This window comes from Oreochromis aureus, linkage group 4, assembly GCF_013358895.1.
Source record: "Oreochromis aureus strain Israel breed Guangdong linkage group 4, ZZ_aureus, whole genome shotgun sequence".
Taxonomy (NCBI): domain Eukaryota; kingdom Metazoa; phylum Chordata; class Actinopteri; order Cichliformes; family Cichlidae; genus Oreochromis; species Oreochromis aureus.
This window is the reverse complement of record NC_052945.1, coordinates 17,783,443-17,913,231: the sequence shown is the minus strand read 5'-3', so window position 1 is coordinate 17,913,231 and position 129,789 is coordinate 17,783,443. Positions and strand designations below refer to the sequence as shown.

The following is a 129,789-nucleotide window of genomic DNA, read 5'->3' as shown; positions in this document are numbered from 1 at the left end:
GTCAATGTGCTCTGCAAGCCAGCTGCTGGCATCAAAAACTTGTTCAAACTTGTTTTTTTTTTAAAAAAAACCCAAAAAACATAAACTAACTTTTTAGGAAAGTACGATCAAAACAGCAGCTACAAATGTGCAGATATGATGTGATTTTGTCGCCTGTTTTTTGCTGTCAGTGCTTTGTCTAAAGTACTGCTCAGTTTTTCCACAGACTTTAAATCATCAGGCAGACTACACCGGGCCCAATCCCTCAAACTGTCAGCTCTAACCCTAATGTTGGCTCCAGTGTTTACCTCAAACTCTCATTAATTAACTAATACCTTCCATGTGACTGATTAGATGTTGCTCATTCTCTGTAATGTCAACATACGAGTGCACAGACTAAACTGTCCTCTGGGATGAGACAAAAATACAGAGATAAACCAGATGTGACAACGAGAGATGGAGAGGAAAAGGAAATTGCTCCAACCCCCCCTCCAACAACAAAAAAAACCCAGGAGTACAATTAGCATTTGCTATCTGTGAGAACAACCTTTCTGGCTGGCATCTGTGCACAGCTGTATGGCCAAAAGGAAGCAAACAGGAAGGAGGAAGTGGCAATTCTCCGATAGAATCACAAGACAGACTTTATTTCCACTGACCTCTGTGTCTCATCCTGCTCGTAAACAAATGGGATCCTTAATTACATTAAACCACCACTACTCCAAAGTCTTCCTCAGTTCCAAAGGCCAAGCCTCGAGGTTGGACTAACCATATGTGTGTGTGTGCGCCAGTGACTCATTCACAGGACATCTTGCTTTAATTGTACCCTATATGAGGCTGTTGCTTAGATGTGGATGTTTACAGGCACTACACCTGCTTCTGTTTTGAGCCAAGCCAGACAAAAAAAGAAAAAAAAAAAAAGAGCTTATTTTGCTTCCACACGCCATGGCATTAGATTCAAGTTCATCAAGGTAGCAAAGCTCGGTAAAACATCTGTCACCAAGTGGCTGCGCGTCTGCACACACTGCAAGCTGTGATCATTTTGCTGGAGGAATAAAGTGCCTGAATGCGTGACTGCAACTTAAATAAAGAGATATCCTTTCATCAGGGGGTAATATTTGCAGTATGTGAGCTAACCCGCTATATGTCTCCATCCATACATACATTGAGGGCCTGCCCTCCACATGTTTTAGGCCAAAACTCCATCTCCCTTTGCATAACGAATGAAAGAATAAACAAAGCTTTTATACGAGACGCTGGAGGATGATTTCCGCTCTGGATCAAAGAAAGATTCTGGAAACTCGAGGCGGTCCAGGTTGGGCATGGTTATCAGGTCAGCATGTGTTCGAAGGAGACAGGGCTTAAACCAAAATGAGAATCCTCTTTGCAAGGTAAACCGCACCTCAATGATGTGTGGTTTACTGGAACTCATCTTATGTGCTGTGTGCAGAGCTTACCGCATGAGGGCTCTCAATGAAAATAAAATAAACAACATGCAAAATCTCAGTGGCTTCTGCCACTTTATTGTCATCTCTATCACATTCCTGTCTGTGAAAGCCGCCAACTTCAAAAACACGGAGAGGGTTTTTGAACATATACATGTTTGCAAACATCACTCAGCTGCTATCTGATCTGCTTAGAGAGATAGCACCCTGAGAGAGCAGCGCAGGTTGGTCCTAAAAGCTTCAAAGGAATACTTGAGGTGTGTGGCACAGGTATTGTTTGCACAGATCAGGCTAGGGTGGGGGTGGGTGGGGGTCGTTATTTTCGGGGATGCTGGACTGACTGAGGGATAAAAGCGGAGGTTTAAGAGGAGAACAAGACAGGCTGATTGTGTGCCCACATGACAACTTTTATCCGGCCTTGATCAGAGACTATAGGGGGTTTGAAAGGCCTCAAAGGTGGGCACTGTAATCCAGGAAGGAACTTTGGAAAGGCTGTGCCCTCATGTCATACAAATCTTTTTCCTTTTCCTGTCATTTTTCTATATGAGTTCAGCCTCACAGATCACCAAAATGGTCAAATGGAGTCAGGGAAACCTTTATCAAAGCGCTATCTTCAGGCTATGGAAATATGAGGAAGGTTTAGGATTTCAATTGAAAAGCTTGCAGATATTCAGAACAGTGACAGGCTGGGAAAAATACAGTGTTTTTGTCAGCGCATGCCCAGAAATGTCACAAGTCTTTGACGTTGAAGTAAATGACTGCACACTACAAACATCTTTTTTAGACATTTAAATTGTGCTGCAGAGAAGAAAGCAATTACTTCAGCCTTTCTCTGGGTATCGTGCCACAGACTGATTTTTTTTATTCACATCCCACCCTTTTACCCAGACTACACCCACCCAGTCAGTTAACCCGAACTCCCTGCAATTTGTAGCTGCTCATCCTCTATCATCTTGGTTAACAATCTAAGCGTGCTTCATGTGCCATCCAGATCATACTGTGCGACTTAGAGAACACTGCGAGCATGTCGATGCACACCCCTTCCTTGTTTGAGCCTGCATTTTTCTCTTACCGTCTGTCTGTATTTGCATTGTATATACACTGTGTACTGTACATATGGGGTTGTATAGAAATTGTAAACCCTTTACTCCCCACAGACCCCAGATGGGTGGTCGTAATAGTCAAAATTGCTCCTTTGGTCATGCTAATTGCTAACTTCTGTGCAGAAAATGTTCAGAGGTGCCTAAGCTTTTCATTCCACTCGACTCAATCAGAAACCTATAATCTACAGCATACATCATTCTCGCCTCAGTCAGTTGTATAGTATATGACATTTTTCAGATGACTTTTTCACCAAAGATCAGCAAGTAGAGACAGTGAGAGGCAAAAGAGGTGTTTCTGTGAGTGTGTGCAGTGATGGCTGCATCAACAGTTTGACAATTTTTTAAAATTGTGCTTTTTTCCCTGCTTTTAAGCAGTTTGTTAGGTGGGTACAGTGATGATACACAGATCAGGCATAACATTATGACCACTGACGGGTGAAGTGAATAATGCTGATTATCTCTTCATCGTGCCACCTGTTAGTGAGTGGGATATATCAGGGAGCGAGCGAACATTTTGTCTTCAAAGTTGACGTGTAAATTTGCCAGATCTCAATCCAATTGAACATCTGTGGGATGCATGGTGGCCACACCTCACAACTTAAAAGACTTAAAGGATCTGTTGCTAACATCTTGGTCCCAGATACCACAGCACACCTTCAGGGGTCTGGTGGAGTCCATGCCTCAATGGGTCAGGGCTGTTTTAGCAGCAAAACGGGGACCAACACAATATTAGGCAGGTGGTCATAATGTCATGCCTGATTGGTGTATATCATTAAGGGCCAGTTTAAGGCCAGCCGGTATAACGTAAAGCCATAAAGCAAAGATGAGGACGTTTCTGATTAGCACAGAGAAAATCCAGCTATCACCATGTCTTACATGTTTTTCAAATCTATACAAAAACCAGAATGCAAAAGTACAGTTTTTCTAAGGGGTCACGCACCAGATAGGTACTTGTTGCCAGGGAGGAGCAACGTCTGACAAAGAAGTAACTCAGCACATAAACCGCAGGAAAATAGCAAATTATTGTTTTTACATTTCACTGTTTCAATAGGGCACAAGCGGGATATAATGCGTGAGCTTTGGAGCTTAACTTTGGAGAACAAGAGCTGTCTTCCAAGTTAGCTTCATATTAAGTGTAATAACATGAGAATTATATGGATCTTCTTATTTAACTCACCATCAGGAAACAAAGGACATTTCTCAAAATACTGTTTCTTTAAAGCACATGTGAACTCTGTAACACTCTACCCAAAAGAAGAATAATGATTGTATTTTGTATTATATCTGTGTGTATTGTATTTATATGTGTGTGTGTGTTTATTTGTATGATCATATCTGTCCCCATGTCTGCATGGGGGGAATTCCATACCTCCATCATAAACCCTTCAGCACATATTGTGAAACACACACACACACACACACACACACACACACACACACACACACACACACACACACACACACACACACACACACACACACCTGGTTCCTTAATTACCCTTTACGTGATTAATATGTCTTCACCTTCAGCACCCACACCCACAAACTTTAATTTCATTTACTTCCATTTACTTCTGTGCCAGAAGAGCACACATCCCCATCAACTCCTGTGAGCTATTCTGCAATAATTGCTCCTCTTAGCCCTTCAGCCTCTCCCTATTGGCTTGTCAATGCCCTGGATTTTTGCAGAGAACACCATGTTATGCCAATATTAACGACATTGACGACAGAGAGCTTCTGCGTTTTTTTCCCTCATGTATCTTTAACAATGATTGGAGGAAGCGAATGATTGCTCGGTCAAGAAAACAGAATCCAAATTCTTTTAAAAATTTATTTGGGGGGAGTTCACAGAAAAAAAAAAGTCTTTTGGACCAGCAAGCTCTGTTGTGTCCCCAAAAATCACAGCCCTCAAAACCTAAAGTGAGTCCAGATGAGAGCTGAAGGCAGAAGAAGAAGAAGGAGAAGAAGGTCTGCGTGTGCGTGACTTTATGTGTGTTGGTGTAGAGGGGGTTTAAAAAGCAGAGGTCAGAGTCTCAGAATACATTCCCACAGGAATGAGGCTAACAGACAACCCGATGTGATTATCAGCTTTAGAACAAAGTGAGGGTGTGGCGGGGTCGGTTTGACTAAAGAGAGCAGATATGCAGATTTTTTCATGACTCCAATGCAAAATGATAAATGTGTTGATGTGCAAAAGTTGAATTTACAACTTTTTTAATATAACCTTTAAAAAACCACTCAGATAGCCAAAGTATAAAACTGAAAATTCACTTCGTTTGTCCAAGAAAGTCGAATTTTGGGGCTGCAATATAGATTTTGGTGACTTTGGACACACCCAAGCTGTATCCCTTTCATTTTTTTTTATCCTTTTGCTTTAAAATAAGCAAGTTGAATGCATGCATTAGCACAAGATGACCGAAAATATAATGCAGACGTGTGTATGTTAAAGCAATAATAACACTGTCAAATGCTGGATTCAGATGAGCCAAACAAGTCAATCTTTAAAGTGAAAAATCCAATTTTTCACACCTCATCTATCTCCCACAAGGTCTGGTAGGTCACATCTTTGGTACACTCTTGTCGCCCTTGGCCAAAACAACCGTCAGCACCTTAGCTGATGGTTTGCTTGTTTGAGTCACACACGATTTCACATTCCAGTGAAATGCAGACAGGGCCCACGGGGGTGGAAGCCTATCTCCTGTTTCTGCAGCATAAAAACAGTTTGGCACACGTGCTCGCTCTCCCTCTGGCCTGCAGGATCGCACAGGACAGGTGAGACCTGACTCAACTGTGAGGCAATGGACAGAAGACTTCTTTTTTCTCCCCCCTCCCTTTTCATTTTGAGGCTGACAGTTCTCTTTTTCTCACAGCCGCGGTGACAGATTGGAATTTGGAAAACATGGGAAACTCCAGAAAAAGGGGGAAGACAAACTGCTTTGGTTTTTACAGCAGTAATTACAGTCAGTTAACACCCGCCTGATGACTGTTTGTGTTTTTATTTACAGACACATATTTACAGACTTGTTACACATGGGGGCATTCGCTTCAGTTGCTCATTCGCATCTTTTTTTCCCAACCTTTTAATTGTTTTGGACCAGCCGAGCGATTGTGAAAATGGACGAACGCCTCCATTTGGGTGGCGGTTCTGGCCCGGTAACAGTAGCACAGTGTTCAACCCAAGTGTCCGTGTCAGTGAACTGCACTGATGGAAAGAAAGTTGTTTTTCACGCAGCGGGCGGAAATAGATGGTGACAGTGACACATAAAAGGCAGGGCTGAGGTTTGGAGCTGACGTCATGGCAATCAACATTTAGGAGGACTGGGCCTTTCAGTGAAAGGAAGCCACACAGAGCAGCCCACAAGCATTTCACTAACAGTCTGAGACCGGGTACCGCAAGCTGTACATGAGCGTGCAGACAGGGAACAATAGGGCTCCACAGGCGCGTGGTTATATGTAGTATAAAAGCGTGAAGTTATAAAAGTCTTCGTGCATGCCAGTGCACTGCTTCACCTTTGCAGCTCTGTCAGATTTGGAGCCACATGACTTACTGAATCCCCCAAACTGAGCTCGAAGGCATGAAACTCTATACTCTGTCTCTTTTTTAACATCTCTTTTTAAACTTTCTCTCTCTCACACTCACACAGGCAAAAGCACATATAGGCACCCTTCACATCCCCGTCTCCCTGCTCCTCCGCCCTTCCTCACACACCCAATATCACTTAAGAGCCAACCACCAGATCCCATTTTTCACCGCAGAGCTGCGGATTAGAAAAGAAGGCATTTCCCAAACGGTCTGCGGCTTATGTGATGACATGATTGTCATTCAGTTTAATTCCCTCCGTTCTCTTTAGATTCCTGCTCCCCTGATTCTGGTGCTACAATAAAGCACAGAAAGTAAATAAGAGTTAAAAAAAAAACAAAAAACGAGGCTCCTGTACGGACATGCTTCCTCGAAAGGCATTTTAGATTAAATTGTCAAGATGAAAGACGTATAGAAAATTGTTATGTGCAGCTGGTTTCCAGTCGGAGAAGGCTTTTGTGCATTTTTGTTTATGCAAAACATATCCATAGGCTTATACGTGCATAACTGCAACGTAATTGAAGCTCCTGGTTTTGGGGTATTGCCCAGATTTAACTCCAGTGAAGTCAGAATGAACGCCAGCGAACTCTCCCTCAGCTATAAATTATTCCCATGTTGAACTCGAGGCATGATGTGAGCCTAGCGCTGTCTAATGCTTCCAAGGCCGTTCAAAGTCTTGCATAATCTCCGAACATCTCTCCTCTCAGATCTTTACTACATTGATCCATTCAGTGATGTCTCTATAAAGTTGTAGAACAAGTCTGGGACTCCGAAGACAAAAAAAAGAGAAAAGTTTGATACACCTGCGTGAAGGTGGCGGGACACGAGGGATGGTGGGTAGGAGGAGAAGAGGAAGCTGAGGGGGCAGAAAAATGTGTGCGGCTGGAGAGATCAGAGCGATTTTGTTCAGTCCTCCATCTCCTCCTTCACGCTGTCCATCAGTCATTCTCACTGAGGTTGCTTCCATTTGCAGATAAAAGTTAGGAAGGTGGGGGCTCGCAGCTGCTTTGTTGTGGGCCTTTGAATTCATCCTCACTGCCTGAGGGATCCACCACTGAGCATATTGCATGTAGGAAATAGTGTGCATGGCATCTGTTGTTGCTTCAAAGAGAGATTCAGGCGCAACGTTCACATTATGAGCATAAAACTTGCTTTTTGACAAGAAATCGAGACGAAAAGTGAAAATTCATCAGAATCAGAGGGGGACGCTCTTTTGTCCGTATATACTACTTTGCAGTTAACTACTACGAAATATCTGGCTGATATTCATTCCAGACACACACACACACACACACACACACACACACACACACACACACACACACACACACACACACACACACACGGTTCAGGCTCCATCTATAGGAAAATGCAGCCTTGCCTCTGCACTGCTTGATGAGTATCTCCTGGTTTCAAACATCTGCCATGATGGTTTTAAGGCGGGGACTCCAAACTCATTTTACATTGTGGGCCAAGCCCACTTTGATCTTAAGTGACCAGTCAAACTTTTCTTTTTGATACTGTAAAGTTTAATTACACATTTAATCCCTGGAATATTTTTACATAAAAAAGCGCAATTTTAACAAAACACCTCAATTTTCTTCGTGATAAAGAAATGCTGCTTTGGGCCTACAATGTAAAAATAAACATGGGAAATTACAGAAACATTTTACTTAGCTTATTGCACAGACTGTCCTGTAAAAGAGAAATTTTTGTCATTTGTTTTGGAAGGGGGCAGTTTACGGTGAACCCACAGTAAAAATCATACATTTCTATAGTACATAGTGAAAAAACTGGAACTTTGTTTCATTTAGCGGTTTATCTTTTACTTATTTACTTTGGTGTAGTATGAACGGACATGGTGGAGGTCTTTATCAATGCGAAAAGTGGACAAACTTATAAAAATAAAGTTAAAGATCTAAAATTTATGCCCTTCTTCACATTTCCAAAGCTGTCCACTGGGCAAGATTGGAGTCTTTGGCAGGCAACTCTGGCCCCGGGGCCTAATGTTTGACACCCCTGCTTTAAGAGTTCTGCTGGGTGTTGCAAATGGGCGACAGCTTCTTCCTCACACTGGAAATTACACAACGAGAGTGGAACATTCAGCTTTTTGCTGTGGAGGATTTGTAATTTGCTGTAATGGCTGACACATGTACACGCCATCGGCAGGCTTCCGGCTATGGAAATCTCTATCTGTGGTGCACACAGGGATGCGGCGCCAGCACGCACCTGCAGGCACAGCGGTAGGAAATATAGTCTGGACTGCACACACGCATACATAAAAACGTGAGCACACAGAGATAGAGAGAAGCATGCAGGCAAACACACCCACGGATTGATATACTGTATTATCCGACCTCAATCCTATATACACAGATGCAGCTCACGACTTGTATATCACATTTGTTTCTTCAACACTGCTGCTGCCTGTTTGTTTCTTTAATCTCACTGTTTATATTTCTGCGTCCAAACCTGCCAGTATAACTCCAGCTAGGGCAATTAGCATGAGGGAAAAGCAAATAAAACGTCTGATGAAAGCAAAGCCCGGATCCTGACCTCACTCTGACTGAATGTGGCACTACAGCCAGCAGACGGTCATTTCCAAAAGCTGTGAATTCCTCGATGCCAAGCTGGCCTCTTTTGCAGTGGATTTACAATGGCTGTTTGTGTGTCAAAACATATCATTATTCTATATTTGCCTGGGTCGTGTACGAATCCACAGAGACCTTTGTTTCAGCAGACGGTGGAAACTGCAATCACGGGCTCTGCAATTCTTAACTTTGAAAGCTTTTCCTTAAAGGAAAAGTTAGACACTGCGGGACGTAGAGCTATTAAGAGACTGTCAAGAGTTAGATGAAAAGATTGATACCACTCTCCTATCAGAGTGCTAAGAATACTAATAGCAATCAGCTAACTTGGCGCAAAGACTGAAAATGGGGGGAAAAAGTCTGAAAAGTCACAAAATTCACCCAGCACGATCTACGAAGATCACGTTATGTGTCACTTCTGTAGTTTGCACAGAAACCGTAGAAGTAAAAAGTGTAAAAACACAATTTTTTTGCACTTTGGAGTGAAACATAGAGCGTCTGCTGTTTTTAGCCTCGCACTTCACACCCTACAACCGCTGACACTCTCTTGCCATTTTTGTTTTTCTATACACACCAGATACAATATGTTAATAAGCCAGCACCTTCTGTTACCTTTAAACACAACTGGCAAGATGTTTCACGCTTACAGAAATCAAAAGAGCGTATTTTCAAAAAAGCCTAACTCTGTTTTCTCTGAGGATGTTAAAGAACGAAGGTAAATGATAATAAAAAGCATAAAATTCTCAATTAGTCAGTGCAGTGCCAAGTGGATTTACTATCTCTGTCTGAAACACACTGTGCTCCAGGGCTGAGTGTGTCACAGACAGATTATCTACCCTTTACCTCCCCCCCTCTATCCTCTCATCCATTCAAACAGCCGGTGTGTTAATCAGGTTCAAAGTCTGAATTCATCTCGTTGCCTGAAGAAACTCTATACCTGCTCCAGCTCGGAGTCAGGGGAACGTCCCAGAGTCGATCCTTCCTGCTCACCCCCAAAGATGACACACTCAGTCTCAGATACTGTATTTATGGGAAGAGGGTGCAAGAGAGATATGGGTTGCAGGTACCCCCTCCTCACGTTAGGCCTATTATTTTTTGGGGGGATGTTTGTGCCAAGAGACCATGTGTTGAGCTTCAGAGTGCAAGAAGAGTACAAGAGGTTTTAGATAGACGTCCTCGGGGCTCGTGTTATTCACAAAGCTGACTGGGATGTCTATCATGAGTTCAAAGGGGCGAGGAAGATTTTCTTTGGTGGGGAGTCATCTTACATTTGTAAAACACTGACGAGGGCTCTTCAGAATAAAGTGCTCATCATTTTTTTCCCACATTGCCGAGCTAAAGAAGTTAAATCATGTGCCTTACACTTGACTTGACATAAAATGACTAAATTCTTTATTAACTTATTAAAAAAATCATTTTCCTAATGGTGATTTAATACGCTAGAGTTGTTTTCTTATGATGATACATACTGTAATGATTTATTAAGAATGTTATGCCTCATAAATTTTTAATTATACAGGATAAAAAACCCTTCATCCTATCTGTGCTGGAACGATCTATCTATAAGATGTCACAGCAGGAAAAGGGTGGGGACATGTAAAAGGAAAAAGGAGGGGTGTAGGGGGTGTAGAAGAAGCACAGAAACCTTGAATGAGAGCTTCCAGGACCCTAGAGCGCACAGACACAACAAGCTGGAAAGTCTCAGCTAACTGATTTTTAAAGGACAAACGATTCAAAATGATCAGAGGACATCTTTAGTAGATCTTTTCTGAATTATGAATGTAACTTCTGACAAGTCCACTGTGCCACTCCACTGCTGAGAGAAGCTCCCCGTGTGATGGATCAGCTTTGCGCAACAGGTTCTCCAAAGAACATTTAAGCTCGAACTCCGATCCATGTAGGGAACAAAAAGAAGCATGCTGTCACCGCTTTGGCCCTTTGGCATCGAGCAGGAGATCAACTCATGGGATGTAGTGGATGCAGATTCAGGGTCAACTTTGGGAAGGCGCTGTCCAAAGTCTCGGTCTTTTTCACCATGGTCCTAATCTTCACCTACTTCTTCTACTGCCTCACCGGATTTTGTGATTCGGCTCCAAGAGCTGCATACAGACAACAAACTTCAGACTTGGACTATGACATTTTGGACGATCTGCGGTCACCCCGGCGTCTCTTCCCCGATGCGCCGTTTCAGCGCAACCGTACAGGCTCCGCGGACGCTCCGGCTGAGCCGTCACAGAATACGTTGGACAGCGAAAAGGAGACTGCCAAGAGCAACGGCATCCCCGTGTCCAACACTTTCGGGACCAAAAGGTTTCCGCAGGCGATTATAATCGGCGTGAAGAAAGGAGGGACTCGCGCCCTGCTGGAGTTTCTCCGCATCCACCCGGACGTAAGAGCGTTCGGCGCGGAGCCGCACTTCTTCGACAGGTTTTACGACAAAGGGCTGGAGTGGTACAGGTAAGGATGAACGCACGAATCCATTCATGCAGAATGTGGCTGGCTTTAAACTCAGGTTTGACTGCAAATCATAAAACGTAAAAACTGTAAACCGTGGCCCATCATAGGCAGTCCAAAACTTTAAAACGACACAGGGTGACTGCTGTAAACACTGATGTGCTCTTTGTAAGTGAATCTGACAGGTTTATTTGGAAAAAGCTTGAACATGATTGCATATTTGGATGTCATGCCAGCCAATGCAGGATTGTATATGCTGTAGGGGTAAAGGGTCAGCTGAGCAGCACTGATGTTTTTGCTGACATCTTATCACCTGTGCAGATGTGCTGATTTCCTGTGTCAATAGAAGAGACAGCAATACATTGGCTGGTTGATAGATTTAAATCAGCTTTAGACAATGCTCCCCCTCTTGTGCTGCTCTAGATCAAAAGGGCTATTGAGGTCCCAGAGGAGCGTTTCATCATCTTGACAGTCATCTAAACACCATTTATTCACTTCAGCATGACATCCTGTATAGTGTTCCCCCTTTTTGCACTGCAACAGAGCCACAAAGAATCCATGCAAACATCACAGTGATTACTCTAACACGTAAAATCTACAGCAAATCCCCCATCATTATACCATATAAAGCACCTTGTTGTAAATTGGAGCTATATAAATAAAATGAAATTGAAGTGAATTATAGAATTTAAAAAAAAAAGTAAAAACACAAAAAATCTGATTGACATGGAGAGCGAACACTGAGTGATGATCTCAGTTAATCTGATTGTACAGTTCCTTTACAAAAGGCACATAAAATGTTCATCAGCTACTGTCATACTGACAGCACATGATTTGGGGTGACCAGGCTGACCAGAGCCATCATCTGGGTGTAGTTAAGGCCCTAAAGTAGGATTTAGTTGTGCGTGGAGCTGGTCCTGATCATCTCCATATGTTCTACAAGCTTCTGGACATGATCCCAGCTGAGCAGCGTGTGAGAACACAATGCCATTTGGGGACCTTTAAGCAAGAAAGGTGTCATAACTACACAGAGGTTTGACAGGGTAAGGATCATGAATAACAGGCACTTTGATAGCAAGATGGTGTAATTTAATCTTCCTTTGCCTTATTTTCTAAACCCCCCTTTGCTGCCTTTTAATAGGGAACATAAGGACACGTGGAAACGGTTTCACCACTGATAATTTTAGCATGCCGTTAAATTTCCTCTCTCTCACTTTTTCTCTGTGCACACACAAACACTCATATATACCGTATGTATGTTAGCAGTCTTAAGCACTACGTTACCTATCCTCTGTCTCTTAATGCCACATTTACAACTCATCCTTCTCCCCAGATTCTTCCCCATCACTTTCTCCTTCTCTCCTTGCTTCTCTTCTCCTCACTCTCCCTTCAGAATAGCAGAAGAAGCCCTTATGTGAAAATACCTGTGGCCAAACTGGTGTTTCCGGGGCATTTTTTTATGTGTGTTTTAATTAGGCTGACTGGTGCTGTAAAGCTGTTAGGCTTTAATGGTGTAACACAGCACGGCCACTAACACGGCCTGTAAAAGTTAGATCAGTCGTGCAGTAATATCGCCTAAACCCAACGACAAATCTAAGTCACCACATGCAACATGAACATTTTTCAAAGTGTAGCCAAGTTAAGAGGTATAATTAAAGTAAAGTGATCACCTGTAAGTCTTTAAGAGATTAAATGGGAGTTCGGCATGGATATAACTGATAATACCTGCATTTGCTCACATTCGCAGTATCACAAGAATATGAATGTGAATTATGGTTTTGTTTTTTGCTGTGATTTTTTTTTTTAAGAAGTGAACTTCACTGAAAGTTGAGGCAGAGAAAAGTTGGAAGGATTAATGCAACAATGGAGAGCGACAGCAGCAACATGATACCGGATGAAATCACTGAAAGATGATTCCGCTGTTGTCACCGAATCGCAAAAATTGAGCAAATCTGTTTGCTGTCATCTGCAGTGACCCACAAAGAAGCCGCTGGAAGTTGTAGACAGCAGCATTTTGTGTATGTGTGTGTGTGTGTGTGTGTGTGTGTATGTGTGTGTGTGTCAGTGACAGAAAGAACTTATCCATGTGGAACAAGCAAGTCCTCCTCATCTGACTGTCAGTCACAGGGTCAACTCTCTGTCACATCTGGAAGCAGACCCCCCACCCCCCCCCCAAACACACACACACACACACACACACACACACACACACACACACACACACACACACACACACACACTCAATGCAGTGTAAAGCTGTAGTTTAAGACAGGCTCTGAAAACGCCCCTGCTCTGACATTTAATCTTTCTGAAGTTCTCTGTCTCATCTGGTCTCATAAGATAGAGAACCGATTGTTGTAGATATTCCTCCTGATCATTCATTTAATCATTTCATTTATTACCACAGCACTTATTTCTCCATATTATAAGTGATAAAGTGATGATAAAAGTCTTGAATCCTGAATCTTTCCCTTCAGACAAATATGACCTTTGCGTGCTTATATATCTGCCATAATCACCATGAAAAAAAAATGGTGCGTTGGAACTGCTGTTGATTATTTTTACAGACGAGTCACGATTTTATAAGTAACAAACAGCCGCTTGCCAAGATACATGGTCACACACTGGCATATCTGAAAGCAATTTGTGCACTGTCATAGTCTGCTCTCTTTCTTGGATGGAGAAATAAGCACAAACAGAAGGCGACTGTAGCAGATGGATGAGGGTTGTAATCTGTCATATTTGAGTCGTTGCTGTCAGATGTTGGATGAAACCAGGGGCGATCTGCATGCTGGAGACACTTCATAGATTCAGCAGACAGAAGTACCCTCCCGTGCGTGTTGTTCCAACAGCACTGTCTTCTCGAAGACGAGCTCAGACCTCATGCATGTGTGTTTTCCATTGCTTTTATCTGAGCGATCAAGTCAGTCTCCGCTCTCTTTCCCTCTCCGCCCTGTCTGTCTCTTCATGCCGTTCTCTCGTTTGCATGTGTGCATATGAGCCCATTACGGGAATGGAAAAGCCACAAATAGTGCATTGAAAATAAGGCAAAGATTTAACGGTTTTCTGTGTTGTTTTACGGCTTTAAAGAGACTTCACAGAGTGATGGGTTTCATATGGGACTTAAGAGCCACCGCAGAAAGCTGAAAAACCTCAGCTTTCCATGGCACAATAGTTGTAATTGTCACGGCTTTGTCACAGTGACGAGGCCTGGAATGAGTAATGATTAAATTCTGTCTGATGACGTTAAAGTGAGCGCATTTATTTCTCATCTTGTAGAAGAACAAACTCTTTTTAAAAAGATTACTTCTTCATTTCTGTTTGAGGAAAAACTCAAGTTCTCAAGGCTCATCAATATTTTACAAGGTTATCAATGAGCTGACCTGCAGTCTTGACACCACAGGCCATGCCTGATTGGAGTGCAATTAAAACATGGTATAAATCAGTTAAGGGTAACAGCACAAGGGCAAACAAAAATGCCAGCTCTGCTAAAAATTATATCAGAAATGGATTTATGCAAACAAGACTGGAAATAGATGACAACAGATCAAAATAAGAGGAGGACATGCCGATCTTTATGGGGCCAGACTGATATACTGCACATTTGATTTTATTGTTTTAAAACGTATAATCAGCATTTACACCAGCACCAAAATTTTATTTTATCCCTTGATTTTTCTAGCATAACCATTAAAATATAGATAACCGCACATTTTAAAGGTCTCTCTCTATTTTTTTTAGATTACTGTTATATTTCAGCTTTAGTTACTCTGGAAATCATGACGATGAGAGTCCTAGCCAAAAAAGACAGCGGTGCAATCAACTGAGTTGCATAAACTAGACCACATGCACAAATATAAACAGAATAATACACAAATTAACTATACAAAAATACAGCTGGTGAAAATAAAATACGAGGACAACCAAAATTTATAAACGTCAGCAGCAATGAAGCCTAAAACATCAATATTGTCTCACGCCAGAAACAAGGGTAATAATATTCGGGCAAAACATTTGCAGGATGAAGGAACTGCATCCAAGTCATTTAAAATCGCCTTAGATTCATTTTAGTGTGACCACTTCCTTAAATTTTAGCTGATTGTATATAAAAGATGGACGCAACCACGGTGCGGTCACCCACTGGTTAGTGAAATGCTGGCTTGAAGCCTTAAGCTGGGCGCTCTGACTGCCACCATCAGACATCACTTGTGCATGGTGAGGATTTGCCGTCTGGTAGGGTAGCAACATGACAGTCCCAAGGCTGGCAGCTCCAAAGCATACCCTGCTTTATCCTCCTTTTGGACTCTCATGGAGACTTTAAATTACAAAGTGAATGTCATGTTCTATTAGGTAAGACTTGAAATTTGCATCTGAGCCCATAAACTCATCAGGAAAGTGTTTAGTGAGGTCATAGATCAAAGGAGCCAAAGGCCTGTTTTCCCATAGGCTTATGCTGAGGTTTTGGAGAGACATGGCTGCTAACCATGTGACATCAACATGTGTTGCTGTAGGGTCAAGTGAATAAGGCCCCGTTCACACCGGCCTTTTAAGAGGGGGAAAATGTGTATTCTCCAACCAGTTGCTGGAGGCTGATGGCAGGCACGATGGAATCTAGTGCTAAAGTCTTCATAGGCCTAGAGCTCTGGTTGGTGACCCATAGCAACCACCAGCAACCCCAACCAGTTGGCACAGACCTCCTTGCAATTTCTTTGGTTGCCAGCAGAACACCACAGCTGCTGGTAATTTGCATGGAAAATGCCAACTGGTCTGCAAACACTCATCAACAATTCTCAGAGCTGTAGTGAAGCTGTGAAAACAGCAACACAAACTAGAAGTTGCACCTTTTGAAATGTGTTGGCTGCAGCACCGAGGCACAATCCTTTCTTCGAATGTGAACATTCTCTGTTTACGGTTTGCATCGCAGTTCTTTCAGTTTTTATTACCGCTAACTGAGTGATCAACGAGTGTTTGCAGACATGTTAGCATCTTCTATGCACAATAATGTAACTGCTGTCACTGAAGGTTTGCAAACCTACTGTCACGTATGCGGTTTGCCCGTGTTTATTATCCATTCAGCCGAAAGAAAAATAGATATTTTTAGGCAATTTAATCAGCTGTGACAGATTTGTGTGCACATCATTTAACAATTTATATCTTTAATAGTATTTGAAGTAGAAATGAGACAATATATATCCACACTTAAGTCCATAAGTATCTGGACAATGACACACTATAATTTTGTGGTTTAACAAAATCAACCATTTCTATGCGTAGTCCCCCTTTTGCATATGCTCGCCCTGAGTCCAAATACGAAAGTTATGTTGCTGTCTAAATACTTAAGGAACTAATGGTACACTTTGGATTGTTCAGTGTTTTAACCGAAAGTGATCCTGTGCTTTGTGCATGCTTTATCTCAGTATTATCTGCGAGGACAGATTCAGGCACTTACCCTGTCAGTTTGGATTTTTGACAGCTGAAATGGTGAAAGTGGAGCCTAATGCACATCCACGGGGGAACGTTTTCCAGAGTGAGGGTGATTTTCTCAACACCTCATTCTGTGTACAGCCCTCAGGCCATTAGCCTTAGACGCTGAACATGGCTGATTGGTGTAACAGGCCAGGAAGTGGTCTCTGTAGTGTTGGGTTGTAGTGTGTTTTAATGGTGCCAGGTTTTGGCTGGACTTAAGTCTAGGTGGTATTATAAGGTTTGAAAATAGCCACATTCACACTTCATATGGTGGGAATTATAATAATTTGGGGTGCTTTGTAATCCATTATGGGGTGCCTGTAAAATCTTGGGGAGGTTTCTGTCTTGTCTTTTTTTTTTTTCTCAGCTCTGTGCTGCAGTTAGCTGGTGAGAAAAGTACTTTTTGAAGAAATAAGAGTTTGGGCCAAAATGAAATGTTTCAAATGCTTGGTAGTCATGTTCAGTCAGGCAACCATTTCCAGAAAAGAATAGCGTGAGCCTGAAAATACACGAGAGTATCCAATGGAAACACAATCATATGGCTCCTGGGAAATTTGAAAAGACTATGTTTTACCACATAGCTTCGACATTTAAAGGGTTTGAATGAATCCAGATCTATAAAAGAAAAGTATGTGTCTGATTCTCATAAGAGATGAACAACAACAGAGACACACTCAGGATTTTCTCTTTTAGCTCTCGGGTTCATCAAACTTCATCAAAATCTGTCTTGATTATTAAAAATCCCTGCTGACAATGCTAACATGCTGATAATTGGTTTAATAATTACAGAGTTTTCACCACCTTAGCACAGGGTGTTAGCATGCTAACATTTGCTAATTTGTGCTCAACCTAGAGCAGAGCAGGCTTATAAGATCACAGCAACTCTCTGCATGTCCTCCGTCACTGCATTTATGAATCTTCCCTGCGGTCTTCCTCCTGTCTGGCAGCTCCATATTAAGCATCCTTTGTCCAGTATATCCACTATACCACCTCTGCTCGTGTCCAATCAATCTTAGCCTTGCCTCTACTCAACTTTGTCTCCAAAGTCCACAACCTGGGCTGTCCTTCTGATATACTCATTTCTAATACTGTAATAACGCCCAAAGAAAATCAGAGCATCTTCAGCTCTGCCAACTTGAGCTCAGCCCTTCTATCTTTTTGGCAGCCCCATTATGTCCAAATAAAACATCATATCAGGTCTCACTACTGTGAACCTTCTGTAACAAATCACTCCTGACGCTCATCACCACCCACTCCACCCTCCTGCCTGCACTCTGTTCTTCAGCTCTCATGTGCAATGACCTTTACTTTGGATAGTTGACCTCAAGTGTTTAAACTCATTCACCTTAATTGCTGATTAAAATATATGTGGAAATACTGCAATTTGTACTTGGTGATTGTGCTTGGAAATTGTCAGGGAGTCCACTAAGATACTGGAATGAAACTTGATGGACAAACATATACAGAAAGACTGAATCTTAGATCCATCCATTTTTCTCAGCTATCATAGGGAAAGAAGCAGGGCACAGCAAACAGACAAACAAACAACCAGTCATACCTACAGCCAGTTTTGACATACGAATTAACCTAACCAGTGCATGTCTTTGTACTGTGGGAGGAAGCTGGATACCCCCATGCAGGCTCGTTGAGAACATGCAAACTCTACACAGAAAGACCTTCGCTTGCTGGTAGATTCAAACCCAGGACCTTCTTGCTGTGAGGCAACAGTACTAATCTCTGCATCACCCACAATTCATACCTGTAAAATAAAACATATAATCTTTGTTATAATTAGTATTACTAGTAGATTTTGTATCCTATTTGGCATGGAAAACTTTTAACATTACCTTCCCCCAGTGAGCATTCTGCCCTTGTGGGCGCCAACTTCCCAGCAAAGCATCACAGACTTCACATCCTGTCAGGACTCCTAATTATAACTGGACATTCAGTCTTTAATTGGGCATCGACCTGCATAAAGTAATTCCTTTATAGATGGACTCCCCCCTTCCCATGTATGTGTGTGATTTTAACTCCTTTCCACCCACACACTCACACTCTGGTCTCTGTGGAAGTGTAGCGCTTCAGCTAACCTCATGCAGAGAAAACCATTTACTAACTCCATTACTTTGCAGAGGAAAACATCATCTAATGCAATTAAAACTAGTGGGTGGCAACAGTTTTTTCTCGCAGCTGGGTTCCAATTGTGATCAAACCATCCAGTGGTCCTGTGACTGACACTTGCAGAGGTGTTTAGTGTGTTTGTGTCCTGGTTGAAAGTCACTTTGGTGGTAACACACGCACATACGCAATAATATTTGTAAAGTTTCTGCTCCACACTTTCTCATTCAATCTTTTACTTCCTACACATCAGTTTCTGTTCCTTTCCAACTTTGATGTGTGACACTTTGAGGTCTCGAACATGGCGATAGCAGGGGAAAAACTGCACTTTGTATCCTAGAGACAATAATGCCTCCTGCTGTATGTGTTCACTTCCTTGTAGCTAGATGAGATTTGCACCACTCTCTTGTTTGTACTGGTTTAGCCCACCTTAGCTTGGTCAGAGGGGAATAGCAACATATGTTTCATCCAGACATGATGCTGTAAATCAAGGTTCCCACACTTATCCTGTCAGACTGACAGACTTTCCGTTGCCTCCAGGCTGCTTCTGTCACCCTTCGAGCATAGCGACACAGTTGGGAAATGTTTCCCTCAGTTTGACATTTATGCTCTCTCTCGTTTTTATAGCCTTGATTTTTCACCACCTGTTTAATTGGATCTCAGCTGAAAAAGCCTTTTGGTGTAGATGCCTGCCAAAGCAGAAGCCTCCTCCAGGAAGACCGTGTGTAGCGTATCTGGCCCGGTAAATTGCTGTGATAACTGATGGAATTTCAGATTGACAAACCGACGTGATAATTGGATTTTCCGGCTCCACTTCTGTGCAGAATACCTTTTGTTTCTGCGCCGCAGGAGTATGTGGCTCCCGCTTCAGCGGGAGAGCCCGTAATCTTGGGGGGCAGGAAGTCTCTTGGCCACATCCTTGTTGCCAGGGTTGTTATTTAATCTTATGATCCAGGCTCCCTCGAACATATCAGTAGAGTAATCAGCTCTGGAGCACTTCAGGGAGGAAAAGCACTACATCCTTTTAACAGCAGGGAGTTCCAGACTAGAGTGGCGAGTCAGCAAGGCTTTCCGATACAACGCTAAATAGAAAACATGTTTGTGCCCTGAGTTCTTCTCTTTGCATATTTAAATGTTAACAATAGTAGGCTAAAAGGCATTTCCCTTAAGCTAAATCAAAGAGGTGTATGTAAAGCATATGTTATTGCAGATTAATCGTCCCTGATCTGTTTACAGTATACTGACACCACATACAGACAGATTTATGATAGAAAATGGCCTCTATCGATTCTCCGATAATGAGACTGATTGTGATGAGGGAGACAGGGACCTGAGCAGAGTGGGGGTAAAGTCACAATTCATTAACTATTCATGAATATGGAAAGGCAACTTATGGTCAACTACAGAAGTGTCACTTATGTGAAGAAGTGAAGGACAAATCCAAGACTATGAATGAGAAAGCAGAAGACGGACACTGTGGGTGTAAGGATGCTCATTTTCTCATCGGTATTCACTGACACCTCCGTGCTCAAATATGCACATGTGCAAAAAAGCATTCATACACACACCGACACACACTGAGCACAATCTGTCATATAGAGACAGACGTATTGATCAGACACAGATAAACAAGGGACGGGCGGGCAGTGATAGGCCATTTGCAGCTCTTGAAATTGGATAGTAATCAATTAATGGTCTTTTATTATGGGGATCATTTAATGGGGATGGATTGAAACGGATTAACTTTAAGTGAAGAGGAAAGACTCAAATCTCTAAGAGTTTTCTTCTCACTCACAGTCATGTGCACTTTTAACCTTTGTTTCCTTTTAAAACTTCTACAGAGAACATTTTACATAAATAACAGACCAAACTAAACACTGAACCACAGAATGCAGCTTCACTCAGGAGTTAAATGAGCAGGAACACCTTGTTCACAGTTCAAAGTCCACATTGGACTTTCTTTTCACTTTAGAGCTGACTTAATTCTTTGTGGCATAGATTCACCAAGTTTCTGGAAAACTTCCTCAGAGATTTAGGTCCATGTAGACATGGCAGTATCAAACAGTTGCCCAAGATTTGTCGGCTGTACATCCATGATGGGAATCTCTCGTTCCACCACATTCCAAAAATGTTCTATTGGGTTGAGAGCTGGTGACCTGAGAGGCTGTTTGAGTACAGTTGTCATGTCCAAGAAACTAGTTTGACAAGATTAGAGTTTTGTGACATTTTACATTATCCTGCTAGAAGGAACCATCAGAAGGGTACAGTGTGGTCATAAAGGGATGGACTTGTCTGTGACATTTTTAATTAATTAGTAATTAGGGTCCCAACAATCTGCCACCAGCAACCCTAATGGCAGGATGGATCCATGCTTTAATGTTACTTATGTCAAATTCTGCCCCTACTATCTGAGTGTTGCAGCACACATTCGGCATCAGACATCTTTTATTGTCCAGTTTTGGCGAGCCTGTGCAAACTGCAACATCGGGTTCCTGTTCTGAATTGACAGGAAAGGAATCGGTGTGGTCTTCTGCTGCTTTAGCCCATCTCCTTCAAGGTTCAACATGTTGTCTGTACAGAAATGCTCTTTTGCATACCTTGGTTGTAGTGAGTGGTTATTTGAGTTGCTGTTCCCTCCTGATCAGCTCAAAGCAGTCTGGCCACATCAACAAGGCATTTCCAGCCAGAGAACTGCCACTCACTTTTTTTTTTTTCAACCCTAGAGATGATTGTGTGGGAGAATCCCAGTAGATGAGCAGTTTCTGAAATGCCAGCCAGTCTGGCACCAACAACCATATTTTATTCAAAGTCATTTAAATCAACTTTTTTCTCTGTTCTGATGCTCAGTTTGAAATTCAGCAAGTCTTGACCATGTGTACATGCTTAAACGCACTGAGTCGCAGCCACACGATTGGCTAATTATATGTTTGCGTTAATGAGCAGTTGAGGTTAATGACGCTTAATGAAGCGTGTGTGAGCACTGTTTTTACGAAGAAGGTTAATGCAATTGCACAAAACCTGTCTAGGTGGTTAAAAGTTCTTATAATGAAATTTTACTATGTGTTTGGTTGACTTTGTTGAAGTGTTAAGATCTTCTTTTCAGTGAAATATCAAAAGCCTATTTCTTGTTCTTCATTTGATGTACATTTTCTCATATTTCCCTGGTATATTGTATTAGATATGTTTTTAAAGAGCAAAAGTAAAGTCAGTGAACCTGCTTGGACTACAGTCATCTGCTGCTATGTTTCCCTGAAAGGGAAGTCATGAAACTTTGCTGAACCTTAATTCCCTCAGATCAAAGAGGAAACACTTTAAATAATGTGGGCATGCAACTGTCATTACTCAAGTAAACCCATTTGAAAGTGTTTATTTTCCTAATTGATTAAAAGCATTTTTACTACATTGCACTAATACAGGGTTACTTTACAAATACTCATTAAAATAACCAGGAAAATGAAAAACAAATCCCCCCTCGGACGTCATCTACACTTCTGAATGGCCTTTTGTCATTGACATTTGGAGTTAATGCAAACTTGCAATCTGAAACAAATAAAGCACATATGCTCCATTACTTGTTTATTTTATGGGAAACCACATGAACGCTCTCTGTTTCCAGTAACACAGTAAAGGATGTGTTGGGTAAATGAACTGCAGGCGATTCATTTGCTGCTTTAAACATTGCTCATCATCCATTTGTCGTGCAAACAATTTGTTTCTGAAATCCAAATCCACCACAATGCTGGCTCAGGCAGTCTGTCAATGTTAAATGTAAACACATGAATAAATGCTGGACCTGTTGAACGCCATGTTTTCCCTCAGTGTCTGTTGGCCAGATATTGCTGAAATAAGAGGAGTTCGCATCAGTCAAGGGTGTTTCATGCAGCCGTGACTCGATGGTTTTAAATCAAATCAGTAGAAAAAAAAAAACTTGCTCAATCATCTCAGGAGAGCAGGTGCCATGAAAGATAAATCAGCAGATTAGGTGTCACTGCGCTGGTTAAAGCTTAATCTACATTTTGCATCGTAATGCAAAATCTATCACACCAACACAGTAACACCTAATTTAGCACAATTCTTTCCACTGGTATATTCTACCCAGCATCTCTCCTCATTACTGCCATGTGTTTAACACACTAGCTGAGCTCAGCAGCTCGCCATCCCGGTCGCACTTCCTGCAGACTTTGGCCTCCTTGAGTCCTTGTTGGAACCTACTGGGGAGGTGATGGTGAGGGGGTGGGCATTTTGCTCTTGCAGGAAGAAGAGGGGGTGGAAATCTGTAGGAAATTGCTGTTAAGTGGTTCTCGAGGCTTTGTGGTTTTGACTCACTGGGCCCGTGGTGAGTGGATGGTCCTGTTCTGCAGACCTCGCAGTGAGACTCGGAGGGGCTGTCTGGGGCCCTCTAACATTAACAGAGTAGTGTCTGAAGCTTTGATCACACAGATTTTGAGATGCTTTAATAGCAACAGTATGTGATGTTCTTACATTATCTCTTAATGGTCTTTTTGCTGAATGTAGCATGGGATTAAAACAGCAAGTGGTGCTGGTTTTGAGTTAGAAACATTGAAACTTTATTGTGGTAGCTCAGAAACCACTGCTGTAATTTTGACAAAATGTGAAAATATTGTGCAGCCGGATCAAGAGTGTTTTGTTGAGTGAAATACATGTAACATAGCAGGTTCACACAACTTGGCTCAACATATAACGTAAGCAGAATATGGACATAATGGCTTCAAGTGGCCAAAAAAAAAAAAAACACTTCAAGAAATCAAAACAAGTGAAATTAAGCTCCAGACCTGCTGGATGTACTGAAGTGAAATAGACTGTGCCATTATTTATCTGACAGTTTCTTCTTTTTTAATTTAGGAACCTGATGCCTCGGACACTCGACGGGCAGATCACTATGGAGAAGACACCCAGCTACTTTGTCACCAAAGAAGCTCCAAGTCGCATCTGCACTATGAATTGTCAAACCAAGCTTATTGTCGTCGTCAGGGATCCGGTGACGAGGGCTGTGTCTGACTACACCCAGACGCTGTCCAAGAACCCAGGCCTTCCATCCTTCCAGAGCCTCGCTTTGAAAAACTCCTCCACAGGTTTGATTGATACCACGTGGAGTGCTGTGCGCATCGGCCTCTATGCCAAGCACCTGGAGAACTGGCTCCAGTACTTCCCTTTGTCTCATTTTCTGTTTGTTAGCGGCGAACGACTGGTGTCTGATCCAGCTGGGGAGATGGGCCGAGTTCAGGACTTCCTAGGTTTGAAAAGGGTTGTTTCGGACAAGCACTTCTACTTCAACCAGACAAAAGGTTTTCCCTGCTTGAAGAAGCCAGAGGGGAGCAGCAGACCCCGCTGCCTCGGAAAGTCTAAAGGCAGACCTCATCCCCAGATCCCCTCTGAGGTACTGCAGAGACTCAGAGACTTCTACAGGCCCTTCAACCACCGTTTCTACCAGATGAGCGGACAGGACTTTGGCTGGGACTAAGCAAGAGTCTTCTTTGTGGAGAGATGCTCATTAACTGTTTCCACAGGGCTAATGTTCTCAGGTACGAGGAGAGACAAAGTCCATTCTGCCTCAGTGGAGTCAACACGACATGCAGCACTCATGAACTGTCACTGTTTTGTTGTATGTTGAGGCTCAGACGGACATAGTGCTGCTAATATGAAAACGACACATTTAGTTAATGGCTTAAATATATAACCGTTAAACCGTTTTTGACATTCTTTATGTACAGATTAGAAGAAAAGGTGATATTTATAGTTTCTGTTGAATACAACAGGTATTTTTTTATTATTATTAAAGAAGTGTATTTATTACGTGACAAAGCAGGACATAAAACCGACATCTGACAGGACATTGGGAATAATGTCATACTCTTTGCCTGCATTTACATATTTTCCAGTCTTTTGAATGCTACATACGGTTTGATGTTGCAGGACATTCCTCAGTGCATTGCAGTTGATATACCAATGATACCTCATTTGTAAATATTAAGTCGAAACCATACGTAGACACATTCCATTTGTAAGTATTTTCCAATAAAAGCTGCATCATATTTTATATTGTAATTCTTGGACGGGATCAATTGTATCAGCTGTTACTCACAATAAATTGCTACTTTTGATCTGTGAATATTCTGAACCACTGTAACTGTAAAAAAAAAAGTGTTCAAATTACAGTGTATAAAAAAATGTGCCTCTGATTCTCTGTGTTGTGAAGTAAACTTTTATCTGATGTGACAAACGAATTTGTTTTCATTTCATGTGTTAGCATTAAGGTCAGTTTTCGTATGGTTACATCAGGGTGCAAAATTGTCACCAGAGGTTGAAGACTGTACTGTACAGCCCATTCTCTTTGTAATACAGTTTACACAGCTGGATCTTTTCATGTCAAGAAAACAAAGCGGAGTCCTGTGAAAACAAAGGAATGTGTAAGTACCATCCATGAAAGTCCTTAGGCTGCATATGTAAGAAACAATGTGTAATAATCTTAAATTTTACACAGTATGTGTAAGATGTCAGAGTGAGGTGGATGTTTTACTCAAGAGGTCCCCAAAATGAGGAAAAATGATAATTATGGGATGTTTTTTGTGCATCGATGACAAAGTGTTTTAAAAATATGGTTTCTTAGAGAAAAAGTGTCTCTGTGGCTTAGTTTGCATCAGCTTAAGGGATAAGGTGGACCATCTGGGGGTAAGCTGACCATTTAAATGAATGACTTAAACAAGACTAAACCAATCAAATGAAGTTTAAATTTCAGTATCTTTTGATTGCATTTAAAGAATAGAATAGAAAAGAATAGAATAGAATAGAATATATCTCTATTGTCACTGGCTATATGTTGTACAATGCAACAAAATCTGATTTGCAGCTCTACAGGAGTTCGAAAAATGATGATATTAATTAATGTTAATGAGAAATGCTGAACACAAGAAAACCTCCCCCCTAAAAACTAACAAGTAAAACAGAGATGTTATTAAGCAAAATTAAATAAAAATATAAATTAGAACGTTTAAATAAATTAAATACTGTTACCAAAACTATCAGAGATTGAAACAAAGTAACGCCAATAAAATTAATAAAAAGAAAAAAAAAGTTACCACCAGAATTTAACTGCCCCAAAAGTGAGATGTGTAGCATCAATATATGTTTATAATCAGGTGCAAAGTATATTCTGGTTCTCATCAGCGAAGGATTTGGTGCTCTCTCGCAGTTCAGATTTAATTTAACTTCAGTGGCTTTTGAAGGGATGAGTGGCTCAATTTAGCCCCCACATTTGACCCACTTTGACACAAAGGTGCCATTTTGGAGAAAACTAGCTACCTCATTAATTCAGGCTAATATTTAGCTCAATTATTTGCATGGTTTCAGACCAAAACACATCATAAATACTTTTTGACCTGGACAAAGACAGCATGCTTTTTTTTTTTTACATTACTTTGACAAGTCAAATATGACATATAGCACTAAAATGCCAAAGGCAGTTTTTAAAGTATATTGGTGTTCTGCACTCGTCTCAGAGGTGCATCACAGTCTGGCAGAAATGAGTTTCAAAATTAACAGTCACATATCAATAAAAGTGCCTCTCTGACTTCTTGGGCTATAATCTGTCAACCATCCGTCTCATGAACAATGTCACAAGGCTGAAGATAAGTTCAGTTTTTGGCAAAATCATTTTTATATATGTTTTATTTATCCAGATAAAAGTGTTTTTGATATTAAAAATGCCATTTTCAAGAGGGCAGCAGAAATGTCATCACAGTTGTGAGTACAAGCTAGTGTCCACCTGCAGCTGGGCTTGTGACTCCTCCCAGTCTCGAATATAGGATTTTCAGCAAATTAGGTGAAAGTGAATGTGTCTGAAAAATGATTCAGTTCCACTTTTTATCAATAATTTATTTCAAATATATGTTCTTTTGCCTCCATTAACAACATGTTTTCCCATAGAAAAGAAAAGTTAACCAAAACTTAACCAAAAGATCAACTGCTTGCTGACTGCCTACCAGTTTTTACCCTATTGACCATAATTCTGATTGATAAAAGTTGTTTATTCAACTTTTGACAAAGTATTGTGCCATTATCCTGGCACTAGGATGCTTTTATTCTTTCCTCTCTCTCTTTCTCTCTCACTTTGCCCTTGTTCACCCCTTCTCCCATCACTAGGGAGAAAGCTCACTCTCTCTGCCCTCTAGTCCCCAGTCTCTCACACTGCTTGTCCTTACCACTTCCATGCAGTGCGACCACATTACAGTCTGAGGCCTCCATGTGTTGTGGCCTTTAATTATGAAATATGTCAGATCACACAGAAAAAAAACCCTTTCACTCGGGGCTTACAATTAACAGCAGAGATCTTCTCTTTCATGGTGTATATTCCTGTGTGGAGGAAAATAAAAGGTTCCTGTGGAGCAACTAACAAAAGAGCTTGTGAATTGAAATATACACGTAGTGGCGTCATGCTTTTTTTTTTAAACTAATTTACTGAAATATGTCTAACTGTTAAAATAACCGTTACAACAGAATTTAAATTAAGAGTGAGCTTTGTTTGTGGAAACGTCAGTGGCTTGTAAATGAAATGGCCGGCTGCTTGCACGAGCATGCTGATGTGTGTATATGTGCAAGTTTAACATCACCACACGCACACACACACACACACCCTCACTGCTTTGGCTCCTTCGTTACGTGTTCTCTCCTTTAGCTCCAGTCAGTATTTCTCTCACATTCCCCTTCTGTTTTATTTGTCTGGCATTAACGTTTAGTGGGTCTCACTAAAATTTTTAACATACTTGGCTCACTTCATTTGTGCCAACTTTTATTACTCTGCATTACCAGGCACGCTGATAGGGCACTGCCATTTTGCCGTGCCAGCCCGGCAGCAGGCATTAAAAGATAACTGATATCCCATTCTGCCATCTGGGAAAGATGTTTGTATCAATCTTCACAGGACTAGCCCAGTCATTAAGGGTGATTAAATCAGCAAGACATTCTGCATAATCTACAGCTGTCACTAAACATTGGTAATGATGTGAGAAATCTAACTGAGGTGAATGAAGAATTGGCGAGTGATTGAGAGCCGGGAACAAAATGATCTACCGCGCATTTACAAAAGTAGAACTTCATCCAACTTTTTAATAGAAGCAAACAAGTCTTAAAGTATTGTCTCTGGATATGACCTCACGAGAAGCCGCCCTCTCCTCGCGGCTGCCACAGCAGTCTGTCGACATCACCAGCATTTTGTCATATTTTATGACCGCCATCAATCCAGCAATTCACAAAAGTCTTGGTTTCATTTAAAGAGTGTCAGACTTCACCAGACATTTAAAGTGCAATAAAAATGTATATAGATGTCTTTTACAATCCCAAACCAATTTGTTCTCAGAAAACAACTCATTTTCATTCTAAAGAAAGAAATTTTCTCTGTGTTCACTAAAATATGAAATATCGAAGCGTGAATTTGCAGTTCGTTGGTTTTTAACCAATCGTGATCCACAATGCAACTTTAAATTGCCCAGGTCTGTGTAGGCCTGTAAAAAACTAAGTACACCCATAGGAATTAATAATCTAAGTAGCAGCCAGGTGCTTCTAATTAAATTAACTGATCATCAGCAACCACCTGTGAAAATGCGAGGGTTTGGCAGTTTGCTGGCACATTCCACTGTGTGAACACAAAGCCATCACAGTAAGAGTCCCGGCAAACTCACCTCAAGGTCAGACCGTGCCATTCTCAGAGAAACTGCAGAAAAGCCAGCTCATACTAACTGTTAAAACACGGTGGTGGAGGGGTCATGTTTTGGACCCCCTGCTACAGGACCTGAGCGCTTTGCAGTCAGTGAGTCAACCATCAACTTCTCTGTATACCAAAGTCAAATGTGAGGCCATCTGTCTGACAACAATTGCTTGGCTTAAATTGTCTCATGCAACAGGACAATGATCCGAAGCACAGCGGCAAACAGCTGCTGAAAAAAGCCAGGTCAAAGTCCAGACCTCAACCTGATTAAATTGCTGTGCCTTTCACATACAGCAGAACAACAACAGTGCTGTGCTATGAAAACAGTTCTTTTCTATGGCTTGTGTTGAAACAATAAAGGATTCCTGCTGCATCAAGCAAACTGGAGCACAAGCACACTGAGCTTTGAACGCCTGCACATTTTGCGGCCAGGCCACACAAATTTTGGGCCGTTTGTTCAACATAGTAGTCAGTCACGTCCAGATGAACAGAATGAACCTTTTGAAATAAAATTTAAAAAATATGGTAAATAAATTAATTGATAAACTGCGGTAATAAACCGTTGTTACTCTGCAGTATATTCGAACCTCTTCTACACCCTCTCTTAAATGATAGATGTGACATAATGTGCTTTTTAAAATTCAGAAAAGTGCTAACGATTGCTTGAAATATGGATAATCTATAATACCATAACTGGTCAAAACAACTAAAATGCAAAAGATACATTTATAAATCGCACGTTTGTAATCATCCCCTTGTCATGGGAACAGTAATTTGTTTAGCTTTCACCAGCATGCAGCTTCCAGTGATTTCAGTCTGCAGTTGCACGCCATCAATACAGAACATGAGGGATTTGTTTTTATGAGAGAAAAACTACCCAATGTGGATTGAGTTACAGGCCACAGTGACTATTTGAAATTAGGCATGATGGTGGATGTCTATTTCCTTTTTTTTTTGATGACTCTAATTTTTGAATAATGGGCACCCAGCTAACTAATCAGAAACACTCGGGGAACTGTAGACTGAAGACCACGCTGAGGGGAAGAGCGCTGATTTCTACACACCAGATTAAAAGTAGGATTAGCGTGTAAAAGTGGTTTCCCCTTTGAGCAGCCACAAATGAAGATAGTTCATACTGAGCACTCCACACATTTTCCACCCTTACCGCAGACTCCGTGGATTCAGGGAAGAAATGCTTGGGGATTTTCTCCCTTTTCTTTGTGGTTAGGCCTCACACTATCTTGTTAAATTCTGACTCCGCTTTTAATTGATGAGAAAGAAATTTGGGCTGGGGAGATTTTCAAATGCTCGTGGCAGTTCAGCGCAAATTAGGGAAACTTTTGAGGGACGCCGGATTAAGAACTTTTACAATAGGATTTTATAGCATTGTTTTTCTGGACACATTTCAGCACATGTTTCCATTTCTATTTTAGACTACAGAATACCAGCTCCAGTCTGCTTATTGAGCTTTGATTGGAAAACTTTACAGAGAAGCTTGCACTTAGTTGATGAGGTACAGTGTGTTGCCAAATGAATGGAAAGCTTTCACACTAAAAATAAAACTGTATTCAACTCTTCTGGAAACACTCTTTGGAGGAGCTTTTATTTTTATTTTGCTGCATCCACATCTGTATGGAAGCAACGTGTTTCACAGTTTAGCTGTTAAATCTGCTCCGGTTTGCCTTCCGCCTGCAGCTTCAAACAAAGTGTTAACAAACTGTGTGTAGTCAATCACTTTGAATGAAAGAGGTCTGCACCTGGGCGTCATGCATGGTTCTTTTTAATTTGTCAAAGACCCCATTCGTTAGTCGGTGAGAATGAATTACGGCTCCGCAGTTTGGCCCGCGAAAATATAACACATCCGTTTTTAATTTCCTCCATTGTGTTAGTAATAAGTAATGATTAATGCAACTGTCATGTGCACACGCACAGGAGAGTCCATCAAACACGGGAGAAAGACACATATTCACCGAAAAACCTCATTTGATGTATAAGTATGCACATAGAGTCCTGTCACACTGAGCTGCTTTTATGCCTTTCCAAAAATGACATCAAATCAATTTCTTGGCCGTATGAGAGCATGTCTCTTTGATGCAATATGTCATATGCATTCCCTCTGACTCAATCCTTCCTATGGTTGGTATTTTTTTCCCTAAGAATAGCCACACCACAGCCCCATCTGGTGACTTGCAGTGCAGCACGCAAATCTAGGCCTCACGAATGGTCAATTGCTCAACACACAGACAGACACGAGCTGGTAATCAAGGGATAATGCTTTATTCTCCCAGAGAATGGACAGTCCAATGTCTTATTTAAAAATTTATAGTTGTTTTTCAGTTAGACTCAACGCTGCAGCATTCCTGCATTACACTGTAGTCACTAAAACAGAGGCTGGATGCTGATTTAAACTGATATTACACACTACTATAAATCAAACTGAAAAGAGTTCAGTTTCCCTTCAGTGAACCATTAAAGAATAGGCACATGTTCAAGCCTGTATTCATGTTCACATTGTTTTTCATTTGACACAATTACCTCAAGCAAGATGATACCTCGGCACTAAGTCTAGCGATGAGCTGATGGCTACTAACAAATGTTGAAACAAGTCTGCCAGAATATGCCATAAATGGCATGTTACAATAGATTTAACATGTCTCAGATTCAGCCAGCCACATCCTGCCAAGTTATTCTACCCTGTAGTCTTTTTGTGAACCTCTGTTTTCAGACACAATATGCAGTTGTTTGTTCTCGCATTGTGATAATCTCTAGATGAGGAAGTGTTCAAAAATGCTGGCACTTTCCGAGTTTAGATTTTTATACATAGCACATCGCTGGTCCCAAATTCTACAAAAGCCCTAAACTCATCAACACTGAGTCAGGCTGGGATTACATTACGTTACAAAATGTGTTAAATCCACAGGCTGAGGACAGTTTGCTCTGTCTATGAAGTTCACTGTAACCTTCTCCTTTGCTTTTCTTCCAGTAAAACCCTTCAAGGAACTGTGTATAACATTTCTGTCAATCCATTTTTTTTTACCCATTTCAGGGTCATGTTTGGGCTGGAGCCTATCCCAGCTGTCATAGGGCGAGAGGCAGGGTACACCTGCACATGTCACTAACCTATCACAGGGCTATCAGAAAGAGACAGACAGCCATTCACAATCACACCTATCACCAATTTGAAACACCACTTGACCTAATGTGCACATCTTTGGACTGCCGGAGGAAGCTGGAGTATCTGGAAAGAACCCACACAGGCACAGGGAGAACATGCAAACTCCACACAGAAAATCCGAGCAGGCACTAGCCTCACTGTGAGCCTGTAGTGCTAATCACCACACGACCACATAACAATTCTCAGATACTAAATGCACACCAGCCGCTCTCTGAAAATGTACTCTGATCGACTCTGTTCATAAGACTCAGTTACCACCTGGGCTGACATCATGAGTGATGTCACTGTTATGGTGTGCTGAATCGAAAGACTGTGGTCCTCATGTAATCCCTGCTCAAAGCGTCAAAAATACCTTCTCAGGCTCTTGCTCGTTGACACGGTGCTGGTTTATGTGCTGAATGTTAAACCAGAGCTGAGCTCCAGCTTTGAAGCCGCTGTTAAAAACCTGTGAGGCTTTAATACCTGCAGTCACACGGGGACAATGAATGGTATGATTCATACCTCATAAAAGACGACACCTGTGAGCACACAGCATACTAACCCTGTGATGAGGGAAAAAAAGGGGCCATGGAAACATTTCCCAGCTCCTGAATCTAATTGAATCTGTCATAACTGTTCTAATGACAGACATACATAACCCCAGAGTTCCCTGCAGGCCAGGGCTTGGCACTAAGAGTGTTGCAGACAACATGCCCTACAGGTGTGGGAAGATGATGTATACAGACTCAGGTTACGGCAGATTGGCCTGGGATGGGCTGATGGAGGCTCTGATTGATCCTGAAAACAGAGAAGCCTGTGGGAGAATTGTCTCTGAACCTGGAAGAGAAGTTTAAAAGTCCAAGAACTATCAGGGTACGGTGAAGGTTGACATCCTAGAAGTCAAAATTACACTGGATGTGCAGAAATACCACAGCTGATAATCTCGGTTAATGGAGGCGCTCTTTTATGTGTCTCAGATTGTTTAAAGCAAATCAAAGAAAGTATCAAATGCAGTATTTAGGTGTGACGCTATTAAACATTCGGAAGGAAATACATGTCGGCTGGTTTAATAAGCAGCAAAATACACTTGTTTAACGAACGCTTTGTTAGTTATACCTGTTAAGCTGCTTGTTAATGCAAATATCTAAGAGAACTAGCTAACACTGCTGAGAGGACCAGTCACTGGCTATGGTTAAAAAGGGCTGACATCACTTGGGCGGCTAAGGCAGTCAGCTAACCACGAGAAAAAAGAAATATTCTGCTCTTCTCCCCTTTTCTGGGAGGCAGTGGGGAGGTAGAGCGTACAGCCCGATCCGGCGGGGAGGTGTGGGAAGACAGATCGGGCGTCCCCCTTCCGGCTCTCCTCTCTGCTCCCTCCTGTCTTGTCCCCTTTGTCTTACTTCTCTCTATCACCTTTTCTATCCCTTTGAAGAAGTGAGGCTCCATAAATGCTAAAGAGGTAAGTATTATTTCTCAGTTGCAGTGAATAGATAGAAAATAAACTGTAGGAAACTAAACAGAAGAAAGAAGAAGAGAAATAACAATTTAACATAAACCAGTGACACACTCCAGGGCCTGATCAACCCTGGCAGGGCCTCCTTGGATGAGGGTGTCTAGTGATAATGGCCGAAACACCCGATGAATCCAAGGTCCACTACTGATGATGTGTCCCAATTTAAAATGATAATCTAGATCGATCTCTAATCCCTAAACCTAACCAAGGAAGGAAAATGGCAGATTAGCCTGGGTAAAAGACCGAAAGTTGAGGCACACAACGATGTGTGCTGCTGGCAAAGTTTCTGGGCTGCCTTTCCTCATAACAGCCATCCATCAAGAATCTCTCCATCTAAAGCAATGCATTATCAGGGACTGTAACATCTAGTCCTTTTTACTGAATCAGCCAATTACATGACAGCACCTCGGTGCATTTAGGGTTGCAGACACGGACAAGAAAGCTGCTGAAGTTCAAACTGAGCATGAAAATGGAGAAGAAAGGTGACTTTAAGTGACTTTGACTGTGACGTGGTTGCCAGAGTATTTCAGAAACTGCTGATCTACTGGGATTTTCCCGCATAACCATCTCTATGGTTCACAGAGAAAGACCCGAAAAAGAGAAAATATCCAGTGAGCATCAGTGCTCTGGGTAAAAACTTGTTACTTTGTTAATGCCAGAGGTCAGAGAAGAATTGGCTTGAAGACTGCTTCAAGCCAAAATGAAGGCAACACCAAATCAAATAACCACTTGTTACAACTAAGGTATGCAAAAGAGCGTCTCTGAACACCCAAAGCACAGATCCATCCTGGCAGTTCAGGTTGTGACATGACAGTGAGTTCAAATGCTCAAATGGCCTCCACAGTCAGCTGATCTCAGTCCAATAGAGTCTCTTTAGGATGTGGTGAGACAGGAGATTCTCATCATAGATGTGCAGCCAACAAATCTGCAGCAGCTGTGTGATGCTGTCATGTCAATATGGGCCAAAATCTCTGAGGATGTTTCCAGCACCTTGTTGAGTCTGTGTCATGAAGAATTAAAACACTTCTAAAGGCAAAAGCAGGTAGCTACAGTACGTACTGAACTGGCCGTAAGTGTAGCCATGTTCCTAAATTAAGAACAGCTGGGTAGTGAAACCTGTATTTCAAACTCCCGCAGTGACAAATCTGATGTTACTTTCAGCTGCTCCCTTATTCACAGGGGGCGCCACAGTGGGTAGCTCCACATGTTTGATTTGGCAGATGTATTTTTTTTTAACTCCGGATGCCTTTCCTGATGCAACCCAAAAGGGATTTGTCTCTTCTCCTGGGATTGTAGAAGGATTTTTCACTCGTTGGGTAAATGTGTAAACTGCTACTATGGAGCTGCTCCTGTGCTAATCAAACAGGTTTTTTCAAACTGAATTTTTCTGAGGACAACACACCTTTTCAACCCATAAGCTTCTCTAAATTTTAATAATTCCTTACATATATTAAAACTTTAATATTTAAATGAACCATAAGGATTTTTTTTTGGTAAAACTCATGGTCTTTCATAACATTTACATCTACACTATAATGTAAGGAATGTTTTCTTAACTTTATCTGTATCTTACTGTTATTATTGTAATTTTAGATTTTACTATATAACCCACTGGGCACAAAAGCAATGCCACTAATTATTGTGGAAAAAAATCAACTTTTATATCAACATTTTGAAGTGATTGTTTTTAAGTATTTTGAGTGGGTTTCAAACATCTGGTGTACAAGATTACGAAGAGACACTTTTTCAACACTAACATAAAAACATCTATGTGGTTATACATAAATCACATCTGCGCTGAGAATACTATTTGAACTTTAATGCATTTATAAAAAGATGAATACTGATATAAACTGTCAGAAATTACCAATAACAAGTTTTTTTTTTAAATAGAGGACTTGTTTTTATTTACTGTTTTCTGAAAAATATGAAGTTTCTCAAAAAGGAGAATACAAGGTGCTGTTTTCAAGTTTCTGCAATCCTTTTATTTTTTTTACAGCAGATGATTAAAAAAGAATAATAAATTACAAAAATGTAATGATCTAATGCTCATTTTAGTTTAGTTTTTTGGTTGTTGTTTTTTTACATCATTGCACCTTTAATTGTAATACTATAAATTACTTCATAGTCTGATGAAAGAGTGACACTGTGTGATGAATATGTTTTTTATACCATGGCTAAAATACAGTAAAATAGATTATAGTTGCCCTGATTTTGCTCAAACGGTGTCACGAAACTGTGTGTTGTACTTCGGCCCTTCTAAAATGCTGGGCAAGGCAGCAAGAATTGATCAGAAATACAGTCTCGGTGGCACAGCACTGCCATCTGCTGATGCGCAAAGATTTTAAAAAAAGATTGAAGCACCTTCTCCTCACGAGTCTTTATCTCCTCTGCCTCAGTTAAGTCCATTTTTCCGCTAATGTTCTTGTCTGTCTACTCTAAAGCTCATCGTAACAATGTCCTCGATCCCAGCCTGCAGCTCATCGTGCTCCTGCACGGCGGAGACTCCTTTAGGGGTCCCGGTCAGGATGAGATCCCCTTCCTCCAAGGTGATGAAGTCGCTGATGTAGCTGATGAGATACGGGACGGAGAAGATCATCTGAGAGGTGCAGCCGCTCTGTCGAAGCTGATCATTTACTTTCAGCCACAGGTTGACCTTCCCCGGGTCAGGGATGCGCTCTTTGGGGATGAACTCGCTGACCGGACAGGAGGTGTTGAAAGCCTTGGCCATGGTCCAGGGCAGACCTTTGGACTTGCACTCGTCCTGGATGTCTCGGGCTGTCATGTCCAAGCACAGAGCATAACCCGCAACATGCTCCATAGCGGCGGACTGCGAGATGGCCGTGCCCCCTTTCCCGATCACCACCCCCAGCTCCACTTCATGGTGCAGATTACTGCTGTAAAGGGGCACCAAGATAGGCGAGCCCTCTCTCACATATGCAGTAGGAGGCTTCAGGAACAAGACAGGCTCCTTAGGAATCGCGTTTTTCAGCTCTTTGGCGTGATCCGCATAGTTTCTCCCAACGCAAATTATCTTCCTCCCCCATTCCCAGAACCGAGAAATATTCCGTGCTGTCATCGTGGAGAACCGTGCGCGGTTTCGGCTACCTTGAAGCAGTCAGCACGAGTGTAACCAAACTTTGACCGACACCGTTTGACCGCTCCGGAAAATCAACCTACGGCAAGCCTGAAGGGACCTGCGCAGAGCGCAAAAGTCGAATCAATGCTATCTTATTTGAGATAATTAGCGGGACTAAAATGTAAAAACAAAACCACTTACTAACTTTATTTAACTACTCTTGTGCAGAATTACGTAAAAAAGTAAATCAGTCACGTGTTTTAACAGATCATTCCCGATCTATCTACCCGAGACTTGATTGGCGGAGCCTTGGAGGGCAAAGGTCAAAGGGAGCGGAGGCGGAACTGAACCAAAACCAAACTTTTCTGGTTTACACAAACGTGATAAGACTTAAGCTACTGTTGTTATGTTACTCAAGTCACTAGTAGGGAGTGCCTGCACTCTAATAGGAGCTGCGACAGCCTTAAAATTCGGTACGTCCACACGGTTTTCTCTCATTTTCAGCCCGCGAAGGTTTAGCGTATTTTTCGCTCGCTTCGCTGCCGTTAGGTGGGTAGGTAGGTGGCGTTTGTTCGTATGTTTATGTTTTGTCGTCTTAAGATGGGGGGAGTTGTCACATGAGCACAGCCGAACTGTCTGAGCTCATACCTACTTCCTATTATATAACCTCCTCTATGACAGTCATATCGGTGTAATTAATTAATGTGCCCACAAAAAAATCCAACACCGAAGCGTGTTAACGTGTGGCGTTCACTTGTACAGCGGGGCGGTGAGGTGTGTCTTAAGTTTCTCGCGTTTGTGGCATGAAACGAATATAAGGCAAGGAGTATGTGAATATATTACAGAGGTACAGGGGACTAGAAGTTAAACTGTCCTGATTTCTTCCTGATGTGGCTCGGTGTTAAATATTGACTTTTATCCCTTCATGAAGCTCCGGTGGAAGTCAAGGCCCAGGCAGCCGCCCTCCTTCACAGCGTGGTCAGGAAATCTAATCTGGTGGAGCAAGCAAACATGAAGATTGAACTGCTCCCTGCGCTGTCTGACAACTACATGTACCTACTGATCGATGTGGACTCCAGAGAAGCAGCTATTGTAGACCCCGTGGAGCCAATTAAGGTCTGTTCAGTCACTGTATCCTATTAAGTAATGTTATATAAACCAGTTGACAACACTTTAACACCAATGCAGAAAGTCTACCTACAAGTGATTGTGTTAACCTTTACACACTATTCAGCTCAAAATTGTGTCCTTTTAAAAACATTTGATAGCAACGCAGTTTTCTTTTTGTTTTTTCTTTTATTTATTTTTTAAATTTTTAGCCTGAAAGTATTATTATTATTGTTGTTGTTGTTGTTGTTGTTGTTGTTGTTACTATTATCATTATTATTATAATTATTATATGATATGATATCTGAGGAAGTGTCTAGTTACAGGACAGTTTGCAGTTCATTCAAGGTGCAATTGTACCTGCTGCCAGTTCACCTGAGGTTAGTGTGTATGTGAGGAATAACCAAGTTAAATTAAGTATTTACTACACAGAGTACTGTAGTAGTTGCTCCATTTAAATGAGAGGAAGTGTGCGAAATAGTTTAGACACTTTTTTTGTTTTGTTTTTGTTTTTCTGACTGACTTTATGATTATTACTAAAATGATCCAAAATCTTATACTGCTGTACAGGTGCTACAATCTTTTGTAAACTGAGGCTGTTTGTGATGAAATGTGATTTTTAGATCTACCAGTGTGGGTCAAATAAAAAAAAAAAAAAAAAGTGGTTTTAGGGAATCTTTTGTGCAAGTCATGCCTGTGTGGGGTTTTTTCCTTCTTTATTTTTTATGGGACAGAGGTGACAGACGTCAAGGGGGACCTTGACACTGTCACGTAGACGGTCTACGTCCTCACTACATTTGCCCAAGTTCCCAGGGAGACCGGTATCAGCTGGTCTTTGAGGTGGAGGGATCTCCAAACAGTGCACGAGAGGTTATATAGATGTCAGTGAGTGCCTTGAGGGATGGTGTCTTGACACAGACATGAGATTTGAAATAAGTCAGCATGATGGTGCAATGGTTAGAAGTATTAGGATCATTGCCTTTCAGCAAGATTATAAAGATACCTGAACTGGCATTTAGGTGAGTGTGGGAAACACTTGTGCAAGTTCCACACATGCAAGGTGTCCTACCACTGCCCTGAATACACACATTAGTTTGCAATGAGCAAGTTATTGAATTATTATAGATATTGTTATAGACTGCAGTTACAAGGATTTTTTTTATGACATATCAAAGGGCGGTGTTTAACAGTTGTAATAGTTTTGCATTGTTACATAATAAATCCCAAAAGTTGAGGTCATTTCAATTTTCACTTTGAGTAGAATATAATAAAATCATAATTTCTCTCCTGCTTTCATGTATTAAATTTTTTCACTAAAAATGAATCTTGTAAATCTCAAAAATACACTATCTGGTCTCTGAAACATTAATTAAGCATTAATCATCCAATTATTTATGTCAGATATGCTATTTACACATAGTCTATTTATATAATCTGTAGTTCAAAATGTTGTATAAACATTTATACCAGTTCTTAGCATGAGTCAAAACTGACCCCAACCATATTCTGAAGGCTTGAAATATGAACAGTTTATAAGGGTTGAAATGGTCATTCATCAATAAGAATACATATAATGTTCAGCATCATAACTCTGAGAGAATCCACTCTGCATTTTGCTGGTGATATTGTGGACTTAAGAAAAATACGTTGTTGTTGTTGTTATCATTATTGTTGGGTATAGGTCAAAACATAACCCTAGACTATTGAAAACACTACGTAATTCTATCCAAGCGTGTTTGATTTCTTCTTATTTATGTATTTATTTATTTATTTTACTATTTTTATTTCATTATTTTTGTATGGGAGGTGTCTACTTTCAGGACAGTTTGCAGAAAGGTGCAGAGTACCTTATATCAGTTTGAGGTTAGTGTGTATGTGAGAAAAGGTTAAGTATGAACTGGATAGAATACTGTAACTGTTGCAGGAAAATGCATCCAATCTTTTTATTCAGAGAATACTGAGAATGAAATTTGATATGATGTGCGTTTTTATCTGCCAGAACTTTGTTTGGGCACTATAATAATATGTAGTGAAGGACAGACATGACTTTCCAACTACACAGTAGTCCTCAGTTTGGAAGAAGACCAACCTCCTTTCAACTATATACAGAATCTGCCTAGTTTGAAAGTCTACTATCAAGTCAAAGGTATTTGTAATATTAACACAGAGAATATCAAGTATTTGGTCATTACTACATTTAAAACTAGCGTGTGAGGAAGAAGTACCAATTTGATGTTTTCAGCAAGTTTTCAGCAAGTCCTAAATGCAAGAACCCTGACTGGCCCTACTAAATTAGTAGTAGGGCCCAAATCTGTGAATTTTCCCATATAAAAAGCTGTAACAAACACCTTTTTCTCTCCTGTTCTTGATTAAGACCTTTAATAACTAATTGTTGTTGGATATTTATTGATAAATTAAGTAGTTGTATTGGCTTGGCTTCACTCAGCATTTTTTTTTTTTTTTTTTTTTTTTTTTTTTTGTGCTTTGAACAGGTTGTTGAAGCTGTCCGAAAGCATGGTGTAAAACTCACCACAGTTCTAACCACCCATCACCACTGGTAAGCTGCTGCTTATTTTATAACATTGATGAATGTATTTATTTTTTTCAAGATTATTTTTCCATAATAAGTAAGCTAAAAAATTACTTATTGTACCTGTTAAGGCAAAAGATACATTTTATATCCATCATCATTACCATGAATATAACCACGTTCACATCCAGCGTGCTGTGTGAACAAAGTATTAGGTCCACTCTGATCTTGGAAGGCTGTGACTGCAAAGTAACCTACCTACTGTACTGTACTTACTCAAAATGTGTAAAGTCTTTATTAGGAAAAAGTACGCTTACATATTTCTCCACCAGTTTCTCACCCACGGCTGCAGTAGGAGTCAAGTAATTTTGTTTGCTTTGATTTGCTTTCCTTTAATTTTGTCATGCTGATGTACATCTTACTACCTGGTCACATGCTGCATTTAGCAGCAGCATTCTCCAGTCTAACAAAGTGCTTCTAGGAAAAGCTTGTGGCACACATTGTGTTTAGCTTGATGCTGACTGACAACATAGACCACGAACTACCTGCATCATTATACTAGCATTACTATAATAATGGTGCAAATAGCCTGCAAGAGAAGGAATGATGGCCTAAAAGGTGTTGCTGTGCAAACATGATCCCAAAACATCAGATGCTGAAGTCAGAACATGCTCCTACTACTTAAGACGTCATCACCCCGCCCATTTCCTGTCATGTTTCCCAGAAATTGGCAAATTGTCTTGATTGTTTTTGCTATGAATAGCATTTACTGGAATTAAACGCTACTGCCCACTAAATGCACGCTTCATAGATAAACGTTTGCTTTGGCTTCTTATGCTAAGAACCCGCTAAACCTGTATTGGACAAAAAAGTAATACCAACACACTAATTTTCTGTTTTAGGGATCATGCTGGTGGAAATGAGAAGATGTTGAAACTAATGCCAGGTCTGAAGGTCTATGGAGGGGATGACAGAGTTGATGCCATTACAAAGAAAGTTTCTCATTCCAACACTTTCAAAGTGAGACGATCAAACTCTCTGCTCTGTGGTCCAACTATAAGCTTCAAATGAACGATTGCTCACTGTTGTTTTTCTCTCCTCAGGTTGGATCACTCAATGTTAAATGCCTTTCTACTCCTTGTCACACAACTGGTCACATTTGTTACTATGTGACCAAGGAAAACAGCACTGAGCCACCAGCTGTCTTTACAGGTGTGGTTACTTAAGTTAAACATTTATATAAGATAAACTGCGAGTGTAAATAAAGACATGTTTTGTGTGAACTTAAAGGCCCTAAGAACTCCTGTTTTTCCCATGCAGGGGATACTCTGTTTGTGGCTGGCTGTGGGAAATTTTTTGAGGGTACAGCAGAGCAGATGCACAAAGCCTTGATAGAAATTCTGGGGCGCCTTCCTCCTGAAACGGTAACTGCAAACATAGGCGTTCATTTTACAGATTTTTAGGATGGAAAAGGACTTAAATTCTTCAGTAGTTGATGAGTTAACTTTGCTGTATGTGTGTGACTAACTTTAGTCTGTTTGTGTTTAAGCATGTCTATTGTGGTCATGAGTACACCGTCAACAATCTGAAATTTGCACGTCATGTGGAACCGCACAATGAAGTAATTCAGGAGAAGTTGGCCTGGGCAAAGGTACGTGATTCATACAGTAACCACTTCAAATCAGCTTATCCTTAATTAATTAAAACAACTTTGTAATTTTTGTGTATTTATCTGTCTGTAGGAGAAGTGCAGCAACGGAGAACCAACTATTCCGTCCACTCTGGCAGATGAATTCACATATAACCCCTTTATGAGAGTAAAGTATGTATAACTTCATTAAAAACAGCCATGTGAAAAAGAGTTTTCACAGGACTTAATGCAGTCCTGTAAAAACCTAAGTACAGCCATAGTACTTCCATAGGAATTTAGAGAGTAAGTAGTAGCCAGATGCTGCTAATGAAATGGACTTGATTAACTGATGATCAGCGAGTGTGAACTTCTAGAAAAGCTGACATTTTGGCAGTTTGCTGGTCTGGCGCATTTAGGGGTCTGTATATATACCTAAGGTAATACAAGTCTTCCCAGGAGTAGATGTCCCGGCACATTCATCTAACAGTCAGACTGTAATGCACAGGGAAAGTGAAAACAAAAAGAGCTCCATCTTAAACTTGACAGGCATAATTTAGCATGTTAAATGTAAAAGTTTGTGACATTACAATTAGAAAAAATACTGAACAAGTATGGCTGGTTTGGAAGGGTTGGCAGGAGAAAGCCTCTTCTCTCTAAAAAGAACATGGCAGCATGGCTTAAACTTTGTAAAGTTGGATCTGAACAAACCACAATTCCCTTTGGGCAGACTACACAGGAGTGGAGATGTTTGGCCATAATGTACAGCGCTAACACAGCATATTTGAGGTGTTATAGGGGTGATGATTTGGGCTTGTTTTGATCCACATGACCTTGGACATGTTGTCCAAAAGTATTCTAGAATCAAATGTGAGGTTATCTGTCCAGAACTTAAACCTTGGCCCAAATTGGATCATGCAACAGGACGACGCACAGCAGCAAATCTATACCAGCATTGCTGAAACCACAAAGAGTGGAGGTGTTGCAATGGCCCAGTCAAAGTCCAGTCCTTAATCCTGATTAAAATGCTGTGGTGGAACCTTAAGAGCTCTGTGCAAAAACAAATGCCCACAACTATCAATGAACTGAAGCAACGTCATGTAGAGGAGAGTATGTCGAAATTCCTCTGCAATGATGTGAGAAACTGAGAGTCATACAGGAAATTATTACTTATTGCTGCTAGAGCTGGTTGTACAAGCTACTGAACCTGGGGTGCACTTACTTAGTACAGGGTCCTGTGAAATTTTTCTTTTTCACATCACTGTAGTAGTAATTACAGAGGATTATAATTTGTTTTGAGGTACCTACAGTGAGAGTGCTGCCTGACTACATTTGTTTCCCCCCCAATGTGTAATTTAGAGAGCCGTCCGTTCAAGAATATGTGAAGCAGACAGACCCTATCGAGACCATGAGAAGGCTTCGGAAGGAAAAAGATAATTTCCGAGTGCCCAAGGAGTGAAAGACCTGTGCACCAGAGTTGGCATTTCAACTGCTTACAACACTGCAAGCTGTCAATTATATACTCAAAGAAATACCTGCAACTAATCTCTAAACCAACTGAAAAACGGCACATCCATTGCATTGACTTTAACTCAAGGTCCATTTTTTCTATCACAGTGTTCAGCATAACATATTAGACTATAAATCTATAAATAAGTCATTCTTTTAGATATATTTGAGGTTTTTTTTGGTTGGCAGTTTTAAGGAATAAATGGCCATTCTGTAAATGTATCAGAAAAGTTATTTAGTCTTATGCTTTAATATATTGATGTTCAAACTACTGTTTCACTCAGCGTTTAAACATTTAACACAAGACAAGGATCACATGAGTAACAAATGTTGGCATACGTGGACACTTTCTGTGAGTTGGTTTAATAATAGGTAATCATTTCTTCGCCTGCAAAGATTTGTATCAATGTTTCTTCATGTCATTTATTTTCACACTTGCTTAAAAGATGCTAGTTTGGTTGTTTATGTGCAAAATACAGCATCGCTGCCTTTACATATGAGTAATCAAAGTGATCTGTGAGCTCAGCCTTGTCTACCTGTTGTGTCAGCATTGTTAGAAACCTCAAATCATGTTTTGCTCGTAAAATCTTTCAAGGACTATTGCATGAAGCAATTTGGAAAAAGCAATAAAGCACATTTGTTTCAGTAGGTTCACACAAACGTTTGCATTTAAATTGTGTCATAAGCAAAATATATTCCTGATGCAGAATAAGGCCATTAAAACTGTTATATTCTCATATACATCTTATATTATTGGATTATTACATTAGTAGAAGTTTGCCTTTGGCGAACGCTTTCATCGGTGTTATCTAAATTTTCCAGTTACATTTTGGGAGATTCTTTGGGTTATAATTGCTAAATCTTGTCTAATAGCAAACCATGGAAGTAAGCTTCTCTCATGTCTAAATATGATGAAAGTATTAAGAAGCAGGTCTGGTAGCATTTTTTGAAAATAATTATTATTTTGTTTCATTTAGTAGGTGATTGATGTGGAGCACACAGTCCTAATAATGCAAATGAGGGGAAAAAAATGTGTAGGCACATTATGGATATGTAGCCCTACTTTATCTGTGGGCTACTCAGAAACAATAGTTGTGGGCCTTTCAAAGAAGTCCAGAAAAGGGAACCACAGTTTATAAAATGTGTTTTTTCATCCACAAACTGTGTATCTAATTTTTTGTAAACCCATACAGGACATTATATCTTTTACCCATTGCACATACGAGGGGGAAGAAGAGTCTTTCCACTTAAGTAAAATAGCTCATCTGGCCAGCAGTAATGAAAAGTTTAATGCTCTGAGCCTGAAGTTGGGCAACCTCAGGTTCTGGCCCGCACCAAACATAGCACAGAGTGGCTCTGGTTTAATTTGATGCAGCAGGACTTCAGACATTGTATAGAAAAGAGAGGTCCAAAAGTTGGCCAACGAAGGACAGGACCAGTGCATATGAAGTAATGTACCAGGGGCACCCCCACACCTTCTACAGGTTGGGTCCGCCTCTGGGTATATGCGCGCCAACTTAGCCTTGGAGAAGTGCCCCCGATCATTCTTAAATTGAATGAGTGTGTGTCGAGCACACACTGATATATTGTGAACTTGGCCAAGGATCGAGTCCTACAGTTCATCCGTGATATGAAAGTTAAGGTCCTCTTCCCATTTAGATTTGATGGCAGCTACTGAAGAACATTTTAAATTGAAATTAAATTGTACAAGGCTGATATTATGCCCCTAGAGGTTGGATTGACTATTAAAAAGCCATACTTTATCCATTGTTTAGTAAATGATGATTAGCCATCCTAAAAGGTGTCAGATAATATCTGAAAATGCCTATTCATGCTTTACTTATGTCACAGTACAGAAACAGCCCTAGTAAAAATCACCAATGATCTTCTGCTTGCAGCTGATTCTGGACTTATATCCATCCTCATTCTCCTTGACCTTACAGCAGCTTTCGATACTATCTCCCACCGCATCCTCCTTCACAGATTAGCATCTATTGGCATCAATGGTACAGTACTCGCCTGGTTTACTTCTTATCTCTCTGGCCGCTCACAGTTTGTTCAATTGCTCCCTCACAGATCAGTATCTACTCCAGTTAATTCTGGTGTACCCCAAGGCTCTGTCCTGGGTCCTTTACTTTTTATCATCTATCTCCTACCCCTAGGTAATATTTTTAGGAAGCATAACATCCAGTTTCACTGCTACGCAGATGACACCCAGCTCTACATATCCTCCAAATCCACAGCTACTCTCCCACCCACATCCATTTCTGACTGTTTAAGTGAAATCAAGGTCTGGTTTACTCACAACTTTCTTAAACTTAATGGCAATAAAACAGAATTCATTTTAATAGGCACCAGATCAAAACTGACTACAGTTCCAACCAGTCCTTCATTATCCATTGATAACTCTGTTGTCACACCCTCCCCTCAGGTTAAGAGTCTTGGTGTCATCCTCGATAGCACTCTGTCCTTCACAGCACATATAAATAATATCACTCGGTCTTCCTACTTTCATCTCCGTAATATTAACCGTCTTCGTCCCTCACTCACACCACACAGTACTGCCATACTTGTCAATGCTCTTGTCACATCTCGTCTGGATTACTGTAACTCTCTTCTCTATGGTCTACCTCATAAATCCCTCCATAAACTGCAGTTGGTTCAAAATACAGCTGCTCGTATTATTTCCAGAACTAGATCCACTGAACATATAACACCTGTTCTTAAACAGCTCCATTGGCTTCCAATTCACCTCCGTGTCAATTTCAAGATCCTGCTTCTCACTTTCAAAGCGCTTCATAACCTCGCTCCTCCATATCTATCCGATCTTCTCCATACATACTCACCCCTTCGTACACTCCGCTCTTCTTCAGCTTCCTTCTGTCAGTTCCACCTGCTCGCCTGACTACCGTGGGACTCAGAGCCTTTAGTTGTTCTGCCCCGAGACTTTGGAATGCACTTCCACTTGCTCTACGGACCACACACTGTCTCACCACTTTTAAATCACTACTCAAAACCCATCTGTTTAGAATTGCATACACCTGATCTGTCTTAGGCCATTTTTACCTTGCTCAGTTTTTATATTTGCTTTTATACTTTTATGACTGTTTATGTCTAAATTTTATCTACCATGTTTGCTATATATACATTTTTTTTAATGTTTTTTATGGTATTGTTTACGTGCTACTGTAAGGTGACCTTGAGGGTCTGAAAGGCGCCTATAAATAAAATATATTATTATTATTATTATTATTACTAATAGTTAATTACTATTATAAAATAATTATAGTCTTTAACAATGTAAAAATGTGAATAATTATTTGAATTTTTATATGTTAATAATTTAACTGGTTTTTATTTTTAACCAAGGCTTGTACATTGCCAGGGGCAGAGAAGCATGAATCAAGAAAAAAACATTGATAAATAAGCCCCTATGACACACTCACACACATATACGTATATATTTGTAACAAATTTAAAGGCGGTTGACTGTTTCCAGCTCGATTAAAAGGTCTTGGTTTTGACCCTTTGATTCCACGATGTCGCGATAACTTCCTCGTCTGACAGAAATGTGAGTTAATAATTTGAAGAGGATGGGCACAGTCCAGCTGCGATAAACGACCTGATCGGATACACTCAAAGAGAGGTAGCTCTTCTCTGATTTTTTAAAAACTATTTTTAGATTTTAGAGTCATGTGACATCATCAGGAAGTACTCGGCTACATGACACTGTAGTTTGCGGATTGATGCAGCTTACACCTCCCAGCATGCTTATATCGACTACCTGTTTATGCTTGACTAAGTATTTAACATCTGGTGCAGAAGACAGGTCCGTTCAAGTAAATGATTCATATGTTGACTAATCAAACCTCTTCTTGAAGCGTCGCTCACTGTGGTGCGCATGCGTGTGCGGGTACCATGAAGGTAAAGGTGATCTCCATCCTGGAAGACAACTACATGTACCTGGTGATAGAGGAGCAGAGCAAACAGGCGATAGCTGTGGACCCGGCTGTGCCGCACCGGGTGAGAGGCATCGCTGTGTCTGTGGTTTAAAAATGGCGTCATACTTCAGAACAGACTTAAACTTATTTTTGTGATCATCTATGTTTAAACAAGTAACAAAACAAGAAAACAGTTTAAAATTGATTCAGTGAAAAATCGAAGACTGGTTTGTTAAAAATAAGGACATTTTAAAAAAGCCATAAGCAATATTCATAGATACTGTAGAGAAAGTGCACTACAGATACCATACTTGCTTTGAGAGTGTTTATGGAGAGGTCAGAGCTACACAGAGGTCAGAAGGAGTTGCACTCTCTCCAGAGAAAGCATGATAGGGTGCAAAGACATACTCTGGAAGTCAGTATGAGGAAGTGAGGAGTGACAGAGAAGTAGGGAGATGCAGGACCTGTGTGAGGACAGCGAGATAGTGGTGAGGTGTGTTTGCCATGATGATGATCAGGCAGGAGTCTGTGGGGACTATCATGTTTGCAGAAGACACTGTAATTTGTAGTGAGAGTGAAGCAAGACAGAATACATGTGTGTGAATGAGAGGGCGACAGGTGTGAATCTGCAAGGGGCAGAGGAAGGGAAGGTGGATCAGTTTAAATATGAGCCAACAAAAGAAGATGAATTTTAGGGCTGCAATAAGTGTTTGCTTTCCTCATCATTTAATGCACCTTTTACATTCTCCATTACACATTACACTTTTCTGAAGCTAAAACAATCATAGGACAAAGAAGCTGCACCTGAGGACTGTTTGGCTGTTTTGCTTTAAAAGTGACTGGATGATTTTTTTCCCTACAGCTGCTAGAAATAGTGAAACGAGAAGGCGTCTCCTTGATAGCTGTTCTCACCACACACCATCACTGGTAAGAGGAGCGTTTGGTGTCAGGTAACAACGCTGCAAAGCATCTCAGTCAAATTGCGGCTAATGGAGTAACTTGGTGCCTCTGCTTACTAGGGACCACGCTCGTGGGAATGAGGCTCTGGTGAAGGAGGTCCCTGGCCTGAGGGTGTACGGGGGAGACGATCGAATCGGGGGCCTGACGGATAAAGTGACAAATGCGCAGGAACTGAAGGTGTCCACAAAGCGCCTACAGAAGCTCGATGAAGACGCCGTTTAGCTGCGTTTTGAAATTTTACAAACCCGTTGTCTTTTCGAGTTCTGATTTTTTTTGCCTTGTTGTACTTTTCTTCATCTGCAGTTTAGCTCCATCAATGTGAGGTGCCTGTTTACTCCCTGCCATACCTCTGGTCACATGTGCTACTTTGTTTGGGAGGATGAGTGCACTGACGCCCCTGCTGTGTTCACAGGTCTTTTTCTGTACACATAAAGAATCAGTGCAACAGTTAAAATCCAAGACACTAGTTGATTTCGCCATACCGCCTCTGACTGTACAGTTAACCCAAAAAAATGACTCACTTCATGTTGCAACAGTTTTGTCTTCAGGCAAATAATCTTAATAACTGAATTCTGAGTGGCTAGAGATATGAATACTATAAGTTGTCCATGTTGTGTGTGGTGACAAAAACTGACCACTGCCTCCTGTGACATCCCCTTGTCCTTTCTTTGGGTTGCTAGGGGATACGTTGTTTATTGGTGGATGTGGACGGTTCCTTGAGGGTACAGCAGAGCAGATGTATCACAACCTCACCCAGGTGCTTGGTTCCCTACCTCAAGACACGGTTAGTGGAAATAAGAAATACTAACTGTATGCGTATGCATGTGTGTGTACGACCTGTACAGGCTTAACAACAGCTAGCATGACCTCAGATAAGTCTGCGTCACCATAGTGAATCATCACTCCACAACAATGAGTGAATTGAGAACAGGACTGGCTGTCTTTTCACCCTTCATAGTACAAACTATCTTAAATGGCACAAAGCCCAGAATGAGTAAAGATACTGAAGCTGTGATGTGAGCTAAACCCTACTTTAAACGAGGCTTTGTTCGTCTTTTAGAAGGTGTTCTGTGGGCACGAGTACACCATAAAGAACTTGAAGTTTGCCATGCTGGTGGAGCCAGAAAATGAAAAGGTTAAGGAGATGCTGAGCTGGGCCAGGGTGAGCATGATACAGGAAGCTGCTACAAGAATATGGCTTGCAGTTTTCTCTGGTGTTAGCCTGTCTCCTGATACTTTCCAGTTTGTTAAAAAGAGCTCAAATATATACCGATTACACAGTAGGTGGTCCATGACTATTTCCAGTATGTTAAAGGAATTTCAGTTAGATCATTGTTGTTGTTTTTTTAAATATCTTGGACAACAATGGGGGTCTGTTTCACAGATAAGTAAGCTATTACAGGCTTGCTGCACAGAGAATAGTCCAAGCCTTAATCTTTCAATACATTTAAATATGTTTATACCAGGTTTCTTAAAGTGTTTGCTGTCTCTGCAGGCAAGAGATGATGATGACAAACCCACAGTGCCATCTACACTGATGGAAGAATTCGAATACAACCCTTTTCTTCGTGTCTCGTGAGTCTGGATGTTTATGTATAGCATGTATGAAAGTGATGGGTCAGGCGAAACACAATTACTTTAAAATCAAGTTAGTCACTATAAGCAACCTTTATTTCCTGTTCCAGAAACAAAAACTCCCTTTGAGGGAAACCCTTGGGGTCATTTCCAGCTCTGTGCTTTATCAGCTTTGCATCATTCACAGTTTAAAATAACTCTTATTTATGTTATAATGGCTCTTGGAACTGCCTCCTACTACTGTAACTAACTTTCTTCTGATTGGCTACCTCTCACAAACAGATTAGATAAATTTGCTGTGCAAAAGTCTCGATTCATCTCTTATTTGTTTATATTTTGCTCACAAAATGGGAAATGGGTGGAGGGATTCATTGAAACAGCTACAAACATATACATGGAAATAAAAGTATATAAGACAAAAACATATTCTGTACAATTCTAACAAGCTTTAAAGTTAATATTTAGCATGAGCACCGTTATTCTTTAAAACAGCATGAACTCTCTTAGAGAAGCTTTCTCATCATTTCTTTAAGTAGTCTTCAGGAAAAGTTCTCCAGACTTCTTGAATTAGCTTCAAAGCTCTTTTTTGGGTCATGGCTGCTTTTTGTTCTGTTTTCTGTCCAGATGATCCCACACTGCTTCAAATATGTTGCGGTCCGGGCTCTGGGGACGGCAGTCCATGACTAATAGTGTTTCACTGTTTGTTTTTCTATCCAAGTGTGCTCTTACTGCATTGACAGTGTTGTGCTGAAAAATGACCTGTTTCCACATTGCACTGATCTTCAGTGCAGTTCTTGTGTACTTTGGCATACCCCAGCTTAAAAATTGCTTCTTGACAGCCACCCTTCCACTTTCTGAGGCTGAACAGATTTTCCTATTTGTTAATGGCATGACTTTCAGATGGTGTTCATCTGCTATCAATATATATATATATATATTTTAAGCGTGCCACTTCTTCTTTTTTCCTCCACTTGTCCAGTTTCCTCTTTTTTTTCCTTCTTTTTTTAAGGACACTGGACACCAAGCTTTCAGCGAATAGTTTTTTGAGCTACTATTTTGTGTCAGTCAAACTGTATTATCTTTGGTATTTTTAATAGATCCAACTAAAGAAACTGTAACAAATTATGTGTTTTTGTTACAGGCTGCTAGTAACAAAGTGCCTAAAGATACTGTTTAAAATGGGTTCTTTGCTAATTTGTCACAACACCGGTTCATCACTTGAGTTGGATTTGTTGTTTATGCTTGAATGATTCATATGTCAGTGTTAAGTGGCTGAATAAATAATAACAATAAAAAAACATTCCTTTGAAAATGATTCACACTATTTTGCTCAAGACCACTTTAAAACGTTACAAAATAGTTTGATTCCGTGGAAGCAAAAGGGTGACTCAGGACTTGCACAATACTTCTCTTACGACTGAAAAACAGGAAAGGCTCAGTAACCGTGTGTTATTTACTATGCTTGAATCAGTTTGTGGGAAACTCTTAGTTTTTTCAAATATTTTTATTTTGTACTATAGTGTAGTGCAGTAGTGCCTCAGTTGTGTTTCTTCCTTTTCAAATCTTTTTTTACTGCAGGGAGGAAGCAGTGCAGAAGTTCACGGGGAAGACGGACCCCATAGAGGTGCTGAGGGTCCTGCGAAAAGAGAAGGACAAATTCAAGAAGCCCAAGGAGAGACTTCCTCCTCACGCCATGCTGGCTCTGGAATGGGGGCTCCTCAGACCTTGAAATCCACTTTCACAGGCCTCAGCAGTAGTATGTAAATCAGTTAACCAGAGCTAACAGAATGAGGATGAGGGTGAAAAACTGAATGCAGTGAGATACAAGACCTGTAGAGTGCATTGTTTTGTTGCTTTAAAACAAAGTCTGACCAATACATCCCCGAGTGCTGATTAACCATCAAGTGGCAACCCCATCTTTGCATTTAAAATGCAGTATAAAGCTGCTGTCATTAAATATTCCTCAGAAACAAATTATTATTTAGAGACCAGTCTCCCAGTCTCTTACACACTAATTGCACCAGTTAACGTCTGTTAATACCAATTTTTAGTAAAACTGTCGAGATTACATTGTTTTGTGTATTTATTGATTCAAATAACTGCTTTTGAAAGAAATGTAACCTTCAGTTGATTATTATTTGTATGCATTTGAAACTTTAATTGCTTTGATATTTACTTTTTTACACCTTTTTGGCGTTTTTCTGTCTGGTAACATTGCCACAGTTCTCTCATTTAACTTTTTCGGTCAGTTTAGAGATGATATATATGTGTATATATATTTTTTCCAGTGTCTTTGTCCTCTTAATTTAGCAAGTGAAAGCTTCAGATCTAATTTACCTTAATTTAAGTGAATTTGTTTGTCATTTAGACTCTACCTTGTGCTCACGATTTTGGGACAGGTATCGAATATGTTAAAGTGTATAACAAGGGTAGAAAAATACATGCAGTGTACATCACTATGAATGTAAATTGCTGATTTTCATCCCAAAGATTACATGCACATTGTACAAGAGGCTAAAAGCTGTATATGAGAGTCAAAAGATTATTTAATAAAACATCAGTCTCAATCCATATTCAGAACAGTTTTCTTTTTTCAGTAACTTATAAAACACAGCTATAATTAACGTTTATTTTCAAAATGTGTATACACATGTAACAATCAAATCAATGAATACATTTTGCTTTATATTACCTCAGCTTACATTTTAACAGGTTTTCACATATTTACTAAGAATATATGAGCTTGTTGGCTGTGTCAACCTTATAACAAAGTTTTCAGCAGCACAAAGGTGGACCAGTGGCTAAATCACTGGGATAACTTTTGCTGAACCAGTTCAGGAGCGGGTTACCTTCAGTGTTTCGGTTTAAAAGCAGGTTAAATGGCACATTTTCATCTTTAAATGCAATACAGATTCTCTGCTGGTGGAATACATTTTATATGTGCATGTTGTTAAGCCGTATCTTACTAACATCACGAATGAAGCCCAGCTGTAAAGCATCATCTCTGATTAGAATTGGATGACACTCATAGGGGTCATTTTGCGTGCAAGAAGAGTCATGTGACATGTGAAATGCCCATTTTTTAATGTGAGTGTGCATAGAACCTGAAGCAGAAAGGCTTTATAACCACCTCTCATTATCACTGACTGGGGTTTTAGGTTTTGTCAAGGCAGCTAAGGCAGAGACAGCCTGACTGTGTTGGACTTCCTTCGTTGTATAGCCCTCTGGCATTAAGCTTTTAGGTGAGAAAAGTGTTTTACAAAGAGGTATTAGCAAACAAATATTATATATTTGGACGATCTGTCTAAAATTTGTGCAAAATAAAACTCTGCAGAAACACCCTGTCGGACAACAAAAAACATGTATCACCACTTCATAGTGAGACCGTTGGTCATTTTTTCCACAGTGTGGTATTGTGTGTGTAACAGCTCTTTGGCTCTTTCATCCCCTACACTGTTGAGCCATGACTGGTACAATTCAGCTACGTGAGCGTCATCTTCTGGCAACAGGGGGCGCTCTGCTTTGTAGAGATCCTCAACTTTCTGGAGCAGCTCCTTTTGGTTTTGGCCAGTTGAGGGCTTCACCTGCCCGCCGCCATTCAGGCATCCTGAACAAGAGGTAAAGACAAACATTATATCTGCTAACATTAAATAACAAACATCAAGCTGATGTGACTATTGTGGAAATTCTGTTTGTTGGTTATTCCCCTGACAATGTAATGCATGCATGTTGTACTATTCACTTCACAGAAGTGAATAAATGCTGTCTCTTATAATTTCATGTCCATTTGTATGTAGCGATGCCATTTTTAAAACCTTCTGACCAGCTTATCGCTTAGCGTGGCTAATTTGCATGTAAAAATGGTAGTGCTGAGGTAACAACTCAGTCTCTTATGTGAGTAACCTGCTATTCTAATAAGTCAAAAGTTCAATGGCTCACATGACAAAAAAAGGTATCTGGAAAGTTGGACATCTGCGTTTTTCACCTCACCTGATGGGCAGGCCATAACTTCAACAAAGTGGTAAGGCGACTTTCCCCTCTTGAGTTTTTGCACCAGGTTCTGAATGTTGCGGAAGCCGTAGGCTGAGGCAAAGCACAGCTGGACAACGCCATCTTTCTCTAGACTCACCTCCTGGAAGTCTTTATTCCTGTGACAAAGAGTGATCGTGTCGGGTTCTTTCATCATATAAATCAACAAAAACTGAACGTTACTCTGACATGGTGGAGTGGCATAATCAGTCTCATGAGTAGTGTTACTTTTAGATGATCTAGCTACTGTGACTGTGCATCACAAGCACAGAATGTGTCCTCATTTATATTTGGTTTTGAGCTCAGCTGTTCCAGGACACAGAACACCACCGTGAAGCGCTTCTGCTGCTTTAAGAAGAGGCGACATGCTCACCTGAGGGTCTTGTAGGTAAGATTCTTCACCTCCTCTCCGAAAAGGTGCTTGGCAGCATATGTAAAAACGTGATGCAGGTAACCTCCTGATCCACTCCCAGCATGGCTCAGGAACTCATCTCCACAGAAACTGCTGAACCTGCGATAAAAGAAAAAAGTAAATGAATAGGGAATGATCCAAGCTATGCAGGTGCAATTGTATAATTACTTTATGTGAGTGAATTATCAAATTTTAAAAAATGAAAAATGAAAAAGAACGTACATTGTATCTGGGGCAGCAGACTCCAGATCATTAAGAGACACATTTTCCTCCTCCAGCATTTTCAGAACCTCCCCTTTAATAGATAGGAAAAATAAGACAGAGGATACTGCGAGGCCATGCGCACAAAGGCCACTATAGGAGTAATCACTGTACCAGATGTGATGACACAATCCACTTCACGGGTCTCAGCGTTGGTCAGGTAGAAGTCTGACCGTGAAGCCTCAAGTTTCTTGTCAAAGCAAGGCATTACTGCCACATGGTAGATCTGCTGTGGACTCAGCCCCTAAAAATACATGGAACACACATTTCAGTAGCCTCTCTTTTTGAGACTTTTGAGCTATTTACACCACTCCTCAACAAATACAAAGCTCACCTGTTGTCCGGCAAAATAGCTTTTGACCAAAGATCCCATCATCTGCTGGGGGGAGCGAGTGGTACTAATATATGGAAGAATATACTCCCCGTGAGTCTTTTCTGCATAACAGATCCAACCTGAACAAAAGACACACACTTTCCTAAGAGAGTCCAGGCTGGGTTGAAGAATAAAGTTGGTCAGACTAATTATTGACTTTCAAGCTTGTTAGAATTGTACAAACTCTGTTTACCCATTATCTAATCTATTTCAGTTTAATTTTGCACATTTCAATAAATCACTCCATCCAACATCACTGATTTCACTTTGTGCTCCTGAGTGTTTCTGGTGGAATACCTGGACAGGCTGACGTTAGCATGGGCAGGGCCTTACTGTCCTGTTGCTTCCTTTGGAAACGCTCCACAAACTCTCTCTGACTTTCCAACAGACTAAAGGTCCGACTGAAGCTGGTATCAAACACATGATGAACTCCTGCAACAACAGTGACAACAAAAATTTTCAGAGGTGACTATGTCAACCTAAATAATCCCATTGTTTGAATGCATATTTACACTCACCAAGGCCTTTAAAGAACGAGGTAAGCCTCCTGCCTGCCTCACTACTGCTCAGGTTATAATGGGCTGCCAGGGAGGCTCTGGCCTGTGGTGACACTGACACCACCACAGTCTTTTGCTCTGTCTCATTGGCCTGAAGTTGAAATGAGTCACAGGTGAAAATGATGTCAGGCTAAATTATTAGTTTCATGTAAGTAGCATTCAGACGACGTAACGCTACCTTGTTCCTACGGAGCACTTTGAAGAGCTCTTCATGGCTCTGCTGTGTGATGAGGACACTCTCAGCTGAGGTGATACAGCCACTGCAGGCCAAACAGTCGTTCAGTGTGATCTTTGCTTTCTCCAACTTCTGCTTCCCACCATCCTACAAACACATTTGATGGAATCAAAATATGGGGCGGTGCAATACCTGAAATTCAACAACTCAAACTCAAACCTTTAAACCCACCTTGTTGACTTGTACATAACTGCCATCATCTTCTATCTGTATTTTGGCCACAGATTTACCTTGTTTCTTCTCTACTTTGACAGGTTTAACACATTCCTGCAGAACAAAGTCAACATAAGCAAATTTTTAAAAGAAATTAGTAATTTTTTAAACGTTAAATCCATATATAATGTTCTTTTAATTCTTTTATTGTTCTCCATTTTGGGTTTGCCACGGTGGATCATCTTCCACCACCTAGCCCTGCCCCTAGTATCCCCTCCTGTCACACCAGCCCTCTGCATGTCCTTTTTCACTACATTCATGAATCTCACTAAGGTCTACCTCTTTCAATCCTACCTGGCAGCTCCATATTCAGCATTCTTTATCCAACATATCAACTATCCCTGCTCTGCACATGTCCAAACCATCTCAGCCTTTCCTCTCTAATATTCTCTCCAAAACCTCAACCTGAGCTGTCCCTCTGATGTACTCATGTCTACTCTTGTCCATCTGGGTTACTACTAATAAAAATGTGAGCATCTTCAACTCTGCCACCTTCTCTCCAGACTCTCTTTCACCTGCTCCATACTCTCACTACAGATCACAATGTTGTCTGTAAACACCATAAACCATGGAGACGCTTGCCTGAGTTCATCTGTTAGTCCAGAGGTTCCCAAAGTGTGGGGCCCGCCCCCTAGGGGGGGCGCAGAGCCATTGCAGGGGGGGCGCGGTATGAAAAGAAAAAAAAAAAAAAGAGCGCTTGGACACTGTGGACAGGTTTTGACGGGCTCCCACACAAACGCAAAGCAGGAGATGAAGCATCGCCAAATATGTTTCCAAACCAACTTCCTTCCAAGCCAAAGACTAGAAAATATGGTGAAGCATATCTTCCCTTTGGCTTCACCTGCACAAGTGCCAAGGTAGGTCTCCCCTGCAAAATTAGTTTCCCTGCGTCGGGAGCACGCGCTGGGCTCTCCAAATCACGGACAAACAGGATCCCACATTCTTGATTTTTAGTTCACAAACACTTCTTGTAATAACTAACTACTCCTGACATTTTGGACATGTTAGCTCTTTATGCAGTAAAGTTACAGCGGGATACAAATAATATCAGGCTGATCCTGCCGTAATTTGTTCCCCCGGTTCAAATCACGGACAAACAGTATCCCACAGCTGTTTATGTGTTTAAACCCATTTTGCACAGAGAGACATTTTTTGAAAAATGTATTGATAGCAATGTTGAAAATTATTACACAGGAAAAAAAACAACTACACGTAAAATAATTACACCATGACGCCTCTGCCCTTCTAAATGGAGGGACAGTAACTGCGTGTGTATATGTAAGCGTGTAAAACCTGAAGATAGTCAGATTAACAGTATTTTGTCTCTATCTGCCATTCTGCAATTCATCTCATGTAAACAATAAGGTACGAATGTACGTGGCGCACAGCGTGACGTGAAAAGAGGCACATACCTTTGACGTTGCGTGACGAACTCTGTAATCCTCGTCCACACATAAACGCAAAAAAGGAGTTTTAAATAATCTCCGTTTTCGGTGAATCGCAACGCCGTTTACGTGTTGACGAAAAGCCCAAACGCATAGAAACAGCTGAGTTTTCAAAAATACCCGTGTAGGTGTGGACGTAGCGTAAAAGAGTTAGTAGTATATTTTATTACTACCTGTAATTTATTGCCGTTTACTTGTATTTGCTTAATTGTTTACTAAATGTTTGAGGTGTGAAATAAACCGGAATGGAGCAAAATATGGGTGTGTGTGTTTGGAGGATGTGTTTGTGCGAGGGGGGGTTAGGTGGTGGGGGGGCGCGAACATTTTTCTTGTAAAAAAGGGGGGCCTGGCAAAAAAAGTTTGGGAACCACTGTGTTAGTCTGTAAAACACCACTGCAATCAAGAAGAGTCTCCGAGCTGGTCCCTGATGTAATCCCACCCCAATCTTGAACCCATCTTCACACCCACATACTTTGCTGCCATGCTCACTTCCTCATGGTGTCTTCCACAATTCTTCTCTTGATACCCAAACATATGCTTTCTCTGGATCCACAAAAACACAGTGCAACACCTTCAGACCTTCTCTATCAACACTCTCAAAGCAAACATTGCTCCTTCTCGGAGCAACATACTGAAACACATACTGCTCCTCACTGATTGGTCACCTTCACCTTAGGTCTTCTTAACCTAACTTCCACACCTTTTTTCTCATATCTCCGTGGTGTGGCTCATCAGCTTAATCTCATTAAAAGGTTCACTAGGCATTTCATTCCTCCACAGGTATGTCAACTCGATCAACCGCCTTTCCATTCATGTACAATACATAACAATTTATGACAACGCCCAAAGGCACCAAAGAAAACTAAAACAACACAGGAAAAAGAATATGATAGGCCATAAAATACCAAAGCATTGCTAGCGAGCGCCATTAGCTCTTTTTAAAAGACTTAAACAAGCAAAACCTTGTCTCCAGCAGTTCCTCATACTTACATCATGATCGCCATAACTAGCAGCAAGCTAACTGCGCAACATCCGTCTCATCACTTTAAAGTTCACGGATATTACAAACTGAGACAAACTTACTCCAATTAATAAATATCGTAATATGACGAACTTTGTTCGAAAACGGCTCCATGTCCACTCACAACAGATAAGAACAGTTACGGTTAGATATGCTAGCCACTTGGGTACGTTTTAGTAATTATTATTATTATTATTTTTTATACATACACGTGAAGCTAATCACTCGCTAGCGATGTCCCACAAAAGTACATATGATATTATAAGATGTTACACGAGTGTTAAAAAACCTGCCTGAGAAGGAGTTATAAAATCATCGAGGTCTGTCAGCTGCAGCACACCGCTGAAGTGAGAAGCCATATTTACTGCCGTAAAGTGTTTGTTGTTTACTCGTATGTCGCGAATAGCAGGGAGAAACACGGACACAAACCTCAGAAATGTCAACTGTATACCTTTGTCAATAAATACATAAATTATATTGTTTTATGAAGCCAAAACACTGATACCCGCCAATTATCTTTTTTTTACGAATGTTTTCTTTAAAGTGTAAAACCACTTGACCCTTAAATGACCCCGCACTGAAAGGTCATTTAAGGGTAAAAGATCACCAGTACATTTGCCAGAGTCTTATTTTTTGTACTGCTTAGTGTTGCCACTCATGACTCATAAAGGTCTGTGTGTAAATATGAAATGACTGTAACATAAGGCAATGAAGCATTGAAACAGGAGATGTGAAGCAGGGACAAGAGTTTGTTCATTCTCCATTTAAATCAGTACAAATGTAAGTTCATAAAATTAGAAGTCTCCCTTGTATAAAATGCAATGCCATAGGCCATTATCAAGGACCGATGTGAGCAACTACAGCCAGCATGAGCCTAGACTAATTTTTTGTGGGACTAGAAGAAACAATAACAGTAAATTGGGGGGTGGGGGAGGGGTCACTTTATAGAAGTTTCTCTGTAACGTGTTGAGTGTCTAAATGCTCCTAGGCCAATATCACTGAACTTCTCCCACACTTGTTACATGGATATGGAAGTTTATTTCTGCCACTGTTAAAAAAAAAGAGAAAAAAAGTCAGGCAGAGCTGGGTCGAAATTTTGAGTTATTATCTCAAACTTTCAAGTTACATATGTCAAGATTTCCACTTACTAAGTATCTTAAGATTTCGAGTTATTTATGAAATTTCAAAATTTCAATATATCAAATAGAAAAAAACGGTTTTCTTCAGCATTTGGAACATGTTTCTGCTGAAGATTTTTGTTTCCTGTCCATGTGTTATGTATCATAAATTTTGAAGATACTCAGTAAACTGACATTCTGACATAATAATCTAAAATTTTGAGAGGATGATTTGAAATGTCGATTTAGCGCTGGCATTTTTTTAAAAGATAAGTATTACAACTTAGAAGTGATTTAAAGTTACCTTTCACTCAGCAGATTAGAAATCAGATGAAACTTTATTAATCCCTCGGGTGGGTTCCTCCGGGAAATTCGGTTTAGCTTTAACCATACCAGGAAAAATACCAACTGGAGCATAACAGAAACAATTGTTTTCCTCACTCCTTTAAGTTTAACTTATTTGCGATTAACTCGTTTAGGAGTGTGGGTGTGAAGGAGCACTCTTCACATGTATTACGACCACCAGTTTGTGAGATTTCCCAGTGGTTTGTAAAGACATACATGTATACAGCGAGTGCCATTTATAGTTTGTTTTCTTCTAGCAATGTCTCTTATATATTATTTACCCGTCACACGTCATTTCAACTGCGCATATATGAAGGAAAAATAGAAATAAAAATATAGTGAATTCTTTCCTAATAAATCTTATATGAAATGTATTGAGCTGAATGGGAGCTGCCTGTATAATGTGTATGTAAACATGCATTTTCAACATAATGAATTTTCGCCTTTCTGTCCACGAGAAGACATACGCACGCGCCCTTTGTTGTTATGACTACGGGGTCGTAAATCCGCCATGTTTTCCTCCCTTTTGCAGCGTTGCGACAGAGACGGAGGATTCAAACGACATGAGTGTGGAAAATAATCATACGGCAGAAAGTGAGCGGGAGCAAACGAAGAACGGCAACGAGACGATCACCATTCAAACCACGCTGGGAGACGAAGGTGAGTCCTCATAGCAGCTAAAGCAGATCTGAACTGTTTATTGATTATTGCGTTTGGGCCTAACTTCCTTCATCTTCAAATGTTGCTAGCTGCCGTTAGCAAGATTAGCTTGTTTGCGACCTCGCCTCAGCGTTGTCCACGTTAGAAGTCCAGCCAGTATTTGGGCAAACTTTACAGCAGACAGGTGATGGCTTACAGCAAAAACAGGTGAAGTTGCCGCACACTGTAAGGGCTTGTTTCTGTGCTTTTTAGATGAAGATGTGCACAAGTGCGGACGCTGTCAGTCCGAGTTTTCCACATTGGAGGCTTTCATCCAGCACAAGTTACACCACTGCAAACGTGTGGAGGCACGGGACGCCAGCAGCCTCGATGGCAGTCCAGAGGTATAAAGTGTGATGTGTGTTTTCGGGGAGCACTCTAAAATCAGAGGGTTTTTACTGAGTCACATCACGTTGAATGCTGTAAAATTTTCCCAGGTTGCTGCAGTCAATGGAAATTCTTCTTCAGAGGTGAAAACGGCTGAAGGGGCATCTTCAGCAGAGGCAGGGAAGACTACCAACGGTGAGTCAAGCAGCAAAATCTATTCCCGATTCCCCAGCTAGCTGTTTAGCTAATGCAAAGATAAACCTCATAATACAAATTTAAAAAATGGATGCTGTGTAAATATAAATAAACACTATTCAATGATTCTCAAACCTCTTAAACACATATTTTATGAAAAAGCATTAATGATGCCTTTCCAGATGCCCAAGCTTGTAATTACAAAAATATTAGTGCAGGCTCATAACATCAGAGATGCAGGCTTTTGACCTTAGCGCAGACGACAATCCCATGGTCTCTCTTGTCTTTAATGCAGGGGACACTGCAGATCTGTTTTCCACTTTGCCTCAAATCCATTTTAAATGAGCTTTGGCCCCCGAGAAGCCATGATGCAGCAGTTTTGATGAGATAATCATGTCTGTTTTTAATTCCAGAGGGCCTGGTATCAGTTTAAACATTAAATGTTTTTTTTAATGTTCTATTGTGAATAAATTAAGAGTTTATGAGATTTAGAAATGGGTTCTGTTTATATTTACAGTTTACACAATGACCCATCTGTTTGACTTTGGCTTGTATTTTCCTGCAAGAGGCTTTTTCTCAGTGTGTGTTTAATCCCAGCATTAATCGAAATCCCAAGAGGCTGAGATGAGACAATGTTCAGTATGTTATTTTTGTCATTTTGTATATAAGTGACAAGTCGCTTCAGCTCAAGTTAACATTGTTTTAAGCTTTTTATTAGATTTCAGATTGAATTATTACTTTGGCTTTTTTTTCTTTTTCTTCCTCACAGATGTAAGCGATGCTCAGTTAGGTCGAGGGCGCAGGAAGAAAACTGCTTCCCTTAAAGTCTCTGACCAGTCAGATGAAACGGAGGGAGTCGTATCTGACAGTGGCGACAGTGACAAGCTCATGTATAAAGTCAACACAGAGGGACGTTACATTTGCCATCTTTGTAAAAAAACATTTAAAACTGTGAGTTTGCATTTATTTTAATTGGAAAATGTAAACACAATGGTTATTAGGAGTTTATGTTGCTAATTTGGCCTGTCTGATTTAATCATTTTTTCTTCTTCTTCACAGACCAATATCTTGAGAACGCACATGAAAACTCACAGTGACCAGAAAAACTTCTCATGTGACCTATGTGGGACGTCGTTTCGAACAAAAGGTTCCCTGATTCGTCACAACCGTCGCCACACGGGTACGACGAGAAAACCGACGTCACACGAGACATTCATTTCACTCTGACGTCATCTCGTGAAAATGACCTAACTATATTTTAAATGACGTCTTTTCTCTTGCAGATGAGCGGCCGTATCGATGTACCCTGTGTGGCCAGGCCTTCAGAGAATCCGGTGCTCTCACCAGACATCTCAAAGCTCTCACACCATGCACAGAAAAGATCCGCTTTGTTCAGTACAAGGAAATCCTGGTCAGCAAGGATGGAGTGCAGAAAGGTTGGATTTGTGTATTTGTTCTTAAGAAGCTAGCTAAAAACTAACAAGTCTTCTTTATGGATTTATAGTCAGTTTAATTTATAGTGCATTATGCCTCAGTTTGAAGATCCGCTGATTCTTTGCAATTTGTTCAGGAATTGACGCTGATCAAGCTGCAGTGGCTGCCCAGCAAGAGGTTGTAGTTGTGGAGGAGCAGCAGCCGGTGGAGCAGGAAATGGTGGAGGCTGAGACCGCTGTGGTCAGTGTGGTAGAGTCTGGTTCCCAAGAGGTTCTCCATCAGGTCCACTTTACAATGGAGGTTGATGGAACTACACAGGAGCAACAGGTTAGCATAAAGATGCACACATAAAACATACTGAATCCTCTCTTTTATAGTTATTTGGTGCATTTTTGCATGAAATTCTTTTGAGGCAGTTTAAAGTAGAGATACAGATTCTTTTTTTCAAATCTGCAGAGAGATGATTGCCAGCACTCATAATTTCTGGAACTTTTCTTTGATGTAGTTTTCTATTTGTTCAAATTGAACATTTCTCATGGTGCTCCAGCTTACTATAGAGAGCTTTCCTGTAAAGATGAAATCAGTTTATCCCACTTATATCTAACATGCTTTACAATATCTGAACCCCTCTGTAATTACACCTCAGATACACTAGTTGGCAGTGGTGGTACTATTGAGGTTTTGCAGACATGTGACTGGTAACCATGTGACATTAACTGGGATGTAACAAGCAAGGTGAAAATGTAGGATTAAGTGAATAAGGCCTGAGTCACACAGGTCAGTGACCATCTGGCAACTGCTGGTCATGAGGGGAAAAATAAGTTCACTGACCGGTTGCATGTGGTGGCTGGAGTTTGATGACAATTGCTGGGAAAATCATTGCTAAAGCCCCGGTCACACAGGCCCAGAGACCAGTCAGTGACACTGGTTTTCTCATAGCGACTCATCTCTCCCTGGGGAAAACGATGTGTATTCCTCGATCAGTTGGCAGAAACCTCTTTGTGATTATTTGGTTGCTAGCATATTGCCATCGCCTGTAGTTTGCATGTAAGAGACAGACTTGTCTACAAATGCTCACCAGCTACTCTCCGGGCTGCAGTGAAACTATTATTTTTAAGTGGAAGTGACTGGTGAGAGGCACCAGTCAGCTGCAGGATAGTCTAATGAAATTAGCACAGATTGTGTTATGGCTCATGCTCTCTAGTTTAAAGCCTGTCATTCTTTCCTTGTCTGTGCTGTCGCTCTGTCTCATGTCAGGTGGTGGTGGAGCAGTCTCAGGCAGAAGCTCTGGCGGCTGCTGCAGCAGCAGGTGACAATCTCATCTGTCAGGCCATCATCAACTCTGGCATTGCACTGGGGACAGAGGAGACTGTGGTTGAAGAGACAGAGACCCCACATGCAACTGAGGAGATAAATAAAGTTGTTTCGGACCACCCTGAAGCCGACGGAGGCGTCATTGAGATCCAAGTTAAAGAGGAGTTTGTGGAGATGGAGGAGGTAAATACTGGGAGCTTGAATTTACACAGCATATACATTCAGCAGACCAGGCAAAGTCAAGGTTTGTCATCACGAGACACTGTTGTATTTTCTTTCTGGTGCATTTTAAGTTTTCTGTGTTTTTTGTTTTGAAGGAAACGGGTGACGGTGGTGATCGGACATCATCAAAACTGCACACTTGTCCACACTGTAACCGCTCCTTCAAGGGCTTGAATTATTTCCGCTTTCATGTTAAGGGCCATTTAGGTAAGTCTCTACCCAGCACTGTGACTTAATCAATTAATGGTTGTATGGAGGCTGTGTCAGAGTAAACTGGTATGAAACCACTTGACTACAGGAATCACATTCTTCACGGACTCAAGGACTGAAGGTTGCTGACTCTAGCACCGCTAACGTTAGCTAAAAATATGACTTCATTATTGAAGAATGTTTGTCACTTTCCAGTGGCTCTTAAATATATGCTTAATATTCTTGCAACATTTAACCACACCCATTATACTGCTGCCAGATTTTTGTTTAAAAAAAATTAAAAAATTATTCATGTATTTTTTAATTATTACGCCTTTATTTTCACAGGACAGTAGAGTAGATGGGGAAAGTGGGGAGAGCAAAATGTAGCGAATGACCTGTCCACTCTGTCATTCACACATCTTTTGGTTGCTTGCTCAGTTTGGTTAGCTATACTTTTGTAATTTTATGAAACCTGTAATTTTTTTATTAGGATGAGATTTTTTTTTCCTGCTGTTATTTTTTCTGCTCCCTCGTCCTTGTCATGTTTTGTTTTATTTGTCTTTTTTGGCACAACACTCAATCAAAAACATCAGACTTTTTGATTCATTAAAAGAAAACCTTAGGTTTCAAAAATATTTTAGTTTATGGATCATTTACAATGCATTAACCTTTCCCTTTCTTTAAATTTAAAGAAGTAATTTTTTTTATTTTAAGTAAAGCATCTGTTAAAAAAAGGAACAGCCTGAAAGCGCCTGAAGAATTAAGTGCAAAAACCATAAAAACATGTTGACACTTCTTGGTTTAACTGTCTTGCATCTCTTTGGTTTATGGATAATCTCTTTCACAGTAAGAATGCTATAAAATTGACTATTACACAGACCTCTGGCTTGAAATTAACTCTCATCGTGTGACTCGGTCTTACCAACTTCCAACATAGTTGGTCCTGTTGCCAAATATAGAGAAATGCAGAAAGTCGCTGCCGATTTCTCTATCGTTATTTACACTCTACAAAGTCATGCCAAGTGTGCTGGATTCAGTCTTTTGCTGTCTCAGTTCTGACCTTCTTGCTTTATAGGTGCCACTTGTGGTAAAAGATGTTTTGTTCTTGTGTTTCTCTTCCTCTTTATGCAGGTTATAAGCCCTTCAAGTGTACACTGTGCCATAAAGAGTTTCTAACTGGTTACCTGCTGAAGAAACACATGGAAGTCCATGTCAATGAGAGGAGATACAAGTGCGGCGAGTGTGGCAAGCTCTACAAAACCATTGGCCATGTACGGGAACACATGAGGGCACACTCGGATGAGAGACCTTACCACTGTACCAGATGCAACAAGGCATACAAAACCAAGGTAATTCATTAAAAAAATTCTTGCACTAATGATGGGGGGATTTCACTCCAGTCTAACAGATTTTCTTCTCTTTCTCAGAATGCCTTGCAAGTGCACCAGCGGACTCATGGTGATGTAAGACCGTATGTGTGTCAGTTTTGCTCGAGGGGCTTCAGAGAGAAAGGCTCTCTGGTACGACACATCCGCCATCACACCGGCGAGAAGCCTTTCAAGTGCCCAAAGTGTGGACGGGGCTTCGCGGAGCACGGGACTCTCAATCGGCACATGCGCGCTAAAGGTCAGGACGACACACAAAGCCAAACTTACTTATGTACTGGCAGCACAGATGCAAACAGACCAATTAACACAACCTGTATTTGCACCAGGCGGCTGCCATAAGGATGACGCCAGTGAGCAGCAGGTTGTTTTAACAGAAGGACAGACAACACTGGACAGTCCCGATGCAACAGCCATCATCTCAGATGATCCTAACGCTGTGTTGGTGGAGTTCTCCTCAGTGGTGGCAGACACACAAGAGTATATAATCAAGGTTAGCACTACAGGGAAGGAGGGTTAACAGAAAACATGGTCTTTGCATAACAGTTATTAGATGGGCAGAAAAAAAACAAAGCTGTTGAACAGTTGTTGTGAGGGGGGGTTCAAAGTTTGCAGCATGTTTCCAAATCTGTCCAGAGTTCAGTCACAGCAGGTGGTATTCTCTCTTATTCTCTCTTTTAGATGCAAGCTGAAGTGTGTAATTTCACTCTTCAAGTTGTACTAAATGATTATATCTGCAGGGAACCGATTGGGTCGCTGATTGCAACCAAACAGTTTCCTTTGCCATGTTTAGGGCCTAGATTACGAGATTTCAGAACCACAGCAAAATGTTGTATGTGACATTTCATTAGTTTTAAAGAGATGTGTTACTGCAGAATGACTGGAATGGGGTTGAAATACTTAAAGAGCAATTTTGTATTCAGTGGAAAGTCAGAACTGATGCTGAGGCAGTTTGTAAAGGTCTGAATTTCAAAAGGAAATTTTGAAATTTTTTGTTTTTTCTATCATTCAGACGCAAACGGAGGAGGAAGTGCAGCAAGAAGTGACAGTCATTGAAGACAGCCAAAATGAGGTTGGTACACAAGGATTATATGAACGTGTGTTGGAGTATTTCCAGAATATGTGAATCTCATTGTTTGCTAAAATTCGAATTGAACCCATATAGTGTTTTTAAAAAAACAAATAAAACAAAAAACCCATCAAACTCTGTCCCTCCCAGATGGGAAACCACATCGTGAAGGTGGTGCAGAGACTCGTCAGCCAATCGCAGAGTGCGGGTGGCGCGAGCAGCCACCAGATCATTGTGCGAAATGTGGCCGAGAACGAGGAAGGCCTGTCCATCTCTGACTGCGGTGATACCATCACCATCGCCACGCCCGAGAGCCTCACCGAGCAGGTGGCCATGACGCTGGCCTCCGCCATCAGTGACGGCAGACTGCTGGCCAGGGCAGGTACAGCGGAGGGAACTGTTACTATGGTTACCACGGAGGAAACATTGGAGGAAGGAGTACAAGTGGTGCAGCAGCAAGAGGAATATGTCATCACCTCCCCAGATGAGGTGGAGTTTCAAACAGTCATTGTATGATCAAAGCGGATGCTAACTACAGACTGTTGTGGCTTTGATTGTGACTTTGTAGCCAGTAACTGTACACGTTATTTGCACTTCAAGTGAATTTCAAAAAAACCCAAACTAAGGCCAAAGTGTTTTTGGTTCATGCGGTACACACAAGTGTGCCCCAGGACTACTGCTTCATCACACAGCTCATTTTTGTTGGTCGGTCTACTAACATTATTCTCTTCATTAAATGTTTTGTCTAATTTGGGAACTTTTGGATCTTAAAATGATAGGCATGCACAAATGCACGTTTGTTTTTGATGAAATAAGTGAAACATGCCATTTGTTGTTGCCTAGTTTTTGGCAGTTTTTGTACTGCAAATAAAAATCACTGTTTTCTACCTAAAATGACATCATTTAATTTTAGTTTCTCTTTCCTTCTTCCTTCATGTCTTGGTCAGGTGTGGAAAATGAATCTGTTTGATCGAAACAGCGGTGCATAGATGTAAAAATATCTGATTAGCTAGAGTTTGCATCAAATAAATGTTATTTTCTTACACAGTTGACTTCAGTTTTTTTTCCCAGTCATGTTCACACTTTCTCTGAGTGGAAAAACTCCTGATGTTTCTACTTTGTGCCTTTGCTGCTTGACTACAATAATGTGTTGTTGGTAATTTTACTTTATGGTCTTAAATTAGTTCTTATTTCTTTGTTGTAGAAGTGTGTGCGTGTGCGTGTGCGTGTGCGTGTGTGTGTGTGTGTGTGTGTGGCTGTAGAGTGAACACCACCTGCCGTCTTGGGAATCCCACCTGTTTTGAAAGCACACACACCTGGCAGGTAAAGCACAGCAACCACTGCTGTAGCTCCTTTGTAGGAACATGAAAGCACCACTGTTCTGTCACAATTCCTACAGAGACAAACTGGATCTATTAATCCATTAGCCCTGTGGTCTTGTGGCAAATTCACGGTGGATGATTGGCTTAGCCAAAAAACCCACTGCTGTATTTGATGTGTGTGTAACCTTGAGCCTATCTCTAGGCTCCATCTCTATAACCAGTGCTCCAGTAGCAAGGTTAGCACAGATGCTATAATCAGAGACGTGTCCCTGGCTCGTACTCTACAGTTTCTGGGTCATTCCTCAGCCCTCTGAGAGGGCCTCATGCACATGAGCTACAGAGGGAGACAGAGAGAGGCTGGGAGTGAGAGAGAGAAAGGTATTTATAGAAAAATGGGGCTTCGCTGTACCTTTTCTCGCAAAGAACCATTTCAGGACCAAGTGAGCATGTCCCAGTTTTCTGATCGTCAGCCACAGGGTTTGGACTGAGGCTGCCTCACCCAGGATGGAGAACCTGACTTTCAGACACTCTCCCTTCTCCTCCAGCCTCCACCTCCACTGCTTCAGACTGCTACTTCTCTGAGAACAGGGGGAGGCACTGGCCTACGTAATCTCCAAATGTGACCTCTCAGGTACACTTGATTTACTTACGTGGGTAGAAGCCTTTGGAGGTAGTGAGCTCAGGTGAGGAGCAGCGTGAGGGTGTCCTAGGACACTCTTTGGCTGCATCGACCCCCAAGCTGGGGGTGAAGGTAGGCTGGCTGGAACGTGCCCTGCCGCAAGCCGGGCAAGGATGAGGCGTTTCCTGAGCAGAAAGGGCCGCTTCTCCCTGCGCCAGAGCAAGTCGGGAACTCGGAGTGCCTCCAAAGATTTCTGTAAGTCTGTTTCTCAGAATGATAATTATTTTTATGCTATTCCCGAGGCGTTTCATCTAGTGGAAGTCAGATAAAGAGGGAAGCTTTAAAAGGACCTGGAGCTCAGATGTGTATCTGTGTCACAAGCCGGAGAGAAGAGGACAAGAAAGTCTCGATAGTGCCGCTTATGTTCTTGCAGGGAGAGAAGATTATGATCCACATCTCAGTAGTAGCGATTTTCCAGTCTGTTTTAGAGCCTTAATCAGCTACTGTTTGTTTCTGAGATCAGGCTCTGTGGGTTTTTGAGTCTGTATATATGTATTGTATTCACCGCCCTGAATATTCTTCCCTGTGCTCTGGTAAGATCTGTCTTTTTTATGTCTTGTTTTGAAGTAGAGTCTGACATTTTCAGATTTCTTTACAAAGGCTTGCACAGAATTTGTGCTTTTTAATTAGTCTTTTTTTTTCTTTCTTTTTCTTTTCTGTGTCTTTACAAGACGAATCATTTGCAAGGATGGTGCTGCAATTGGTGAATTTTTTTTTTTAACGTGCTTTCCTTTCTGGTTTTCTGCCTTGGGACCATGATGTCACAATTGACCTTTTTCATGGAGTAGCGGCACTGGCTTGACTTGGCGAATTTGATCACTATTTGATCAAATAAGTTTTCAATCTTGGCCACATACATGACAACTATGTACAAATTAGCTGGTTCTAATAAGTAACACTGTAATACAAATATGGATGCTGCAAAAGACAAGAGCATAGACAAAGACTTTGGAACAAAATAAAAGCACCTTCACGTAAAGTCAAAGTGCACTTAACAGTCCCAATAATGTCCTACATATATCTTCGATGCATTCGGATGGCTGTGGAAGACGAGTGATTCTACTGGGAGACTTTCGACAGCAGCTTAATGAGGCCAGTGACCAGGGGAAGGCCGGTGGTTCGACATGTGGGCTAGATAGCAGCAGGCATAAATAACCTCCTTCGGTTTATTAAAAGTCAATCTTTCTAAAACAGAGAGAGTGCCTTGAAATTTTGCGGTTTCATTAAATAGACCAGTGCACCTGCTGCTACAGCTACAAGCAGCTCCATATCTCAGTTGGCCCATTTAAACAGTCTGTTTGACCTCTATTCTACAGCTCGCAACCACCTCCACTGTATTAGGAGCTTGGACCAGATTAGCGATGCTCTTTTTTTTGCTTTCAGGATATGCGACAAGCGGTAAAGCAGAGATGGTTTCACCCCTTCATAAAGTGCCTATTGATATAATCATCTTTGAGTCTGAGGTTTTGCTTTGTTAATACCTAATTCCTCCCAAGAAATGTACAAATGAGCTATTTCTTTGCATCTCTTCAAGTCTTATTTCTCTTTCTGTTATCCAGACCTCGGCCTCCCAGCCACCAATCAGAACTGGCCAGAGGCATTTGGCTTCCGACTTGGAGGCACTGGGCCCAGCTATATCCTGTCTGTTGTAGAAGGCAGTAGTGCCTACCTGGCTGGCCTACAGCCCGGTGACCAGGTGGTGGATATAGAGGGCCAGGATGTGACCAACCTCAGCACACCGGCGCTGATCGCTCTGGCTCAGACCCTCAAGACGGTCCCACCGAGCATCGGGGTGGTGTCACGCATTGAACAGGTCAGCTGAAAGTCAACAACCCACATTTAGCTCTACAATGGTGAAGACGGTGCAAAGGTGGCAAACTTTATTTATTTTTTGCCCTCTCAGATTGACATCAACCCTGGCCCAGATGGCCGTTTTGGCTTCACCATTGTGGGAGACAGCCCGCTAATGGTTGAGGACTGCATGCCTAATGGTCCAGCTGGCCGCAGCGGCCTCAAGGCAGGGGACTATGTCATGGAGGTCAACGGCATTCCAGTGAAGCACCACGAAACAGCAGCCGCCATGATAAAAGCAGCTCAGGGACGACCTCTGCGTCTGGGTGTGCTCAGCATGGCTCGTCGACCAAAGCGGCTGAGCAGCAGCATGAGGGTGCTGTCACAGAGCGGGGACAGCGTCAGGGAGAGCCGGGCCCACAAGGCCATGGAGTTCAATAAAAAAGTAATTTTCTATCATTTTTCTGCATGTTTTGAACTGAAACTTAACATATTTAATGATGCCTTTTTTTTCTTTGTCTGTCAGGTGGAGGAAGTGTTAGGAGAGGAGCCAGATGTGAAGGAACAGCTGTTTGAGGTGCTAAAGCAGTATGCTGCTGAGAGGGATGTGGAGAGCCTGGCTGAGGCCCTGCCCGATATTCTGATCACTGAGGAGCATCAGCAACTGATTGACAGTGTCAGGTAGCTATTCATTCACCCAGATATGCAATCAGAGAGAGACTTAGAGGTAAAACAAGTCTGACTAAATGCCATGTGCATCTTTTAAGAAGATTGGCTTCAATGATTTACTTCTTTTCATGCAGTGATTAACAACACTTTCTCAGAAACACAGGAGTTTCTTAAAACTGTTCCTCTCGTACTTAGATGTCCCTGGAATACTAATGAGGGGGAGACTCACAGTGCAACACAGTTCTGGTCATTTTTACATCTGGTTGCAGACCGAAGCCAAACCTGATATGATATTTAGTATTTAGACTCTGATTATAATCATCTCTTTCACTAATCCAAGCTGTATAAAATGCAAACTCATATACTCACATTTTATACTCTTTACATTGGTTCCAATATGTTTCAGGAAATTCTTGTATTTACATACAGAGCACTAAACAGCCAGGCTACAGATTTATTTTTAATCTCAGCTTCTTACAAAATACACTGCTGCTCGCTGTCTTCACAGGCTCAGAATTTGTTAGTTGTTCCCCAGTTTATGGGGAATTTTATTGAATCATTATTATTCAGTTATTTTTAAAAGACCTGTTTATTTCATCGTGTCTTACGGTGCCTTTTTATTGGCTATTATGGCACTTCATTTTCTTATTTATTTTATTGTTTTTGTGAACAGTGCTGTGTGACTGCTGTACCCTGCCTCTTGCTTGTGACTGCTGGGATAGGCTTCAGCCTCGTTGGAACCCTGAATTTGTCACATTGTTAAGAAGATATTTCAATGGATCTGAAGCTTTGTATGTGACTGGCTTGGTGCCATACTTAAGTGTAAAAGATTAACAAATCATAGGGACCCAGGTTTATTAACAGCATGGTGACACGTTCTAAGTAATCAACACTGCATCTTCAAGTTATCATGAACCTGTTTTTGGGTCCAAAACAAAAATAGCTGAAATTACTGTTTCTGCTTGTAGATGGAGTTATAGACATATTGGGTAAAGTTATACAGTATAAGCTTACACAGCAACAACCAAAAAAAACCTAGTGATTTGCCATAGGAACCCCTGCTCTTTCAGCATTTTACTGTGAAATGTGTCAGGGACACATCAAAACCACACATAAATAAGTTTCTTTTATGTCTAACACTGCTCTTGGGTGCTTGAATGTCACTCTTCTGTTTCCCCCCACCTCAGGTACAGTATGCAAAAAGCGTATGATTAGAAGTTGACCGCCGAATATTGCATTTCTTCCTCCTCAGCAATCATTGGAAAATCAAAACCCAAAACACAACACCGCTGCACACGCTTGCATTTCCACTCTCTCTGTCTTTTCTGCTCACTTCACTCTCTTTTTTTCTCGCTTGGTCTCCTTCTTTCCCACATCTCCCTGTCAGCTGTGATGCACTCTTTGATACACGCACCAGTTTTTTGTGTGGATCACATTACTGGATGCTCTTTATTCCCTCCTCTGCATACAGCTCTTAGCTGCTACAGCCAGTTTGCTGCCGGTGGATGAGATTTTGCACACATAGTGTAACACACAGTGAAACATGCAGATGCTCAGTCTCCATCCACACAGTCGTGGCTTTGAAGTTCCATACTGGGAGACATTATGAGTTGCTGTCTCAGGTGAGTACCGAACAATTTGTCACGATTAATTTTCAGAGCGTTTGCAGCATGTAACTGGTCATCAAGTTTGCCTTCCTTGGCGTCTGTCGTGTGTGGTCATTTCTGATTGGTCATCAAGTAAACTGCACCGCTGTTAAAGCTCTCTATGACAGCCGACTTGTTACAGTCAATTAGTGATGAGTTTTCCCTGTGCCTCATTTTTTTGGGTGACTAATCTGTTCTACCTGCAGCTAACAAACAAAGCTGCTGTCCAGCCGTCTCAGTTTCATTTGAACACAGATGTCTGTCTCACAGCACTGATGGCTCATTTCCATCCTTAGAAAGCTGCCTGGGAAAAACAAATGGTTTGCAATGTTTGTTGTCCACAGGAGAGCCATCAATTATGCATTAGCTGTACCCATAGAGGACTGAGGACTGTTGAGCTGTTTTTCTCACTTTCAGCAATAACTCTAACAATAATTGTCTGAGTCTGTCTTTAAAAAAATCAACTCTACCTTCTTTTACCCATAATTCCATACTGTGGTGCTGAATCAGGAATGCTATAACCTTTAAAGGATTTGATGTATATGTGCTGCGTTCCACGTTTATGTCTTTGTGTCTGCCTGTTATGTTGCCTACATGCTAAAAAAAAAAAAGGCTGTGCAGATTTGAAAGGGTGTTTTTGAGTTTGTAGTTTCAAGAACGGCTAAAAATAAACTTTATATTCCACATTTAGAAGAAAGGTCTTTATGCTGAATCTTTAGTTTGTCTGTGGTGGGAGCCGTATGGAGTGTTTCCAGGAGCTGTGCCTCAGGCGTTGTGTTGGTTGATGTAAACAGTTTCTGTGGACAATGAAATTTATAATATGAATGCAATCTCTTCTTAGCTAATTTTGCTCAGACTTTCATGGTTCCCCATGAAAAAGCCCTCTGACTGCAGTTATTTCTTGACTTTCCAGTGAGCATCTTTTATTAAAACCATGAGGTTTACATTGCTCGTTTTGAGTGAAAAATCTTCAGATTAGACAAGGTCCACAAAATTTAGTGCATGGTTCTCTCACAATGAATTGTCATAATTTCAGCTATTTGCTTGTGACCTTTCTTATAACTTCAGATGTATTTTGGTGCTAATGAGTAAACTGTGTTCCCCATTTATTGCATTTAACTTGTCAGCATGATGTAGCTATTCAGAGCTGTTACCCTAGCCTGAATTTGCTGATACTGAATGCCTTTTTTGTCTCATTAAGTATACTGATTGTGCTATAACTCCTAATCGCAGTGATCTGAAAAGCTATACTGAGAATCCAAGCCGCTGACTAAGGAATTAAGATGTCCGACAGCGAGATATACGATTATTAGCGTGCTCCGTCATGAGCCTGGTGCCAGTGTCGTCATTCTGAGCGCGGAGAATCAAGTGTTTGCTCTCCTTCTGCCACCCAATCTGCCGGTGTGTGTCCCTCAATCACTGTCACTTACTACGACAGCCCTCACACACTCATGCACATGCATTTACACACGAATGTGAGAACACTCCACCCACCCTTCCTCTGATAATGAGAGGTCTGTGTCAGAGGATCTGAGGTGTGCTTAACAGCTCATGAAACTATTTCTTTTGTCCGCCTTGCGAAAACTTGACCAGCTGGGCCACACGCTGCTCAGTCTGCCTCTGTCCCCATCGCTGATTCGCCTCGCCTCCTCCCAAAGGATGTGTTCTATTTTTAAGCAGCCTACTTCTTTTAATAAATTCTCTCTTAGGTTTCTGGCGCACTTGCTGGTGTCAATTCTTAAATGCTGTAAAGCCCAGGGGTCAGCAAGTGCTTGACAATTGAAATTAGAGACAAGCTGGGAGTACCTATTAGCTCTTTTGTTCATGTGGTTCTGCAGTGTTTTGATAACTTGTGAGTATAGTGAAGTGTCAGCCTTTGTCTGACACTGCATCCATATATAGACTTCAAAGGTGTGAATTAATTAGACTTTCACATCCTTTTGTGTTTGAGTGCCAAAATGTTTTCAGCTTCTGCTTTATGAATCAGTCTTTTCTGGTAGTTTTTGCACCAGTTTGGATACATTTTCTACCTAGCATACATGTAATGAATAGGGATGAATCACACAGTCACAACTGCAAAACTTCCTGCATGTTCACTTATGCACATTACAGTTTCATTGTGCTGACCTGCCTATGAAATTCCACTGGGGCTCCACACTCTTCTCCACTTCTCTCCTCTCTCCCTCCTCACTTACTCCTCTGTTCTTGTCATTCTTTCTTTCCTCCACTGAGGGAAGAGAAGATTTGTCACTCACTACCTCTCACTGCTGAATGATGGACAAGTCAATGCTGAGGATTATCCTTTAACCGAGACCAAGAAGACAACCCTGTGTTGACCTCGAGCCTTTGCTTCTGTCTTTTGGTGCCTGTGGAAGACGGGGATAAAGGATGGGAAGGCATAAAGAGTGCTCCCCCAAACATGAAGTTGGAGAAGAGCTAATGATGCTGCCTGAGGATGTTTTGGAGGTGTGGAAGGATGTAAACCACAGCCACTCTTATAGTTTGCTCCCTCCCTCTCTCTCATTTGCTCTCGTTCTTCATCTGGCTGCTTTCCGAGCCTGCAGCAAGCACCTTTGAGATCCAGGACACCTTTGCGTTTCTCATCTTTCTCTCCTTTCTCCTTTGTCCGGGAGAGTTGTTTGTTCAAAACTAGATGGGGACTAACTGAGACAGAGGGGAGGCATTTGCATTGCTTAACTGAGCTCAGACACTTCCTCAAAGCCCCGAAGAGCCATGGGAAGGGATAGGAGCCTTTCCAGACACTTTCGGTATGGCACTTTTTGTTTGATCTCAGAACAGTGTTCACTGTGCTTTGTGTTGTTTGTGCTGAGCTGTATTTGAAGTTGCTGGAGCGCTGCTGTGCAACTATATCTGGTGGGCTTGTTATCAAGGTGTGTAATGATGATAATTTTACACTTTGTGTTAGCATGTGAAAATGTCAAAACTGGAAACATCCGATTCCAGCCGGCAAAACAGCATGAGAAAACCTCGAGATTTTAGCAAAACTCAGTTTGACATTTCCCAACAACCACTTTCACATTTTCTTTTGGAGGCTTTTTAATTTCACTCTTTATTTTAACTTCACCGTGTCACATAGTGTGATTCCTGTTTGCAGATTCATACTTGGCCCAGCTGTTAAATTAGCTGATCGGAAGTGGGTCTGATGATGATGATGATGATGATAATGGTTCTCTTGCACTGAGTTTCCCAGCTGATTGCAATTGTCATTCATCCCTCTGTGCATCATGTCCTTGATCCACCCCTCCCTCAGACCTAATTATAGACTTATCTCGCCCTCCTTATAATTGAGGGCATCCCAAGGCCTACATCCAGCTTCACTGGAGGGAAGCTTTGAAGTTTCTGCTCACTTGTTTTGGCTAGGCCAAACTTTTTTTTTTTTTACAAGTGAAAGTTTCTTTGACGGAGGTCAGATCGTTTCAACGGAGTTACAGTACAGGGATGTAGAGAGGGAGTAGAGGCGATGACAGCAATAGAAAGCGATAACTGACAGAATGAAATGTGATAAACGTGTAAAAACTGGCCCCATTCTGTTTTGTTTTCCCCCCAACTCCGTTTGTCCGGGGAACCACGGTGATGTATGACTGTTTTTCAGTAAAGTTGAATGGCCTACATAGGGTGTAAGCACAGAAAATACAACTTCATTCCCAATAGTTATATGACCCTGGCCTAGAAAGAGCTCTAGTTTTCTGCCTTCGTTCTTTCCTAGTCTCATGACACTGTCAGGTTTTACAGATCATGTCTTCATATCGGTCTCTTCTACGTTTTTTGCCGTTACTTCATCAACTCTTGCTTGTCTGTCTTGCCTTTTCTTCCTACTTTTTTTTTCTTTGTCACTCACTCCGGCTTTCTGCTGGCTTGGATGGATACTGTTTTCTCTTATGTATAGCTGTCTATAACTGGAGCATGGTCCTTGGAATAGCAGTATCAAGCAATCTGGTGTTACAGAAGAACACATTGCTGCCCTCCAGGGAAGAGTTGACTTTTTGCTGCATGAATACACAGTGCACTTAATCATTGTCACCCTCATACACACCTTTTTGGGTTCACAATTAACATGAATGTAGGTGGATGAAGCACTACCTATGGAAGAATTTGTGTCACTGATAATACTGAGAAGGTTGTCCCAACATGCTACAGAAAGCAGTAAAAGTAAAAGGGAAGGTTTAGAAGATGGTAGTGAGACCTGCTATGATGTATGGTTTGGAGATGGTGGGACTAAATGACAGTAGGTAGGGAGAGTTGAAGATGCTAAGATTTTCATTGGGGCTGTCCAGGAGAGAACAGGAATAGAAATGAGTAAAATGGCCTGGTAAATGGCCTGTATTTATATAGCGCTTTCTAGTCCCTAAGGACCCCAAAGCGCTTTACATATCCAGACATCCACCCATTCACACACACATTCACACACTGGTGATGGCAAGCTACATAGTAGCCACAGCCACCCTGGGGCGCACTGACAGAGGCGAGGCTGCCGAACACTGGCGCCACCGGGCCCTCTGACCACCACCAGTAGGCAACGGGTGAAGTGTCTTGCCCAAGGACACAACGACCGAGACTGTCCAAGCTGGGGGCTCGAACCGGCAACCTTCCGATTACAAGGCGAACTCCCAACTCTTGAGCCACGATCGTACATCAGAGGGACAGCTCAGGTAGTATGACTTGGAGACAAAGTTAAAGAGGCAAGGGTGAGATGGTTTGGAGAAATACAGAGGAGGGATAGTGAATATATTGGACAAATGATGTTGAATATAGACCTGCCAGGCAGGAGGAAAAGAGGAACACCTCATGGTTGTGGTGAAAGTGGACATTTACTTGTTATTTTCTGGACTGGCACAATATGTTTTCTAGTCTCTGAATCTTTTGTAAAGACTCTGTATTTCAGCTACATTTTCCAGATGAGCCTCAATGTTCTGTGCATTAATAAACATTGTAGCTATTTTTCCATTTCTGAAGAATGAAAACAGAAAATTCTGAATGTATCTGTTAAGTATGTGAAGAGAGCTTCTTTTGATAAAGTTAATGTGGGCCCGTGATTGCACCATGGGGAACGCCTGGCATACTACACTGTTTGGTCACATGAAAAACCAATTATCTGATAGTCACTGAAGCAACTTTACCACCTCAACTCACTCTCACTCATGTTTCCATTTTTCCCTAACGATGGGTGTAACTGACAGTTATAAATCCGTTTTTGACACCAGTGAATAGAAAAAAAAATGTACAGCATTGCTGTATCTAGTGTGTCTTTCTTCAGTCTGAAGAGTTGATCATTGCATTTTTTAAAGCTGGGTACAACCCTGGGTGCTCCTCAGTATTCTCAATAACAGAAATTCCTCCACAAAAATGTGTCCTTATGAAACAAAGAAGGTTTGCATAAGAGTGACTATAATTAAGTGCATTGTGTAATCATGGGTTTGGTCTTATGTCAGTGAGACTGCAAGCATCCAGACTGCTTTTCCATTATTCAAGTTTAGTGAAAATACCTGATGATGCTGTGAGTCTGTCCATGGCTGGGTTAGACCACAAGAGTCATTAAGTGTTAATGAGGTTGAAAAACATACAGCGAATCAGCAGTTAGTTCCCATATGTATTTGTGTGTGTGCGTGTGTGTGAGTCTGTTTGAGTCAAGGTGGAATAATTTCTGTACCAGGAGACACTGTGGAAAAGCAAACTGTAATTTTGCAGTGCTTTTGGCTTTGTGCTCTTTGAGTTATGCTTCTAATATACTTACAAGTGTATTGCAGGTTTGTTCTTGTACAAATGTAATAAACCATATGAAAGCTGCAGGTGCAACCAGTAAGCAAAATAAATGTCACAAGTCTGACCAACAGTACAAAACTAGAGACTGTATTAAACTGAGTGTTTTATTCTTGTGGATGATGAGCACTGGATGTTGGTAGTGGTTTAACATACAGCTTGGCAGTGCATGACCTCATTTATAGAAGTTTTAAAAGTCTCAGTCTGTACTTTTGGAACACCTGTGCATAGCTGGGTTTTGGATACCGATCAATGTGCAGTGTTCCAGGTTGGTTTTAATTAAAGCTGTGGTCTGGTATATATCAGCGTGCACTTGCATAAACCTTTAAGTTTTAGTGAGTCATAACTGTGTGTTAATAATTCTCTAGAGAGTTAATATCTATATTCCCTCAGCTTTGCATCTTAAGATATTGGTATGAAGGCAACCCACTACATAAGCAAGGATTTTTAAGAAACTACAAAACTGAGAATAATCTAATCTTTGCCTCCTAACGATATTCCCAAATGTACCTGTAAAATCACTGTGACAGCTTTGAAATCCAAAGTGCGCCGCGGAGCCTTATTGGGATTTAAATCAGAATTTATACTGTGTACATGGAGCCACACTGGAACTGGTGCACTCTGAAAAAAACAAAGCACTCTTTCCTGCTCTGCAACAGTGGAAGCACCCAGGAGATTCACGATGAAGTTAGAGAGATAGAGAGAGTTGTGCTGAGAATCGAGGGAGCATCATTTTGTAGGCAGGATGGGGAGAAAGGATGCAAAAGAGAAAAGGTGGCGGGGAGGTGCGTGCGTATGTGTAACAGAGAAGCGCCCTATATTTAAATAAGGAGCACACGATAAAACACTTTCCAAAACAGTTATTGGCAATATTTCTTCCATTTCTAGGTCACTTCTGGTGCTTTGTTATGCATTTTTCTTGTTCTTGCAGATAATTGGCCAAATATAAACCAGCAGACAGCACTAAGACTGCAAGAGAGTTTAATGGGACCAGACATTTCAAACAATCTAAAAAGATCAGTGGCAAATGTCAGGTTTGGGTGTTAGTAGAAACCGTAAGAAAATGGTTCTTTATCTGTGGTTTAAAGCTGATGCTAAAGAATCTTAACCCTTCAAAGCCTGAACCATGAAATAATTGTGAGAAAATTCAAATCTTTGGAAAATGGGGTGTTCTTCTGCCAAATTAAGAAAATAATTTTCATATATCAATTAATATCATAAATATATTTGCTATATTTGGCTAATTTTTTGCAATTTATTGCCTAAAAATGTATTTTGCAATTTGGAAAGAATTAGGTTCATGATGTGGAAGGCATTAAAGGGCATTAAAGGGAGAAATTTGTATCAAATAAATAGCAGCAAGTTTTTTGATGCACGCAAAGCTTCAGAGAGGTTGTGCATCTGAAATACAAGCTCTCCTTACTAGGCTTAATTCTTTATTTAAAAAATAAGTTACAACTCTGTTTTGTTATTTTTAATCTCTGTGCATGAAACATACAAAACAGATTGGGGGAAACTGGGTGCACTACCCTCACAACACATCCTTTAACACACTAAATTTAAGGGTAACTTGATGTGAGGGTTTGCTTTTCCTTTAAGAAGGAAAAAAAACACATTTGGAGTAGATGATGGGAGGGCAAAATAACAGTAGTAGGGGGGGAATGAAGTGCTTTCTCCCAGAGGTGGCTCTGGCACTGAGCTTCCTCACATTTCGTATATTAGCAGTGAACTGTCACTGATACTGAACACTTTTACCTGCAGCCGCTAATGTGACAGGATCACACAACAAAGCTCGTCTCTCGTCTCTTTCATTCGCTCACTCACATGCAAACTCTCACGAAAATCACACACACACTCAGATGTTGGACCAGTTCTTTCTGCTTGCCTCGACACTCCCATGAGATGATACGGATTGAACTATTTTTAAGCCAATTAAGTGGATCCTGCTGTTGGAGCAATACGTAATCAGAACAAGAATCCCTCTGCAGTTTTGATACCTCGGACAACAGATGTTTTGAGAGATTAGTATAAAGAATCTTGATTTTTGTTTGGGAGATTTAGGGTGAAATACTGCTTGTTTTTATTATATATGATACTGATCTCTTGTAGAAATGTAAAAAAAATTGCTGGTTACTGACTGAACACAAGAGAAGCTGAACTGGAAACTGCTCCTCCTTTGCTGTAAAAGCTTATCCAGTCTCTCTGGGCTTTGTTCTGATCCCACAATGTTTGTCAGGATCTTCATTCCCAAGAAGCACCGGGAGCGTTTTGACGAAGTGGTTTCCCAAAGCCTGATGAGCCGGCTGAAGGGGCGCAGCTTTAGTGACCCCAGCCGCAGCCACCTTCGCCGTAGCCGAAGCGAGGATCACCCCGAACGCCTTCTTGTCTCCACCCGCGCCAGCTCGGTGCCACGCACCCACGCAGAGGAAGGTGTGGTACCCCCTGCCCGAGGCATGCGCAAGACCACGTCACTCATAGCTGGCCACTCCAGTGGCACCACCACAAACTGCAGGTCTGTGTTAAGCAACAATGATTTGGGTTTTCTTTAAAGTTTATTTAGAGCAAAAAGAAAGAGGCGCACAGGTCCCACCTCTGCAAAAATGATGAGCAGTATAAGAGATTTGGATTTTCTCTGCTAACATTTAATCAGTTCCAGAGTGTGCAGGCTTCAGTTACACAGTGTATGTCATTTTTAGTCTTCAAGATGCCAGTTCCTTTAAATAACTATCTATCCTCCTATGTTTGATCACTGCACCTTTCCAAAAATCCCCCAAAACTGCCTGAACAGCCGTCTCTGTGTAAGCATGGAATTTATTTAAACTGGAACATGTAGGATTTCAGTGAAAAATAGACCCTTAAGTGGTAAAACCAGTGGCGACATAAACCTATTAGGACAGTCACGCCTGCTCTCTTTTCCTGCAGTGATGTCGTTTTTCATCATGAATTGATGTCACTCGCTTTTCCACTCATATAAACTCGTTTAAAGATTTAATGCTGAGAGGTGTTTGAAAAACACCTTTAAACATGATTTAAGCATCCTTTCACCATCTGCTAAAGTTATGGGAGTAAACCGCCACAAGACACTCCCGATCTCCTCGTTATACAGCTCCCTGGGGACACATTGTCCATATTTAAGTAGGCTTGTTCGTGCAGGATGTGAATTTAAAATAGTGTGCTGAATATGGAAGTCTGCTCAGCTTCTTTCAGAAAAGCCATAAGAACCAGTCAATTTCACTGTGTTATGTGACTCAAGTCTACATTCACTGAGCTTGACAATTAATGGACTTCACCCCATTTATTGTAACAGTTTCTGTCCCCTGGATGTTATTTTAATTAAGTTTAAAAGTTTAAGAGGGCTTTCTTGTAACCTGTTTTCTAATCATTACTACAATCGTGCTGATTTAGCCCCTGAATGTGATTACTGTGTGATTATTTCAGGCGACCTGCTTTTCTTTTACAACAAAGGAGCTCTGAGTATAGTTGTTAACTGAAGCTTAAATTTGCTTCTTTAGGACAGTGAGAGTTTGCAAGGGCAACATGAGTTTTGGCTTCACTCTCAGAGGCCATGCTCCAGTGTGGATTGACTCAGTGATCCCTGGTAAGAATGCGTGTGCCCCCCACATGTTTAGAAATTACACTGCAAAGCAGATAATAGACTTCAATATGAACTCCATATAGGTAAACTGTCTGTCATTCTTTCTCTGTTCTTCAGGAAGCCCTGCAGACAAAGCCGGTCTAAAACCAGGAGACCGCATCCTGTTTCTCAATGGACTGGACATGAGGTTGAACTGCATAAACTGCACATATTCTTTGCATGTTTTTGCATAAAACAGTGCAAATCCTAAAGCAATTTGCTGGTAAAGAAATAAAAAGAAGAAAAGTGACAGGAAGTTAGCATAAACATGTTATTATGGTCCCACTGTTAAAGATATTTTTTCATTTGTAAAACTTGGAGCCTTTGAATATATTACAAGACTAAAGTAAGACAAAATATGACAAGAAAGTACCCCCCAAATCAACTTTTCATTCATTGGTTACTGGTTATTTGTGCACCACTAACATGACATAAGTAGTAGTGACATCACTAAATTGTAAGTTTTAGCTTTTCTACTGAATAACTGGTAGAAATGCCTTTGACATCCTGGATACCATCTGTCCGCCTGCAGGACCTCCTCTCATGAAAAGGTAGTGTCCATGCTGCAGGGAAGCGGTGCCATGCCCACACTGGTAGTGGAGGATGGGCCGCCTACATTTACCCTTGCAGAGCAGGACCTCGCAGGAGGTGGCGTTCCCACAGAACGGGCCCGCTCTCCTGTGCTCAGCTCCCTCCAGTGGGTGGCGGAAATTCTGCCCCCCAGTATCAGGGTTCAGGGTCGCACCTTTGGGCAGCAGTTGGAGCACCTGCTGACCATTCAGGAGAGATACACCATCTGCAAAGCATTGGAGAACTTCTTCCAGCATAGGTAAGCAAAGCACAGGGAGACAAGGAGAGAAGGAGAGTATGGATAGAGACCATAGATTGTGTACAGTTTAAGGTGGAGAGAGAAAAAGCTAGTGACTCAATAATATTGCTAGTAATATATTAATATGGTTATATTTTGTTGAGCTAGAGGCAAATTAAGTTGTGGGTTTGGATTTCAGTTCCGTTCAATAAATTAGGCCACCTACGTAGGTGATGGCCATACACCTGAGTTCAAATTTTCCTGTTACCTGCTAATTCCTTTGACCTCTAACTGGACAGCCAGGTGATCTCTGTCCCGTTGCCTGTGCTTCAATGACAGGAATGTTGACACTCTGATCGTGGATGTGTTCCCGGTGCTGGACACTCCAGCAAAACAGGTGATCTGGCAGTTTGTTTACCAGCTGCTTACGTATGAAGAGCAAGAGCACTGCCAGAGCAAGATTTCACGTTTTCTTGGATACAAATCCCCAGGTAAGTGCACAAATTTGTTGTAGTTTACATTTTTATGACACTTGGTATTACATATGGATTATGAAAATGTGTTTGTGTGTGAGATGGAGACTGTTCTAATGAAACGGTAGTGTCCTTTTCACATACCTTCAACCGAAGCAGTCGAGACTGCCAGCAAGACAGCTCCTTACACAACAGAACCAGGTTTACCCCAATTAAGTTTGCGCACTTTTAGGCCTTTGTCTTAACACCACATATTTGAAATACAAAAGCGTTTCTACAGACAAAAGCTTGGGTGTGCCACGGCCTCCCCGGTGTCACCCATTGTAGCCAACCTTTGCATGGAGGAAGTGGAAAGTAAAGCTCTTGGATCTTTCACAGAGACAGCACCTAGACACTGGTACAGATACATCAGTGACATCTGGGTCAAAATCAAAACTCACGAAACATAAAGTTCACCAGGGAAGATGCAAAGTTAATACAAAGATAATAATTTAATTTTTCTGGACTGCGCTGTTGCATTACGGAGGATGGAAGCCTCAACATTGAAGTTTACTGGAAGCCCACACACACAGACCATTACCTACTCTTTGACTCCCACCACCCTCTGGAACACAAACTTGGGGTGATCGGGACGAATCGGGCAGAAAAAGTTCCCTATAAGGCAGAAGGGGAAAAAGGAACACACACGTGTAAATAAAGCTCTTAAAACATGTCAGCGAAGATGCACAGGAAAGAAGGTCAGACACCAACTAGGGAGAAACAGAACAACACTGTCGTCACTTATGTTATCTTGAAGCACAACATCCCAGTGCACTTTAGACCACTTTAGCCACACACTCAGACAAAAACTGGTTCATCCCAAGGACAAAACTCCCAAACACAAGCTAAACGATGTAGTGTATGCTGTGCAGTGCAGCGAGGAGTGCTCAGACCTCTACATTGGAGAACCCAAGCAGCCGCTCCATAAACACATCGCACAGCATAGAAGAGCCACCTCGACAGGACAAGATTCATCTGTACATCTGCACCTAAAGGACAAACGTCACTCTTTTGAGGATGCCAGTGTTCACATTTGGGACCTAGAAGAGGAGTAAAAGAGGTCATCTATGTCCGCTGTGAATGACCATCTATGAACAGAGGTGATGCTTATGCATATGCATTTTTGAGATTCCATCTAAGGCCGCTTAACCCCCACTCACATCTTGTGTCAGGTGATCTCAACAGGTCATATGATAGGAAGGCTGAGAATCGATGCGCCACTCACAATCGAAGCCTCTGGTAGTATTGACTCATGGCTTTGCTTGACTCATGTTACGATGCACCTCCTAAGAGACAGTTTCCCAATTTTTCCAATTTGTGGGACTCTCCATCTTTTGGTTTTAGAACTGAAGAAGCTTCTTGAACATCACCAAACAACTTAAAGAAGTCAGTCGCCTTCGTTTCAAGCTCTTAGGACTACTATGACCAGGATGACTGAGAATCTCCAGAGACATATGTCCTGACGATAATCACGGGTCATTTTTGGGGGATCTTAAATAGAATTGCTAGTTCGGTGAAATGCAATCAACCCAGGCGCTGCAGCCCCTTACACTCCTGCATTGCCAATACATGTGTGTGTGTTCCAGTTCCACCTCCACCACCACCACCTCCCCCTCCTCCGGAGCCCGAAGTTGTCCCTGAGCCCCACCGCCGTAGCAGTTCCATGAGGGTGACAGGGACCACGTACAGGAGCAGTGTGAGGGGACGTAGCTCTGATGACCTGGTCATTGGTACACACTTGGGCATGGGTACTGAACTTTACTGTCTCTGTCATCATCAGCAGCAACATTAACACCCCGACCACCTCGGCACGCTTGACTCCTATCACGATCATGACGCCATTAGCACTGATATTGTTATCATTGTGCCTGTCCACACGGTCCTGTTTAAATTCACTTATTTATTTCTATCAGAATTTAATTAAATTTTCTTCAAGCTTCTTTTATATGAACAGTTTTGTTGAAATCACTACATGCTTTTACATTTGCATATTTAATGTATTATTTAATGTATTTTAACATGATCCCATGCAGTCATGTAGTAACATCGGACTAAATCCAGTATATCTCTTTGCTGATCTCACTCACTCTGCTCACTAACTCACAAACCACCCAAAGCCCAAATACTAACAACACATGCAAAGCTGGAATCTATATTTGGGTCTATGTCACTCATAAGAGTCTAAGTTCTTCCAATGGTTGTGTTATCATAGGCCACCGTGCAGAGCCATTACTGGAGACGGGGATGAGGCTAGCTCCAGGAGAGAGACAGTCAGGAGATGGTACCTCTCTCCCTGAAACTCCCAACAACCTCACTAATGTATGTAGCCACGCCCATTTTAATGAGACAAGATGCATATAATAATGGCAGTTAAAGAGTTAGGATAAGAATTCTCAAACCAGTATATATATATATTTATATATTCGTTTGCACATTTTCACCATGTAAGCTGTCAGCAGTGTACGCTGAACTGGAGAACATGTATTCAGCCAAGAGGTCCAAGTCTCTGAAGAGTCGCCCGCCTCCTGCCCCTGAGAGTTTGCTGGATCTGGACCCTCCGTCACGCACCGCATCCCCTACGATACACGTTAACACAGGTAGCTGATTGTATACGTTTGCATTTGGAGCTGGGGTGGAATCTTACTCTAATACACAAAATCTCCGTCTGTCTGTACATCATGAAAACCTCCTATATGATCAGGAGCTGAGCACCCAAACTTGACATACAGGTGCATCTTAGAGCCCTGAAATTTCTTATCTGTGTCACATATTATTGGGGCGTTGTCACGTTACCTAGCAACCACCTAGGTAACGTTTGCGTGTGTGTGAGGGAGAGAGATTTTAGGGAAACCATAGAAGTGAAGGGGAATGACAAAAAAGGGCTGCAGAAAAAGAAAGATATACAAAAATCCTGCGTTTAACGAACAGATTTTTTTTCCCTGCTGTACATAAATACACAGCAGAGCAGAGGTTTAAGACAAATACCAAATTTAATCTCCTCAAAAAATTCTTTTCCCGAGGGCTAATTTATCGGTTTTTTATGACCCACGTGGGAAGGATCAGAGCAGTCATCACAAATTAAATCTGGATCACGCTGGGTTAGGCTCTGATGATTTAAAAATTTTCCATCAGTAACAAAGTGCTGTCATCGAACACTGAGCTGCATACATATTTGGTGATGGTGGAAGTGGAACTAGAAAACACACCATTAAGTACACCTGTCAGTCAAAAATGAGATTTCTCTGATAGTTAGTGATGTAATTACTGGATGTAATATGAACACGAGAATCATTACTTGTATTTGTTCTCATAATTCATTGACTGCAAGGTATCATTAAAGAGACATTTCTTTTAACTGCTACATTTAAACATAATTAAGAAAGCCAAGATTCAGCTGTCATCATTACAATATATCATTTCCTTGTCTTAGGTAGCCGCAAAGGCCCTTCATCCCATACATCCTGGCCGGAGCCTCTCCCCAGCCCCCCACAATCCCAATTCTACCCATCAGGGTTAACAAGCCAGACCAGTGGGGAGTCCAACCCTTACATCAGCCTCGACAGTCCCCCTCCCTCACCTCCAGAACCCCCTGACTACCCGTCTAGCCCCCCTGCTCACCGCAGCAGCAAGCGCCGTTACACCTTCTCCAAACCGCCTCGCTCTGAAGACACAGACCGCTTTCTGGATGCACTGAGCGAGCAGCTGGGACAGAGGGTGGCCATTGTCGATGACTTCTTGACTCCTGAAAACGACTATGAAGAGGTAGAATCACATCAACACTGCACCAGTTTTCCAAAGCACTGAAATGAAGTTATCATCAAGTAACTATTTAGCTACTGGGAAAACTAATGTTTAATTTTTCACAGTAATCAAAATTCCCTTAATAGAATAGAATAGAATAGAATAGAATAGAATAGAATAGAATAGAATAGAATAGCCTTTATTGTCATTGTACAGGGTACAACGAAATTGGAGTGCCACTCCCTTGGTGCAAAATGCAATAATAAATATAATAAATAAAAAATAGTAAGATATAAAAGGTACAATAAAACAAACATAAGTACTCAAACAAAAGTAAGTATGATATTTACAGGATAGCAGCATTAATATAATGACAGTATGACAGTATGAATAGCAGCATAATATAATGACAGTGACAGTATGGTATGGCTAAGCAGGTTCAATTGTTTTTGTGCTTATTTGCAATGGTGATAGCTCTGGGAAAGAAGCTATCCCTGAATCTGTTTGTCCTGGTTTTATGTGACCTGTACCGTCGGCCTGACGGTAATAGTTCAAACAGTTGATTGCTGGGGTGAGAGTAGTCCTTGATGATATTGCCAGCTCTGCTGAGGTACCGAGAGTTTGCAATGACCTCCAGGCTGGGCAGAGAGCAGCCAGTGATCTTCTGGGCTGTGTTGATGACCCTCTGCAGTGCTTTCCTGTCTGCAGCTGAGCACCCTGCATACCATGTTGTTATGCCGTACGTTAGGATGCTCTCTATGGTGGCTCTGTAGAATGTCACCAGCAGCCTTAATGGCTACAAGGTGCTTTATGCAGTAAAACAAAATGCCTGTTAAATCCTTTGTGATCACAAAGCACAGGGAGTTTAGACATTGTTCTGTGTTTGTAATAAAAGATGCTGGGGTATGTTTCCCCAGTTTGTTTGATATAAGATTTCAACAGTTTACCAGTTTACAGCCTCTCTTGTTGTATGGGGTCAATCTGTCTCAGGTCAACAAGGGCCTCTGGCTCCTATTTTGGAGTAGGCTATCTGCTGATATTTTATTTTTGCGGTACAACATGTCATATTTGCTCAATCCAGCATGAAAGACGAATAAAAATGATATTTTCTTTTTTTTGTGACTAAGAATTGAATGTTTTAAAGGGTTATATTTGCTTTATTTTACACTATTATGAGATTATCTTTGACCAGAATAGTCTGTTACCCTCAGTGAATTTCTGTTGTTTCTGTCACTTCAAACAACATCATAAAGCATAAAGTATCATTAAAATTTACTGCCAGTCTTAAGGTTTTCTCATAGGTTGACTGCCTTGACCGTGGTGTTTTTAAAATCAAAGAAAATTTATAGAATAATATGTGTCATAGAGAGAGGTTCACAAGCTGTTGTTGACCTGACAAATAAATCTGCAAATGAAAGAGCATGTAAAGGATTTAAAAACTTCACTGCAGCATTTGCATTGAAATACATTGAGGAGGTTGTAGAGAACCTGCTTACACATTTATGTATTTTTTTTTTGGTTAACTCTTGTAGTTTGACAAATGCACCAAAAAAATCCACTTTGGCATTAGGTCTAATGAAGTGTAATTGGTGTTAATGCCAGGATGTTGTGCAGATGGGTTTCCCAGATGAAGAGGATGAGGATAATGAAGACGATTTGGTGGTGGATGAAGAGGAAAATGGAGGATTTGTTGCTCCAGAGCTCAGCAGCCCGAGTGATGTCCAGAGCAGCAGTGGAGAAGAAAATGCCTCATCTCTGACCTACTCATCTTCCTCTGATCACATTCCCCACCCCCCATGACCCCTCCTCCACCCCCACCAGTCCAGTTCAATGATCCGCCTCCGCCTCCTCCGCCTCCAGCATCTGCACAGAGTCAACCGCAGCACCAACAGCAGCAACAACAGCAGCAACTAAGCTACACTCCTGAACACTCCCCAAGAACATACGTGCCCATCCGCCGGAAATCCGGCCCTCCTCCCCCACCTCCTCCCCGCAGTAATCCACCACCTAAACGCCATTCCTTGCATAAAGTCCTCCCTACAAGGGAAGACCTACAGGTGCATGCTACCATACAAGAGCTAAAAGCCTACCAAGAGCAACAAGTCTACCAGGAAAGGCAAGCCTATGAGGAGCAACAGGCGTATAAGGAGAGGCAGGCATATGAAGAGCAAAAAGCCTTTGAAGAACAACAACTCCTGCAAGAGCAGCAGGCCTTGCAGGAACAACAAGCTTATCAGGAGAAAATTTTCAAAGAGAGACAGGCTTATGAAGAGCAGAAGGCATTCGAGGAGCAAAAAGCTTTTGAAGAGCAACAGTTATACCAAGAGCAACAAGCCTACCAAGAAAGACAAGCGTACGAGCAGCGTCAAGCCTACCAGGAGCAAAAAGCATATGAACAGCGTCAAGCCTACAAGGAACAAAAAGCATTCGAGGAGCTTCAAGCCTACAAGGAGCAAAAAGCATTCGAGGAGCTTCAAGCCTACCAGGAACAAAAAGCCTATGAGGAGCGTAAAGCTTATGAGGAGCAAAAAGCTTATGAGGAGCGACAAGCCTATAAGGAGCAGCAAGCGTATCAAGAGCAACAGCTGCAGCAGATCTACCAGAGCCACCACTCGATGCCTGCCCAGCCAACACAGCAGAAAGCCCATTCACCTCTTCCTCTTCAGTCCTTACCTCCTCTTCCCTCTCCAGACTCCGTCCATCACCATGCAAACCACCCTCTTTACATGATGCGCCAAGCACAGCAGCAGCAGGCCCACCAGACTCATCATCACCGACGTCTGTCCCGTTCTGCGCCTCCCCCACACCAGCCGTCACCCCAACCAACAGGCCATCCCAGCCAACAAGGTCAGTACGTAGAGGGCATCTACCAAAGTCATCAGAGTGTAAGACCCCAGCCCCACCATTCCTCAACTGAGATGCTCCACCAGATGCACCAAGCCCCGGCTCATCATTCCTCAGCTGAGGTGCTGCATCAGTTGCAACAATCCCAGGCCCACCACTCATCTGCTGAGATGCTTCAACAGATGCAGCAAGTCCATGCCCACTACTCATCATCAGAAGTGCTCCACCAAATGCACAAATCTAAGGCCCATCATTCGTCAACAGAGCTCCTGCACCAGGCTCAACAGATGCAGCAAATACAGCCTCTCCACTCCTCCACCGAACTTCTCCACCAAGCCCACCAGATGCATCGAGGACAGCCCCACCATTCCTCAACTGAGCTGCTCCATCAAATTCATAAACCCCAGGCGCACCACTCCTCTACAGAGCTTCTTCATCAGGCCCATCAAATGCACCAACCCAAGCCCCATCACTCCTCCACAGAGCTTCTGCATCAAACCCAGCAAGAGCCTGCATCCCTCCCAGTTCAGCTAAACCGGGATGGCCACTCCCATCAGAGCAGGAGAAGTCTAAAGGGCCATCATCAAACTGAAGTGTCGGTGCAGGGGAGGCACCAAGAGCAGCAGATCCACCAAACCCACCACCCCCAGCCCACAAAGCCCTCTCCCCAGAGACCCCACTCTATCCAGCAGACGCACCACCATTCCAGCACTCCTCAGATCCACCACATCCATCACATGACCCCACAGCCACCTCCTCAGGACTACCAGCACCAGATTCACGTCATCCACCCTCCCCAGCAGCCTCACAGGCCCCAGCCCCTTCTCTCCACCTTTCAACCCCTGCAGCCACACCAACCCACCCTCTCCACTTTTCAGCCACTGCCTCAACACCCCCAGTCACAGCACCAAGTCCAGTCCTCCACCCAAACTGCCCGCCCACAGTCACAGCCCTCGCATCATTTGCTGCAATCTCAACACCAGTCCCAATCCCAGCCTCACCATAAACAATCCCACAGCCAGAGCCAGCCCCAGTCCCTCCCCCACTCTCTTTCTGACCCCACGGAGCACCTAGAGCCCCCACCACCTCCTCCGCTCCCCCCACCCTGCTCCCCTCCACCTCTACCAAGACCTAGTCTGTCCAGAATGGACTCCAACCATATGAGTGTAAAGAGGCTGCGCTGGGAGCAGGTGGAAAACTCAGAGGGGACAATATGGGGACAGGTGAGTTCTGATTGGAAGCTAAAGCTTCTCAAAGTGCCACCGAGTTTAGATTTAGAATTCTAAATGTAAAATATTTTCCAAACTATAACATTTAGACCTCTTTTTTTAAAAGAAAATGTGTGTGTCTGACAGTTGGGAGCAAATTCTGACTATGAAAAACTGCATGACATGGTGAAGTATCTGGATCTGGAGCTGCACTTTGGAACACAGAAGAGCTCCAGTGAGTATAAGGGGCTGTGTGCCTAACTGGAGTGCTTTTATCTGTGCGCACAGCTAAATATTCATAAGAGTTAGGGAAGCCCAGTATAAAGAGTGAAAAATACTTTGATTAGTGATTCATTTGATAGGAAGACAACATTGGCTTAATCTGTCATTGTACTCTATATAATTTCCCCTTAAGAAATCAATGTAAGCAATGTAAAAGGAAAATTCAGACTAAATCTGCTTGTCCAGTTTCTCTCACCTACCTTTCTAAATTTTGGCATTTAACTTCCCCCGTCTAATTTTCAGTGCCTGTCCCAGAACCATCCCCTCAGCTAGAAACCTTCAAGAAGAAAGATGTTATAGAAATTCTGTCCCATAAGAAAGCTTACAATGCCTGTGAGTATGACTGCCTTTTTTTAAATTTTTCAAATGTCATTTGTAATTAAGATGTCAAGATGAAAGTTATAAACCATAGTTATAGCTCTATGAATCAGAGTTAAGTACTCTGATGATGATTATCTTCTGCCTCTAGCCATCCTGATAGCCCACCTGAAGCTGTCTCCAGGGGAACTGCGTCAGATTTTGATGAACATGGCCACAGACAGGCTGGAGCCAGCCCACATCAAACAGCTGCTACTATATGCCCCCGATGCAGAGGAGGTCAAAAAATATGAGGAGTATAGACAGGACCCCAGCAAACTGAGCGAGCCAGATCAGTTTGTGCTGCAGGTACAGTTCTGGTTTACTGTTACTGGGCTACTTTTGAGTTTCATTGATCTTGCATTTATCTTGATTTGCCTGTTGTGCATATATCAGATGTTATCAGTACCGGAGTACCAGACCCGCCTCCAGTGCCTCCTCTTCAAGTGTTCTCTTCAGGAGAAGACGGAGGAGCTGAAAGGAGCATATGACTGTATTTACAACGCCTCCATGGAGCTGAAGACCAGCAAGAAGCTAGCTAAGATACTAGAGGTAGTCTTTATGTTCAAAAATGTTATGTCACTGTAGATTAGAAACACGTGAAAATACAAAATACTTCTTTGACAAGTCTGTGAGATACTGATAAGACACAGAGTCACTGTAGAAGCAAAGAAGGACTTTTGCTAAATTATGTCTTTTTTATGTGAAAGAAGAAGAAAAATTAAATTACGGGAGCAAAGAAAATTATACTGATAAACGAGGGGTGAAAATTAATGATCAAGATAAATTAATAGTGATACAATAACAGATCTGTTTACTCATTTGTGCCCTGTTTAGTTTGTGTTGGCGATGGGGAACTACTTGAATAATAGCCAGCCTAAAACCAACAAAACTACAGGCTTTAAGATCAACTTCCTTACAGAGGTACACCAAATGATATTTAACATATTATGGAGTATTTATGTATGGGCTTGCATGTGTATTTTATGACTCCACAATATCGCGTGCAGCTGAGCACAACTAAAACAGTGGACGGGAAGTCAACATTTCTGCATATCCTGGTTAAATCGTTATGTCAACATTTCCCGGATGTGTTGGACTTTTCCAAAGATCTTACGATGGTTCCACTTGCAGCAAAAGGTAGATGCATACATTTTAATATTTGTTGACAGTCTTTTATAAATGTACTGGCACGATTGTCAAATTTAAGTGGTTGTTTTCATTTTGGCTACATCTGTTTTTTTGTCTCTGAGCATCTTTTTCCTCTTGCCTCTGGTTTCCTATGTTGTACGCACACACACCTGCTTTTAGTAAACCAGAGGAACATCACCTCCGATCTGAATGACCTTCATACGACAATCCAGGACATTCGCACAACTTGTCAGAAGATGCCTGCGACTTCTGATGACCGCTTTGCTGTTGTCATGAGTGTATCCTTAAAAACCCCCCACTGGGGATGAGGCACAGGGGACAAGGAAAACACTATGTAGTAAATAAGATTAAACATTTTTGTGCCTTAACTTTATGGTGTTAAGAATTTCCTGGAAAACAGTCATCCAGCAATCCAGTCTCTGGAGTCTCTCCAACAGAGAGCCATGGAAGAATTCAGCAAGACTGCCTCCTACTTTGGAGAAGACAGCAAAGCCACAAATACCGAGGCCTTCTTTGGTATCTTTGCCGAATTCATAAACAAGTTTGAGGTGAGCAGGAAATATTAAGCCATTCTTCATTCAAATGATTATCTTTGTTGTGTCTGCAGCATATTTGCCTTTGTAGTTCCCTCCCAGCCGTCTCAGGTTCTTTTGCTCAACTGCTTGTGATGCATAACCTAAAAGGTTGCAGATAAACAGTTGCACTGTGTTATCATCTGATAACTGCCTCATTACTTGCTATATTTTCTGCTTTGCCAGTGTTTTTATTTTCAGAGAGGGCCGTGCATTGTGTTTAGTAATGAGCACTGTCTGCATTAAATCAAAAAAGCACTCTGCTAGGTTACAGCACTGATAATGAGCTTCATGATGTAAACTAGCAGGGCCACTTTGTAAACACTCAGCATTCATTAACGTGTTCCAGCCCGCCAGACGTTTGATGTTGGAGGTTTTAGATGCTATACTTTAAATTTTAAAAAAATGCAGAGTTTTGAAAAATTTAACGCTATTTTGCAGCAGCTCTTTGCTTTTTCTTTTTTCTGTGTTGCTTTTTCTTTTTGAGCTTTGCTGTGCTTGTGGTTTTCAAACTTATCTAACTTTTAATTTGTTTTTGTTTTTTTTACATCTGTTTATTAACACTTCTATGTAGTGAGTAAACCACATGAATAAAAGTACAGGGCTACACCTCTTTGTCTATGATTTCAGGTGTATAAAATCAAGTACCTACCCATACCGTCTGCTTTTTATAAACATCACTGGGATAAATCAGTTCATGAAATTTCTCCCCTCCCAGATATTCCACAATCAACTCTAAGAGGTGTTACTGAAAAGCGAAGGTGTTTAAGAACCACAGCAGCTCAGCTACAAAGGGGCAGACCACATAAAGTTAAGAGCAGAGTCAACCAGTGCAACCTCCATCATTAACATCAGCGCAAAAACTGTGCACCTGGAGCTTCATGGCATAGGTTTCCATGGCTGAGCACCTCCTGCAGGTGTACTGTATACGTTGCCCAGTACTTTTGTCCATATAGGGCACTCACAACGACTGTCACAAAAAATAAAAATATATATCTAGAAATATTACATATTTCAATAAGCAGGGTGCATGCAACAAAGCAGTAGGTTAGAAAAACTAAAAATAATACTACCTGGAAAAACAAAGGATGTATATAAAAGTAAATTAAAAGAAAATCCTGCAATTTTTTTTTCTGCATTTCTTTGCCACAGAGAGCTCTAAGTGATCAGCAAGTTGCTGAAATCCCGAAAAGCCCCAGGAGTCCACGAATGGCCTCCCCGCTGGCCTGGTAACACACATGCATGTGTGGAGATTACAACATGCAGTTGTTCATACAGAACACAGTATACCCAAGTACACAAACATCCTATATACATATACTAGTATATAAATACACTAACATACAAGCACATAAACCACACATCACAATACCAAGCAAAAAAACACAAGTTAGATGAAGGGAAAAGCAGAAATATTGGCATCAAAGACAGATAATGTAGCTTTAGACCAGTGTTGTACTATATTATATGTATCTTCAGTGACAAAGACCCGTCAGTAGACTGCAACCTTGTTGAACCGTCTGCTGTTTGATAGTCGCTCAGTAACATCGCATAGTTTAAGTTATATTTCTCTAAGCCCTCTAAGTTTAGGTCATTGAGCACCTGCGTAGTGCGGTACGACAGTGATTTAATAAAATCTTTGTGGCATAACCCCGATTAAGACATAGATCCAAAAATAGATATTTAATTTAAATATATTCACACTCGTTGGTTCAGATGAAAGTACAAAAGCAGTTTTTGGATTAGTTTGACCTTTTTAAGGTGCCCACCGCACTGAATGTAACGTAAATACTTTACTAAGTGATGCTTGTTTTCTTAAGTAAGTCCTCAGCTTAGGATGCATTATTTGCAGCACTCCTTTAGTTTCAGTAGAATTTTCCATTTTCTACCATGCCAGCTGTGGTGGTAAGATTTTTTTTTTGTATTGCTCTTGTATAATGCTTAACTCCTGACCCCACCAACTTGTGTATATGAATCATTGGCTCAAAGTCACTGTTGGTGGAATTTTCCATCTCGAACGGTGCCAATATACCAGTAGGATTTATTTATTTATTTTTTGGATTGTTCATTTTGTTTCTGCATTGCTCCTATATAATGCTTTACTTCTTATCCTACCAACATGTATGTATATAAAGGTGACACTGGCTCCAGTCTCGAAGACACTGATAACAGATTGCCGAAGTGGGATTATGTGGGTCTTACAGCGGGCACTGTGCAATAAATGAATGTTTAACTGTAGTCCACTGTTTGGTGTTATATCTATTAAAGTGTAAATAGGGATTATATTGTGCGTGTAGACTGTACAGAATAAGCCAGAATATGAAGAAAAACATATGCTACAATTTATAAAGCACTTTGTTACCCAAGTATTTCTTTTACTGAATGTGTGATATGATGGGACCATAGAGTTATACCACTGAGAGGGCGAAATATCAGTAAGTGTAGCAGCATTTGATATCATTTTCACACACAACTAATAATGCAGTATACCAGCTGTTCAGATATTCCAGTGCTTTGTAAAAACTGAAGCTTATAGCTAATATTTTTTGAAATCATAAGACAAATTATTACAGTAACAGTCATGTGTGCAGTCAGTAAAACCTTTGTTTTCTAATGGTATAAGTTGTAATGTTCTGGCTAAAGTACAGAATGTAAACCTCTAAGGCATTGGTGTCCATTTAAGGCCTACTAAGTGTTAAGTCTGTGTTTTGTATTGTAATCTAAATCTGACAAATATAAAGAGCTGTGTGAGATCCACATTTGGGTGAATGTCTTCTTCAGAACTTAAGCTATCTTTATGCAGAAATGCTGAATGGACTGTATCTATGCCAGGGCAAAATCAAACACCTCATATACCCGTGTCTTTACAACCTGATTACTGCTCCACATGGCATTGCTGCAACCAGCTAATCTCTGCTACTGAGGTGCAGTGTTTGATGAGCATTTGTCTTTGTGAGATAAGCCTGTATCTGCATTTTTTTCTCCTGGACATGAACACACACACACACACACACACACACACACACACACACACACACACACACACACACACACACACATGCAATGTCAATGTTACTTTGATAGCACATTATCACTGCCCACATCTTTAGTGTATTTTACATGCATTTAACACATTCAGCAATCACAGTTATTTTACTGGCAACAGGACTGTGTTGTGAAAAGACCTCGCTGTGTGGAGTAATAAATCTCTTACATTTTAACTACACTGTGTTGTGGATGAGGTAAAAGTGGAGTTTGATCTTTTGGAATGGAAGTGGAAGAAGCTTTGATTCCCAAGTCATTCTCGACACATTCGTGAATCGGTTGGCTTGCACGAGTCGACTTGCAGAGAGCCCAGCTGGAATGATACAAAGTGTGACGGCGTACTAAAAGGTAAGCTTGTTTTATTCAATTAATATCCAGCAGAAAGCCTAACAGGGTAAAATGGTGAGCTGCAGTTGTTGCCGTTATCTCAGATATAGATGTTTTGTCATTTTTTATTATACTATATTGGAGGAACTTTGACTAAGTGTTAAACAAGCCAGCACATGTGTTCAAGAGTGAAGTATGTTTGGTACTGTATAAGGCAGTCTGTCTGACATGTTGGTCAACTCAACTGCATACACATACAAATACTCACTGGCCACTTTATTAGGTACACATTGGGTTGCACAACTGCTCACGAAGGCAAATCTTTATTCATCTAATCACATGGCAGCAACTCGGTGCCAACACAGCGATCAAGAGGACATGCTGCAGTTCAAACCAAGCATCAGAATGGAGTTTTTTTTTTTTTTAAGTGACTGGTTGTTTGGGCCAGATGAGCTGGTCTAAATATTTCAGAATTTTTTTTATCTACTGGGATTTTCCCACACAACCAGGGTTTCAGAGAATAGTCCAAGAAAAGAGAGAATATCTAATGAGCAGCAGTTCTCTGGGAGAAAATGCCTCAGATGAGAATTGCCAAACTGCTTCAAGCTGACAAGAAGGCAAATACCCACTTGTTGCAACTAAGGTATGCAGAAGAGCATCTCTGAACACACAACATGTCAAGTAGACATGCTACAGTAGCAGAAGACCACACCGAATACCACTGCTGTCAGCTAAGAACAGGATACATGGATTCACCAACACTGGACAAAAGGAGACTGGAAAAATGTTGCCTGGTCTGATGAGTCTTGATTTCTGCTGCACATTTGGATGGTAGGGTCAGATTTGGTGTAAACAACATGAAAGCATGGATCCACTCTGTCAACAGTTCAGACTGTGGTGGCACAGGAGATTCCCGTCACATACGGTCAGCTGAGAAATCTGGAGCAACTGTGTGATGCTTTCATGTTGATCTGGATCAAAATCTCTGAGAAATGTTTCTTAAACTAACTGAATTTATGCCATGAAATAAAAAGCCAGTCTTGTGTTTAAGCTGAAAAGAATTTTCTACTTCATTCACTGTCGGTGCCTGAGGCTGACTTTAAATTCTTGGATTCCAGATGACCTTTGACCTTCCAGTAGACCGCCAGGGGACCAGCGTGCCCCCATCCCCATCTGCATCGCCATCTCCGGGGCATGGCAGTACGCTTGATACCGTGGATATAGTGGTGCTGGTAATCTATTTTCTACTGGTGCTGGGAGTCGGCCTATGGGTAAGCACAGAGAATGATACCAACATTTGTTTTCTTTGTCATATAAACTAAAACAAATTCAGATCTAATGCCTTTAAATATAAAACACATTGTGAAGACCTCTGTATAGTACATATCAGTGCTTTTTTCTTACTTAATCTTTGCTATCAGCAAATGTCCTTCAATGAGAGCTGAGTGATCTGTATTAAGCTTTATCAGAAGTTTCATTCCACCTTTTCATATTGCCCATTTTCTTGCCCTTCTCCCATAATTATCTTCCTTTGATAACCTGGATGCTCACAAATGGAGATTAAAGATAATATTACTGTCCAGCGACAGTGAGAATGCAGTGATACTTTGATAACACAAAGAAAACACCTCTAAATGTAAAAAGGTGGATTTGAGGTACCTGTGTTGACACATGAAGGCACATGAAGCTACAAAGTTCACCTACATGGGTGGACTTTGTAGCTCTACAAGCTTAAAGAAGTGAGCCGGTGGGTCTGAAAGCCAGCCGGGATCTTTAGAAGCAGACGTGTTGTGATAATTTATACACAGAAGATATGAGGGATGTTTAGATTTGGGATTGGGCAGCGAAATTTGGGTTTTGTGGTCACTGACATATGTCGTCTTAGAAGTCTTAGAAGCCTTCTAACTTAATCTTTTTCTTACAAATAGATTCCATCTCAGCATTATGAATAAATAGGTCTTCTGTTACTGTTACCTTTAAGAGGTTCTATAACATTTCCCATGTTTTTTCCAGTCCATGTGGAGGACGAAGCGCAGCACGGTGGATGGATACTTCTTAGCCGGGAAGAACATGACCTGGTGGCCGGTGAGTTGTGCAGAAACTCTATCTAGAGCACACTTTAAAAGTCAGATGGAGGCAAAATGTTCTGATTCGGACTGTCATCTATATTTAGGTGGGTGCTTCGCTGTTCGCCAGTAACATTGGCAGTGGACATTTCATCGGTCTGGCAGGGTCAGGAGCCGCAGCGGGAATTGGTGCCATTGCATACGAGTGGAATGTAAGAAAGAGAAAATAATCTGTCAAAAATAACTTTGATATGAAATATTAATAGGTTTAAATCCTTGCCGGTGCTGATATTTGTTAACTGACAGGGTATGATGATGGTACTGCTGCTGGGATGGCTCTTCCTGCCCATTTATATTGCCTCTGGTGTGAGTTTTCTACACACACTCTGAAAAAAAGAAACAATAAGTTGTTGCATGCATGATTTTGGTCATTTATTCCCCTGTGATCTCATAGAGCTTGACCTTATTTCTTCTACAGGTGACAACGATGCCAGAGTATCTGCAGAGGCGGTTTGGTGGTAGAAGAACTCAGTTGTTTATAGCCGTCCTTTCCTTATTTATTTACATCTTTACAAAAATATCGGTAGGCTATAATTCACAATAGTGATTAATTTTGTGAAGCTTTGTCTGGCTTAATTTCTCTCTGGTTTATTAGCATAAACCTATGTGTGTTTTCGGCCAGGTGGATATGTATGCAGGTGCCCTGTTCATTCAGCTTGCCTTACAATGGAACATCTACCTGGCTGTGGTGCTGCTGCTGTTAGTCACTGCTATCTATACTGTAGCAGGTGAGCTACAGTCCCACTCATGTTGCCTGTTCTGTATTTTACCAGCTTCTAGAAGTGCATAATGTGCTGTTTGCTGTTCGTAGGTGGTCTGGCTGCTGTTATCTATACAGATGCAGCTCAGACTGCTATCATGCTGGCAGGAGCTCTGACCCTCATGGGCTTCAGTAAGTTGGATATGAGTGAAAATCACAGCTTCCAGTTTCCAACCCTTTATGATCCAGCTAATCTGAGTATTTTGTCTCTACGTGTAGGTTTTGTGGAGGTTGGAGGCTGGAATGCTTTCATGGAGAGTTACGGCAACGCCATCCCATCAATTCGTGTACCCAACTCGAGCTGTGGCATCCCCCGAGAAGATGCTTTCCACATATTCAGAGATCCAGTGACCTCTGACCTCCCCTGGCCTGGTGTTATTGTCGGGATGTCCATCCCCTCCATGTGGTACTGGTGCTCTGATCAGGTCAGTGATTTTCAAAGCTAAAGTTATGAAAGTTAAAGTTATGAAAGGAAGCTTTCCCCTCTGAGAGTGTTTAATCGGTAGAGTTCAAATCAAAGACTTCATAGGCAAACCTCGTTTCTACAGTGAAGGCAGTTCAGAGCTCGAGCCCTGATTTACCCACATGAGCATAAAAAAATGAATTTAAGATGTAAGATGCCAAGAGATCTTTCATCTATAAAATATAAAAGTACAACTTACAGCTTTTACATCTTATTGATGCCGATTTAAAATTTTCTCTGAAGTACTCAGAGAGTTTTAATCTGAAAATCTTGAGAATTACTCTGTAAAGAAGCTGGCATGTTTCAAAGATCCAACTGAAGTGAGATAAGAAAAAGCACGATTGGTTTTAATTAGCATTTACAGTCTTTCCAGTTACACAACAGCATCTGTTTAGCCCCTGATATCTTATAAATTCCTGAGTGATAGCAGTAAGCTTTGTGGTTTTCCATTCTGCCTTACATTACACAGATATCTAGTTACCTGCTTTACATATAGATATTTATATATATATTTATTGGTCAGCTTTTAATTCGGGACTCTCTGCAGGTCATTGTGCAGCGCTCTCTGGCTGCCAAGACCCTGACTCATGCAAAAGGAGGCTCCCTGCTGGCTGCGTACCTCAAAGTTCTGCCTTTCTTTGCCATCATGATCCCCGGCATGATCAGCAGGATACTTTACACAGGTACAGTGAGAACTGTATGCTGCAGCTGGAATATTGTGTTTGACATACAGTTATTACTGCACATTATAACATTAGCCTCCATAATGGTGCTGAAAGTGTGTGAGGTATTTAGGTAACACTAAACAAAAATATTGTGGATACTTGAGTTTGACTGATGCGTGTGTGTTTCTACTGTGCATAGACGAAGTGGCTTGTGCAGAACCTGAGGTGTGCAGAGAGATTTGTGGCAACCCAGTGGGGTGTTCAGACATTGCTTATGCCAAACTGGTCATGAAGCTTCTTCCTGCAGGTGAGAGACTCTTTCTGCTGCACCTCGTTTCCTGCCTCGTGCTTTACGTGACGAGTCTTTTATGGTGACTGTGCGTCTTTCCTCCCAGGACTGCGGGGCTTGATGATGGCTGTGATGATTGCTGCTCTCATGTCCTCGCTGACCTCCATCTTTAACAGTGCCAGCACCATTTTCACCATGGACCTGTGGAAGAGTTTCAGATCCCGTGCTTCTGAATGGGAGCTCATGATTGTGGGCAGGTATGTGACCACGTCAGGGCATTCTGATATAAAACCTGCAGCATGTATATTGTATGCTGACACTGAAGTTTGAGCAGAAAAGCACTTTATTCTCACTTAGAGCATCTACATTTGGAAAACTGAGCATAGTATTAGCTCAGTAAGTCGATCTTGGCCAGAAGTCTGGCAGATCAGCTGGTGTTAATGCCAACCTGCGTAGCCTTTTATGATTCAATCAACAAATCTCACACAGGGGACACTGTTTAAGTTGCTGCTGCTGTCTCTGCAAGCTATTTTGAAGCCCACCCCCACCTCAGCTCCTTCTTTTTATGTTGTCGGACTTAATGAATGTAATGTTTGTGGTCTTTGATGCCTGCTCTGTTCTGTAAAAGGCGTTTTGATGCTGCTCTCCCCGCCTCCAGCTTTGCATGCATGCAAAATGAAAGAGTGGGGTGATCCCATAAGAGAGCTCATATATGAATTACTGCAGATGGAAATAACAACCTACTTTAATTAAAGTGGTCCTGCCTGAAAAAGCTTTGTATAAGGCGCTTTAGCTGAACTCATCCACCAAACTTTTCTGTTGTGTTCACCCAAACCATTGTTTCCAGATATTACTCAATAATGGCTAAATGCATTGTGTCGTTTAGATTTCAGCGCCTTTAGTTTTCTGCTCTTTGTCAAATCTGTGCATTACAGAACCTCATTATTATTGCATAACGCCTGTTTTATGGTTTGATGTGTGTGCTGCAGAGTGTTTGTGCTTGTGTTGGTCGTGGTGTCTGTTTTGTGGATTCCAGTCGTGCAGGCCAGTCAGGGTGGCCAGCTCTTCATCTACATCCAGTCCATCAGCACTTACCTCCAGCCCCCCGTCTCCATCATCTTCCTCATGGGCTGCTTTTGGAAGAGGACCAATGAGAAGGCAAGCTGTTTTTTTTTTTTTTTTCTTCCGAATGTTCTTGCGATTGATCAAGTAATTCATGGAAAATACACTCACTGGTCACTTTATTAGGTACACCTGTTCAACTTCTCGCTACTGCAAATATCTAAACAGCCATTCACACGGCAACAACTAAATGCTGCCATGTGATTGACAGACGTGTTCAAGACGACTTGCTGAACTTGAATGTGACAACAAGGGGATTTAAGTGACTTGGCACAGTTGCTGTTTGGTGTGGCATGCTTCCAGCAACTTGTTGAATCTATGCCCTAAAGAAGTTAAGGCAGTTCTGAAGGCAAAAAGCAGGTCCAACCCAGCATTAGTGAGGTGTAGCTAATGAAGTGGCCGTTGAGTGTATATTCATGTTCTATTATACTGTGTATAATGCTGATGTTTGACTCCCTCCCTGGTGCAGGGTGCTTTCTGGGGCCTGGCTATTGGCCTTGTGGTCGGGTGTATTCGCATGTTACTGGACTTCATCTACCCTGCTCCGCTGTGCTATGAAGAGGACGACAGACCTGCAGTGTTAAAATATGTTCATTACCTCTACTTCTCCATGTTGCTGTCCTTCATTACCCTCGTTGTGGTGGTTGTAGTGAGCTTGGTTACAGAGGAGCCAAAACCAGAGCAGGTGAAGCCACTGTTAACTTTCAAGAAAATGCCTACTGTCATAAACACACCTTTGCTAAGACATGAGCAATGGGCGACTGATACTAAGATGGAAACATTACAGGGATCAGCTCATAACATCACTCTGTAGCACCACTAGGTGTCAATAACAGCTCAGGGTACATTTATAATGAGACTGTCTTGTTAATTACCTTTTAAAGTCTGAAGAAAACATTTCAACATATCTAGTGTTATTCACACCTCTCTACAATATATAGATTTCTTTAACTCAGTTTGACTGTCACCTTTATTTCTTTAAAACAAAAAAAAACAAAAACAGATTAGTCGACTCACATGGTTCACAAGACTCGACCCAGTGAAGCCTCGAGAGCAGGTGTTTGCATCAGAGCAAAGCAGCACAACATTAGATGTAATTGCTATTCAGACGGATGATGTGGGAGCCACTGGGAGAGAGGTGGGAAGCAGCAATGGAAAAGCGTGTCATCACAGGAAAGGTGGGTCTCTGTCCTGCTCTCTTTTCCATTTGGCAACTCTTCAGCCTTGCAGCTCAACACATCTATGAGACTATTCCAAGTTATTTTTCCCCTCCCTCTCTCCCTTTAACCCTCTAGATTCAGCATCGTCTGCCAGCAGTGTACGCAGTCAGTCCAAGCTGATGTCTGCCCTCTACTGGCTGTGTGGGATGGAGAGACGGAAGAAGGAAGATGATCCCGCACCGCTTCCTGCACCTGAACAAACGATCTGTTCTCTGGAGGAAAAGCCTCGTCTACGACTCATTGTTAATGCAAACCTCATCATTTGCCTCTCTGTAACCGCCTTTATCATTGGTTACTGGGCTTGATGGGCACTAAGTGGACACAGAATGGGCTGCATGAAAGACTGCAGAGATTTGAATGTTTTATTTTTTCACTCTTTGTAAAGTTTTACCTTAAAAATGACACAAATGTGGTTGACTTTTTGTAATATGAATCATATGAAAATGTCACGTCAATTGTTGCTAAAAAACAAAAAAACAAAAAAAACAAAAAGTAATGGACAGAGTGCAGGCAACTTGTTTTTTCTTTTCCAAAGAAAAGACCATTTATGAGCAATAATATTTTGACATTAAAAAAAAAACATTCAAGATGAAAAACTGTTGAACAATCTTTATTTAGATCAAAAACGCATTGCGCAGTGCATTTTGTGCAGAAGAACCACCATAAAAATGCTTTAACAACCAAAAAAGAAAAAAAAAAAGCTGAAAATAAGGCAAAGCTAATGAGTCATAGTAAAAAAAAAACCAAAAAATATTCTACAAATTTTAATCACATGCTTGAGTTTGGTCATAGCTTTTGAGTTCGATAGAAAAATGATCAGTTACATTTAGCGGGAGAAAAAAAATCAGTTATATTTTTGTCAGCTTTGTGAATCAGGTCCATGGAAATCAAAGAAAACTCAAACTGACAACTGCCCTGAATAACTAATAAATGGCAGTGTGTGCACGCTGGGATGGGACAGCAGTGGAAGAGAAACTGTTATATTGCACTCACACTAAAATATTTGGTCATTAGCAACCATAACAATGGCTCAACATTTGAACTCAGTTTGCTTTGGCTAACAGTCATTTCCTTTGGTCCTTCATAGTATTGCTGTGGACATGAGGGAATTTATTTACTCACTGAACATTTTTTTTTCTTTTGCTTCATCATATATTCATCAGTAGCAGCTGTTTAAAACTTACAGCTGTGCTTTTGGAATGCCCATTGAAGGGTTTATGTGGTAAAACCAGATTCACATTTTTAAAGAAGTATTTGCATAATTGAAGATTTAATAGTAATAGATTTAAAATATAAAAAAAAGATTAACTTTACCAGCATTCTGAAGCCAGCTGCGATATTGCTGAGGTTTTATGTTAAAGCCCTGCTAGCCTTGTTCCTCACAAGGCCCTGCAGTCCAATCAGAGAATACCCAGCAGTATGTGGAGCAAACCATTTAATGTGCAGTCTAATGTGGAAAGTGATAGCTGGACAGGGCCTTTGTGGTCTGAACGACTTGCTTAAGATGAGGTTTCTGGTGTGAGTCAGTATAGCAGAGGAAAAGGCAGCCATTCGTTTCCAGCGACACTCTGACATCATGTGAGCGGTGCTTGAAGAGCCGGAGTGATTTCATTTTGAGTTACCCCGTCTTATGTTTGATCATAAAGAGTCAAGCCCAGACTTTAAAAAGCGGTGCTCTCTGTCTGGATGCTGGGGTCTGGGTTCAGGGCTGGGAGGGTGTTAGTGGTAGTAGTGGTGGTGGTGGCGGCAGGCTCTTGACCAGCAGAGCTTTCCCCTTCTTCGTCCTCAATCACCTCAGGAATGATGGCTCTTCCAATCCCCTTTAGAACCAGGCCTCCTTCTGGAGAGGACGGTGAAGGGAACCAATCAGCAAACAAATCAATAAACCAAACCATATATAGACACACAGTTTTAGACCGGGGAGCTCACTCACACTTACATTCACACATACACACACGCACACACAGCAAGACACCAAGGATTGCTCTCAGAAATAAATCCTGTCAGATAAATTCTAACCAGCACTACCAGTAACTCTTTTTAGTTGGGATGGCAGTCATGAGAGTTTCCTTGGTGTGTTAATCTTTAAATGCAATGCAAATTATTTAAGAAAAAAAAAAAATCTGTTCAAGAGAATGCACACACACACACACACGCACACACACACACACACACACGCACACACACACACACACACACACACACACAGTCTGTTAGTAACCACAAAAACAACTGCAAGCACGTTAGTGTTGTTGCAAAGCATAGCTAAAGCCTAGGACAAAAGCACCAAGCCTACATATACATGTATATATGCGCGTACACACACACGCCACTTTTCTCTCCCCCAGACAGATGCACATGCAGTAGACACAGACCGAGGTTAATGCATCAGCCAATCAGATCCTTACCATTACCTGCCTTACAAAGCTCATCTTACAGGCAGGCCCGCAGCTCAGACATCTGCAATATTTACACATATGCCGTCATGCATCAGATCACCACAGCTCTTTTGTAAGTGTGTGAGCCAAAAATGAGACAGTGAAACCAAAAGCCACTGAGCTAAAAATAGCACTGCTCTGAGAAGAAGCTGAAATCACTCAATAACAGAAGTGAATACAGTATCAGCAGACGGCCAGCAAGTGAGTGAGTTCAATAATGGGAATGTCTGCACAAAGAAAATCATTTAAACAAAACAACAACAAAAAAAAACACCAAAGAAAAAAAATCTATTCTTCAGTAGATCTGGTAACTTCCTTCAAAAACTTGTCTGAATAAACAACAATTACCTTTTATCTATATTGTTTTCAAAGGTGGAGTGTAACCATGGTGGAAGTGGTCAGATGTTAAGTTAGAAATGATACTTCACCATTACTTGGAGGTCAGTTTAGCAGATATACATTTAAATATTTGTACTGCACTGTAGTTTTACTTCCCACTTTCACACCATTATAATTCATGATCCCATTGAATTCCATTTTACAACTGTATTACAGTTGTTATTTACATGATCATTTCAGATTAATGATTTATGATGTGGTTTATTATCTGGGGGGACGCACTGAGTTTATCATCGCACTGCACAAGATTGCTGTTGATATTTAATTTGCATATTCTTCTGTACTCTTTTATTTTTTTGTGGTAGCTCTTCGAATGCATGACCCTTATGTGGAGTTTTTAAAGCTTAAAAAAAAAAAAAAAAAAAAACACATCTTTGCAACCACTGCACTGCTAAAGTGGCCAAATCAACGATTACTCTGTTTAGAGGTTAAAGCTTTGTACGTACACATGCAACTTATTTTAGCAATGTTTTTGTTGCAGTAGGTGATTTCTGCCACACTGTATTGCTGGCACCATTTAAATCGATGATGCAAACCTTCTGTATTTGTATTTTAGTATAAAATATTTTTAGTATAGTATATTTTTTTTTTATACAAAGAAAGAAACAGACAGACTGGTTTACCTGTTATGATTTTGGAGGCCGAGTTGCACATGCCATTGCCACTGTCATTTGCTGTCGGTTGTGGTTGCGGAGGCGGTGGCATGCTGGGACGGGGTTTGGGTTTTGGAGGTGGCCTCGAGGGTCGAGGGAGAGAGCCAGAGTGGAAGAGCGGGTTGGAGTGCAGGCCATCGTGAGGCGGAGTGTCAGGAGGGGTGGGACTGCTAGGGGGAGAGTGCTCTGACTCTCCCTGGGCTTGGTGGGGTGTAGGCGGCTGTGGGGGTGGATGGCTCGGAGCTTGGATTAGGGCATCTTTGCTGTGGACACGACGGGGCGTGATGGGTGGGTGCTGTGGGGAACCGGGTGCTTGGGTGTTACTGAGCTGAGAGGCAAATGGGCTGGCCTGTTTGGGTGGGGCTGGGGCTTGCTTCTTGGTGCCTTCAGGAGGAAAAAATACTTATTAGATCTCATTTGTTATAATAAACCACTAAAATAGCAGATTTAGATTTCCTCACCTCTGCGGACCATGTGTGGACTAGGCCCTTTGGAGCTTCCCTGAGGATGTGGGGTTCCTACAGCGAGATGGACCGCTGAACCATTCCTCTGCGGAGGCGGGGTGGACATGTGCTCACGGGCCGGGCTGTGAAAACACCACAGTTCCAATTATTAATCCATTTCCGTGTCATACGGCCTTAAGATTCAAGGATCAAGTGCAGCACCAGTGCTCATGCATAAAACCAACTGCACACCTTTCCATTCAAAGAATAATTATACTTGATTAGGTTATTACAGAAAGAATGACTCAAAAGGATCAATAAACACACGAAGAAAGCACGGGATGCAAAAATCATGAAAGAAGTCCATTCAATGGATGGAACAAGTGTTCAGTAATGAGACGCATGCATAAAAAGAAAGTCTTCAAAGCTTCAAAGTTGTTAAACCACCAGACAGACGAGCAGACAGGAAGGAAGGAGAGCTTCTCTTTATAAACAGAAACCGAGAGTTCTGTTGCTCATCACAAACAGAGGGCAGGGGGAAAGTTGTGCAAAGCATAACAGTGTTTTTCATTTATTTACATTATTAATTAATGAAGCAGATTTAATACTTGCAGACATTATAGACATTTTTATTCTCATGATTTTTTTTGTGACGTCCAGTAAATCAAATTAATCAAATACATGGCAAACAAAGGGTGGCGAGCTCCAGATCGGATGATTGGCTGCAGTGGAGTACCGGCGCTACCTCAGCTCACTCCTTACCTGCTCTCCTCTGTGCTGAGCTGGGTTACAACCTGATGTTGCACTGTGGCTACCTGGACCCCACCAACCAGACCACCACCACCACCACCACCGCCAGCAACACTCAAGCCAGGCTGCTCAGCCTCTGAAGGAGGAGGAGGAGGATGGGGTTCGAGCTGTGTAGGAGTCCCGGCTTCCAGAGGGGGCAATGGGGGTTGGAAGGTGGGTGAGGTTAGTGGTGACTGCTTTCTATTTAAGACGCTGGTTCTGCGAGGAGCGGGCTCCGGCTGTTTGTTAACAGGGCTAGGGAGGGGGGGAGAGGGGAGAGTGTTCAGGAGGGCAAACCACAGGCCATCAGACAAGAGTGAAGGAGCAAGAGACCCAGAGACAGAGGAAAACAAAAACAACAAACAAAAACAAACAAACAAAAACCCCTCGGAAGAACCCAGCGAGAGCAGTGAGAGATGTTGCGATGTCGAGACAGAAAGAGACGCCACTTCCTGAGTGGAACGAAACCGGTTCAGAAAGAAGAACCCAAAGAGGACATAAAACCACATGAGTGACCTTTAAAATAGAACAACTTTGAACTGCAACATTAATGCGGCGACAGGTGAAATAGAAAAAAAAAAAAAAAAGATGCCACACCATAGAGACAAAAATGCAAGCCCACGCAAAACATAAAACCAGCAACCTACAGTGCAACCTAAGCTTTAATTGGAAATTAAGGAGATAACACAAGAGTACACAACAGTAACACAAGAGAAATAAAACTTGAGACAAAAATGGATTCCCAAACATTATTAAAAAGGCTTTGTGTTTCATAAATGTTATGGTCATGTTACGGACGAACCTCAGCAAAGTATAACTGATTAGCTTATGGTAAGAATCACCTAAAACACAACAAATGTAGTGCACAAATCACACAAAGCATCATTTCCCTTATTTCACTTATTAGTAACTGGATTGGTGGGAGCTATGTTAGACTGCGGCACAGCCTTGAAGTCTGGACTGGGCAGATCTTCAGTGGGCGTTTCAGTGACCGTGATGGACTCGTTGGCCACGACATAAAGGGCCGACACCGCTGGGCCCCTCGACTCCTGCCTGCTCAGTGTCTTGGGACGGGACGGCAGGGTGAGGGGCAGGCTGAGGCTGAGGTTGGGACGAGACAGGTACCTGTCTTTACGAGGGGTGTGACTGTCCCCGTCCTGCCCCATGCTGCCGGGGCGTTTCCTGTCCAGGCTAGATTCGAGGTCCGGGGTCGGTGGATGGCTGGGCAAGGAGAACATGCCTGACACGTTGAAGTCCACCTCTGGAGGACAGAAGCATATTAAGCAAATTAAATAGGATCTACAGCTTGCAAGAAAGCTGTATACAAAAGATGCACAAAGCCTCTGTGACATCACTCACTGGCCATTTGCCACTTGGAGCCATGATATTTTCAAGAGATGGTAGAGTGTGCTATAATCAGCTGACTCTAGGAGACTGTACAGGTGTATAACACATACAGATACCAGCTAATAAGTGTCAACTAACACACAAACAGAATACTACAATTTCACTCACTGAAACTAGAGTGCAGACTCCTGTGGCAAACAATAATTATATAATAATAATATAATTATTATTATAGCAAGCCTTTTTTCTCCAGATAATTTAACTAAAAATACTCCAAACTAGAGTCAAAAGGTCCAGATTAGTCACTCAAGTTAGCAAAAATGAGGACTAGCAGATACCTACAGACACTCTGCATCCAAGGCTCAGTAAAGTTATTTTAAAAATGCACCCTCTGCTCAGCTGTTACAGTGGAGTAAATTCATTATAGAAACCACAACTGAATTTCTTTTTTCCTGCTGTATAGTTGGGGATTTCATCATCATAACAACTTAAAGCTGAGCTTTCATAGTGAACTGGGTAAAATTATCCTTGCAAAATCAGCACGAGCATGCTAATTTTAGAATTTGGTTAACAATGTGCTCTGAGCTTCAGCCACATCCTACAGAGCCACGAGCATGGCCACGGACTCTTAGCCTCTCTGGCTAACGTGGAGTGAAACCGTTTTAGCTACTATTCATTTATTTAATGAGCTTCAAAATTTCTCAAAGTACCCACTGTCAACCCACAGAGGATGAGCCTGAGCGTTAACGTTGTTACATAAAAACAAAGTGTGGGGAAGTGCTGGCAAACTCCACAGATCAACAATGGAAATGTATGCAAATATTATCTTTTGCAGCAGCATTCAATGGACACATTACCACACACTGCAAAAGTTCAGGCAGATTATATCACGCCAAACAGCATGCACAAGTAAACTGTTCCACGTAACCTTTTAAAGACAGAGAGAAGGAGAATTACTGCAAATACAACAACAGTGTTTCACCTTCAGGGAAGAACCAGTCAGCGTGTTGGATAATAGGCTCAATGATGGCAAGTACATGCACAGATGTAGCTGCTGCCATCTCTGCCAGCGTCCTGAGTACGAGCACAGAGACGGAGATAAGAATGGGAGGAAGGTCAGTCAGCCTAAGAGAACGACGCGCTCTGCATTTTAAAATAATGACATAAAAGTGAGGTGAACAGTCCACGACATTCTCACCCTTCTGTCTTCGACCACAGCAGGTTAGGCCCCAGGACTATTGCGATGTTGCTGGGAGTCATTTTATTAACATCACTGTCCTGAGCCAGTTTAGCCAAGAACTTCACCAGATACCTGCAACGGAGACACAAAGTGCCTTAAAAAAAACCAAACAAAAATATCTCCAAAATATTTTTCCCACCTTTAATCATACACTTTCCCCAACCTGGTGGGCTTCTGACTCCTTGAGAAAATTATTGCCTTGCTGTGAATGTGGCCTGAGAGGTTCAACCAGTAAACTGGTTTACTAGAGCATCAAAGTAACATCTGGTACAGTTGTGAAATATGCACCTATTTTTCAGCTACAATGCTGTGCAAAAGTCTTGAGCCAACCCCTCATTTTTTACGTATTTTGCTTTCAAGGAGCCAGACGTTCTTGTCATTTTTTAAATTAATGTTGCCATTTTTTCCACTCATTTTTGTTAAGTGTATCAAACCACTTAACTCTGACTCCTGAACCAGTCTGGCATAGAAAAAAGGAAAAAAACCAAAAAGGTACTTAAATCACAGAAACAACCACTTTTGTGTTTGCACCTAACAAAGAAGCCATTTTTAACTGTAGCTGTAACTATAGAGCCAATTTGTTACTAGCAGCCTTTTGCAAAGGCAATTTATTCCCATTGTTTAACCAAAAAGGTGATTCTCAAAGAGCTATTTACTTGGAAAAAAAAAAAAAAAAAAAAAAAATCCAGCCGTTTTTAGACCTGATGCAGCATCTGAGCGATGCATCTGGCCCATTCATTTGATTCACATACTGTCCATTAAAGTCTCATCAGAAATGGTCTCAGTGGAAGTGGGGTGGGTGTCAAGAAGCCATTCTTAAAGAAGGCAAACTGGAGGAATATGCGGAGGTATGCCAAATTATACAAGAAATTCACTTAAAAATCCACTGCAAAATCTGTTGTGGTTTGGGGACCCGAATTTTAGCCTGTGGTGTTTGAGATCTAGCCAAAATTGAATTATGAAAAAAAAAAAAAAAAAAAAAAGCACTGTCAGATTTGATCCAACATGCAATACCATCTGAAAAGCGCCCAATTGCCAACGGCTTCATTTTTCAGCATAACAATCATCTCAAACATGCTGCCAATGCAGTAAAACCACACCTGGATAGAAAACACACACTGTAACTATGGATTGGTCTCTCCAGAGCCTGGACCTCAACACAGAGATCATCTTGACAGAGAACAGAACAAAAGGCAGCCAACATCAAAAGAAGAGCTTTGAATGTCCTTCAAGAACTATTCCTGAAGACTACTTAAAGGCAAAAAAAGCTCATCTCAGAGAGTTGAGTCTGTGTTCAAGAATAAAGATGATATCTTTATTTTGACTTTCAAGCAAACTGTTATCACCTTATATACAGGATTTCCATGTATGTTTGCTAATCTTTTAATAAATTACTGCTCCAATTTTCCATTTTTCTGGCAATATATAAAGAAATGAGGGATGGCTCAAAATCTGGTCAATTCCTCACATGAATAAACATGTACAAAAAAGGTTAAATTTAAAAAAAAAAAAACTGCATTATTAAAAAAAAATTATAGTAATAAATTCAAATAAAATAGGAGTACCTGAAGTTGGCTTTGTGGGCCTTTGGCAAATGGTCACATGTCACCCACAAGGCCTGAAGTCTTTTGTCAGAGTCCAAGATGCTGAAACATTAACAACATTTACTGCAAACATACTTCACATGAATCTAAAGTTTATTAGTGCTGCACAAGTGTTTTACAGGACATTACAAGAGGCATGTTTTGTGTGCAGTGTCTTACTTGGAGGCCTGTATCCACTCATCGTAAAGACTAAATGTCATTAGAGGTTCAGGAAGTTCCCTGAGGTAGGACTTGAGAGCTCCTGTGTATCAAAAACAAAATATATGCCATGAGACAAAGACTTGGAGCTGATGTTTTTATTTTCTGTGGATTTGTAGAAATAGTACCAGCCACGGCATGGGGATCAGAGTAGAAGCCCTCGAGCTGCGAGGTGGAGCAGTCCAGCGCTGCTTTCAACTTTTTCAATTTTGAAGCTCCAGCAGCAATTCTAAATAGACCCTGGAAAGAAAATAAGGGGGAGCAAGGTCACAGGAGTGCCTGGTTACAGGAGGCTGTTTCTGTCCTAAAATTAAAGAAGTGAGTCTGGGTTGGTAACACAAAAGAAGAAGTAATACAATCTAGTACTGAATGTCTGCAAAAGTAAATGTCTGCTACCAAGAGAGATGTGACTCTTTCAGGATGAGCGCCAGACGGATGCACAGCAAGAAGAGGTTTGTTTCCATTTAGAAATGTCTTGAATCATACTTCATGGGGAGTCTAGTGATACTGTTACATTTAAAGAGTGCAACAGCGATCATACTAATGGGTAACAGATGCCTGTGTGTGCACACATAGAGGTTTTATTCCCACAGGACAAAGACTGGCTAACCTCAAGTTGGCTACAGATGTTTCCAGACTTTACATGCCATCATTTCTAAAACGCAGTCCACATGACCCACATCTCCTTCCAGTTCAAACACACAGGAGGTTTATGGGTACAAATTTAACCCAAATTCTGGTCAATTAACCCTCAACTTTGCCCTACTTTAGCAAAGTCTCCAATTTTCTTCTTCCATCTCTCCATCCGTACCTCCTCCTTCATGCCGGTCTCAAGCAGCATCATGACGCAGGCCTCAATCGGCAGAGCGATCTCACGGTTGGTCCTTTTCAGATGCTCCTCCAGCGCCGTGCCAAACGCCGGCTTCTCCATCCAGGAATCTAGGTGAGACGAGCATCGTCAATGTTCTGCGTTGGCACTCGTTTCACTAACTGTCTACAGTTTATTTCATGGCTTTCAACAATTTTTATATAGTTCTACAGCAGCAATACCACATCCTTTATTTAGACTTTTAAATGAAGTCTTTGCAGGTATGTTTGTGTAATACAATTGCTCTCTTGTCATGCACATGAAAACATGTAAAAAGCCAACTGGAAATCTGGTTATTCTGGCTTTCGTCCGGATAAATCTGGGCCAAACAAACAATAAATCAATAATCAGATTACATCAGAAAGGTGATTCTAACCTGATTGCTTAGGTTCATATAAACACACGTACAAAAAAACAAACAAACCCTAATGCGACGATGTAATTTTAGTGAGTCGTTTCACTATGTTGCAATAAGCAGTGCATTTCGCAAATGAGATAAAAGCTTCTTGTCATAAACAAATTCAACAGTTTGGGGCCAATATACACACACATCAGTCTGTGATATAAACCAGCCAATAAGACAGAAAACCTGCAAAATTTATAACAGCACACTGTGCTAGGGGACCAAAAAATAAACAATTATAATGTGAAGTACTTTGTGAGAACTGTTAAGCAGGATGACAAGCCACTCTTTATTTCTCTAACCCTAAACCAGCAGATCAGCAACAAAAAGAAGAAGTAAAGTTAAAGTTTTTATGTTATTTATATGTTTAATAATACGTTTTGTGTCTTATTGTTCACCTTGCTGTGTCTGGATGGTGGGTATAACTGCTTCCAGAGCTGCCAGAGACCTCCTGTGGTACTCTGCCTGGGTCTCTAATAACTGTTATACAGAAACACACACACACCAAATCTAATGTGAACATAGTTGGTTATCACACATCGCCTAGTAACTGTGTTACAGTGGAACGTTCCATATTTGCATTTCCATTAACGGTAAACTGAGGTGCACTCACCATGACATAATAGCGTGCATAGTCTCCCTCTTTAGAAGCAAAGTTGTACAAGTCTGCAGAGAGCTGGTCCTGTATGAAATGAAGGACAAAAGAACGACGTGTGTGGCAAACAATGAGAAACTGTTCACGAAGACATGGATATGACAAAGCTATGACCTTTAATTACTCGGTCCAAAAATGTACATAGCATCAGTGTCCTGATTTATTCCCCCTCATAAAGCCTTCTTTGTTCAGCCAGTTCATCAAATATGATCCTAACCTTATGCAGCAAGCCTCATGGGAAAGACTCGACATGAAATCTACCTTGCATATTTCTACTTTATTGAGTGCCTCATCCATCTCGTCTTTGAGCGAGTCAACTTTAGCTGCCATGGCTTGATTGGTGGACTTGGTCGCCTGTAACCACCTGCAGAACAAGGGATTATTTAAGTAACGCAGCCATGTTAGTGGAAACATTTGAAAGATTGGAGCCATACAAAGACTATAAAAAAAAAAAAAAAAAAAATGTTATCAGGCTGTGTGGAAATGTACCGTGTTTTTGCCGAGTCATAATCGAGAACCAGCTTAGCAAGCTGCTTTCTCTGTTTCAGTATGTTAGGAATCTCTACCTGTGAGAGAAGAGGAACCATGAGAACGACATGACTACACATGCACTGCAAAAGGCATAATGAGCACTTTTGAGCAATTTTCCTGTGAGAACCTTGAGTCAATTTTAAAGATACAGAATGGCAATGAACCCAAAACAATGCTAAAGGCATTGTTGAATTTGGCACAAACACAAAGTTCAGCTTGATGTCTCAGCTGCTGGGACTTTGTTTTTAAAATATAGCGCATGATTTTAGAGGGATTAAAAAGAAAAAGCCAATCAATGGTTGTATGCATGAGCTTTTACCTCTGCCAGCTGGTTGAGAGGATCCAGAATGTCTTTCTCCATCTGCATTTCATGCTGCAGCAGTTCAGAAGCCAACTTGCCCTCGGCTTCGCCACACACATCCATCATCTTGCTGTTCACGTGCACAGAGAAACATATGCAAATATCCCAGTTATCACTACTTTTCCTCACAGCGAGTAAAACATATGTAAAGAGTTTCAGTTAGATCCCACATCCGATTTTTATTTAAATACTTTTACACTGATCTTGATAAACACTTACCTGTTCACCAATTTTGCCTATTTAAAGGTGATATTTTAAACTTAAACGATGCTGAAACTGGTCTTTCGATGGAAACTCACCCAATCAAACTCTCTTCTCCAAGCTGACTGCCGCCCTCCTGCATGGTCTGGGACAGCCCGGTCAAGGGCAGCTTTTTCTACAAGCGAAAAAAGAAAGAAAAAAAGCAGTTCAGTCTATTTAAGAATGTTCACTTCATTGACATGTTTTCTTTTCTGATTTGGATCCGACTCAAATTAGTTGCACAAACACCAAAATACCAAATACGTAATGTATTTAACTTAAATTTAACTTAACTAGCCAACAGTTTAAGGACAACTGATCCAGGAATGGAGGGCTAAAATCATTTTTTTGCTTCTCTTAACCACGTTGGCTTATCTGTTAATTTCACTTTGCCTGCTGGAGTGCCAAACAATGCACCATCAAGATGACTTAATTTAGAAAAGTAATCAAAGTACGACAGCGTAACAGGGATTCCTTCAGAGTTGCGTCAGTTTTATTGGCCTTTTGGGCTGGGTCTGCTGAACGGTGATAGTGAAGCTGGAAGGAGAGTCTCTGTCATATCTATGTGTTACATAAGAAAAACACATGATAGCAGGGCCCTAGTTCAGAATGGCTGTCACAGTGATTCATCCTTATTATGCTCTTTTAAATGAAGCCGTATCCAAAGTGTGGCATGTTGCTAACATGATGAGATGAAAAAATTCAGTTATGGCACGTCGGTTCAAAGTTCGGCAGCTAAGTGATGGAATAAATCTGACAGAGAAAAAAAGAAAAGGTGCCTCTTACATGTCTCTTCTCTGTGTCTGTGCCCAGCTGACCTTGCAGACAGAACACCAGCCTCTTGTGCGTGTTGTGAGACACCAAACGAACCAGCTCCAGCCGCCTCTCGATCTGTGGGCACACACACACAAAAAAAAAGATAAAATGCAGCGTTATCAAATTAGAACAAGCAAAACAGGTCTACTGTGGAAGAGTTCAGCTAACTGATTTAAACCAGGATGAAGGAAATAAGTGTAATGGACCGTTTAACCTTCCTGTTCAGCAAAAACAACACAGGTGAGGGCTACAAATCAAAATACAGATGCTGCACATGCACACATTCATCTTGCATATTTTTCACCCTGCTAGTGTTTTTGAAATATGACGGCAGTTGTAGGTTGTTTGTCCAATTCTGTTGCACGGCGTGCAGCTCCGACAGCCAGATGGACAGAATCAGAGTCAAGAGCAAGTCTTTACCGACAACAGGAAGCGAGAGATGCTATCAAAGAAAGCAGATGCATCAGTCTAACTGCAGGCCTGAGCTACTGGTTATATATAATGGAAGGCATCAACCACACTTTCCCAGTGGTTTTCAATGTCTTTGTTTCTCTTTCACTCACATTTCCATGACCCCCTATAGCATGCTATACTTTTTGTAGCTTTACAAAACGGTTTAATTTTAAGAGGCTTCTACTTTAATTCTACATTCTGCCCTCATTTGCTGTCTGCTCCCAACTGATTTGACTAATTTTCTCTATGGTGGCCCTGAGTGCACAGGACACAAGTGAGCCAAGAAAAACATAATCAATATGACAGCATGTGCAACATTTGGATGAAAATGCTGAAAATTAAGACAACAGTGATCTGCAACTACAAAGAACACAGCAGGATTACTTTGACACTTTGAGTTGACAGCAATCTTGTATTTTATTGCTTCATTTTTCCAGCACCAGGGTGGGACTGTGGCCTTCGGTAACTGAGTCACCAAGAAAAAACTATCATGTAGCAGAAAACAGGTTGAGAGTTCCTGCAGCCAGACACTTTATATCTGATGGACTGATTTAGACTGTGGTTTGTGGGTATCGAGGCTGTCAGGTCACTTGGTGAAGACCTTACAAAAATACATTTTTGAAGTTGTATTTGGGCATGGCAAGACCCAGATATGATAAGCTAGATTTTCTTATGTTGTATATTTTCTTGTGCCTTTTTTCTAGTATTTGGTTTTGGTCTTGTCAGCGTCATTGAGCGATGACCTCAAGTCTAAAAATGGGGCGGCCTGTGATCGAGTGTGAACCAGATGGGATGCAAATTAGCGCCTCCAAGTCTGTTGGTTCTCAGCTGGCAAAGGATAGAGTGATCGCTCCAAGTGGAGGAGTTTATTTGTCTTGGGGTCTTGTTAAGACTTGTTCAGTAGAGAGGACTGGAGCGTCAGTGGCAGTGATACAGACGCCATACCTGTCTGTTGTGGTGAAGAGAGAGTCCAAGCTGATTTATTGGTCAATCAATGTTCACACCTTCACCTATTATCACATACTCTGGGAAATAACCAAGAATCTTACTTGATTGTGGATACAAGTGACGGAAATGAGCTTCCACTGAAGGGTGGCCGGGCTCACCCCAACTTGTGAATTATATTTCTGCGCCAGATCTATGTCGAAACTTACACCACAACCAGAACCCCATTTTAGCCCTACGCCACAACCTTCTAAGTAACCTGATGTGCCCATCCCGAGAACTGTAACTACGCATCGGCTCGACACGTACCACAAAAACTTGGGTTGCGTGGAATGTTGATGTGTGGGGATAAAAGGAGTTTTTGGTTACTACCCAAGTTAGGACGTAAATTTCCCACAGAAGTCTAAATAAAGCTTTATAGATGAGGTGAGAAGCTCAGAGTAGAAAAGCAGCCAGCTGAGGTGGTTCAGGCATCTGACCAGGATGTCTCCTGGGTGAGGTGTTTCAGGCATGTCCCACTGGGAAGAACCAGGACACAGTGGAGAGATTACATCTCTCGGTTGGCTTGGGAACGCCTTGGTATCCACCGTGTAAAGGTCTGAGTGTCTTCAGAATGTTCTTCGTAGGACGTAAATTTCCCACAGACGAATACACATTTGCATTCAATACATTTTCTGGAAAATCTGCTTAGAAACTTGTAGTGGATACAATTTTATTATTACTGTTACTATTACAATTACTATTATTAGTGATAATTGAAATTAACAAACATAAAAGGAGAATTTTAAATGACTTGGTATAGATAACTGTCCCAATAACTCTGATCTCTACTGTCAGACTGGCCTCAAATGCACCACCAGTGCAGAGTTTCAGGTACCTTTAATGGCATTGTGAGAATTACTGTGCTCTGCTGAGTTTTTAGTTCCTGACTCTTCCAGATGTGGGTTTGAAAAGTCTGCTAAAGATGGCAATTATAGAGAGAATTTACTCTGCAAATGATCAGCAGTTATGTGAAGTAAACAAAAAATTATAATCTGTTGAAGCTTGCATAATCAGCATCATGGTCAAACTGTAAAAACATAACTTCAGTGTCTTTTAGCAGATAATCCGTCTGCCATAATTTAAAAACAAACAAACTGAGCAGTTTTGAATGAAAGTTAAAAGATTTATGAAATCATAAACTTAGATGGCTTGAAATCTTTCCTCTCCAGAGTTTGATACATTCTGATATTTCACCCAACTAGCTGCCTGCCATAAGTATCCACTTCCTCTTCCTGTTTCAGTATAAACATTTAGCCGCATCTGAGAGCTGCTCATTTGCTGTCTGATCCCATCTTCTTCCTTCGTTTTCATCCTCCCAAATTCACTGATCTCCTTGCCCTGTTTGAGTCTCTCCCATACACTCGTACAGCTTTACTCCACCCTCCCTTTACTCTGCTCCTCCTTTCCTGCAGCTGTTGCAGCATGCCAAACCACAGCTGGACTTGGCTTCCTTGCATGGATCCAATTGATTCACTCACTATTCAGCTGATTCCAGTTCAATTGCATCCAGACTTCCAACACTTTTGGCCAGAAAGGAAGAAAAAGACCTGAGTGACTGCAAAGTGGGCGGTATTGTGGACTGAATAGATTGGATAATCACAGTACTAATGTTTTTAGAGCATTTGGTTCTATTTATTTACTTCTTTTTTGTGAGAGCACAACAAAAATAAACTTGGGACAGACTTCAAGATATTCTACAAGCTTGTCTATAAGATACTTTGTCATAAACTGCAAAGTGTTTTTTCACAAAAAACCCCACAAACTTTTCTTTTGCTTGATCAGAACTGAGAGAGAATATGAGAGGAAGTTGCTAAGATTCCCTACAGCACGGAATAGGCATCAAGGACAGCAGATATGGGATTTATTAATTCAGACATAGCATGAAATTTATGGTGGTGGGTTGCAAATTGACTTGCACAGTATATTGGAATTAAATGGAGGTTTCAGTAGCATACCTAAGTCATGAAGTGGTAAAGTTGGAATTGTTGGAATTGCAAAGGGGGACAAAGTGTTTTCATACAACCCTCTGAAGTATTTTTATAAATAAATGAGATGTGCATATCTTTTACTCTTTATAGTGGTAATACAGTAGAGACAAGCTATGTGCGGGCTGGAACCGTATTAAAATAATAAATGGTGTGATAACGCAATCTAATAAGTTTGTCTCAGAGCTGAAACTTGCAGGATCATCAGGAAGAGCCACCATTAAGGAAACAGAGAGATTCCAAGTATAAGAGTTGGGGAAAAAAAAAAAAAAATACAGGAACACTCCCTGATCATAGGCAGTAACAAGCCCACACACAGACAATTAACAGAACAGAAATGAGCCCTTCCACTCTACAGTTACTGAGCTGTCCAAAGGTTTACAGTCCTACAGTCTACTTGCCAACTTTTCCCCCTAAACAGCAATGAAAACAGAATACAGAGAGCCGACAACCTCTGACCTTCCATAACAAAAAAACATGGAACGTTTAGTGAGTCACACAGGATGCAGTCATTTTTTCTGGATTGGACTGAATGGCTGGTTAACTGCCGGCTGGCAGGTGACGCTGTGGCTGACCTTGTTGGCAGGCCGGTTTACTATTCGACTAGCTGATGACTGAGCGCAATTGAGACTTTAATGCAAAAACAATCCAAAGTGTCATGTTCGACTGAAAGGAGTAGTCTCACAAGTTATGTGAGAACAATGTGTCTGTCCTTTAAATGTGTCTGTAAGTAACTGGTTTAGTTTACATTAGACTGGAAATATGACAGTGGTAAGACAGCTTTCCTCCACATTTAGCTTGTCATGAAATAGTAAAGGAGTTGTTTAAAATTTAGGATTTATCCCAAGATAAGATAATCGGCGTGAGAACTCTCTACAGAGACTCCTCACCAGCCGTTTCACTGGCAGACACTTGCTTGTCACACGCTATCAGTTATCCGTCCATCATGCCTTCAAATCCATCTGAGTACTTAGGCATGGGCCCAGCTCTAGCCTTCCTCACCAGTGTGAGATCAGGCAGCAGAGATACAATCCAGTCTGACAGCCTCCTCAACTCCCCCACTGAAGCAGGACGTGTCCAAACAAGATGAATGCCTTAGCCAATGCAAACGACTATGGAAAAATGGAAAAGACTAGAAGTCATATAGAGTCAAATTTCAATTTGAACTTCTCAGAGAAGGCAATTGTGGAAGAGTGTGGGGAGGGGGAAAGGAAAAATTATTCTCTCTCTGTTCGTGTTTGGAAAGAGGGGGGAAAAAAAAAAAAAAAAAAAAAAACTTTTCCAGGCAGTGTGATTAAATTACAATGCTGATACTGATTCACTGCTATGTGAATCAGTAGTGCAGCAGCTACACATTGTATGGAGATGACTAAACAGGCAGCAAATCTGAAAACAGACTCTCTGCGTATATATGAGGTCTTCGTTATTTGCAAAAAATAACAGATTCTGACATGCGTTTTCCACTATGCTTGTCGCTTGCCAATTACATTCCTTACTGAGAGCCGGAGCTTAAGGAATGCCTAACGCAGCAGAAAGCTCCTGTCATTCAGTACCAAAGACAAGTAAGGAATGGGGTGGGAAGGGTTGGGTCAGGGTTGTGCTCTCTGCTTTTGGGACAAAGTGGCTTGACTGTCTTAAACATAACAAAACAACTGTTTTTATGCATTTTTAGACTAACTGGTTTTTCCCCAGGAGATGAGAAGGTTGCTTTCCTTTGGGGAATGTGTTATGACTGTCATTTGCACTTATCCACTGGGAGCCCTGGGGGATACCCCACAGGGGACTCAATTGAGCTGATTTTGATGCTCACATGGGCAAAGACGGTGACAACTGGAGGGGCATGATGGGAGGGGTGCTCTGTTATTTAATGTCTTTGCCAATCATGGTTTATCCATAACAAAAACACCATGTTCCATCATAAGTGAGTTCTGAGTGCACAGGGCACCCTACACCGCAGGTCGATGATCAGTCAGAAATTTGAAATCTGTCTTATGCACTACTTTGTGTGAATGGGGTTCAGCGGTCAGCTGCTAACTATCATAGAACTATGACTTCCATGACAGAATGGGGGTTGGTGAGTTTTCCCCCCCCATCAAGCCTTCATCTTTACCTTCTTCCACAAAAGTTGCTTTCTTCCCTGAACATGAATTATTCCTCTCAGTTTGTCATATTTATTCACACCATTTTCCCAACAGTGATCTCACAGCTTCACTAGCCAGAGCTTCCCCATCCCCCTCCGCCACACAGCGCTACAGTGCACATCAAGTATAATTTCAAGATAACAGAGAATCGCCAGAGCTTTCCTTGAGTGGAAAACCATAAGGCGCTTCTGCTGTGCCAAACCCTTGAGCTGGCTAGGCAATGCTGAATGAAAGACTAGCCAGTAAAGTTTTAATGGCAGCAGTTATACTCCGAGACTGCAGAGAAATTTGGCATCAACAAGGCGCAAAGGCATGATTACTTTAACAGAACTTTTGAGAGGAACTTGTAAGTCTTTTGATAACTTCCGTATTTTACTCTACCAGAAAATTATATCTAAACAAGCCGGTTTTACACGCAGACAGTTTAAAATAAGCTACGGTTAGGCAGTGAACAGGACATCTTTCATAGGTGGCAGATACCCAGTCTCAGTGTAAACATATTTTATCATGTGCTGTGGGTAAACCCTGAACTGTTATAGGGGTTCAACAATAAAGTCCAGTGAGGCCCTGGAGTTTACTGGACTAACAGATTTGAGGAAAATTAAATGTGAAGTGATATTAAGAAACTGCCTTCATGCATTTAACAAGGTGCTGGAAACATTTCTGAGAGACTTTGTTCCATATTTACATGATAGCATCACACAGTTCTGTCACATGTAAATCAATGATGCGAATCTCCTGTTTCACCCCATCCCAAAAGTGCTTTATTGAATTGAGATCTGGTGACTGCATAGGTAATTCATTGTCATGTATAAGAAAGTAGATGATTTAAGCTTTGTGACATGGCGTATTATCCTGCTGGAAGCAGCCAACAGGACATGGATACACTATGGTGATACGCATATGGATATTACTCAGGTAGGGACTCAAAGCGTGCCAAGAAAATATCCCCCACACCATTACACCATCACCAGTAGCCTGAACTGTTAATAGAAGGCAGGATGGATATAGCCTCAGTTTCAGTTAGCTCATAGGAGGAGCGGCACACAAGTGTGGTTTGCTGCTGTAGCCCATTTGTTTCAAGGTTTGATGCTTTGTGTGTTTAGAGATGATTTTCTGCATAGCTTGGGAGTAATGAGTGGTTGAGTTAATGTTGCCTATGAAACATCATGCAGACAAATTCACTGCATTTAAGCACTGTTACATTTTTTCTAAATAAAGAAGGTTACATTGACTTTCAGGTATGCTAATGACAAATTTTATGAGGTTGGCAGCAAGGTTATTATAGTTACATATAACTAAACTAAAAACTAAAACTAGGTGTGAAAACATGTTTATTTAGACTCTGGATGTCAACAGTACTATAGCACATTATGGATCAACTGCTTTCAAAATGTTATGCACTTTTATTGTAATACCTGTAGTTATTTTACTAAACCTTGCTTCTGACATGTGCCCAATTAAAAACACTAAAACTAATAAAAATTAAACTAAAACTAAACATTTTCAAACTGATGAAAATTAAAAGTAGAAAAAAACTAATAAGAAAATACAAAACTATTATAACTCTGCTTGGTAGCCATTTAACTCAGATCACAGACTAAAAAAAGCATTCAGTCATGTCACATCCTGAGGGTGTTTTTGTACATGTGCATAAACTTGAGTGTTGCTGAAATATGCAGCTGCACCAGTATATAGGTCTCTTAAACCACAGATGTGAGAAAACTTTCTATGACATTTAGACTTGTATTTATTATTATTCTACCCAGTTATCACCATTAAAAACAGCATTGTTCACATTTGAGGATAAATGCTTATCAGCTTGTTTTCTTCTGTGCTCCTGCCCACCCCTCATTAGACTGCCAAATGGAATTTTTTAAAGATAATAAAAACTATTGGACGTAAAGTCCCTTTAAATAAGAGAAGATAAGATTTACCTGCAGGAGGTCATCGCTCAGGACCTCAGTTTTTTCAGCCCTGTGAAGAGAAACAAAGGCCAGTGGTCAAAGACTGAGGACATACAGAACACACCCGTGTCCTACAGCAATACAGGTGAGACACAAAAAGCTTGCACAAGAGAGTTATTATTGCATTTTACGACTATCGGGCATTGCCTTCATTTTTTCCTCAGGCTTCACTGTAGTAAAAACAGGTGTACCTCCTTCACGCAGTGTCACTGCAGACATGTTAACTTGACTGGCCTGTTATTAGCTGTGCTCGGGTTTTTTCCTCTCCTTTTTCTCCTGGTGGTTTTGGTGAAATATGAGACTAGTGATGCTGACATTATATGCACTTGCACTTATTTATGTATAGTGCATTTATTGCTTTTTGTGTACAGCTCTCTATTGCTAAATAAACTCTGCGCTCAACTTTGGTGTTCTGTAGAGTCCCAATCTCCAGCACAGCCAGTCTGCACTCTGTGCTGTATGCCTGCAGTAAGTGAACAGAATAAGCTGAAATCTACAATCAGGTGTTATCATGATATACTTATTTGCTACTATTGGTACCCCTGGCAGTGGATGGCAGCCCCTTCCCGAGCCTGGTTCTGCTGGAGGTTTCTTCTTGTTAAAAGAGAGTTCTTCCTTCCCACTGTCACCAAGAGTTTGTTCATAGAAGTGATTGATTGTGTGATTGTAGGGTCTTTACTTTGCACTATAAAACCACCTTGACTGGATTGTTTCTGTAAATTAGCACTATAGAAATTAAAAGTGAACTGGACTTGTACAACCATGTTGAACATCGATGCATAAATGTAACGCTGATCCCCCTCCCGACCCAAAAAACACACTTCCTGAGGTGTCATCGTGTTTGTTATGGCAACATGTAAAGGTGTGCCTTTTTCTGTGAAGTAAGGAGGAAGTTGCCAGGTGGCCTGTTGATGTCTGAAATACACCAAATACATGCTGAACTGTAGCAGAGTCTGTGGAAAATATTATGGCACAACAGCTCTCCCAAATTTCTAGGAAATGCTGACAAAAAGCCAAACCCTTTAAACATCAGCAACTGTTCTTTAGCCATTTGATTTACATCTCGCTCAGCTGGTGAGATTGTCAAAGGAGTGATCGGTTTCCCCGTCAATAAATCCATCAACACATACACAGATATTGTGTATTTATGCACAAATCTCTGAAGGCCTGTCCCCACCCTCTAACAGCACCGACCAAGAAACACACAGTAGATTTACACCTTGCAGGGGATAAAATAATCTGCTCACATGCAAGAATTATTACCCAATACTGACGTGGGAAACAAAAGTAAGATCTTAACATTGCACTCTCAAAATGCAGTACAGGCTTACCTCACTCATGCCTGAAATACTCTCACTGTTTAGTGAAACTGCTTGTGGTGGCTGTCTGCTGTCTCGAGATCAGATCACGAATAAAACCAACTCACGTTGGTCACAGATCAGTAAAACTTTGCAAAGCTTAAAATGAATAAGTAAGTTTTTGAATGATTCTGAAGACAACTTCTACTCTGAGCTGCTAATTATGCTGCTCAGTACTCCATATCCAGTCTATATAGTCTAACTTCTCTGTAATGAACACACTTAGTTTTGGTTCTTTAAAATTAATGTTAAATATATAGTTGATCATCTTAAAAAATTATCAGGAAGTATTTTGATCATTTAAGTAATGGTTGTTTTTTTTTTAAGTTTTGATTGAAGTTTCCAAAATATAAAAATGTTCTGGTTTCAAGGAATTATTTGATAGTGATGCAACTATGTCTCAGGGGGTAGAGCGAGTTGTCCACTGATTAGAAGATTACGGGTTCAGTTAGCTTGCTGAAAAGTCTTTCGAGCTACAGACTCAAATTCCCCCCCCCAAGCATATATTAGTGCGAGAGTCTGTGGAAGATTAAAATGTGAGGCATTACAGTGGCTCACAGCAGAAGAGTCCTGAGTTCAAACCCGAGTAGGCCCTTCTTGTGAGAAGTTTGCACGTTCTCCCTGTGGTTGTGTGGGAAGATTAGTCTATGGTAATGCAAAGCAGTGTTTCTAGAATGAAGCTGTGTGAGTGAATGTGCTCAGTAAGACCAGAAAAAGTCCCTCATATATGCCTCTCCATTTTCCATTTAATTAAATATCTCTAGGCTCTGGATGATGGGACACACCTGTATGTGTACTTGTCAAAGCATCCTAATGAGGACCGGTCAGATTTAAAACCAATGCAGTCAGGACATTTTGGAAAAGCGGGGACCTTTTGGTTAGTCCTTACATCTTCTCCTCTCTTTAAAGACCTGCTTGAGGGTGAAGAACTGATTTTAATGTTATAATTATGTTACGATTAGCGTGAGGGTCAGTCAGTGTCTTCACAAAGATATTTACGCAAATGTGTGTGTTTTTCTTGCCAATTTATTCCACATAGCCAGCATCAGACTTCCTGGCTACAAAATGGTTTTACCCAAACAAAGAAGAAACTGATTTAAAATAGAATATAGACAAATGGATACAAGTCAGCGACTCCAATGTATTAAGTAAACAGAGACAGAAGAGCCATTTATTAACATGGTTAGTAATGCAGCTAGAATACTTCCACATGGAGCCATATGACCCCATTACATATTAGGCTTTACAGGCTTGTCTCTGAAGGAAAAAGCTGCATGAGCAATCTTTAGATTCCTATCAACACCAAATTAGAATTGATTGAACTGGAGTGGAGTGCAGCTTGGCTCTAGCCAGAAGCTATTGTTCTTAAAAAACAGACAGCTAGAGCCGGACCTTGGAAAAAAAAAAAAATTCACAGAAAGCTGAAGGACAACTGTAACTATAAAACATGCACCTGTAGGAAAACTGACCAAAACAGACACACAAAATCTTAAAAGCTGCTCGCAGAGATGGATCATATCGTGTTTCACTGACTCAGTTTTGGTAAAGGACACCGTGTAAGCGTGTCCTATAAAACCACTGCTACCCTGCTATCTTCCACCACAATGCAACTACATCTAAATTGAATCGCTTCCTCTTATTAATCACATGCAAATGAAATCTGGCTTCCTCTTTTATAAAAAACGACTTTGTGGCTGCATGGCAGCCCGAACCCCGCCATGCCTCTGCTGTCAACAGCTACGAAAATGCTTACTCCACAAAAACTAAAAACCTGTGTGTGTGTGTGTGTCCAGCCCTTCCTGGGCCAAACAGAAAACCACAAATCATCACAAACACTCACGGGGGTGGACACAGATTTACTGGTTTATGAACTAGATGTTCACAGCCAGCTTAATTTCTATTCTGTCAAATTGTATTTGGCACATTTATTAGCAGGAAAACCTTTTTTTGTTTTACCCCCGAGCTCGTGACAGAGATCTAATCTAGACCTTTATAACTTCACTTGATGGATTATGATGTGTGATCATGCATAGCATAAAGACTGGGGGGGTAAACATTTAACTTTAATTTAACTTGAGTGCTTGCTGTGATTTTTTATTTTTTTGTTTATTTTCTAGCTCCCACCCACTCTTACTTAAGCTGTGGTATAAATGGCACCCGAGGATTTCTTGCATGTTAAACTCCTTCAGCAGTAATCCAGAGTGGGTGTGTGCAAGCAAACTATTTTGCCTTTCAGTATGCAAGCTGTCATTCTGCCTGCTTAGTTGAGTTTTACTGCTCTTACACAACAACATGTGGAGTCATGTATGCAAGGAATCCCAGGCCAGCGCCTGCAGGGTATCACTTGGAAACTAATAGACAGCAGTCTGGTTAATTAATACAGCAATAAATGAAGACACTGAATCAGAGACGCAGGAAGAAGGATGGTATACGTAGTTTCCCCTATCAACACCCATCAGGTAACATGCGTGTGAGCACATGCTACCCTGTAACTGAACATATACCCCTGCACACGTGAGTACATAGTACAGTATGGTGGCGTCATTCTTGGGTCCACAGAAGGACAAGGGGGACTGTAGACAGACTTAATTAAATAGGTGTTGATGACAAAAGTGAATTCAGAATTGAGGCATCCTCCAAGTACACTAAAAGAGTGCAATATTTATCTATTTATCATATATTTAAGTCTCTCCATCCCTTACAGTGATGCCTCTATTAATATTTGCCACTGTTGTTTTATTGTATGCGGTTTGTATGTTTTGATTGTATCACATGCATCCTAAGCAGGGCTTCTCTATTTAAAGAAAGACATCATACTTTCATTGCCTCCATTAGCCTACATTTGAGCCATTAATTTATTAAAGGCAATAGCTGTGATAGTACATGAACTGTTACAGCAGATTAGATGAGAGCCGTTTGTTCTTATCAAAAATTGGTTTTATGTTCAATAGATTAAACAATCTAAAAGAATATTTGATTATAAGGTTATTAATAAGGATTTTTTTTTAATCTGTTGTAGCCATTTATCCATTGAATCCACTTACTTAATGCTACTAGATTCAGTTACAGCCACATACTTTTAAACCAAATCTGGAAAATCTACTTTTCAAACTTCTTGTATTGTTTAAAAACAAACACAAAAACCATTATTGTGGCATCTGGACAAGCTTTGTGTGCTTCTGACACAATTTCACTGCAATCTAAACCTTTAGAAATTCTCCAGATTTTTTTTAATCACACAAAATCGTGGTCAACCCCTCCGACACCGCCCACAATAAAAACCAGCCAGATGACAACTGGGAGACATAAATTAGAAGCAATGGCCTAACACAATAATGTATGACATCACGTTGCAACAATGTTATGTAGCCTACCTTCCAACAGTCTGGTTGGCAAGTTGCTTCATACGATTAAACTGCTTCTTCATGTTGCAAGTCTCGTGAGCTTCTTCCTACAAGTCCGTAAAAAGTTTGCGGCACCAACGAACGCTGTCGATCATCCACCAAAAAAAAGAAAAAAAGTTGCGCTACGTCGCAGCCATTGTGCTACAAAGACCTGACTTCCGACCGCTTTTAGTCACAAAAACTGAACAGTTTTCCTGGTTGAACCCGGTGACATCGGCCGTTACCGTTAAGACGCGCAGGGAAGTGAGCAGAAACAGCGGCGGACGACCTTCACGGTCCCCATTGCCAAGAATGTCAACGCTCCTGTTAGACTGGCTGGTTTCTCTACTACAGCTGTGATAGGAAGGAGGAAGTGCTTTTACTTCCCGCACTGTAAGCCGCATGGGCCCCGTGGTGACATGTGATACCTTAACAAGAAAAAAAAAGACTTTGGTCATTGCAAAGTCACATGCTTTAACGTGGGGATGAATTCTTCAGAATAAATATCGGAGTTATAAATCGGGGGTTATTGTGAATTAATGACAAATCAGAGAAACGTGACAAAAACTCATATCATGTTTGATAGTGTGGTGCCAAAATATTTTTTTTTAAAACGTGGTTGGGATGCACGTGAAAGCCATTGATAATTAATTAACAATAGCAGAAAATTATACAACTTTAACCACTGCTTCTGGATCAGTCCGGGTCACTGCTCAGCCACCAACCAGCACAGAGTTTTCCGGAGTGATCTGCCGCCACCTTGTGCCTGTCATGCAAAGGCTTTGTTCAGCAGTTCTCCTTCACCGATCAGTTTCATTATTAGACCAATATTGGCACGACTGCCTGTCTGGGTGTGGAGGATTAATGTGAATGAATGGTAGTCAAGGCGGTGTAATTCTCCCAGCTAAAACCTTGTTAAAGAGCTCATAACTCTCTTAGCACCACCCCACCTTGATTATATTAGAAGGGCTGTTGATGGTCATTCCTGCTTGAGGAGCAGTCATTTTACGGGAACTGTAGACCCTGTTTGTCACAGCAATGACTGATAGTGACTATATGATCCCAATAAATTAGAGCAAGCACGCAATCATTCCTGTGTGCCCTGAGCTGAAAACATGTCAAACTTTGTTAAAGGTACTCTAAATGTGGTTATCTGCTGTTAAAGAACAACTAGTGCCATAAATAGTTTTTATGTATAGACTGTGATGTACTGCTGTGGGGGAAAT

General features: G+C 41.4%; 9 protein-coding genes across 15 annotated transcripts; 6 read left to right on the top strand and 3 right to left on the bottom strand.

The window, feature by feature from the left end:
- Positions 1-10,372: 10,372 nt before the first annotated feature.
- On the top strand, positions 10,373-24,958 carry LOC116313063 (heparan sulfate glucosamine 3-O-sulfotransferase 6). The gene is made up of 2 exons (XM_031730635.2): positions 10,373-11,149; positions 23,594-24,958. Exons 1-2 carry the CDS (start codon positions 10,656-10,658, stop codon positions 24,210-24,212), a joined length of 1,113 nt encoding a protein of 370 aa, XP_031586495.2. The 5' UTR covers positions 10,373-10,655; the 3' UTR covers positions 24,213-24,958.
- A 10,037-nt stretch (positions 24,959-34,995) lies between these two features.
- On the bottom strand, positions 34,996-36,385 carry fahd1 (fumarylacetoacetate hydrolase domain containing 1). The gene has a single exon (XM_031730645.2). It carries the CDS (start codon positions 36,195-36,197, stop codon positions 35,535-35,537), a length of 663 nt encoding a protein of 220 aa, XP_031586505.1. The 5' UTR covers positions 36,198-36,385; the 3' UTR covers positions 34,996-35,534.
- Positions 36,386-36,511: 126 nt separating this feature from the next.
- On the top strand, positions 36,512-43,630 carry LOC116313027 (hydroxyacylglutathione hydrolase, mitochondrial). 3 transcript variants are annotated; one of them, XM_031730577.2, is made up of 9 exons: positions 36,512-36,670; positions 37,129-37,313; positions 39,797-39,861; positions 40,737-40,854; positions 40,938-41,046; positions 41,155-41,258; positions 41,384-41,485; positions 41,577-41,656; positions 42,821-43,630. In XM_031730577.2, the coding sequence occupies exons 1-9, from the start codon at positions 36,604-36,606 to the stop codon at positions 42,918-42,920; spliced, it is 930 nt and encodes a 309-aa protein (XP_031586437.1). In that variant the 5' UTR covers positions 36,512-36,603; the 3' UTR covers positions 42,921-43,630. The 3 variants fall into 3 exon arrangements, with proteins under 3 accessions (XP_031586437.1, XP_039467068.1, XP_039467069.1); XM_039611134.1 differs by lacking the exon at positions 36,512-36,670 and adding an exon at positions 36,736-36,754; XM_039611135.1 differs by lacking the exon at positions 36,512-36,670 and adding an exon at positions 36,899-37,044.
- A 2,730-nt stretch (positions 43,631-46,360) lies between these two features.
- LOC116313028 (hydroxyacylglutathione hydrolase-like protein) lies at positions 46,361-52,017 on the top strand. Of its 2 annotated transcripts, XM_031730579.2 has the most exons (9): positions 46,367-46,616; positions 46,852-46,993; positions 47,774-47,838; positions 47,931-48,048; positions 48,175-48,283; positions 48,552-48,655; positions 48,932-49,033; positions 49,367-49,446; positions 51,025-52,017. In XM_031730579.2, exons 2-9 carry the CDS (start codon positions 46,889-46,891, stop codon positions 51,173-51,175), a joined length of 834 nt encoding a protein of 277 aa, XP_031586439.1. In that variant the 5' UTR covers positions 46,367-46,616; positions 46,852-46,888; the 3' UTR covers positions 51,176-52,017. The 2 variants fall into 2 exon arrangements, with proteins under 2 accessions (XP_039466923.1, XP_031586439.1); XM_039610989.1 differs by lacking the exon at positions 48,932-49,033 and having other exon boundaries at positions 46,361-46,616.
- Positions 52,018-52,061: 44 nt separating this feature from the next.
- Positions 52,062-58,372, bottom strand: narfl (nuclear prelamin A recognition factor-like). Its single transcript, XM_031730580.2, has 11 exons — positions 58,286-58,372; positions 55,485-55,580; positions 55,257-55,400; positions 55,040-55,169; positions 54,819-54,953; positions 54,483-54,601; positions 54,263-54,392; positions 54,110-54,182; positions 53,849-53,986; positions 53,437-53,594; positions 52,062-53,053 (listed from the first exon to the last, which is right to left on the bottom strand). The coding sequence occupies exons 1-11, from the start codon at positions 58,349-58,351 to the stop codon at positions 52,812-52,814; spliced, it is 1,431 nt and encodes a 476-aa protein (XP_031586440.1). The 5' UTR covers positions 58,352-58,372; the 3' UTR covers positions 52,062-52,811.
- A 1,592-nt stretch (positions 58,373-59,964) lies between these two features.
- On the top strand, positions 59,965-67,337 carry e4f1 (E4F transcription factor 1). Its single transcript, XM_031730581.2, has 14 exons — positions 59,965-60,115; positions 60,368-60,498; positions 60,592-60,676; positions 61,446-61,627; positions 61,736-61,856; positions 61,960-62,112; positions 62,247-62,437; positions 63,368-63,607; positions 63,742-63,853; positions 64,970-65,187; positions 65,266-65,464; positions 65,553-65,716; positions 66,236-66,295; positions 66,443-67,337. Exons 1-14 carry the CDS (start codon positions 60,019-60,021, stop codon positions 66,806-66,808), a joined length of 2,319 nt encoding a protein of 772 aa, XP_031586441.1. The 5' UTR covers positions 59,965-60,018; the 3' UTR covers positions 66,809-67,337.
- A 1,069-nt stretch (positions 67,338-68,406) lies between these two features.
- Positions 68,407-96,025, top strand: grid2ipa (glutamate receptor, ionotropic, delta 2 (Grid2) interacting protein, a). Its single transcript, XM_031730636.2, is given in 26 exon segments — positions 68,407-68,488; positions 69,853-70,106; positions 70,197-70,529; positions 70,611-70,765; positions 80,414-80,689; positions 81,690-81,775; positions 81,890-81,959; positions 82,344-82,640; positions 82,959-83,110; positions 84,718-84,879; positions 85,344-85,450; positions 85,581-85,728; positions 86,562-86,918; positions 88,545-88,655; positions 88,658-88,709; positions 89,351-89,380; positions 90,735-90,939; positions 91,072-91,159; positions 91,462-91,539; positions 91,676-91,872; positions 91,960-92,115; positions 92,401-92,487; positions 92,574-92,703; positions 92,875-92,993; positions 93,099-93,263; positions 94,440-96,025. Coding segments are annotated over 26 exon segments (3,978 nt in total). The 3' UTR covers positions 94,521-96,025.
- Positions 96,026-96,556: 531 nt separating this feature from the next.
- slc5a11 (solute carrier family 5 member 11) lies at positions 96,557-103,767 on the top strand. The gene is made up of 16 exons (XM_031730637.2): positions 96,557-96,680; positions 97,778-97,930; positions 98,673-98,744; positions 98,833-98,937; positions 99,032-99,091; positions 99,204-99,308; positions 99,408-99,513; positions 99,597-99,677; positions 99,765-99,970; positions 100,556-100,691; positions 100,873-100,980; positions 101,069-101,219; positions 101,952-102,120; positions 102,554-102,769; positions 103,088-103,262; positions 103,380-103,767. Exons 2-16 carry the CDS (start codon positions 97,778-97,780, stop codon positions 103,607-103,609), a joined length of 2,073 nt encoding a protein of 690 aa, XP_031586497.2. The 5' UTR covers positions 96,557-96,680; the 3' UTR covers positions 103,610-103,767.
- A 131-nt stretch (positions 103,768-103,898) lies between these two features.
- Positions 103,899-128,938, bottom strand: arhgap17b (Rho GTPase activating protein 17b). Of its 4 annotated transcripts, none has more exons than XM_031730587.2 (21): positions 128,555-128,938; positions 123,793-123,832; positions 116,260-116,364; positions 115,533-115,609; positions 115,192-115,303; positions 114,831-114,907; positions 114,603-114,705; positions 114,300-114,368; positions 114,085-114,166; positions 113,227-113,354; positions 112,544-112,655; positions 112,377-112,458; positions 112,179-112,259; positions 110,572-110,685; positions 110,356-110,447; positions 109,152-109,287; positions 108,000-108,281; positions 107,256-107,380; positions 106,765-107,178; positions 105,713-105,764; positions 105,008-105,144 (listed from the first exon to the last, which is right to left on the bottom strand). In XM_031730587.2, exons 1-20 carry the CDS (start codon positions 128,605-128,607, stop codon positions 105,757-105,759), a joined length of 2,292 nt encoding a protein of 763 aa, XP_031586447.1. In that variant the 5' UTR covers positions 128,608-128,938; the 3' UTR covers positions 105,008-105,144; positions 105,713-105,756. The 4 variants fall into 4 exon arrangements, with proteins under 4 accessions (XP_031586444.1, XP_031586449.1, XP_031586447.1 ...); XM_031730586.2 differs by having other exon boundaries at positions 105,009-105,144; positions 105,719-105,764; XM_031730584.2 differs by lacking the exon at positions 105,713-105,764 and having other exon boundaries at positions 103,899-105,144.
- Positions 128,939-129,789: the final 851 nt, after the last annotated feature.

What these genes read in the sequence shown, in the direction of transcription:
- slc5a11 (XM_031730637.2), top strand. Translation starts at nt 97,778, where the DNA reads ATGACCTTTGACCTTCCAGTAGACCGCCAGGGGACCAGCGTGCCCCCA. An exon ending in CAGCAGGATACTTTACACAG is followed by an intron (nt 100,692 to 100,872) that starts GTACAGTGAGAA and finishes TACTGTGCATAG; the next exon opens with ACGAAGTGGCTTGTGCAGAA. An exon ending in AGGAGCCAAAACCAGAGCAG is followed by an intron (nt 102,770 to 103,087) that starts GTGAAGCCACTG and finishes AAACAAAAACAG; the next exon opens with ATTAGTCGACTCACATGGTT.
- arhgap17b (XM_031730584.2), bottom strand. Translation starts at nt 128,607, where the DNA reads ATGAAGAAGCAGTTTAATCGTATGAAGCAACTTGCCAACCAGACTGTT. An exon ending in TGAGCGATGACCTCCTGCAG is followed by an intron (nt 116,365 to 123,792) that starts GTAAATCTTATC and finishes GTGTGCCCACAG; the next exon opens with ATCGAGAGGCGGCTGGAGCT. An exon ending in GGAGAAGAGAGTTTGATTGG is followed by an intron (nt 115,304 to 115,532) that starts GTGAGTTTCCAT and finishes GCACGTGAACAG; the next exon opens with CAAGATGATGGATGTGTGTG.
- narfl (XM_031730580.2), bottom strand. Translation starts at nt 58,351, where the DNA reads ATGGCTTCTCACTTCAGCGGTGTGCTGCAGCTGACAGACCTCGATGAT. An exon ending in GCTAACGTCAGCCTGTCCAG is followed by an intron (nt 54,602 to 54,818) that starts GTATTCCACCAG and finishes TCTTTTGTTCAG; the next exon opens with GTTGGATCTGTTATGCAGAA. An exon ending in GCTATTTTGCCGGACAACAG is followed by an intron (nt 54,393 to 54,482) that starts GTGAGCTTTGTA and finishes ATGTATTTTTAG; the next exon opens with GGGCTGAGTCCACAGCAGAT.
- fahd1 (XM_031730645.2), bottom strand. Translation starts at nt 36,197, where the DNA reads ATGACAGCACGGAATATTTCTCGGTTCTGGGAATGGGGGAGGAAGATA.
- LOC116313027 (XM_031730577.2), top strand. Translation starts at nt 36,604, where the DNA reads ATGTTACTCAAGTCACTAGTAGGGAGTGCCTGCACTCTAATAGGAGCT. An exon ending in GGCGCCTTCCTCCTGAAACG is followed by an intron (nt 41,259 to 41,383) that starts GTAACTGCAAAC and finishes TTTGTGTTTAAG; the next exon opens with CATGTCTATTGTGGTCATGA. An exon ending in AGAAGTTGGCCTGGGCAAAG is followed by an intron (nt 41,486 to 41,576) that starts GTACGTGATTCA and finishes ATCTGTCTGTAG; the next exon opens with GAGAAGTGCAGCAACGGAGA.
- LOC116313028 (XM_031730579.2), top strand. Translation starts at nt 46,889, where the DNA reads ATGAAGGTAAAGGTGATCTCCATCCTGGAAGACAACTACATGTACCTG. An exon ending in CAAATGCGCAGGAACTGAAG is followed by an intron (nt 48,049 to 48,174) that starts GTGTCCACAAAG and finishes CTTCATCTGCAG; the next exon opens with TTTAGCTCCATCAATGTGAG. An exon ending in AGATGCTGAGCTGGGCCAGG is followed by an intron (nt 49,034 to 49,366) that starts GTGAGCATGATA and finishes CTGTCTCTGCAG; the next exon opens with GCAAGAGATGATGATGACAA.
- e4f1 (XM_031730581.2), top strand. Translation starts at nt 60,019, where the DNA reads ATGAGTGTGGAAAATAATCATACGGCAGAAAGTGAGCGGGAGCAAACG. An exon ending in CAAGGATGGAGTGCAGAAAG is followed by an intron (nt 62,113 to 62,246) that starts GTTGGATTTGTG and finishes CAATTTGTTCAG; the next exon opens with GAATTGACGCTGATCAAGCT. An exon ending in CACAAGAGTATATAATCAAG is followed by an intron (nt 65,717 to 66,235) that starts GTTAGCACTACA and finishes TCTATCATTCAG; the next exon opens with ACGCAAACGGAGGAGGAAGT.
- LOC116313063 (XM_031730635.2), top strand. Translation starts at nt 10,656, where the DNA reads ATGGGATGTAGTGGATGCAGATTCAGGGTCAACTTTGGGAAGGCGCTG. An exon ending in AAAGGGCTGGAGTGGTACAG is followed by an intron (nt 11,150 to 23,593) that starts GTAAGGATGAAC and finishes TTTTTAATTTAG; the next exon opens with GAACCTGATGCCTCGGACAC.